This window comes from Simochromis diagramma, unplaced genomic scaffold (genome assembly GCF_900408965.1).
Source record: "Simochromis diagramma unplaced genomic scaffold, fSimDia1.1 OVJJ01000026.1, whole genome shotgun sequence".
Classification (NCBI taxonomy): domain Eukaryota; kingdom Metazoa; phylum Chordata; class Actinopteri; order Cichliformes; family Cichlidae; genus Simochromis; species Simochromis diagramma.
This window is the reverse complement of record NW_024386985.1, coordinates 9780869-9893805: the sequence shown is the minus strand read 5'-3', so window position 1 is coordinate 9893805 and position 112937 is coordinate 9780869. Positions and strand designations below refer to the sequence as shown.

General features: G+C 40.3%; 11 protein-coding genes across 14 annotated transcripts; 7 read left to right on the top strand and 4 right to left on the bottom strand.

The window, feature by feature from the left end:
• Positions 1-1945: 1945 nt before the first annotated feature.
• Positions 1946-9613, top strand: pak2b (p21 protein (Cdc42/Rac)-activated kinase 2b). Of its 2 annotated transcripts, none has more exons than XM_040040311.1 (15): positions 1946-2195; positions 3093-3403; positions 3507-3613; positions 3746-3896; positions 4038-4069; positions 4164-4277; positions 4445-4577; positions 4694-4757; positions 5948-5996; positions 6864-6976; positions 7073-7190; positions 7298-7397; positions 7486-7682; positions 8264-8401; positions 8509-9613. In XM_040040311.1, exons 2-15 carry the CDS (start codon positions 3217-3219, stop codon positions 8593-8595), a joined length of 1590 nt encoding a protein of 529 aa, XP_039896245.1. In that variant the 5' UTR covers positions 1946-2195; positions 3093-3216; the 3' UTR covers positions 8596-9613. The 2 variants fall into 2 exon arrangements, with proteins under 2 accessions (XP_039896245.1, XP_039896244.1); XM_040040310.1 differs by having other exon boundaries at positions 3063-3403.
• A 283-nt stretch (positions 9614-9896) lies between these two features.
• rpp21 (ribonuclease P 21 subunit) lies at positions 9897-11575 on the top strand. The gene is made up of 5 exons (XM_040040312.1): positions 9897-10069; positions 10196-10296; positions 10766-10848; positions 10984-11118; positions 11281-11575. Exons 1-5 carry the CDS (start codon positions 10013-10015, stop codon positions 11376-11378), a joined length of 474 nt encoding a protein of 157 aa, XP_039896246.1. The 5' UTR covers positions 9897-10012; the 3' UTR covers positions 11379-11575.
• A 151-nt stretch (positions 11576-11726) lies between these two features.
• On the bottom strand, positions 11727-13029 carry aqp12 (aquaporin 12). Its single transcript, XM_040040140.1, has 3 exons — positions 12324-13029; positions 12041-12157; positions 11727-11960 (listed from the first exon to the last, which is right to left on the bottom strand). Exons 1-3 carry the CDS (start codon positions 12916-12918, stop codon positions 11833-11835), a joined length of 840 nt encoding a protein of 279 aa, XP_039896074.1. The 5' UTR covers positions 12919-13029; the 3' UTR covers positions 11727-11832.
• Positions 13030-16122: 3093 nt separating this feature from the next.
• slc35d1a (solute carrier family 35 member D1a) lies at positions 16123-22729 on the top strand. The gene is made up of 12 exons (XM_040040139.1): positions 16123-16567; positions 16878-16911; positions 17015-17101; positions 17743-17810; positions 17922-17993; positions 18112-18180; positions 18409-18511; positions 19162-19254; positions 19812-19879; positions 20102-20180; positions 20264-20346; positions 21333-22729. Exons 1-12 carry the CDS (start codon positions 16458-16460, stop codon positions 21436-21438), a joined length of 972 nt encoding a protein of 323 aa, XP_039896073.1. The 5' UTR covers positions 16123-16457; the 3' UTR covers positions 21439-22729.
• A 1931-nt stretch (positions 22730-24660) lies between these two features.
• Positions 24661-29684, bottom strand: si:ch211-121a2.4 (transmembrane protein 205). Its single transcript, XM_040040141.1, has 5 exons — positions 29606-29684; positions 29247-29436; positions 28283-28405; positions 27221-27384; positions 24661-27134 (listed from the first exon to the last, which is right to left on the bottom strand). The coding sequence occupies exons 3-5, from the start codon at positions 28380-28382 to the stop codon at positions 26832-26834; spliced, it is 567 nt and encodes a 188-aa protein (XP_039896075.1). The 5' UTR covers positions 28383-28405; positions 29247-29436; positions 29606-29684; the 3' UTR covers positions 24661-26831.
• Positions 29685-30582: 898 nt separating this feature from the next.
• dhcr24 (24-dehydrocholesterol reductase) lies at positions 30583-38390 on the bottom strand. The gene is made up of 9 exons (XM_040040424.1): positions 38039-38390; positions 37303-37458; positions 36287-36392; positions 35690-35808; positions 33951-34214; positions 33726-33869; positions 31646-31843; positions 31376-31554; positions 30583-31272 (listed from the first exon to the last, which is right to left on the bottom strand). Exons 1-9 carry the CDS (start codon positions 38267-38269, stop codon positions 31119-31121), a joined length of 1551 nt encoding a protein of 516 aa, XP_039896358.1. The 5' UTR covers positions 38270-38390; the 3' UTR covers positions 30583-31118.
• Positions 38391-42648: 4258 nt separating this feature from the next.
• si:dkeyp-51f12.2 (uncharacterized protein LOC100151460 homolog) lies at positions 42649-47131 on the top strand. The gene is made up of 2 exons (XM_040040002.1): positions 42649-43348; positions 45409-47131. Exons 1-2 carry the CDS (start codon positions 43035-43037, stop codon positions 45650-45652), a joined length of 558 nt encoding a protein of 185 aa, XP_039895936.1. The 5' UTR covers positions 42649-43034; the 3' UTR covers positions 45653-47131.
• Positions 47132-49232: 2101 nt separating this feature from the next.
• Positions 49233-52965, top strand: si:dkeyp-51f12.3 (uncharacterized protein LOC107988041 homolog). The gene is made up of 3 exons (XM_040040001.1): positions 49233-49638; positions 49808-50142; positions 51794-52965. Exons 2-3 carry the CDS (start codon positions 49880-49882, stop codon positions 51951-51953), a joined length of 423 nt encoding a protein of 140 aa, XP_039895935.1. The 5' UTR covers positions 49233-49638; positions 49808-49879; the 3' UTR covers positions 51954-52965.
• Positions 52966-55536: 2571 nt separating this feature from the next.
• On the top strand, positions 55537-65371 carry pcsk9 (proprotein convertase subtilisin/kexin type 9). The gene is made up of 12 exons (XM_040040000.1): positions 55537-55860; positions 56196-56387; positions 57325-57457; positions 58531-58664; positions 58765-58906; positions 59653-59849; positions 59940-60123; positions 60672-60848; positions 60933-61081; positions 61174-61339; positions 63288-63454; positions 63536-65371. The coding sequence occupies exons 1-12, from the start codon at positions 55687-55689 to the stop codon at positions 63728-63730; spliced, it is 2010 nt and encodes a 669-aa protein (XP_039895934.1). The 5' UTR covers positions 55537-55686; the 3' UTR covers positions 63731-65371.
• A 357-nt stretch (positions 65372-65728) lies between these two features.
• usp24 (ubiquitin specific peptidase 24) lies at positions 65729-99131 on the bottom strand. 3 transcript variants are annotated; one of them, XM_040039996.1, is made up of 67 exons: positions 98691-99131; positions 95433-95601; positions 95142-95209; positions 94904-95047; positions 94516-94641; positions 94159-94194; positions 93992-94057; positions 92867-92932; positions 91976-92050; positions 91526-91684; positions 91319-91433; positions 91052-91155; positions 90745-90852; positions 90547-90642; positions 90243-90404; positions 88966-89067; positions 86685-86792; positions 86448-86597; positions 84974-85105; positions 84384-84495; positions 84222-84298; positions 83954-84094; positions 83383-83436; positions 83174-83307; positions 82969-83035; positions 82753-82863; positions 82572-82670; positions 82260-82433; positions 82080-82165; positions 81719-81827; positions 81371-81526; positions 81150-81247; positions 80850-80945; positions 80542-80764; positions 80273-80435; positions 79877-80038; positions 79679-79749; positions 79427-79587; positions 79283-79344; positions 78902-79093; positions 78685-78799; positions 78306-78450; positions 78081-78200; positions 77848-77973; positions 77421-77519; positions 77257-77339; positions 77030-77171; positions 76830-76949; positions 76502-76716; positions 75640-75764; positions 75414-75555; positions 74929-75079; positions 74726-74821; positions 74084-74187; positions 73881-73994; positions 72638-72845; positions 72437-72526; positions 71612-71714; positions 71387-71505; positions 71167-71280; positions 71023-71088; positions 70854-70920; positions 70698-70776; positions 70423-70498; positions 68765-68851; positions 68522-68632; positions 65729-68120 (listed from the first exon to the last, which is right to left on the bottom strand). In XM_040039996.1, exons 1-67 carry the CDS (start codon positions 98967-98969, stop codon positions 68058-68060), a joined length of 7893 nt encoding a protein of 2630 aa, XP_039895930.1. In that variant the 5' UTR covers positions 98970-99131; the 3' UTR covers positions 65729-68057. The 3 variants fall into 3 exon arrangements, with proteins under 3 accessions (XP_039895930.1, XP_039895931.1, XP_039895932.1); XM_040039997.1 differs by having other exon boundaries at positions 83192-83307; XM_040039998.1 differs by lacking the exon at positions 88966-89067.
• Positions 99132-100560: 1429 nt separating this feature from the next.
• bloc1s2 (biogenesis of lysosomal organelles complex-1, subunit 2) lies at positions 100561-103268 on the top strand. Its single transcript, XM_040040474.1, has 5 exons — positions 100561-100828; positions 101064-101180; positions 101341-101460; positions 101561-101665; positions 102318-103268. Exons 1-5 carry the CDS (start codon positions 100579-100581, stop codon positions 102347-102349), a joined length of 624 nt encoding a protein of 207 aa, XP_039896408.1. The 5' UTR covers positions 100561-100578; the 3' UTR covers positions 102350-103268.
• Positions 103269-112937: the final 9669 nt, after the last annotated feature.

Below are 112937 nucleotides of genomic sequence, written 5' to 3'. Positions count from 1 at the left end.
TAACGGTTACTTTCCAGGTGTTTCCTCTGCTTCTCCATATTTCCTCTTCCTCTCATGTTGACTTTCTACACCATCTTGTGGAACAAACTGTTAATACAGAATAGTACGATCTAGCCCTATTTTAACTTCAGTTGATAACTATATGCACAAAATATAGACATTTTTGTTATAAAGTCAGTTTTATCTGTTGGAGTTGGTGGAAACGAGTGTCAAGGGTGATTTGTGACTGAAGGATAGCAGTAGAGTGAAAGTGAAGGTTTACATGATGGTAGAGAGACCTGAGACGAGATGGCACTGATAAAAAGTCAGGAGGCCAAGTTGGCGGTAGCGGAGCTGAACATGTTTAGATTGTCATTAGAAGGGACCAGGAAGTGCACAGTCAGAAATTGAGGAGGATGTTGGGATAGGGTGAGATGGAGGCAGATGACCCACTGTGGCGACCCCTAAAGGAAGCAGGGGAAAGAAGATGAAGAACCTTATAAGTTCTAACTAGTTTATGTTCTAAGTAGTTTATGAACTATACTGCAGGAAAACTAATAAGTAGTTAACCCATCATCTTCCTTTTTCAATATAACTAATATATTATATGTCTATATTGTTTTTCCTCTCTCAAAATAGGCATTTGTTGTTGTTATAAAAATTTTGCCCTCATTTGGAATGAGTCTTTGTTACTTAACATAAGTCTGTACATTTTTCTGTCGTTTCTCACAGCTTGAGAAACAATGATGCGTGTATAGAAAGTAAATTTGCTAGTATGTTATTTGCTTTTTTTCCATTTACGCCATAAAAATCTGAGTAAAATTAGGCTTTCAAAATTAGGCCATTTAAAATTTCTTAGAGCAGGAAAATAAACAAACGTTACATTAATGTCAGATTAGTGAGAGAAACCTGCCACATTTCATTTATAATTTACAAAATAATTGCTCTGCAGCTGGAAAATTACATCTGTAAATGCTGAACTACATTACCTTAAACGTCCACTTTAATAGGTTTCAGCATGTTTCACATTTTTATTATTCTTAATGCTTAAAAACGTGTTATTGGAGCTCCGGGTATGATCCGTGTGGTTTTGCACACGGGCTCTGATTTTTCCTTTCTTTCTTTTTTTTCTTCTTTGCTTCAGATAGCTGACTGTCTTCGCCGTGTAGTTAATGTGTTGTCTTGTGTGGTTAGCGTGTAGTGTCAGAACAATGAGGCGACTGCTGTCTTCAGGTAGAAAAAGGAGTGATACACCTGCTGCTGTCAGACCTGCAGATATCAGGCTGTGATGTTCTCCTTTATAGTGGACAGAAATATTTGGAGTGGCACAAATAATTTGTGTGGCATCTTATTGAATGCAGAACAGCTGATTGTTCTGTAAATCGTTTGAAATGGTTATTTAAAAAATCAAGGTAAAAGGTAAATGGATGCAAATAACTTTGTTGTTTGCAAAACTTGTGCATAGGATTTTAAAATTGACAATTTATATTTGCATTTAAAATTATGAAATATGATTCATTAAACATGTTTGTGGTTGTTACAGTAAAAAATATAACTTTTTTCTACTCTGATTTTATGTTTTTTGTCTGATTTTAGATCAATTGTGTTAATACAGCATGTCAAAATTAAAACATAACTGTAAATTCAGACACGTGAGGTTGTGCTGAAAAGGATGATACCAAACAAGGCAAAGTAAATAGTTTTTAAAGGTAAAATGTAGAGGGAAAATCAAAAGTAGTTAAAAATGGCCAATTATACCCTGGACCCCAGAGGGTTAAACGTTTTTTTTTTTTTTAAAGTAACGCAATAGTTACTTTTCAAGTAATTAATTACTTTTAGAATATTGTAACTCAGTTACTAACTTGAAGAAGTAACTAGTAACTATAATTAATTACTTTTTCAAAGTAACTTGCCCAACACTGGTCTTCACACACCATTCATTTGAAACATTTTATTGAACAGGCCAGGGCTGGGTCGGTAGTTCCGCTTCCCCTTCGCCATAGCGGAATTATCCAAGGGCCGAAAAGATAGAAGAAAAGTTGCACTGTAAATAGTTGGAATAACCTTTGTACTAAGTTATTTATACGCCGGCTGTACCACCTGGGAGCCCTTGTTACGGTGGAATAACTTTTAAAGGATATACAGACGTTTTGCACACCGTCGAGGATCGTTCTGGGCTGAAGTTCCAATCAAGTTTAACTGGTGTGGATTCTCCGGTAAGCTTCTCTGCTCCTGCGTCGCCTTCTTTAGCTAAATAAAGCTCATTTGTGCAGAATAGTTTGTGAATTGGTATGTTTAGTGATTTCTAAAGCACCGCTTAACAGTGTTATTTTGGGGGGATCATGGGGAGGAACCTTCAAGCTTGGTTGTCAAGTTAGCGTTAGCTGAAAGCTCTATTTAAGGCTTGCAGTCGCTATTATAGCTTGCTAATGTTAGCTTCTGGCTAGCACACTTGTTGGCCAAGTAGTTATCCTAGCGTTAGCCCGCTAGCCGCCCCTGTTGTTACTCTCTTGAAGGGCATTTTGAGTAGACATTACAGTAGGAACACCGTTATATGGAAATATGTGGGTCATTCATGAGGTTGTGCTCGTACTTTATAAACCTTAAAATGAAGAAAGTAGGTGCAAGCTTTTCATTTTTGTGCACTAGATAAGGAGCAACTTCGTTCTTTGATTGTCATCTGGGCTCCTCTTCCACCTTTCAGATGTTAGAATACGAGCTGATTATTCGAGTTAGTCTGCTGTGTATCATGCTTATGTTTATTCTTGGGTACCCCTGTCGACTCTATGCGCAGTTAACTTTGTAAAGTTGGTGCAGCAGGTCTCTGCAGCAGCTTTTTCACAAGTACAGAGAAAGTGTGATGCCTCTGAAAACATGTCAAGCTTTGTGTAGGCTTTTCTGTCTGCTCAGGGTTCTTACGAAACATTACACCTTCCAATGTTCCTACTTATTGAACCTCTGTAGCAAATTTAACTTATTATTTTATTATAGAGGGTGCTTGCTTTCTTGTCACTACACCCTGTTGTATTTCTAGCTTTATTACAGCGTAGTTATACTCTTTCATATATCTGTTTTTTGTCCAGGTACTTCTTGGTGTTTTCTTTCTCCTGCAGTGCATGAACACACTAGTGTCTCATGCTGATGTGAGCGCCGCCTTCCTCCCTCACCACTTACTATCCTCACACGCTGTATTCCTGTCCCGGTTAGCCCTCTGAGGCTTGTAACCACCTCCTGGCCATGTGTGATAACGGAGATCCTGAGGATAAACCCCCTGCCCCTCCGGTCAGGATGAGCAGCACTATCTTCAGCACTGGCTCTGGCAAAGACTCACTTTCGGCCAACCACAGCTCTAAACCGCTGCCTTCTGTGCCTGAGGAGAGGAAGCGCAATAAGATCATCTCAATCTTCTCTGGGGCTGAAAAAAGTGAGATAAAAAGATTAAAAGTTTGGCCTAAAATAAGTTCAAGTCTAGTGTTTGTAGCGAGTGTTGTCCTGGTCAATTTGGATAAAGGTTCATTTAATTTCAGGTGGTAGGAAGAAAGATCGAGACAAAGAGCGACCAGAAATCTCACCGCCTTCAGATTTTGAACATACCATACATGTTGGGTTTGACGCTGTAACAGGGGAGTTCACGGTGAGTTCGCTGTTTGGTTATTTTCATTTTTCACTTACTAAACTCTGCTCTCTTGTTACCAAAGCACAGCATGTCCTTTAGATTAGAGCTTACATTATTGGACACGTTTTCCTTTCTGTTTTTAATACATAGGGTATGCCAGAGCAATGGGCTCGACTACTCCAGACGTCAAACATTACCAAGTCAGAGCAGAAGAAAAACCCACAGGCTGTGCTTGATGTCCTTAAGTTCTATGACTCTACAGGCAATGGTCGCCAGAAGTACCTCAGCTTCTCATCCTCTGGTGAGAATGTTATGTTTTTGGTACCCTATTTAGGGGTAAACTGATCAGTGAGTGTCACAGCTTAATGACACTCAGACTTTAAGTTTTAAATTGACTATACCTCCATGGTTACTAAAAACACACTTTTTTATAAATTCACAGAAAAAGACACATTTACAGTAGGGCCTCAGTCTGTAAGTATCTTGGGACTTTTAAAAGGTTTTTTTTTTTTTATATATTTGTTTTGTCTAATACTTGTTAACAAAATCTGCTGTGACTTTATACCAGGCTGCCAAAAAAGGCACTGAACCCTCATCTCCAAACATCAAAGACATCGATGATGATGACGATGATGAAGCGCCTCCACCAGTTGTAGCACCAAGACCAGAACACACAAAGAGTGTATGTCACCTGCCAGATGTTGGCCTTACTGCGTAACGATTATTATCAGAATTCATTATAAGATATTTTTATTTCAACTTCTAATTCTAATGATTTTGTTTTTCCTTTTTTAAATAACAATTTAAAAATAATCTTGATCTTTGGCTAATGTTTGTTGTATTTCGCAGGTATATACTCGCTCTGTCATCGACCCCATCCCTGCTCCAAGCACGTGTCCGGACGGAGATGTGGCCTCCAAGGCTGCAGACAGGCAAAAAAGGAAGGGCAAGATGTCAGACGAAGAGATCATGGACAAACTGAGTAAATTTTTCTTACTTCATCATTAGTCTCGCATAAATACAGTAGACATAATTCATTTTTCCTGTCACTTCCATTTGCCATTTTCTTTTAACACATGTTTTAAATGTGGTTTACAGGAACCATAGTCAGTATTGGGGATCCCAAGAAGAAGTACACCCGATATGAAAAGATTGGCCAGGGGTGAGTTACTTTTTATATTACAGTTTTAATTGTTTATGTTATAAAACAGGCAGTTGATTTTCAATCTTTATTGTCCAGACCTAAGTAAATATTTACAGCGAATAGCCTTTTTGATATCAGATTGTAGGGCTTGATCAATATTAGCCATTTGCATATACATAACATTTCGAATGACTGAAATGCAAAATAAGAAAGTGAGGAAGCGATAGGCAAAACACACTTGGTCCACGTTAGTAGTGCTGATACTGAATAGTTTATTCGTCAGAGGCCGCTCTACAAGTTTCCTCTTGGGAGCAAGTGTTTGAAATGCCACAAGCAACGTAAAGGAGTAATTCACATCTGCTTGTAGCTGTATGAACAAGTTTGTTTTTAAAATGGACTGTTATATTATCTTGGCAGGGACTGATATATTAACTAATAAATAACAATGAAAGTTTGTTTGCTGTATCTGAAAGAAACGGTATCAGTTGATATGCGATATGAGATTTTTAAATCACCAGAGATTGTTATTGTTCAGTCTCTTGTAGATACGCACAATAGGAGGAGCTGAGTTTTAAACTGGTGAAGTTATTTACTGGCAAATTTTGCCAGGGGGGCGGTCTTGTCTGTAACAGTTTCACCGTTTCTAGTTTGACAAGTTCTTTTTTTCTGTTGTGAAAAGGCCCTGGAGCAATGTTACCATGAGAAAAATAGTAGTAGACTAATAACTTTCATTATTAATAGCAGATGTGTCATATTATTAATGTTGATTAATATGTTTAATGTTTTAAAATCCCTCGTTTCTCCAGAGCAGGATTTTTAAAAGCTTTTTCCAGAAGGTGTTATAAAAACAAAACAGTATAGCAGTTTGACTCTGTTTTTACTTCTGATCATCCCACCCAAAAACAAAGTGAAATTTCACAACCAGCTTTTAGGTCGGAGAATCTTCAGCATCGGGTTTAATGTCAAAGTTTACTTTATAAGATTGACAAGTTATTTATAAGTGACACATGAATACTTGTGTTTCTCAGGTAGTACATTCCTAATCAAGATGTGATTCCTCTCAACTCATACAAACATAAATTCTCTTCAGTATTACTGACTTTAAGTAAAACATTTAGTGAGTAAAAATGCATTTGAAGAATAATTGTGAGTGTATAGTTTCTTAGAATATGTGTTGAAGTAAATAAATAATCTTCCTCTTTTTACAGGGCATCAGGAACAGTATTCACAGCCATTGATGTATCCACAGGACAGGAGGTAAAGACTAAATAAGTAATGGACTAGGTGGTGTCAAAAAAAAGAAAAATAATATGGATCATAGCAAGCGGGGCTGAGTGACAAGCTAAAGCCATTTTTGAAAGGATTGGACTGCACCTTTTGTTTATTTTTTATTATTCGCTTATAAAAATGATTGTGAGGCAGCTGGTAGTTACTAAAAAGATTATTTGGGTGGTAATACGTAGGTGCACAGTTTTAGTTTATAGTGAGCAGATGAACACTGAACATGTTGTAGCTAGAAAGAGCTTTTAGGGAGTTTTACTAGAGAGATAACATGGTGAAGGTGTTCAGGTGGTACATTTGAGACGTTGCTGTGGAGTGAAGTTTGTAATGATCTGGGTTGCCAGGAATTTTGTAAGTGTTGTGAGTAGTTGGCTGTGTAGCCAGAATAACAGGGAGACCCATCCAAACAACTTTAAAGTGAGAACTGCAGTGTGTTGGGTCTCCATCAATGCACCTGACAAGTAGATCTGATGAACGATGTACTTTATTTATCCCCAGAAATGATAAATTATTGTGTCATAGTAGCCACAAATATCAAAAGCAATCTAGCTCAATAAAAAACAAAGTTTTATTATTTTAATTGTAGCAAACAAAAAATGAAGAAGTTGAATTAAGTTAAACTGAGCAAGAGCTATCTGTTATGCAACAAGAAGTATCTAAAGTCCAGCATCTGCACCAACCACTAAATCCACTAAACTGCTTAGAAACTCATTTTATCTCTTAAAGGCATATGCGTATGTGTTTTTCTTACTTACTGTGTGACGCTTTACATTAGGAGGAAACATTTTTGAATGTTAAACCTAGAGTGAACTAAAGGTCATATATGTTTTTTCACACTGCCAGGTCGCCATTAAACAGATCAACTTACAAAAGCAGCCGAAGAAGGAGCTGATCATCAACGAGATTCTAGTGATGAAGGAGCTCAAGAACCCAAACATTGTCAACTTTTTAGACAGGTGAGAGTGAACGTAAACCTACAGCCTGGCAGGTTTTTAAACTTTTTTACAGTACTTTTTGTCTGATTGTTCACATGCGTTTGTTTTATGTGCCAGTTTCCTGATGGGGGAGGAGTTATTTGTGGTGATGGAATATCTTGCTGGTGGCTCGCTGACAGATGTGGTTACAGAGACCTGCATGGATGAGGCCCAGATAGCTGCTGTCTGCCGAGAGGTACGTTACATTTTGCAGTCCTGTAAAACAAACTGACCCCCACTTTATGTAAAAGGTGTAATAAAAAAACGCCATCTTTCCCTCTATCAATTCTTTTTTTCACCCAGTGTTTACAAGCATTGGATTTCCTACACGCAAATCAGGTCATCCACAGAGACATCAAAAGTGACAATGTGCTGCTTGGGATGGATGGTTCTGTCAAGCTGAGTGAGTCCTGTGCTGTAATTATGATAAATATTGCATTGCTAAATCCTTCCGGTGTAAATTGCTTCACTCTTCTTCATGTCTTCGACAGCCGATTTTGGCTTTTGCGCCCAGATCACTCCAGAGCAGAGCAAACGCAGCACCATGGTAGGCACGCCTTACTGGATGGCTCCTGAAGTGGTGACCAGAAAGGCTTATGGGCCTAAAGTAGATATTTGGTCACTGGGTATTATGGCCATTGAGATGGTTGAAGGAGAACCTCCCTACCTGAATGAGAATCCACTACGAGTGAGTGCAGAACACTTTCACACATTTTAGTTTAGACACCTTTAATATAGTGTAGAGCAGCGTAGGGAAATATATACCATTTTTAAATGAAATGTTTCCAATTTATTCATCTGTACAGTGTCTACAAGGTCACAGTAAATCACTTAAAACTGAATCGGTGATTTGTGTCTGTCGGACTTTTGGTGTAGTTAGAAAATAACTGTGGGCCATAGACTCCCATGATTCAACAGAAAAGCAGGATAAACACTTGTCTTTGTTTATTTTTAACGTTTTCTGATTTTACACCCTGCTCCTTTTTACCACTATAATGAACTTTATTACCCTATATTTCACACTTTGCTTTTTCTGACTTTGTCGCTCTTGGTCTGTTTACTTTATAAGTGACGAGCTTCACTTCTTGTGTGGAATGTGCTCATGTGGATTGGAATATCCCCAGGCAAATATAGAAAGTTGTGCAGCATTAACTTTTGTAGCACATTTCCCTCTCAGCCAGTTTGACTTGATTCATTTCCTTTAAGTGTGTTGTTTCCCAAAACTCTGCTTTTAAAGTTTTTGTTTGTTTGTCTCTTCCCCTTTGGCAGGCATTATACCTAATTGCTACAAATGGCACACCTGAGCTTCAGAATCCTGAGAAGCTGTCTCCAATTTTCAGAGATTTTCTAAACCTGTGCCTGGAAATGGATGTAGAGAAAAGAGGCAGTGGCAAAGAGCTCCTGCAGGTTACAAACGTTTCCAGTTATTGGCTACTCTTTGAACTCTTCAGTGTTTTACTTTGTTTGTGTTTCAGGCCAGTAATATTCTCTTTTCACATCCACATCTTTTTCAGCATCCATTTTTGAAGCTGGCGAAACCTCTCTCCAGTCTCACACCTCTCATCTTGGCAGCCAAGGAGGCCATGAAGAGCAATCGTTAGCTGATGAAAGTAGCTATCCTGCCTTCCCATGCTGTGCACAGATATGTGCCAACTATTTAGATTTTGTGCCAGACAATAGGCTGAGAGTGGTGTGCCACTCTTGATGCACCAGCCTTATAAGCCCTGACAAACCTCACTGTGAAGAAGACCAAAAATCTAGAGCACAACCCCACCGCTGTCCATATGAACTCTATTCATTCTCAGATGTCAGAAGACAAGTCAAACTCAAGTGCGTAGTATCAGAGTCGGGCATAGTTAATTTTGTACATCAACTCTTCTGGTGATAAGTTAGGGCTAGGCTTGTATTTAACTTGGAATGAAGAAGATGCCTAGTTCTACTTAGTTTTTTTAATCAACTGCCTTAAACAAATGCAAAATGTTGCCTAATGTATTGTTGATTGTCTCAGTGTCTCTCTTCCCATGATTTTTACTACCTTTGTAATTGATCTTTTCAGCTTGTTGGTGTCTTAGTTATTTTGATACTTGAATTTTATGTTTGTCCCCCTTCTTGTCACATATTGTCTCATTCAGTGAACACTTGTGCTATTTCCACATCCACCCATTGTTTAAGGACATTTCTTTTATTGGTTTTATAGGAAACATTTCAGTGGAGTCATCATCATGAACACGTGTTGTGATTATGTCGTTCTACATTTGTTACACACAACAGAGCTACTGTACCTGTTCTTCCCCTGTATCTTTATAGTCTCCTGATACCAGAGGCGCACCTTACAGATAAATTAAAATGTTAGATTGACAGGGTTTCTACTTTCTTCTCTGTTGTTATTAAAAATGAGTATTGTATGTTGAACTTTGTCCTTTGTGTTCGTGTTGACTAAACAAATGCTCTTGTTTTTCCATGTGTATATTGTGTACTTAACTAGTTTGAAAAACGTGACCATATGATACTGGTTGGATACAAAGGCTGGTAAAGACAATTTGTTAACGGTTTCTCTTCTGGACAACTAACAACTTTGTCTGCACACTCAAATAAATTCAACTGTTTTTACTTTTGTGATTTGGATGTGAATGTGATTGATGTGTAAAGAGATCATCCGTTACTTCGTAAGCCACACAAAGTCAAAGTAGTATAGAAAAAGAATTACAAGCCCTGCAATTAATTGGTTGTAGAATCAATGAATAATTTCTCTGTGATATGGTTTGATGTTGATATAACTAAACTACAAAGATACAAGATGCTTGTCGGGTCTTTGAATTGTTGTAGACAGTTAATTCCTAATCTGATGATTTAGCGTTTTTGATTTTCCGAGGTGTGAATCACGTTGTGTGCCTTTATTTTGAAGGATTAACCCGGAAGTATATTAGTTGTAGCTACTTGCAGAGGGTCATACTTATGTAGTTAGAAGTAATCCGCTGTTACTATTAGGGCTAATTTGTTATCTGACTTTTGTGTGTAATGGCGCTCCACTTGAAAGACAAAGAAGCTTACCAGAGACTGAACTACCTTTACCAGGTTGGAGAAAGTTTTAGTTAATTATCGTCACGATGCTTCCAGCTACAGTCACATGCTACATAAATGCTAGCATGCTCTCTGTTTTGAATGTGGTCGCTCAGCTGGTTTCTTACGTTTTGTCCACAGGCTGCACATTGTGTTTTAGCTCAAAATCCGGAAAATGTGGAGCTGGCTCGTTTCTACTGCTTCTCACAGAAGACGATTGCAAAGCGTCTCGTTCTCAGACAGTAAGTTGAGATGATAATCACGTTTACTTAAATACTGATTTTTAACAAATCCCGTTGATCACATTGTCTGGGGAGCAAAAGAGTAATGCAGGATATTTCGGCGTGCCACAGAGCTCCCTTTAGATCAAGTATTGAACTACTGAGATGAAAATGTCACAGTTAAAAAAAAAAAAAAAAAGTTATTGAAATAGTGTTAAATATACGATACCGTACGAACTACACAAGCACACATAAGGACCAGCAGCTCAGTTGGCATTTGTCTGGAACATCTGCCACGTTTACCCTGCTGTATTCACAAATGAGAGCAGTTTCACACTGACAATGTGTGGACAAGTGTTATGATGTTAATGTGTAGCTGTGTGAAGATTCACATATATTTACATGAGACTGGTCTTGGAGCTGATGGACAGTAGTAAAATCAGAATGTACTTAAAGATGGACTAACATTTTAATGTTTCAATTTATGTAGAGATCCATCGGTGAAGAGGACATTGTGCAAGAGGTGCTGCTCTTTGCTCATTCCAGGTGTAACTGCTACAACAAGACAAAAACGTAAGCCCCTATTATCTTTCAATCCCTACTTAATGTAGGCTGTCACTTTCTGTCCTGTGTTTCAGAAATGGTTGATAATGAATAAATATTAAAAATGTACTTGTTTATTTATTTAAACTGAATTTCTTTAATAAGGAAAAAACAGCAAGACTCGTTTTACCGTGATGAGATGTCTCAGTTGTGGACAGAGGAAGACCTTACTGAATAATCCAGATTACTGTTTATGGGCAGACCGAGCCGAGGCTCAGCTGGAGCAGCAAAAGCAGAAAGGTGACAAACTTAAAACTTATATCTAAGACGAAACATACCATTACACAATATGGCTTATATAAGCATGCTGCCAAATTCAGTAATTAAGAAATTCATGTTTGCTTGCACGGGACTTTTATGACAAAAAATTTGTGCTGATTGTTTTTTCTTTCTTTCATACAGATTCAATCACTTCTGCTAAAAATCAGCCAAAAGACACAAAGAATGACGGGTCACAGACATCAAAACTCAGTTCTGCTCCAGGTGCTACCAGCACGTAGCAGCCATGGCTCTGCTCTATTTGCTTAACATACAAAGGACTGTTCTTAATAAAAGCTAATATATAGTTTTGTTGTGTCACATCCACCCACAGACTAGAGAAGGGTTTTTTTTTAATGTTATTTAAATGAAATTACTTCTTTTAATTTTATTGACAGTTTGTTTGTTTTTGTTTTTTTTACTTTTCTGATTACAAGGGGGGGGGGGTTGTTTTGTTTTTTATGCTAACACTCTAACATTGCTCATTTTTTTTTTTCATATGTATCTTGTAAATTGTTTTTTTTGTTTTTGTTTTTTTTTTCAAATAAAAACTTATGTCATGATTAAAAAAGAAACAGAGGACAAAATTTGAAGATTTTCTTTCTTTCTTTATTTTTGATAAATTGTTAAATTAAAAACATCTCTTTACAGCTGAGCACTGGTAAGTCAAGATTTGCATTTAAGAAAAAAAAACTTTCACTGTTTCTTCTTTTCTGCTTTGTCTGTCTTGGGCACTCTGAAACGTGTCTTCTGGGAGTATAGCAGATTCTTGGCAAAGATTCTGGGAATATGGCCCATGTACAGGAGAACAGCCAAAGTCATACCTAGAAATCAAATGTTTATTTTATGTATTGTGTTAATTTTTTTTAAGACCTGAAAGGACATGCACATTTAATCAGTTTACCTGTGAGAGAGCCCAGCCAGTAAACCACTGCATACTCTGCAAAGGTAAATCCAGAACAGTGGAAGGTGAGTCCATATGCCAGTGATGGATTCATGTAAGCTGAAGTATAACCTTTGGCTGAAGAAAAGAATAGAAAAATACAGTTTTTGTTAAATTTCCAGCTTTAAGTCCTCTGAACTTTCAAAGTTAAAAAAAAAAAATGCAAATAATGGATCCCAAAAAGCAGAAGGTAAAACGTTTAAATAATACAAAGATTAGGAAAGCCGGTTATTCCCAGTCTTACCTGAATGGGACAGGAATGTTAGGAGGACAGCAATCAGCGGCACTCGGATCAGAGCAGATCGGCGGCATAGGTTTAAGTGGATGATGTGCAAGACGAGGGCACAGGCAAACTCGGTAAAAAATCCCTGAAGCACAGAAACCAGCAGAGATGTGCTGCACTCACTGATCATCAGGTTTTTGATCATGTGCATGTCTGTCAGCTCCAGGCTCCAGTAGTATTTGGCTGCAAGAAGGCCTAGGTGAGCCCCAATAAACTGGGCAGCAACATCAAGCAGTGTGGTTACGGTGGTGGCCTCAAGCTTCATGAATTTCTGCACAACCAGGCTGGGATTCCCTGATGCATCACCACAGATTATACCGTGTGTGAGCAATACCACAAACAGTATAGTTAAAGTCACATCAGGGCCCAAACCCCCGGCCCACTCGCCCACCTCCACGATGGTCTGCACCTCCAGCCAACATGCCACCAGCATAAAAGAAGATGTAAACTCTGAGATGAAGCTGAACCGTGGCCGTTTTTTAAGGAGAAATCGAACTGAGACTACAAAAGTCACAGCAGCCACAAAGTATCCGAGAGACGCATTCAGTCCAGACATGGCTCAGGCGAGATGTCCCCTTCTGTGTTTTGAAGAAAATGAAATTAGTGAGGGGCTGAATTTACCACTGTACTCACTGTTTGACAACGTGGCACATGCACAGACACAATTCTTATCAGAGACACGTCAGGGTTTTTATCCCACAACCACCTGCCAAAATACACAAGGGCTTTTTCAAGGTAAGGTCAGGAAGCTGGCCTTTATTCAGTGATCATTTATTATCATCATTTTGTAAAAGCTCAGGTTAAAATGACTCCCCACTCTGTCTAGAAGAAATAAATATACTGTGAATTTCTTGATACTGAAAGGCTTGGGGGGTTTCTTGTTTTTGTTTTTTTATTTTTAGATAAAATTAATATATGAGGATTATACAGCTTGGAGTCTGTATAGTAAATTGAAGCATGTATTGGAGATAGTTATAATTTTTAACACTGAATCAGTGTAGACCTTTTTCCCTGAGGGACTCAAGCTACTGTGAGCTATTGCACAGAAAATACATTTTTGCAAGCAGGTTACCATAAAAGCCAGATTTCAATGTCAAGAATGTGAATACAATGCATTTTGTAAAATTTAAACAATGTGATTAACAAAGTCTGCACAGGGCATACAGTAACACAGAGGTTCTCAAACTGTGGGCCAGGCCACAGTTTGAGAACCTCAAGTGCCTCAAGTGCCAAATGTACCCCTCTTACAGTGGTTTGGAGTGCCAAACCGCTTATCCAGGAGACAGCAGCCTCTGGAGAAACCCATACCTCCATCTCCCCAGCTACCTCCTCCATCTCACCTTGGTGAATACTGAGGTGTTCCCAGGCCAGCCAAGAGATGTAATCTCTCTGTGGCAAGGGTGTACCCTGGGGCGTCCTTCCGTTTGGACATGCCTAGAACACCTCGCCCAGGAGGCATCCTGATTAGATGCCTAACCACCTCAGCTGTAGGAGCCATTCATATGACCCCTATGGAAAAGAAAACATCAGATGGAAAGAGCACCTGGTGGTTACACCTTAGCCCATGGGGGTGCACATACACACACATTTTATATGTCTATACATATATAAATAAATGTAGTATGTATGTCCTAAGACGGCAACATGATGAGTAATGCTACAAGAACTCTACCACATATATAGCAGATATAAATGGCAAAGGACAGAAGTTCAAGACATTCCTGATCATAGGACAGATATGAGGCAGCAATAAAACTCTTAATCTTATCTGCACATATCTTAACATTTCCCTCGTGTGCGTTAATGCTTTATTTCAAGCCTTTATAATCTACAACCCTCAAAATATAGGAAAGAAAATTAGGTTTAAAATACAACCTGTTAATTAAAGTGACAGAAAACTGTTAATAATCTTTAACAAGAGTCACAAATATAAAACACAATTCAAGACAATCCATCCAACAATTAATGAAATATTACAGCCTGGCATTTTTTCTTAAAACTAGACTGAAAGAAAACAAAAATTATCTGCTTTGAATCAAATTCACCTTCACCAGTTTTGTGTAAATCTGTGTGAACTCTAGCTAACCAAACTCATTATCCAGAAGACTTTTAATATCCATTCATGTTTGGGATAAAAGCATCACGTTTTTTAATCGTCCCAATAGCCGTGGCCTCAATGCTCCTGCAAACTAATCAGGAATAGCCCAAGGACGAAAAGTAAACCCCCATCAACAAAGGCCCATCTTGACAACCTATTCCTTTTCTCCAAGGATCAACAAGTTAATGTTGTCTGAGAAATTTCAGCTTATTACTTCATCAGGGTCATGATGAAGGCAATAACCTGAAAATATATTAGTCAAACAATAAAGTTATGACATTTCCTACACATGTTGCTGTAGCTTTAACCTCTGAACGTGCACCTTAGAAGTAGGTGAGGTGAGCATATTTCGGCACAGAGGACCCTCAGAGCTCTGTTGTCTCCAGAACATACTTGTTCCTGTCATGTGCTGTGTTTAATGACTGAAAACAGCCCACTGAAGGAACAATGGCCTGGGAGGTCAGTTCCTTCATCATGATTATGCATATTCTCATGACTGTTGATCAACAACAGTCATTATGCAAATGTACTGTTTAGAAGACTGGGGAAACATGTAGTCACCAGAAACTGAAGATGTCACTTGGATGAGTGACGAAATGTTTCTCCCACTGAAAACGCTATGTCCAGATGTACAGAATCAACTTTTGGAGATACATTTTATACTGCTGCTGCACGTGATCATAGTGTGAAATACGATTCATGCAATTAATTGCATGGGTTACTTATAACTTTATATCTGTATATGTAAAACCACAAATCTAAAACTTGTGTGAAAAATCTTGGTGCAACAATAAAAGAGGGCTTTAGTTTCACTGACTATATTTGTGCTGTAACTAAATCAGCCTTTTGGGATCTTAGTAATTTGGCTAAACTGAGATATTTTTATCTGGAGAAGCTCATTCATGCCTGTTTTTCTGTAGACTGTTGCAATGATCTTTTCCTTGGCCTCCCATATCACTCCAATTGTCGTCTCCCTGCATTGGCTTCCAGTAAAATACAGAATTGAATTTAAAATATTACAGATTGTTTATACATCTTTGAATGATTTTGGCCCTAAATATAAATCTATAGTGTTTAATGTATACAAACCTAGTAGATCTCTAAGGTCTGCAAGATCTGGTTACCTAGCAGTTCACATATGTATATTTCTGTTTTTTTTTAATGTATTTTTATTATAATTCTTCCAAACAACCCATTGCCCTGTAGGAGGCAATGCCTAGTTATAGCCTTTGTAGTTGCCACCATAAACATTTTCAATAAATATCTATTGCATTTGGGCATTTTGGAACCAGCTACCCATTGCGGTCACATCGTCTCCAACCCTAGCTACTTTGTAAAGAGCACAGCTTTAGATTCACGGTTGCTTTTAACTAACAGTGTAGCTATGCCATCGCCCTTGTTTTAATTTTTGTTGTTTTTATTGTTATTGCCGTTATTATCTTTTATCTTGGATTTTGAATTTATCTTGACTAGCTGTGGTGTTTGAAATGTGGTGAATAAATAACTTATCTCGCCTAACCCCCAATTACATGTAATAAAGAACAAAAAAAAAAAAACTTCTAATTTGTGATTGGACTAATCGCATCACATGTCACGTTAAAAACCGGGAAGTGCCGACCTGCCTGTAAATCAGATGTGTTTGGGAAAGCTGGGGGGATAATAAAGCTGCAGGAAAGATCAAATATCCGTCCAATTCTTGCTTTAAGTTTAATGCTCCATGTCAAAAGAAAGTAGAATGCAAAAAATAAGCTAAGCCTGGCTGGTGATTTCATTCGCAGTGCTAGCTTTGTACAAACAAACAAACAAACAAACAAAAAAAAAACTCGTTCATTTCATGGTTAAATTTCGTGGTTAAATTTGTTGCGCGTAATGTGATGCTCAGACTTGGGGCGGAAGTTGTGAAACGTGTGTGTGTGTGTAGGTGGGTGAGCCTACAGTGAAGAAGTGATGGGCAGGGGAAGAGCCGACTCTCAGAGAGGAATGAGAACTTGTCGGGGATGGCGGACAAACCTCCGACGCTGGTCGTGAAGCTGTTTGCCGCCGGGTTTTACGGTCTCAGCTCGTTCCTGATCGTCGTGGTGAACAAGAGTGTCCTCACTAACTACAGGTAACGGCATAGCGGTAACGCCTGTAACGGTTACGGTCGATAAGCTGTTTCCATGCTAGCTAACCTAGCTTGTGGAAGTTGTGCAGGCTGAGCAGAGCAGGCAACACCACGGTGCTGATTAGCCTAACGGCAACTTTTATCCAGTGATGGTAGTCTTGTGGTTCACACTGCAGGAAGCCTCTCTTTTTGTTGCCTGTGTTGGGCAACATTTTAACCCTTCAGTGTTAAGTACGAGGTTAGCTTACTAACTACAGTGTGCTGAACTTCTAAAGCATTAAAATTTACTGGAGTTTCATCTCTACTTTTTCAGGTTCCCGTCGTCGATATGTGTCGGAATAGGACAAGTACGTGATACGTGTAACTTCTTCTTTTACGTTAACCAAGCTGACACCACACCTTAAAACCAGGCAGGTATCGACACTGATTTCTTCATGAATCTCTGTGCAGATGTTAGCCACGGTGATTGTGCTGTGGGTGGGCAAGGCTGCAAGGGTGATCAGCTTCCCAGACTGCGATGAGACCATACCTCGCAAGGTGAGATATTCTAAATGAAGAGTACCAGTCATTTATTACTAGTTTCCAGAGGTCCATATGCAGTCTGTTCATCTCTTAATAAACAGTCCAAATATCAAATGCAGAGGCCTAACATGTATAATTTGGCCAATATAAGCAACTATTTTCCCATTAATAGCATATCAGTATTGACATATATTAAAAAAAAGAAAACAGATTCATTAGAAATAGTTTAGCAGTGTCTGCAGTACCTGAAGTGACTGTGGTTTAGAAAGTATACAGAGTTATTATCTTTTAATTGGAAAGGTATAAATGTTTTTGGGCTAAATATTGAACCCCAAATTGTGTGACACATTAAGCACTGTACACATAGAGTAAGTGGCTTGTAACCTCAAAGCATTTATGCATTAAGTCAAGCTGTGTCTAACTAGATTTTGAAATATATTGCTGAAAACTAGCATACTCTATATGCATTAGATATATTAGCCTTTATTTTTTTCTTCACCCTTTGAAAAATGGCATTGCCCCCCCCCCCCCCCCCCCCCCAGAAACTGGAATAGGTCAGGTTTATGGTGATCGCTGCCTGTCCATCAGATAATTCATTTAACCATGCTGGAGCTGTTCCTACTTAACAAAACCTCCCTATCCTTTTTTTTCCCTAGACATTTCCTCTACCTCTCCTGTATGTGGGAAATCAAATCACTGGCTTATTTGGAACCAAAAGGCTAAAGTAAGCTCCACATTTTGTAAAAATTCACACAGTTAAAAACTATTTGGCTATTAATGTTGATGTTTTTCGTTTAATGGATTTTCTGTCACCGTTTACGCCCTGGTGCACCAGTCTGCCCATGTTTACAGTCCTCAGGAGGTTCTCGATCTTATTCACTATGCTGGCCGAGGGATTTCTGCTCAAGTAAGATCCCACACAACAGATAACCTACTTTTCTTCGCCATTTACTGGTCCTTTTTTTGTTCGGTTCCAGTTCTAAGTGGTCATATTGAATTTCTTTACTGTATTTAATTTGTGGCAGGAAGAAATTCTCCAGACCAGTTCAGCTGACAGTGTTTACAATGATCCTTGGGGCATTTATAGCCGCGAGGTAAGTTCTACTAAATCCAGGTGTGCTGGCTGTTAACCAAGATTTACCTTCACTACAAAGAGGTGCTTTGTCGGGATATAGGTCCAAGTTTAGTTGCCATTATCTTCAAGGAAGTTGTAAAGGAGCCCTGCCTAAATGCAGCTTAACTACAGCTTAAATGTTAGCCAACTGAACACATTATTTATTTTCTTGACACTTTCGATTGCTTTTTCTTCTTTCTGATCCTAGTGCTGACTTATCATTTGACCTGCAAGGCTACATGTTCATTCTCCTGAACGACATCCTGACTGCAGCCAACGGAGCCTATGTAAAGCAAAAATTAGACGCAAAGGTATGTGATGGCAGCATCTGATGAATAGTGACCATTGTTGGGTGGGAGCTGTATTTGGCATTGAGCTGATTACGTGTGAATGTAGAGAACTCGAACTGTCCTTCAGTATCTTGCTCAAAAGAACTTGGCGTGTGGAAATACATTGAGTCACTTCTTTTTACTCCCACTAATTTGATTAGATTAAGAGAAAATATTTGTGATTCATTGTTTTGGTAAAATATCATTGTGCTTAACTAAACATTTTTTTTAGATTAGTCGTCAGATCTGTTTGGACTGACTCCGAAATGTCTTGTTTAAGCTCGTTCAAGTCATATTTAATGTCACAAGGGCAAACTGAACTACTCAGTTCTCACGTTTCTGCAAGGGCCGATCCAGATTTAGTGTATGACGCCTATGGAGCACCATCTCCTAGGACTGAGCTCCAACTACGAGAGGAGTGTGTATGAGTGAGGGGGTGAAGCCGATGAAGCCATGTGAAACAGAGCATACACAAGAAGTCTTAGGTGGTGCCATGCATGACATCTGTATGCTACTTAGTGAGGAATGCACTGAAAGGCTTGTGAATAGCACTCTGTTCTGGCTCTGCATATTACTTGTGTTTTCCTGTTGCTCCCTCCCCACCTGCTTCTCTACCCTTTTCATTTTTTCAGGAGTTGGGGAAATATGGATTATTGTACTACAATGCATTATTTATGATAATTCCCACTCTGCTGTTGGCTCATGTGACTGGAGATATGCAGAAGGTGAGGAGTTAGCATTTATTATTCTACTTCTACTACTTTAACACTATATTTGTTAAATTAATGCTTTTTTTTTTTTTTTTTTTTTTTTTTTTTTTTTACCAGAGCTGTTATGATTTCAGTACCGACCAGTTATTGCTTGGTTTAATTCTGCATTTAAGTGAGCGAACATATGTCTAAGCATGGGTGTGTGCCGTAAATATGAGCTGTCTTTTCATTTGGTCAGTGTTGGCAGACATTCTGGGTTGCCCAGCTGGGGCCCAGCAGCCAGAAAGGCACAAAGATGCTATTATGCACCTAGCAGAGTTATTACAGCAGCATCAAGTACTTCCCTTGACTGAGCAACCACCATGGATATAAACTAAAACGCCTCAGTTTTTAGGCTGCTCACTTTCTTTAAGTGAATGCGTAACATTACACATCAAAAACCACTAATGTAATATTTTACTTTACTAATCAAACGTGTTTTTTTCTTTGCTTTTAATGTTGAAACAAATATAATGTTTAATGTATTTGTTAGTTGTCCGTTTGTGTTTCCCATACTCTGCTTCTCCTTTCAGGCAGTGGAATATGAGGGCTGGTCGGATGCATTGTTCCTCACCCAGTTCACCCTGTCGTGTGTCATGGGGTAAGTTACAGGCTTGAGATTAAATGTGGCATGCGTGAATTCACTATCAGTGCAACATCTGGATGATGGCAAATTTCTGTGATTTGCTCTTAGATCGGTATTGCAGTCTCAGTTCTGTCTTACAGCTTGTCTACAATGTTGCATTAACATTTTGAAATCCAATTTCAGGCTCCAATAAACGTTGAGTGATTTACAACATGATTACTTATTTATTTTTCCCAGGTTTATTCTGATGTATTCTACTGTGCTGTGTACACAGTACAACTCAGCATTAACAACTACTATCGTGGGTTGTATTAAGGTGAGCTGCGTGCTTGAGGGAACTGTTGAATACAAAACAATGCAAAATGCTCAGGTTTGTTAATGTTTTCTCCATTTTTACAGAATGTCCTGGTGACATACATTGGAATGGTACTCAGTGGAGACTACATTTTCTCATGGACTAACTTCTTAGGTTTGAACATAAGGTAAACAGATCTCATGTTTCTCCTGAATCTGAGGGTTAAATAATGTCACCCCCTCCTCTCTGATACCCTGGCATAGACCTTCCCCTAGGGGAGTGAGAACTCAGGACCCGTGTAGTTGGAGCATATTTTCTGGTAGTAGTAGAATGCAAGTATATCCACCCCTGCTCACTATCTGATCTGGGACACTTCCAAAGTGGAACAAAGTCCAGCTCTTCTATAAGAAACTGGTTACAGATCCCAACTATATGTAATCAGTATCTCAACCCCATACACCACAAGCTTCACCAGAGAAGTTACAGTCCATGTATTGCTAGCTAGTCCTAGAAACTGAGGATTGGACCACTGCCCCTCTGTGAATTGCCACCTTAATGTGGCAGAGGGGTTTGTGTTTTCCAAATATCCCAGAAACTATGTTGTGAATGGCAATCTTCCCCTGGTTGGGTCTCCTAAAGGAAACTTGGAGTGGTTCAAAACCAATATGAGCCAAAAGATCAATGGACCAGCTTATCCTGCCTGGGACTTGGTTTCCAGGGTCCCACCATAGAACTGGGAATGGCCCACAGGGGCCTGAACAGACTTAGCCTGAAGTAGTTACAAGTCTGCCCTCCTGTGATCCCACCACCTACAGGAGGGGCTGTAGGGGTTCAGTTTTATGCAGATTGGGCAGTGGTGCACAAAATGTTACTTCTGTTGAAGTATGAAAAATCTGATACAGAATCAGAAATGAAACAGTCTGATTAAATATAGCATGATGAGCACTAGCATGATAATTCTTGTTTCTCAGTTTAAATACAAACTGTTCTCAGCATCTGTTCTTCTGGTGGGAAAATAAAAAGTTTCTGTTGACACAGATAATATTGTATTCCAGCCCTGCGGGAATTCAGATGTGTCAGCTGGATCTTATTTCTAGTTCTACAACTTTGATGTGCTGTAGCATGTTGTTTTGATACAACATTTTCATGTCACCTCTCTCAATTTTGTTGCAGTATTGCTGGCAGCCTGGTGTACTCGTACATCACTCTTACAGAGGAACAGTCCAGCAAAGCAAATGAAAACACCAAGCTGGATATCAAGGGCAAGGTGGTTGTATGACAGACACTGGATTGTTTTTTTTTATTCTTATGCTGATGAACAAAAAAACTCTATTTTTTAGTAAAAGTGTAATTTATGGAGCATTTTGGCAGTAAAGGCATGGGATTGGTGGGAACAGTGTTCCAGACACTTCCGCAGTGTGTTTTTGTGGAAATGGAGCAGTACCATTGCCATGCCTCTCTGCTGCTACCATGGTGACGAAACCCTCCCAAGTGTTTGTAGGTTGATTTTTAGATAAACTTCTTTGTTGTTGTTTTTTTATGTTGTATTTTGATACTGTTCTTGTGAGCTTTGAGAATAAGGGAACATTAGGTGAAAAATATTTATACAAACATTTGATATTTAGACAGAACATTTAAAGTTAAATGTTGAGATTATGGAACACAGGCGCGATCAGCTGGTTTTACACATTGGTGTGTACTTATGAGTCAATGGGAATATTAAGGAAGTTATTTAAAAAGGCACAATCCTTGTTCTTGCCTTTCAGTTTTGCTGTTTACAAGGAATGTAACTATAGATGCCTTTCTGAGCACAGTGAGATGCACTGACACTGTCATTTTCCGTTTAACTCTTTGTCTCCATACTTTATTTTATTTTTTGCGCAAACACTGTCACACGCTTGTTAAAGACACACGTAACGACACTGACCGGACCTCATCCTTCAAAACAACCAAAGCGGATGGGCAGCAGGCCGTCAGTTCTCATCAAGGATTGTGGCTTTAAATAGTATCGCCTTCTTTTTTGGGGTGATAATTTGAGATGACAGTTTACATTTTGCTCCTTCAGTATTAGAGAAAGTTTGTTGTGGACTCTTAAAGCTGTAACTGGTTCTCTCTATGCAGAATTAACAAACAGTATATATGGTTTGTTATTTGTACAAGGGGATCATTTGTTTGTGTTTTTTGACAAAATGTGATCGCACTTTTAACTGAGGTAGCATCTGCAGAAGAGTGACTAACAGCCACGCCTCCTGTTACAGTCATTGAGATTAATGTATGTTCCTGAAATTTGATTCAGGGTTGTTGTTGTTTTTTTTTTTTTTAAGTACTATGAGAGGAACTTTTTTTTTTCCCTCCTTTTTTCAATTATCAGGTACAAGTGTCTGCTTTTAAAAAAACAAAACAAAACATAAATATCATCAGTTTATATTTATTACTTTTTTTTTAGACTTATTAATTTGTAGGTGGAGTGGTTAGTGAATTGTTGATGCTGATCACATCTCAAACACAGTACCCATGGATCTTGTAGCTGGAACGCAATGTATTTTTTACATTAAAAACTCTTGACTTAATGCAGTGGTTGTTTGCATTGCTGTAATGTCATTCCAGCATCTAACAGAATGTTCAGAGTACACACTTGAGTGTTTTGTAGGATTGCGTGGTAAGATAGCATTTATGCTGAGTAAATGTTCAAAGTTATGATGAGTTACTTTACAGTTTTTGTACTTTCAGACTTTGTTACTCCGTGGTGGGAAAAGTGCCACATTGATTACAGCAATGCAGGATGAAAAGACTAAATATCTGCCAGTTTACCTCACAGGTTGATAAGATATCCTCCAAGGCTAAGTCCAGCTTCTCTAGTTCAGCTCCAACCAGAGACTCTTAGCTGTGTGCCTTTTTATGGCACACCATAAAAAATGTTAGCCAAACTGATGTTTTTTAACATCTGCATCATTAGCATTCCCTGTTTAGCCAGATTTTGTGTTTCTAAAGTAAAAACATTTTCTAGTTTCACAGAAACGATCAAAAACAAGTTTAAAAACGTTGATGCTCACTCCAAGTAAATTCAGCGCGGCTCTATGACTGTTTAAATATTACGTTTCCAGCTCTTCACAAACTACAGTAGCATGATGGCGCCCCCTCCTGCAACACCTTTAAAATGCTGTTGGCCCACTTTTAAAGCTTTATACTAGATAATGTGCTGAGATCTACTCTAAAACACATTGTTTTCTCAGGAACAATTTAGCATTTTAAAGGCATAAATGTAGAGAGTTTAGTACGCACTAAGCTTAACAAAAGGGCTTCTACCTTAATTATTTTCTAATTTGCCACCACTAGGAGGCAGCAAATGCTGTAGAAAGCAAGATTTTGTTTTTCAGTTACCATCAAAGCCCTCACAAATCCCACTATTAACTCCTCTTAATGACCAGACAGTATGGAAGCATGTGGTTGGTACAAGTCTGTAAACCAGTGCTGCTCAATCCAAATATGCAAAGACTCCCAGAGTCAGTAATTTCAAAGTCGTTTCAGTCATACTTCAATCTGGTGCATGAAGCACAGAAGCAGGCATTAAGGATATATTCTCTCACGGATATAAAAGGCCAAGAGGAGAAAAACGATCTAACACAGCAGCTGAGCTGTTATGAATTACTTTTTAATAAGTATATTCACTGTTACATTGGCAAACTACAAGAAGTCTGATGGGCAGTACCACACAAGATCACCACAGCTAACAAGAGGGCCTTGTGTGCTGCTGAATGTGGAATCTGCTAAAGGACCTCCCTTACCTAAAATCAAATGTATTTCCAGCACAAAGAACATCTTAATCAACCCAAAGAGCCTAGAAGAGAGCATATTTCTCCAATATTCAATTCATAGTTGAGGCTGGATCAGGTGACACTGAAACCTCCCTCAGTCATAGGCTGAGGCTCTGCTCTCTCCAGTTGGTTTTTAGCCTCCCCCCCAGCCAGTTGCACCAGTTGGTTGCAACTACCCGAGTCTGGTTCTGTCTGAGGTTTCTTCCTGTTAAGAGTTTTTTTTTTTTTTTTTCCCCTCTTGAAGCTACTCCTATATAAATAAAATAAAAGTGAGTTGAATGGAAAACATCTTACATTGTGCGCAACATATTAGTGTACAACTTTGGAGGGATAAAAGATAGGTAAAAGAAAAAACCAGCAAGCTTTGGTTGAGGCATGAAATTTATAGAAAATAATTTGAATACAAAAAGTCACATGCTGAAACATCATGGATACAAACCCACTACCATTAACAACTCATGACCTTCTCTGACCTTGCTGGTCATAACTTAAATGAGTACAACTAAACCCATTACCTCAAACTTAAACTGTCATAAATATCCACAAATGAATGTAAAAGGTAACCTAAACTAAATACTCATACCACATTTAAATTGATATACAATATACACATTAAAAATCGGCTGAACTTACAGACAGCAGTGTCCTGTCTTACATGTGCAGCTATCAAATGTTGCATTGCTTTGTTTTTTTTTTAAAAGTCCCACAAATGGGCACATAAAAAGGCACCTTCGTCAGTCCAGTCTGAACAAAACAGCAGTTTTAACATCCACACTATGCTGCAAGTTCTCAATTATGGAAGTGCTGGTGTTAACGGCAGTTTTACATAGACATGTGCTACAAACAGAAGAAAGACGAAACACATTGATGCATTTCAACCAGGCAGGTACAAAAAGGAGCGACCGTCACTGGCAGGAAGGGATTTAACATTTCAATGTGCAAAGACACAGCTTAAAAGAAATGAGCACAGATCCTCAGTGTTCAGAGTGTGAAACAAAGACTTCAGAGATATTCAAACTATGACTAAAACAGCCTGATAGAACTGTAGTGGAAAAACACAACTTAAATATAATTTGATTTCACTTCAAGCCTACATAATTTTCCCCATAAAGAGAGTGCATAAACACCCTAATGTACAACAAACTGAGGTCTTATAAAATAAAGCACAAGGAATTCAAGATACAGACCAAACAATACTTTAAATCTTCACCATTATATACAAAATAATATTCTCCTTTTAGACAAAATGCAAGGTTCAAATTTTTACAGAGGCCATGCTTGGATATTAAGTGAAAACATCAAATGCAGAGATTCATTCAGGTCTTCAGACATTTGCTTACGGGGCTCCCGGAAGGTCACAATGGGTGTTCTTATGCTCGATGCTATGCATCACTTCCCCATTTGATCCAAAGAGAAAGTCTGAATGTATTATGATGTAATAATTATGTAAAGTGTTAGAGCTGCTGATTATAACCACAAGTAGGCAGAACCCTTGCTGGCAAATTAATACACACCTGCCTGAGCTACAAGTCTAGATGTACTAGAACCATAGTAGTGTGTGCCGTGTGTACTAGCAAGTCTCCTGCCATATCGGATAGAAGAAAAGGGGTCAAATGAGTGTCTGCTCAACCAGCATCACCTGTGGTAAGTGCCAGTACCGGTGCCTTTCACACTGAACACATGATATCAAGTAATGTAGGATGCAACACCTTGTAGGATGTTTATCGGCCAAGGGAAATTCAAGAGGTAATGGAAACGTTACTGCACATGTATTAATGTACGTCTTTCAGTTTCATTGTGACATTCTGGAGGCACTATTATTATTACTATTACAGACATTTAGCCTAAGTAGACCCACATCAACTCAGCAAATTTCAATACTTTCGACCACATCAAAAAACATGTCCCCACACTATTTTCTGGATTAATGCATCACTAGACAGCAGATCACTACAACCATCAAAGCTGTTAAACAAAAATAGTTATTTAATGCCATTTGTCACCACTGATTTACACTGATCAACAGAACAATTATCTCAGCAGGAGATCAAGGGTCTACCCGTTAGACGACTCTCACAACTAGACTGACCTGCTGTACGGCAGAATAGTCTTCCTCCCTCGCCTCAATAAATACAAACGAGCTGTTTACAGTTTAACTAATGCACAGCACAGCTAAAAGCAGTGCCGAATGCATACCACAGTAAAAGTGTTTTTTCATCTCAACAGGAGCTAGGAGAACTAAAGATAGTACAACCTTGCACTCTGAAGCATGAAGCACACACGCACACCCACACAATCTTAAAGCAATGAAAGGGAAGCTAAACAAACCTGTGACACTACCCTGAGTATGGGATAAAAACTCCACCCAACCAGAAAGAGTGGGAGTGAGCAGAATTGGAGCAGTTTCCCTAACTAAAGGGGCCCTTTTGTTGCATACTTATAAAAATATCAAGTGGATTGGGTTGTTTTCTGATGTGGCCTCTTCTGTATTGCTACAACAAAGCTTAAAAAAAAATCCACTGGCTCGATGTTACTATTAAGGCAACTGTTGTAGTGAAAGGAAATCTCCAGGCAGCCGACACCGTGAACTCAAACTAGGTGAAAGTTGAGGCATTCCACACTGCACTCACTGACTCACCTCTCCACAAGCCTTATGAGAGAAACAAGGCAGTGTCCTTTCATTACTCCCAAAGGCGCTAGGAGGGGCAACTAGGCTTACCTGACATTTCATTGCACACTTTACAGAGGAAGACAATATGAATTAAATATATAAGTTATAGGTTCAATTAAAAAATGAAGTGTTTGTCGATTTGTAAGGGACTGATTTAAAGGTTCCAACAGTCCTGATGTGTCAGCTTTATAGTGCAACAAGGTTCTCGGCCATGTAACACAGGCTGTAGAAGTTACAGCCAATGCAGCAGAGGTTGCACAGAGAGGACAGCAGTCTGTAGAGCCAAAGGCGGCTGCTGAGGTGTCTGTATTTGACATCTGTCTCACATAGTTTAGCGTAAGCTTCACGGTTGGATGACAGCCCGATATCCTGACCCAGTCCGCATGCCTGCTCAATAAGATGCATGTCAGCCATAATCTCTGATGTCATTTGGCCAAACCACTGAGCATTGACGGCCGAAACCGTCACGGACACAAAGAAGATGAAGATCTGGTGGCAAAAGCAGAGAAAAAGATTTAGGAAATGTTTCAAAATGAGTGTCATGCAATGTAATAATATGATAAAACAAAACATACCTGAAAGGCTTCTCTGTCATCCAACATGTCACTTGGGTGATACACAGCATAGATAGTGAGGTTAAAGAAAGCACAGGCTGAACCGAGGTGGAGATAGAACGGGACCAGACGACTCTGAATAAAGCCATACGTGTGTCTGTTCAGGTGGTTGTTCATCACAAAACCTGAGCAGAATCGAGGACATTAACTCCACAGGCAAAATCAATACTATTTTATTTAAAAAAAAAAAAAAAGTTTTTTATTATCTCACAGCAGTAACAACAAAGTCTGAAATCAAGTTTCATCTCAAAATTATAATTATATAATATAGATACAGGAATACATTTACATGCAGAGTTTTTAGTGGCACTGACATAATATGACCACAGTTATACCAAAGAATCAAGATGAAAAGAAACATACTGCAGCGTTAAAGCTAACAGGAAGGTCAGGTCACAAGTTTGTGAAGGGCATTCCTCCACAAGCAAGGAATGCACACACCTTATAATAACAAATTCAATATGTGTAAACTTTGCAAGCTACAAAAAGCCAGGTGCAACCAATGCATTGCACTTTAAAAGCATTGTATGCTTGATGATTCTGAAACTAAAAGTGTGTCACAAACATCCACGGTATCGTTTTGTCCTCATCTTTCTGTCCCATGATATGCATGTGGTGGTGTTAATGGGTAATCTGGTGAAAGCAATCATGTTTAGAGACTGTAAAGTTACCAAGTGAAATTCAAATGTGTCAGAATAGTGGCACTAATTTCTTTTAGTCATGGCCAAGTGATGGGCCTGTAAGAACCAAAACCTAAAAACCGAAGTATGACATGAATTGGGGTTTTGCAGAACTGTTACAACCCCCCCCTGCCCCCGGACATACTGAACACACACTCTGATCCAGTTGTGTCACATTCAGGATGGCTGAGACTACACTGATACCAGGGTTTTTTCTCCAGTTTTCACTAGAAAAAAAACTGTGCTTCAGTAATGATTATAAACTAAACAGGTATCTCTTTATTGACCACTTGTACTTCCTATCATTCTCTTATCCTGTATTTGTGTGCATGTTTATACCCACCTGAAACGAACGTGACCCAAATCTGCATCCCCCAATAAGTGGAGATCAGAATCAGCTGCAGTAGCTTCACAGTGAAGGTGGGCTCTTGGTCAGTGGGCATGCTTTCTCCACGGCCTCCCTCTCCTCTAGGATCAAGTGTGCAAAACAGGTAATGCTTTTTATCTCCCACCACCTGGGGTTTTCCTCTTTTTTTCCCCCCTGAATGGAGGACTAGCAGGAGTACTCAGCTGCAAACATGCAAAATCAAAGTGCCATTAGCTACAAATTTTGGCTTTAAATGCCGAATTATCAGCAAATTATTTGCTACTGTGGCAAATCTTCCACAGTAGCAATAAACTTTTGACACAGCTTTACAAACAAAGCTTATCGATCTTTCCAAATAACAATACATGCAATAAAGTAGGCTTTTGCTTCCGTCACTGATGAAATCAGAGCACCTTAAACGATTTTAGAAACTTTCCTGTTAGGTTGCGGAAACTAATATATTTTCAAAATTAATAAAATTACGAAAATCGTACTAAATACAGTAAACCGACAACAGATACATCTTATTTAATACGTAGTTTATTTTAAGGAGCTGCAGAGGCGGTGTCTAATGTGTTGGGCATGAAAATATTCAGTTAATCTGGAACACCTCTGTTGCACATAAAACTACACACGGAACTTCAGCTACAACTCAGAAGTGCTGTGATAATTTTTCACTCGAAGGTGGTTCGATAGCTTTAAGTTTTAACGAGTCGTGTGGCTTCTACAAATCGTCAAAGTCACCTTTACAATAATAAGTCACGGCTAACGAAAATTGCTGGGTAGCTGTAGTAACAAAACTACACTGACTGACAGCTAACAGGTAGCTAAGGTTAACTGTGTGACTCACTTTATAAAACGTTTACTGAATAGCTAACTGAGAGCTTTATAATGATAAAAGAAAGAAGACTTAATGCTATAAACAATGTGAAGAACCTACCTGTGCTGGCAAAAGACTGCGGGCGCCTTGCTGCAGTTGACTTTATAGTAAACTTACCAAACCGGCTGGCAGCTACTATCGCTGTCTGTAGAAAGGGCGGACCCGCGAAGATGTCCCCTGGAAAAACTTCTCGTGTAGTCTTAACAGCAGATACTCGTTCCCCCTCAACGGGTAAAAGTTTCCATACACTCTGCAGTAAGAAAAAAATAAATTAAAAAATAAATTGTGGTAACTAGGATGACTTTGGAAAGTAGCCCACTCCTCGTGTCCCTCTAGAAGTAAAACGATGTAATTTAATAGCTCATGACACTAGTTTTAAAGCATAATCTTCAAAATTAGCAAACCACAAATTTACAGACCACATGGGAATGTAGGATTGGATATTCTGCAGACACAGTCGGTGACCCCCAACTGTCTAAGTCTGTGGTGAGTTCATTAATCTACCTCTGCATGTCTTCTTTTGTATACTTTGCAGTTGAAGGCAGATATTTTACTGCGGCTACATTTATCTGTGATGTGGTTTAAAGTGTCTCGTTTATGCCTCTTGTAGTATTATCTTTAATGTAATCAGGTCTTACTTTGCATTTCAGTATAATCTCTGTTTCGATTATCAGCTTTACATGCTCTGCCCTCTGGTGACAGTAAGCAGCTACAGCATGTAGATGGTAGTCTGTAAAGTTGTGCATAGGTTTGGGTAAATGGTAAATGGCCTTTACACAGCGCTTTACACATCCAGTCATCCACCCATTCACACACAGGTGATGGCAAGCTACATTGTAGCCACAGCCACCCTGGGGCGCACTGACAGAGGCGAGGCTGCCACTGGCGCCACCGGGCCCTCTGACCACCACCAGTAGGCAACGGGTGAAGTGTCTTGCCCAAGGACACAACGACCGAGACTGTCCAAGCCGGGGCTCGAACCGGCAACCTTCCGATTACAAGGCGAACTTCCAACTCTTGAGCCACGATCAGTTCACAACCACAGGAGCAGTTCACAACCACACCTGTTCTTTTGAGTCTTTTCCTCAAGGAGAGGAACGGGACGTATTTTGGACACTCATTAAAGTAAACATTCCAGCCTCAGTGAATATCATAGTTAAATAAAAACAACAATGCCTCCTCATACTCACTGTACAGACTTTTACCAGAATGACAAAACTAAATATGTTTCTGTTGTATTTTTATTTAATGTATTATTTATTTCAGACAGTATTTTTTCACACGTAGTTTTAATTCCTAGTATAGTTTCAGTTGATTATAATAACCTTGTTAAAAACTAGTTATAAAATGGGTGGCTATAATTTATCTGACATTTCAAATAATGTGAAATAACTGATGGGAAAAAGGCATGGTAATGAGCTTTATTGTAGGAAAAGTTATAATTACATGTTATACATACCTGGAAATATAGTATAACCATACACTGATATCAAAATAAGTTACAATATATACTTTTTAAAACTGAAAAACAGGAACCATGTATTATACATGTCTTCAAAGTGTATGGCACTTAGGGGAACAATAAGACAAAATTGCCAAACAGGGAGAAGTTGCATAATATGTGCAGTATTAAACAGTTTGAAGATGAACTAAGCATTGCATTTTCATATGAAGGCAAAAAAGTCACAAAAAACCCTTCATAATAAAATGCTTCTGCTTCTTTGTCACACTGATAAAAATGTCCCCACAGGCTGGTTTCCAAAATAAGTATTTCAGTGTGATTAGTCCCACTTTAGAAAATTTTGAGCTCTCTTTTTTTCCTAGAAACATTCAAAATGTAGCAGCTTTCACGAAAGCGTGAGCTGCCGACAGAAGCTTCGTGTATCTGCGACACGGGGCTGAATTCAGGCACCAGGTGATGGGAGATAGGGGTCAATGTCGGGCAGATTTACAGATTTTGTCATAGACTTCTGGAAAGGCTTCTTTACAACCTAATTCATCTCTCAATTTGTGGTACAACTGTCCATCAAACATCTCCCAGAACTCCTCTCGTTCCATGTAGACATCTGCATACAACATCTGGAATCTACATGCCAATGAAACAGCAAAAGCAGTGTGAATTAAAGCAAAATATTTCATATCACTTTTGTTTCAGATGCTTCAATTTGTTTGCTTAATTTGAGACTCACCCATGAACATCTCTGACAAACTTCTCCAGCTGGCTTGTTGACGATTTAGCTTCAAAATGTTTGACTTTAGGTTCCCCATAAGCCCCGATATCTACATACAGCTCCTCCTCTTGACCTTTGGGGTGAACCATCCCTCTGCCTGGTGGCAGCAGGAATGGACACAGCCACAGTGGGTACACCTAAAACAACACAAACCATTTCAATATTAAAGCACAAGTACCTCATACATAAACTAAGTGCCCGGCACACTGATCCATATTTGACTCTTACTTCAATGTCCTTGTGGAAGCATGTGATGGCATCCTGCAGATGTTTCATGGGTACCAGCATGTCCTGGACCACGTGGTGCTGCTCATAGAGACGTCTGATGGTTTCTCCCTGAGTGAGCTTCAGCAGCGAGATCTTGGGAGGCACCATCCAGCCGAAAAGCCAGCGGAACACGGGGTTGTTGCCAAACGGAATAATATCCTGCGGAAAAGGCACAAATGTACGCAGAGATACTAAAATGTCCCTCTATAATAGAGTGCTGACTCTTTTTTTTTTTTTTTTTTTTTAAAGTGGAGAATTCCCTGTACTTGATTTTCATGATTCATTGTCTGATTTTAAAATCACAGATCACATCCTTTTTTTTCCTGTTTATATATTTTTAAAATTTAAAATTCAAAAGAAACAGAACATGTAGACACACAAACATACGTAAAAATATAAAAGAAAATAATAAAAGAAAATCAGGTTTTAAAAAACTCTTTTTTTCTTGAAAGTTTTATTTCTATCACAGTGAGAATTTTAATTAAATATGACAGTCCTGAAAATACAGTATACCACGACTCTGCTATCAAAATAAGTTACAATATATAAAAACAGGATTTTAGGATTCTTCTTATTAATCACAGTCTGTAGCCCAAAATTAGAAGTAAAAAGTAATTGCTTTGAAACTGTAAGCTGCACAGAGAACTGATTCATAATCACAGACCAGGGTTAGAATAGCAAGCTGTGACCAGATGTACTAGGATATTGTGATAACTGTTGACCCTACATTTGACATATTATTGATTCTGACATATACTGATCAAGGATAACATTATGACCACTGTTTGTGATGGCTAGACGACTGAGTCAGAGCATCTCCAAATCTGTGTATCTATCAGAAGCGCTCCAAGGAAGCGACAGGGTCATGGGCCGCCAAGAATCACTGTCACTGATGCATGTGGGGATCGAAGGCCTGCTCATGTGGTCTGATCAAACAGACAAGCTGTAGCTCAAACTGCCCAAAAATTTAATGGTGGTTCTGATGGATGGCCAGATGTGTGTCCATCTCTTATCTGATGAATACCTGGCAGCAGAATGTGGTATAGGGAAAAGGGAAGCCGGCAGAGGCTGTGGGCATTGTTCTCCTGGGAAACCCTGGATCCTGCCATCCATGCGGATGTTACTTTGACAGGTACCAACCTACCTAAGCAATGTTGCAGAGCATTTACAGCCTTTCATAGAAACAGTATTCCCTGCTGGCTGTGATATCTTTCAGCAGGATAATGCGTCCTGCCATAAAACAAAAATGGTTTAGGAATGGTTTGAGAAGCACAACAAAAACTTTGAGTTGTTGACTTGGCCCCCAGATTTCCCAGATCCAATCAAGCATCTGTGGGACAAGCAAATCCTGGACAATTAAATGCAATCCATGGAGGCCCCACCTCACAACTTTCAGGATTAAGGATCTGTTGCTAACATCTTGGTGCCACAGTACACATTAGGGGTCCAGAGGAGTCCATGTCTCGACTGGGCGACCAAATATTAGGCAGGTGGTTATAATGTTGTGCCTGATCAGTGTGTCAAATAGCATGGTAGCATCAGTACTGGCTTTAGTCTTCTTACTTTCCACCGGAGGGCAGTGTTAACCTACCAATCACGGTCTGACTCCACCATGTCCAACAACAAAAACGATTCCTATCACAGATTGTCAGTTAGCGATTTAATCAAATCATCATTAAGCCCTGTTTCTGCCTGCTTTTCCCTGCACTGTCAACAAACACAAAATCCTTTGGAAAACAGAGCATCCAAAAGCCCAGAGGTGACTCAACTAAATCTGTCAAACCAATACAATGCATAATTCATCACACCATTTACTGTTACAGAAACAAAGGATGCCAAGCCCTCCTCACTAATGGCTAATGGTGTGTGAGGGTGAGGGATAGGGATAGAGAGACAGAAAGAGACAAAGAGCATGCATTAGAGCCTACTAAAGAGAAGTAAGACAGCAAATTGGTAAGATGATGACAAGCTAAAATGTGACAGATTTATGCACCCCCTCAATATAATCCTAAAGCAGATAAAATCTGTTGTGTGTGAGTACCTGAAGCTCCCAGAAGATACTGCGTGTGTGTCTGTGATAGTAGTGTCTCAGAGGGATGTACTCAACTCCAGCGCAGTCTTTCTTCAGGTAGCCCTCCACGTGTTTAAAGAACCAGGGTTTAAAGTGCAGGCCGATTCTGTTAATCTGATGTTGAAGAGGAAACGGGAAGGTTAATATGATAAAACAAATGAAAACAAATCGCAAGCACAGTCAAAGATGCCTTACCTTGTCAGGCTCTGCGTGGTCAGTCATGGTTCCTGTCATGATAACAGCACTATCCAGACTATACTGGAGTCCCTCAACAAATGTGTTCTGCTTGTTCGCAGAAGCTTCGGTGAAGCGTTTACAGATGTTCTCAAGCCCTCTGACTGGCTCATAGTGCAGCTTCACCCAAGGCTTAGCTGGGACTATTTTAATCTCAGCGGCAACCAAGAAGCCCAGAGTTCCACAGGACCACGGGACGGCGTGGAATAGATCCGTGTTCTCCTCCTTTATGAAGAAGAAAAAAATTTTCAAAAGTGTGTGGCCCTCTTCTGAATATGATGGTGAAGAGCCAGGCTTTCTGAGATTAGGCTATTTGTCTCAGTTTTTCTCACATACTTCACAGTAGCGACCAGTTTATCTTCTCACAAAGATCACGCTGTCTGCTTTTGGGGTGAAAAATCATAACATGCAAGTGTGACAAACCAGAAACGGGGCTTGGAACACAGTGTATTTGTCTTTGATGAACCACATTACTGTGTTTAGTTATTTTATTTTACCAGCAAACAGTTGTCATCTTTTGATTCTACATTATAGAACAACGTCTGATAAATAGCCTATTTTTAGCTCGAGAGCGTTAGAGGGAATTACGCAGGAATTTTTACTCAATCCTTGCCCATTTCTGGTAAACAGAAGGATTTAAAATAGATAATATTAACTAGAATAGACTAAACAGAGACAAAAATGATAATCATAACATCAGTGACATAGTAGCTCACCCCAATTCAGAGGTTACTGAAATGTATGAAGTACAGAAAGAAAACTATAGTTTGTGCTGTTATTGGTTGGCTGTATTACACAAACTAATGAGAATACAAATCTATTGTGAAGTCATTGAGGCTCACAATCATATCCAGGACAAATGAATTTCCTTTAGCTAAAATCTAGGACTACTAGCGATTGTTATGAAAAATGTAAAACTGCCTGTAAAATGACCAATGTGACACTGATCTTAAGCACAATTGGGATGAAGACTCATCAGGGGTGGGCAATTAATTTTCCCAAGTGGCCACATGAAAAACTAGGCTTGCTGCGGAGGGCAAAACCATCAAACTTATAAAGAGATGAAGTTATTATTTAGCAGAACTGAGTTCAGCTTAAGCTGGGATAGGCTCCAGCACCCTCCTATGCGACCCTGCTAAGGATACGTGGAAGAGAATGGAAGAAACAGTCGTAGTTTCTCACGTGGCCTATTAGGAAAATTAATAGCCCACCCTTGCATTAGGTGATCAGTGTGCACAAGTTTCACTAAAATCTGATCATAACTTGAGGAGGAGTACTGATTTGTGAACTGTGCAGAAACAGATTAGCCCACTGGTCCTTTGACCAGGTGAGCTAAGAAGGAGAAATGTTTCTATCCACTGAAACTGAGGGTAAAAGTTTCCATAGTTATTTTTCATGGTGGAATTTTAGTGCTTTCTTGCTAATGAACCTTCTACCATGAATTAAAACCATGCTAATATAGTGAACACCAGATACTCCATCTGAGCAAAGCTGATTTCACTGCCTATGGATATTTCTTCAAATATAAAAGCAGAGACAGCGTAATTGAAATCATAATTTTGTTATCTCAAAAAGCAGAGATAATTTAGTAAGGCATGAGTGCAAGGATGGCATACTAACCCACAAAACTCTCTTTAGAATACAAGCTCCTGGACTCAGACATATATCATCTATATACTTAACACAAAATCAATACTCACCTCTGTGCAGCGTACTAAACTGCCATCAGCTAGAACCAGTTCATAGGCAACACAGATGTGCTGAAACAGCCCATAAATATGGGATGACGACTCTATGCCGGTACCCATCACTAGCCCACCTGAGAGAGGACAGAGAATCATAAACGTCCTTTACTAATTCAATTTCTACCCGGGTGAGTACAACACCAGGCGGACACATGAGCAGACAGGAACATCTGCCTGCTGTGAGTGTGTGTGTGTGTGTGTGCGCGCGTGTGTGGACATGAGGATAAATGAATGTACTGCGGCCTGATTGGAAAACATTAGACTGTTGATGCGTTGTTTATAACATCAGGAAATCCATTATGAAACCCAATCCAGGGGTGCTTCCAACACTGCAGCCATTTCCTCCCAGTTTCGTCTTTTGAGCTACAACATCAGTCCTCTAACGCGATTAGAAAAGTCGTTGAGGCTCTAAACAGGATGCAGTGACTGACAGAGGAAATGCAGGATTTACATCAGTGAAATCGGTGTCGACATCATCGGTACATCTCTCTATTTGCAGAAACCACAGAAGGTGCCGATCCATGATTCCAATGAAAATAAAGCACAACGTACCCACAGTGAGGTCATCCAGCTCTGGCAGCACTGGCAATGTCCAGCCGATGGAATTGAGGAGAGCGGTGACTTGACCCATGTTTGCCAGCGGTTCAACTCTAACCACCTAAAAAACAAATATATTTTTAAGTAACAATCCACCAGCAGGTTCTCCTGCTTCCACCTCACCCTCCTTTGTCACACCAACCCCTCTGCATGTCCTTCTTCACTACAGCTTCCTCTTTTGCTTCTGCCTGCCAACTCTATATTCAACACTATCCCTCCTCAAACACATGTCCAAATCATGTTGCCTCTCTATCTTTGTCTCAAAAGATAGATCCTCACAATTTACGTGGAACTCGTGCCTGCATGAAAGTATTGAGCCAAATAATTAGACAATCTGCCTTGCAGAAATAAACACTTTCTGTGAATGTAAGAAATGGCCTCAGTCTATCCATCCATGTACAAACTGTTTGATTCCAACACTGTCTGGACTATTTGGACTGCATGGACTACATGGACATTTATAAACTGCTCAGTCTACCTTAAAGACTAAGGGTTAAGGACGATCAATAATTTTCAGTCGCTGGTCGAGAATAGTTTTCCGCTTTTAATTAGGTCTTCAATTTCTCTCAAAGTTTTAACACTTAACATTAATGTCTGGTTAAGATATTGCAATAATTCACCCAACTTTTATCTGATTGGCTCATTGTTGCTGAGTTTTATAAATAAACAGACAAAATCAATCAAATAGCTGCCATTCACATCATAAAACAAGACGTGGTAAATTAACATAGCCATTCTTTTCCCTACAGATAGAAAGTTTTTATTATTGCGGCAATATGTTTTAATGATAGATGTCAAAGTGCAATTTTTTAAAATAATACCTCTATTGTATTTTCATTACTATCTGACTTACTATCTGGGGAACTTGACAGAACTGAGCCCAGGTTGATGCTGTTTCATCGGTTACAAATATTTCTGGTTGAGTTCACAGATACGAAACACTTGGAGTTGAGTTTGTCGCCCCCTCATACCTGCCTCTTTGTGTCCACCTCTAGAATGTCCATCATGTTGATCATAATGTTCTTGTGGGTTTTCTTGTACTTGCCCACTCTGAGAGACACGGTGAGCCAGCCGGGGCGACCTGTACACATGTAGGTCTTAGCGCCCTCCTTTCTCCAGTCGCGCACCTGAAATGTCACATATGGAGATGTCATGGTTGGTATCCATTAGGTGACAATGTATATGAGAGGACATTTTTCCTAAGATAGGTTTCCTGTATATGAAAGCCTGCATGACATGGGGATAAGCAAAATCCTTTTAGTGATACAGCTGTTGAGTGATCAGTTAATAAGTTTAAGTTACTGAATAACTGATTCCCTTTAAATGAGTCTAATTAGTTGAGGTGAAGCCACACCACTGTTTAACTTTACAAAGCTGCTTGTAATCCACAGAATATACACACACAGTACATCTGTTATCCCATCTGAATCAAAAGCAGCCTGTTAAAAGTTTTCACAAGCATGACTCACTGCAAACAACACATGAAACTTTATGATCAATAACTATTTGACTGTAATTGTTATTGATCATTAAATATCATGGTGGCCCAAATTAAAAGGGACGACTCTGCAACATGAATGAAACATTGAGATGTAATAGAAATGAAGCTGCGTGCCTTATTAGTTTAGTAATGATGGATTGCATTTATATAGTAATGACTGAAAAGGACAGTGCAGCTCTGACACCTGTTCGCGCGGACACGCTCACCTGTCTCTGGATGTCTCGCACGCGCTGGTCGTGCAGTTTGGGCGCAGAACACATCTTGAAAATGAGCCACGCTCTCGCACAGTAATACGCATCAAATATAACGGAGAGCGGCAGCAGGAACAAGCACACAAATATCCACCTCTGGTGAACTATCACGTAATCTAGACCTTTGACTTTGATCCACAGCAGGAACAAAACCACCAAACCTCCTAAATACAACAGTGGAACCATCGTGTCCGGGCAGATCGGCACTCACTCTCCTCTCTTTCCAAACTAAAGATATCCGCTTCACTTCTCAGCTGGGGAAGTAGCGCTTTGGTGAACTCTGTATTGATTATCCCAACCCTCAAAACTCGATTTCTGATCACCCCTTCGCTGGGATAGGTGAGCACGGCTAGGTGGTAGGCAAGCCCCTCCCCTGCTTAACATTGATTGGGCGATAATACCAAAGGGGCGGAACATGTCATGTAAGCTTTAAGTTAACTGGTCCACTAAGTGACTGAAGGGAATGCCAGAAAAGTAGCCTTTTTGTTGTTTACCCAATCACGGAGCACGTAGGCTGTCACACCATGCACCCTGTCCTCAAGACTGTGTTACAACACTGTATTTACACAGTATCACAGGTTGGACCTTGTAGTTTAATGCGGACACTTTAAGTTTAAATTAACTTCTGTAGTTTATTGCAGAAGCAGGCTTTGTCATAATCAGTGCATGAATGCACTCCCAACATGTCCATGGCTGTAGGTCAGTTACATGCATTGTTTTCCCCATCTTTTATAAAGTAACTGGTCCATTAGATACATGTTCATTTATAGTGTGCGCATGTAAATCAGTGGATAGTAATAAACCTAAGTGCGCCTACCCCCTTTGGTGCAGATTAGCTGTTGAAAGGAGAGACATTAATGATCCTTTCTGGTCGAATCAAAGCAGCCTACCTTTCCACAGTATTGGCATCATTAGGTTAAATGTCTGGAGTTTGTGTTTACTACTAATAGCAAAATTAAAAAGCTAAAATTGTAACAATTACACCTTTTAAAATAAAAGCTGACCTATATCTGAATACATTTTCACAAGCATGCGCTTAGCCAGCTATGAGGCCACCAAAGTTCACAGTGTGGTCTTTTTTTAATTCATTTTTTTAAATTTTATTTTGGAGTTTAAAATAAAAATTGAAGCCAAATGAAAGTAGACACTCAGTTTCAGATTATTTTTGGTATTTAGATTGGACATCCCTTTTTTTGGTCCTCTCAGCCATACAGCTGTGTCTGTGAGCTCACAAGCCCCACACACTTGCTGTTCGAACTTTCTGTCTCTGAGGGGCAAAAAGATAGGTGGTGGACTTGATATGGCAGACTTGAAGATGTTAAGGCTTTTTTCTACAGTGGTCAAGATGGACAGATTAGAAATGACATCGAGCCAGCTCAGGTTCCAGCGGTTTGGAGACAAAGTTAGAGAAGAAAAGCTGAGATGGTTTGGACATGTGCAGAGGACAGATAGACTCGACAAAGGATGTAAGAGATGGAGCTACCAGCCATGAAGAGACGAGGAAGACCACAGAGAAAATGTAGTGCGAATGTTGTGCGAATGCTGTTTGTTGATTACAGTTCAGCGTTTAACACAATAGTGCCCTGCAGACTGTTCACAAAGCTGAGGGATCTGGGACTTAACAGCCGTCTGTGTGCATGGGTGTTGGACTTCCTCACTGGCAGAACTCAGGTGGTGAGGGTGGGCAGGTGCTTCTCCAACAGCATCACCATCAACACAGGAGCACCTCAGGGATGTGTCCTCTCGCCACTGCTCTACTCCCTCTACACTTCAGACTGTGTGGCCACCCATGGCTCCAACACCATTGTGAAGTTTGCTGACGACACAGTGGTGTTGGGTGCCATCTCCAACAACGATGAGGCGGCCTACATGGATGAAGTGAAGAATCTGGCATCGTGGTGCCAGGACAACCACCTCCAGCTGAACGTCAGCAAGACCAAGGAGCTGGTGGTGGACTTCAGAAGGGGTCAGCACAGAGACTACAAGCCCATCATCATCAATGGAGCTCCAGTGGAGAGGGTGCAGTCCTTCAAGTATCTTGGTGTCCACATCTCCTCAGACCTGACATGGTCTGCCCACATTCAGGTCCAGACCAAAAAGGCTAGGCAGCGCCTGTATCACCTACGACAACTGAGGAAGTTCAGGGTCTCTCCAAAGATCCTCAGGATTTTCTATACAGGCGCTGTGGAGAGCATCCTCACACAGAACATGACATCGTGGTTTGGGAACAGCTGTGTGAAGGACCAAAAAGCTCTCCAGAGAGTGATCCGTACAGCAGAACGCTGCTGCAGGATTGCTCTCCCCCCGCTTCAGGACACCTACACCAGGAGATGCCGGACTAGAGCAGCGCAGATACTGAAGGACCCGTCCCATCCTGGCAACAAACTGTTCCAACTTCTGCAATCTGGTAGAAGGTTCCGCATCTTCCGGGCAAGGACAGAGAGACTCAAGAGGAGCTTCTATCCCCAAGCCATCCGTGCCCTAAACACACACACCCGCCCTCTCACATCATCTATAATTGACTGAGACAGGACTCTTCCAGACACTAAACCAAGGCACAATGTACATTTCAAATTCCTTTAATTTTAAATATGTTTATATTGTCTCCTGTAAAATAGTCAGATGTCTATTCATATTAATATACAGAATTCACCTGCTTGCTGCTACTACTGCACATTCACCCAGTGTATATACTATATGTCTGTATATATATATATATATATATATATATATAATGTTCTTCCTCTACACCCCCCCAATTTTTGCACATGTCGAGGAGCGTGTCAGCCTACATTTCACTGTGTGTTATACTTGTATAACTATGCATGTGACAAATAAAGAACCTTGAACCTTGAACCTTGAACCTAGTGAAGGAGGACAATCCACAAGATTGTGTGACATAAGACGATGTGAGGGATAGGGTTAGATGGAGGCAGATGATCTGCAGTGGGGATTTAAAAGGAGCAGAGAAAAGAAGAAGGGGAAGGAGCTTAACAGCCAACTTTTAGACAGACTATGACTAAATCTATCATCACATTAAGTTTTAGGATGCATTGGTGCAAATGACTGGGATGTCTTCATAAAGGCAAATCAAGTAGCTTCTATTGTCATTTCTGATCTGAGCGCCCTAACCTCATCTGAACCTCATCTGCTCCTGACAAATACCTCCTACAATATAATACCAGATTGACAGGTCTCAGTCCATAACAACAATCTAAAGGTCCAGGTGAAAATGGCTTGTTTATATCAGACGTCAAAGGACTATGGCCAGACTGCTTCAAGTTGATAGTCAGGCAACAATAACTCAAATTACCACTCGTTACAACAATGATATGCAGCAGAGCATCTCTGAATGCACTTTACATCCACATCGAACCTTAAAGCAGATGGACTGCAGTATAAGACCACACCAGGTGCCACTCCTGTCAGCTAAGAATGGTAAATTGAGGCTGCAATTCAGGTACACCAAAACTGCATTACATAAGTTTAGAAAGATGCTGCCTGCTCTAATGAGTCTTGATTTCTGCTGCTTTCATTCAGATGGTATGGTGAGAATTTGGCATAAATGACATAAAAGCATGAATCCATGCAGCATTGTATCATTGTTTTGGGCTGGAGGTAATGGTTTAATGATTAGGGCATTATCTTGAGCCCCTTAGTATAAACTGAGCATCATCTGTACACCACGGCCTGTCTGAGTATTGTTGCCATCCTTTAATGGCCACAGTGTCCCCATCCTCTGATGGCTACTTCCAGCAGGATAACATATCATGTAACAAATCCCAAGTCATTTCAAAAATGATTTCTGGAACACAACAATAAGTTCAGTCTCGTCAAGTGGCCTCCACTGTCACCAGATCTCAATCCAATAGAGCACTTTTGGGATGTGGTGGAACAGGAGATTCCCATCATGGATGTGCAGCCAACAAATCTGGAGCAGCTGTGCGATGCTGTCATGTCAATATCGGTTAAAATCTCTGGAATGTTTCCAGCACCTTTGCCATAAAGAACTAAATTTACTCTTAAAGCAAAAGGGGGTCAAACATGGTGCCAGCAAGGTGTACTTAATAATGTGTCCATTATTAAGTTTACATTGGTTAGTAATTAACCCTGTAACAAATTCAGTAGGTGTTTTTCATCAAACTGTGTGGTAAGCAAAAATGGAAAATCCTCTTCCAAGTAATTTTTTTTTAAAGGAAGCATCCTTTATATGTCACTCTAACTTGTTCAGGATCTGCTGCTGTGATGTGGATTGTTTCATAATGTGGAAAACATATTATTGTTACAGGATATAGGACTGAACTTGTGTCTATTTTACATCCAGTACGTCCATTTATGTTTAGAGAAGTGGTTTTGGCACTCTCTCTCTCTCCCTCTTACTCTCTTTCTCTCTGAAACACACACACACACACACACACACACACACACACACACACACACACACACACACACACACACACACACAGGGCTAAAGTGGTACCCTTCAGACACATTAGACAGAGGGAGGGTGGGGCGCCAGTAAAGATTTCTTAATGGGCTCGGCCGCTCTCTCGTCCATCTGCCTTGATGATAAACACACAGCTACTCAACATTAGCCTGATGCGCCTCAAAGCAGTCGACATTTTATTTCTCTTTATTTTTCAACAAACTGTCACTTTTAGGACTTTTCCGCTGCTGGAGACCAACAAAGCAAGAACCAACACACATGGTGAATGATCAGGAGTATTTTATCAGTAATGGAGATGGAAATGACGGGATCAAAAGAGTAAAAATTAGGAGGAATTCCATGTCACAGGATTTCTGGAACTGTGGAGTAAATTTTTTGGATGCCTGGTCAGTGTCAGAGCGCATGGGGAACACACTTTGTGAGTCTGTTTATGTGTGAGTGACACTAACCAGCCGGTCACAGCCACACAGTAACCTCTGAAACAGTTAACAGTCCTGGAGAAGGATGCCTTCCCTGCATCATGGAGCAATCTTCACCGGAGCCTTCCTCATTGTGACTGGGGGGTCCACAGCCTTCCTGACTTCATCCCAGAGTCGCCTGCAGGCTTTCTCCCTCTGCTGTGTGGTGCTGGGGGTGGTCATGCTCATCCTTGGGTTATTTTGGGCTATGAACAGCAAAAGTGCTGCTAATTACAACCACAGCGAGTACGACCAAGAGTGCCCGCATTATTCGTACGAATACACCAACTACCCCGGCCAAGCCTACTTCACTTCCCCAGGGAATCGGTTCCCAGAGTCCCAGTCAGTGTTTCTGCCCAGGTGGGTGAAAGAAAAATAAGCTCAGTTCGTATTATTAGATCTGCTTTTGTTGATCTTGTTACCATAAACTAGAAATTATGAGTCCAACTATTCATAGCAGGTTTTCTAAACAAACAAAGAAATGAAAAAAGACATTTATTTAATCCTAAGAGTAGATCTTATCGTGAGACAGTTATCTACACGGCTGATGTCTGCTTTGTCTTGTTGTCCACTTCCCAGTCATCCATGTCCTTTTTGGACAGAGGCATCCTTCTATACAATTAAATGTCAAAGAGGCTTAAATACAATGACAGTACATTGTCGTCTATTCTAGACACACCCTTTTTGTACTGTTTTTTAATTTTATTTTAGCCAAAAAGCACAAACAAGGTCGATTAAATCTAAAGAGAAAGAAATGACATCTTTCACACTGATGACTGTGAACAACCTTGCAAAATACCCGATTACTTTAACACCATAAAGACAAGATAGAAAATGGTCTAAATAAAGTGACTACAAATTAAAAGAAACAGACTATTTGTTCTCAGGCTCTTTAGATGAGAAGACTCAGACTCCAGACTGGTGTCTGTAGCTAAAGGTACATTTAGAACCAGGAGATTAATTCAATTCAATTCAATTCAATTCAATTCAATTCAATTCAATTCAATTCAATTCAATTCAATTCTATTAGATTTATATAGCCCCACTTCACAACACACTCTCCTCAAGGTGCTTTATAGTGTAAGGTACAGACTTAACAAGAACACCCTACTGCCTGTTATAAAGACTATACATGTTGGTTACAGCTATGCTGACTCATGACTTGGCTGTGTATAAATATAATGGGTTTTTCCACTGAGAATAGTGTGTCTGTACAGTTTATGATAAGAGTGTTGTGGTTTGCTGCCTGTATTTAACTTCTTCACCTATTCAACATATTAGCATAGGCAGCTGTTCAGCCAGTTGTATCAGCGACATCATTAAAACCACTGCCAGGTGACATGCATTGCACAGATAATTTCCTTACAATGCAGTGTTTTTGGTGGGAAAACCCGAGTCCTCTGTTTCATTTGCGTGTTATTTCCTCATTTTCCAGCCACCTAAAAGGTGCAGAACAAGCACACCTGGCAACAGTGACACACTGTTGCAGGACAGTGTTCCCTTAGTCCTAGACCTAAGGCTTGCATTGGTCTCCAACTTCCCAGATATAGATGCATTTAAGCATCCAAAGGATGGGCCAGAAGAAGCACTAAAAACCCAACCCATAATTATCAGGTTGCAAATGATCCACTACCCCAGTGCCAGACACCACAAAACATCCCAAGAGAAACTGTGTTCGAACTGAAGTGGGCCTATGGAGAACGTGCTTTTTCAATCCACCAGGGGATAAAGGAAGTAGCTTTACTGACTGATTAGTATAAGTACTTGTTTGCACTCTGATAAATGAACACGGAAGTCACAGTTAATGATGTTGGGCAACTCAAGGCAATTGTCTGTTTATTAAGATTTAATCCTACATCAAGTAAAGATCTACAATTAACCTGACAGAGAAATGTGTCTTGAAGGGGGTTGGTTGATGCAAAGTGTGTGCAAAATGTGCTACCTGCAGACTAACAGTTTCCCCGTTTATGTCTTTATGATGAACTAAGTGTCTAAGTTTACATTTATACATCAGAAATGACAATATTCTGATCTTAGATGTCTCTCTCCAAGTATGAATACTCGTGTTGTGCAAAGCTTCAAATATTGCTTTATTTTAGAAAGTTATGCTATTTCTTTAATCAAGCATGCCTCAGGAATAAGCACCTTAGTGATCCAAAGGCAGCCAACCTGCTGCTGCTGTTTGATTAGAGGCGGTTAGTGAAATAAACATGTGCAAGACTCAAGGCTACAGAGGTGACTAAAAAGCTTTTCATCACTTTAAACATGTCAATGTGACAATTAGGCCTCTGTTTGGCAGGAAGCAGCACTAGAGACAGTCTTGCATATCATCTCTACAACCCCTGATACCTCAGAATTCGGTATGGTTTATGGTTACATGTGAATGATCTCACACGATGTCTTACTTTCTCTGAATGTAGGACGATGGAGCGCCACAGGCATGCTGCTCGAGGTGAAGATTTCGACTACCCCCCAATGATTATGGAATCTGGTGGTTTCAGTCCAACTCCTCATCCTCCTCCATGGCTGGGACCCCCACCTCCATATGAGGTTGCCATCAAGACAACATGTAGCTCCACACACCTGCGGCGTGCATACTCAGACACACACCTGGCATCAGAGCCCTTGTTTGGACAGTCAAGGGAGATCAGCTTTGAGGTGTGATGACTGGGGATCCTGCTCAGACTATGCTGTAGTTTTCTTTTCATAGTAACAAACTTTTTCACTCACTTGAAGCATGGGTCTTTCTTGGTCTTAGCATGCTTTCTGCAAGTTTCCTGTAATTTAAATTATGCAATGATGCTAAGGTTAAATGCATTGAGAGTATATATAAAAGGGGCTGAAGGGATGCCACACACTGGTTTGCAAAGTCCCATTTTGAAGCCTCAACTTTAGCACAACGAGCACAAATAATTTGCTTAAAATGCTCCAAAAGGCACAAAACCTCATAGAGAGATTTAGATCAATGGAGTGACTTGAATTATCAGAGCTGAAGCCAAACACCAAAGCGCCATCTGCTCACCCCCACCTGCAATAATAATTACAACTTTAAGCCTTAACGTGTACAGTTGATAAAAGGCGAGATTTAGAGATGAAGATCAAAACCGTCTGCTCTACCACGATGAAAACATATTTACTTTTTCCTCTCATGTTCTCATATTTCATCAACAAGCATTTCAACATGGGGACCCCTCAGGTTTGGAGCCAGCCTTATGTAGTCTTTAAAGGAACTTCCACGTGGCTTCATTTTTCAACCCATGGTGTTGCCACTTGGTTAAATTTCTATCCATCATTGGAGGCTGGAGCTTATTTCAGTGGTCTTGGGACAAGAGGTGGGGCTAACACAAAGAAACATTAAGCTAAGATGCTTTCATAGTCTTTGGACTGTGGGAGGAAACCGGAGTACCAGGAGAAAACTCACAAAGGGAGGCACATGAAAAACATGCACACTCCACACAGAAAGGCACCAGCTAGATTCAAAACCAGGACCTTGTTGCTGCGAAGTAAAATCTGAATAACAGCACCATTGTGCTGGTCTTGGTTAAATGCACAAGATACCAAATTCATCTTTATTTGACCAAAATAAAGCACAAAGGCTTTTTAAACTAACACTGATATATTTATACACAAGAAATTCAATGCCAGGTCCTGTGGATGTGATGCAGGCAGTCACCCATCTATGCCTGGACTACCTAAATGTCTGGATCTTTTGCTGAGGAATTGCTCTCCATTCCTGGATGAGTGCAGTCTGCAGCTGCACAGTCGTCCATGGTTGTGGCTGCCTCTGTTCAACATGTTCACCCAATAGTGCCAATATTGCATTTTGTTGAGTCAAAATGTACACAAAAGTCATGGTTTTATGAGAGGCTACATGTTAGTTTAAACAGTAAATTCCAACCTTTATGCTAAGCTTTCCCACACCAGAAACATTAAGCGCCATGGAGACTTAACGAAAAAGAAAACCTACAAAGTACTGGGAATGCTGTATTCATCATTTCTTTAAATTTCTGTTTGACCGATCTGGACAACTGGATAATCCTCCTCTGTGGGATGGGGATTGTGGCTTTCAAACAATGCAGATGTTCTCTGGGAATAGCAATCCTTCAGTTCATGTGCCACACATGTACTCATCAGCTCGGTGAGGGCAGGGGAACGATGACTCATCTAACCATATGAGTTTTTCCACTGCTTGATAGACCACTGCAGCTCACTGGCAATGCTGCATGAGTTTCAAGGGTTACAAAATGACCTATTGTGCCCTCACAGTTGCTGTCATTAGAAGGATCCCTTTGTGCGTTTGCATTTTTAAAACATTTTAACATGACTACTGTTGTTGTAATACAGTGCAACGTGGAAATCAACTATTAGAGGCCTTAAACATATTTCTCTTTAAGCATGTGACATTCAGGTGCTGTCTGAAATCTACAACTTTAAAGATTTGAGGAATGGATCAACCCCAAATGCCTTTATATGCTTTTAGTTTTTTAAATAGAATAAAAGTTAAACAAGGAAGTTAGGGAAAGGAGACTTTGAGCAAGAAAGACTTTTCAGAACAGTTCAAACTGGGAAGCAGAAAAGTACCCTTCTGTGTTTATAACATATCAATCAAAGATAGTAAACTAGACAAAACTATGGTGTTAATCATGATTATGTTTGTGTCTTTTGTCTCTCCAAGTTCATTTTCATTCTATCGTAAAATTAAAAAAAAAAAAAAAAGCCCCGGATTTTTTTTCTGTTCTTGGTCATCTGCCGCGTATCAGACTGCTCGTCATTTATTCTTCACAGTTTATTATATTATAAACTACAGTGACATATGAGCACCTCTCAAACGGAACAGCTGGCTTCAGCTTACATGAGTCACAGGATCATGGTTGTCTCACCGTGTAGCTTGGAACTGTTTGTTTAGCTCTGAATATGCATGTATCTGCTATGCGCTTGGAAAAGGCAACTCAAGAGAGAACTGTGCATTGATTTCAGTCTCTGTGAGAGTGTGATTTCAACTTTGTTTAATAAAAACAAAAAAGCTGACAGTCTCAGATGTTTGATTGTCTCATTAACCAGGAAAGATGACAGGATTTAAGGCTGTACTGCCACACTGCCGTGTAATAACTGAAAATAAAGCATTTAGCATTTTTTTGGCAAGTATAAGCGTGTTTCCAAAATACTGCATTTATAAATGCAATTTGCAGACTTTTTTGTGTGATTGATACATTTGATAGAGAACAGATCAGAAAAAGTAGCAGCAGACGAGCATATAAATGTATGTTGATGTGTTGTCTGATGGGGTTTCACTAAAACTATCAAAATGAATGTTTTTAATCTTTTAATCAGGAAACAGTGTTATCAGCCTGAAACACACTGGCTTCCCCAAAATGCCCTGTTTACATCACAGCATACTGGCTGAGAGCCACTGGTCCAACTTTCAATAAATCTTAATGCAGCTTGATGTTGCTGAGCTGTCAGCTGAGACCACTATCAATACCAGTGATTGCTTAGAGCAACTTTTACTCACACAGTGCTGCATCATTTGGCTCTCACCGTTTCTGTCGCACTGAGACTTCCATTTAATCTGTTTGGAATCAAAGTTCAGTCACCCAACTGATTTATTCAGGGAATTTAATTATGACCCTAACCATTTATAAATAATAATACAAAAAAGAAGAAGAAAGAAAAATAAAAACAAACTTTTATTACAGGCTTGCAGGGGCCCCTCTTGCCATCATCCTGGGTAGTCTGACCTACCTACTTTCCCCCCATATCATTAAAGCCCCTGTTTCCAGGCATCAAGTAGGCCAAATTGGTCTACTTGGGCGGGTAGTTTCTGGCCCCTGGACTGCATGTTTGACACACTTGTTTAAGACTTGTGCTTTAGGCAACAAGTTAGATCAAAGATAATGATCAGTAATGGAGCGATTACTAACGCAGTCGTGCGTCACGGAGCTGCATTTTCAGTTTCTTCCGAATCAATCATTAATAATAAGCCAGTCGTTTCCTCCACTATCAGCCTGTATTTCATTTGTAGGCTGTGATCATCCTGCCCCCCACCAGGCGCTTCTTCAGCTCGGCTTAATAGCCTACCCTATATATCTTGCTTTACGCAGAGTTTATCGCCCCGTGTATAAGAGAGGGCTATAACTGTCTCTCTCTCTCTCTCTCTGTGCAAACAGCTTTACCAAACATAGGCTAAGTGACAATGTTCAGACCCAGTGGACGCCCTGCCCTCCATTCCTCGTCACCGAAACCCTTCCTAGTGAGGAGGGAAAAAACACACTTCCTCACAGCGCACGTCCCTGCTGCTGCTGCTGCTGTTGCTGGGGCCAGATGAAAGCCACACAGTATTCTTCAAGCATGCGACATCAGCTGCTATCCAACAGATTTTCGGTATCGTAATCGTTCCCCTCCAAAAAACAAAAACGGATATGCTTCTTCCGGGAGGGAATAAAGCAGAGACGCAGAGGAGCACATCATGAGAGAGGCGCCGCGGATTCTCAGGATATACGGACTGAACCGGATGGACTGCTTTCCCCACATTTTATTCACAGATCGGGAAACAGGCACACGTGTTAAAGTTGATGGCAAGGAGAAGAGTGATGGTCACACTTTCAGTCCACGCATTAGCTGAACATCTTCTCACCGCGACTTCCTATCAGGTAGAGAGGGGATCGATGTTTATCACAACGAGAACGCACGAGAGATCATTTACATGTTGCACGCAATCCGGTTTTTCCTCTTCAAGTCGCTTTCATTTTGTAATGTTGCATCTGTGTAGTTTCTCTTTTGTAGTCTTGCATCTTAGCCTTTTTGTTTCTCTCCCCTCAGACAGGTTGTGGTTGAGGTGAAGGTACAGCTGTAGCTGGAAGAAGTAAACACCTTAACGCAGAAGCTCTGGAGATGTCGGTCCACCATGGCACGCTGCTTTGTCTGGGCGTGCTGATGATGACTGCTGGGGCGGTCATGGCCCTTGGTGGAGGGGTCCAGCCGCCAGGCCTGCTCTTTGGACTTGGGCTGCTCCTGGGATTGGGGGGCATAGGTCTGCTGGTCAGTGGACTCTGCATGGCCATGAAGAATCTTCAGATTGCTGTGCCTGGACACTTTCTGCTGCACCCACGGACAGGCACACGCTTCAGCCCACAGCAGGCTCTGGCAATACAAAGGTACCTACAGAGCTGAAAGAGACAGAAGCTCACAGTCGTTTGGACACAGATGTTCTTTTGTGGTGTTGTAATATTTTTTTTCTTTCTTTTTAAAAAGGTACTTTAATTTAGCAATACACACAAACAAACAAACAAAACCAACCCCCCCCCCCCCCCCCCAGAAAAACAAACAAACAAACAAAGATACTACGCTCTAACAATAACATAATGGCACAGTGAAGCCCGCAGATCTGCTCGGTCTGGGGGAGCTCCCCTCCACCTCTTTACAGGTCCCATGTCGTTAGGTTTCTACTACTGTCCACTCAGCACTTTACAGTCCATCCCTGATCATATTCGGAAGGGTATTTCCAGTCTCTTTTATAAACTACCTTTAAAAACAAAAAACAAAAAAAAAAAAGTCTGAGGGATATCCTGGAGCAGTGGTTTTCAATACAAGTTCCATTTGTGATGATAAATTAGGAATAAGGACAGCAAAGAACACAAGACATGCTTTTGTTTGTCGAGTGTAAAATATTTGATATTTCTAACGAAGATTAAAAAACACGGCAACTTGTGACAGCATCATAAGTCAACAATACTAGAAATCTACAGTTGTAGCAGCTCAGTAAAGCTGTGCTGAGTGTCAACGTCAGCATGCAAACATGCTTATCATGCTTTTAGTCAGCAGGTATGTGTAACATGTTGACCATCTTAAATAACAGTGCTGTCATTAGTTTTTGCAGGAACTTGATAAGCCAGAGTTGGGCAAATGATTCAGCTCTGCTGATAACGAGAAGCGTGTGTGTATCAATTTATGTGCTAATCTGTCCAGTCTTTGTCGAGATTTTTATCTCAGAACCACAAATGGGCCTAATGATGGCACTAAAAGGGATTCGGTGGATTGTAAAAACTTTGCTAAAAGGGAGCAACATTATCTCAGGAAAGAGAAAAACTCTCTTTTTCTGTAATCCTGTCGCTATTCAGACTTCCCTTTCTCTGTTGCTGGTGACAAATGAGCACACTTCCAAACAATACACAAACACACCATCCAAGTGTCTTTTTGTTGAACAGATCTCTTTGTGTTAGTTTTAGTGTGCAGTCTGACATGCCAAGAACTGGAAAGCAACAGATTCTCTGATTATGTGCTGATTGTTGAAGTAGGTCATGGAGAAAACAGCAAACATGTAAATGTGGAGAAATGACTCCCCTTGGCACTGTCTGCAGTAATCTATGATAGCTTGCAAATTTAAACAAGATACAGTCTGGTCTTTGTCTGTGGAAGAGAGATGGCAAGAGCAGAGTTTTCATCATCAGGGCCTTTTCTCCCCCCAGACACTGACAAAACTCAGACTGATAAGTATTTCTAAACGCAAAGTAACGCTTCATTGTGACAGCGTACTGTCTGAGGGATTAAAGAATTCGGGCTTCTACGTGCAGTAATGTTATCTACATAATGTGTTTCCCAAAAGGAAGTGAACACCTGTAGTTGAAACACATTGCTGGAAAAGCAGTGAGATAAGAAGCAGCTGTGGAGTGTGAAAGTGTGAAAGGAGATCAAATGTAACCCACTAAAAGCATTTGAAGTGAAAAGTGAAGTAAGAGTCGACCACAGAGCTTTCAATTTATTTATTTTTGATAACTTCTCATTGGCTCTCTTTCTCCACGTATTTAGGAGATTGGACAGAATACGTCGCGAGATGTCGGCGGACACTGTCAACAGGTCACCAGAGCCTGAACCCACCATGCCGTCCACCCCTCCGCCGTGGACCATGGAGCCGCCTCCATCCTACGACGCAGTGATGAAAAGCCAGGAGCGCAATGAACAGCTTTAAGCTCAGGTGGACATGCGAAATTCATGTCAGTGCCTTTTGTGTCCGCGGTTCTCCACAAGGACTTTGAAAGAACAGCCGGTGCTATCAGTGAACTCGTTGCAGCGGGACGTTTAGGTGCCTTAGCACAGACACGCTGATCTCAAACATAAGACAAAAAACAGCGACAGACTGCAGCTGGTTAACAACTTAATATTTTTACAGACTGGGCCCCAGTTTGGCCTTTTTGTCTAATAACTATGTGTGTTCTGACTGATTGTGAAAGAAATTGAAATGATTACTACAACTGCTTTTACTCTTTGTACTAAGGGGGGGCTTTCTTGAGACCAACATGTTGTAGGCTCAACTTTTACAACCAAGTTCATGGATGGATTTTATTGGCCTGCATGAATTTATGTGACCTACTACTGTGGCTGCATGGCACTCTTCTCCACACGTAATAACTTTCTTTTTCCCCCCTTCTCACGGCTGCACAGCTCCTCTTTGTATCTGTAGAATATTCCAAAGCAAAGTGCCTTACCAAACAGCAGCAGAACCTTAACAGGGAAGTGTTGTTCATCACTCAGCTTTGTTTATACTGTTGTGATTTCACTATAAATGTGAGTGAATTATTAACCACGAGGCTCCCTGCGAGTGGTGTTGCACTTATAAATGAGAGATTGTTTATTTAAAAAAGAAATTAATGCCAGAAAGGCAAAGAATGTAAATGTCTACATATTTAAAATCATTTCTAATCCAAGCAAACATAAATGTAGACTCAACTCTGTTCCCAAGCAGAGCTGTGAGACTCATTTTGCCAGCAGCTTGAGGCAAGGTGACTTACCAGGTACAAGTACACGCCTGCAATTGTATACCCGACCTGGTCAGGCTGTCTGCAGGCTGTAATAAGCAGCAGAGTGGAACTCTAACTGAGTTTTCTCCACCCTCACCTTCAAGCCCTGAAACTGTACCAGACAGAATTTTTCCTTTCTGCGTGACAGGTGCCTCGCTTTGAGACAAGGCAGCAGTGCGATGGTAGAGGGGAAACCATATCGTTATGGACTGATAGTGGCCGGCCTGTGTGTCTTGGCAGTTGGCCTCTTCATCATGATGCAGGAGCGGCCACATGTTTTTGCTACTTTGTGCGTTCTGGGTGTCACTATGGTGTGCGCTGGGACTGTGTGGAGCCTCTGCCAGTGCTATCCTAAGGTATATGCTATGTGTGTGTGTGTTTAGTGGATAGAGAGACAGGAAATATGTGATTGTTGCCAAGAAGAAATAGATTTGGTAATGGAGATTGTGTGTTTATTAGGTCATTGTGGCTCATGAAATTCAGGAAAAAAGCCTAGAAAATATCATGGGTCCTGTGGCTGAAGATGAAAGGTACGCTCCCTAACACACACACATACACACACGCTCACTTTGTATCCTAATGGGCCACAGACAAGTGGGTGTTGACTGAGGCCTTAATGATTCCCTTTGGTCTGTCAGAGTAGCTCAGAATGCTAAGTGCCCATCGAGTAGTGGGTGAACATGGCGACAGCAGCGGTGTGTGTGGGCAGGCTGGTGCTGTGGGTCTGCACTAAATCACTGTAGATATTCATTTTATTATTGTCCTGTTTGCTTAATGGAGAGAGGTTAGGAAAAGTGGAACAGAGGGAAAGGAAGAGCCACTAGACAAAAGGTTGGGACTGAAAGGGGCAGATTAGTTGGAAACTAGGGCTGAAAACCATTAATGCTGAAAAAAATCCTTGAGCCTCATTTATTCCAGCTGCAGTCAAAAAAAGAGGTTGTACTGTGCAACTCCTGCATGAGTGTTTGCAATTACAAGAGAGTCAAAGGAGCTTGCAAAGAAACGCAAGAGAGTTCTGCAGCCAGATAGAGACATGCATGCTCAGCGAAACCCTGTCTCTGATGCACCAAAAAAAGTAAGAAAATGAGGACAAAATACTGGAACCAGACTTCTATTTCTGTACCCCCACCCACCCAACCCCCACTCCTTCTGATTTAATTTTAGACACACTGAGGTTCTGCCAGGTTTCTGTGGCCATAAGCTGAGCAGCGTCAGACTTCTCCCAGAGACCTTGAAGAGTCAGTGTCATAGCTGTCCCACTCTGCATCTGGTCTGAGGGAGGGACAACACTACCAGAGGACTCCTCCAGGGTACCACACTGCTCTCAGGATAGTGAGGAGTCCCCTCCATGAATTTTTATACTTCCTTTCTGCATCGCTCACACATCTTGCTGTTTGAATGTGCCTTTCTTTTGTTTTCTTTTTACATCTAATGGAAGCAACTGACCATGTATCAGCGGTTTTGCACCACTTGTCATTGTGAAATGCTTAATAAAGCTAATTAAGTGTTATATAGTATTTCCAGAAGATGGCACTGTTTACTGTATGAAAGTATGTCTGTGTGTCTGTTAGACAGAGTGCAGCACTGCATTTATAAGGTGTACAATAATTCAATTACGACATTTTGGCCCCTCAGTGAACTTGTGCTCTCTTATAGCTGGATAAGCTATAAGCCTGCGTGATGTGACAAATCTCCATGTGTTTCTTTTCAAAACGCTTATCTGCACTGCCTGTTGAGACATTACTGCCACCAACTGTTGAAGAACAAAGTGAAACTGGTAGCAGGAATTTGTAGAGTTCTGCATGTCTCTCTTTGTGGATATGCTGTTTGCATAGCAAAACGGGCGTTATTACCAGTCTATTACCAGTAATAACAGAATAAGTCCACAATGCCAGAATTTATGATGTATAGCAGAGAGGTTAGATATTTTTGTAGCTTCTCTGTTGCTGTAAAATCAAAATGTACATTTCATCATTCTACTTTGGTGTTTCTGGTGTGAAATTCCTCGGGCTCAGTCCAAACCAACCTCAGTGACACAATCAAGCGGGTAGCTTTGTCGAATTTGGGCTCCTCCAGAGCCCCAGAGGGTATTATGTAACAGTTTCCTGAGTTCAAAGAGAAAAGGGATCATGCTTTGAAAAAATGTTTTTTTTTAAAAACATATAACTCGTCGTAATAATTATTACTTTTCTTATTCTTTTTAAATGAAAGTGTATGAAACTGCTAACAGTTTTGAGTGCTTAAAGTTAAAAACGCGTACAGTATGTCAGAGTAAAATAGAGACGCACGCGTTTTGCGTCGCATTCTGCAGTCCTGCGCACATATTAAATAAAAAACAAACAAACAGTAAAGATAATAAAACAACATAGATAACCTATGAAAAATAAACGTAGCCTCCCTGTGAGTGCGCAATCACGGAGAATGAGTTTACGCGTACTTAGACTTTCAATCACAGCTCACACTGTTCACTATAAGTGCGCGTGCTAAAACGACATCAACAAATCAACTTGAACTGAGAGGAAGTGTTCTCTCAGATTGACATGCAATAATTACAGGGTGGTTTGGGGGGGCATGAAACATGACTCCTCCACAGTAAGAGGTGTTTTAAACGGAGGACAATCATTCGATACAAAAGAGGTGGCGTGAGCCATGGAAACGTCACCAGTCCCCGCCTTAAGTTATAAGAATCAATTGTTGGATCCCCCCCCCCCCCAAAAAAAAAAAAAAAAAAATCAGAATAGATTGTTGGAGGCGTTATCTTAACTGCCAGACACAGAGGGCACGCGGCTGTTGGAGACTTATCATCAGGATAAGTCAGACTGAAATAAAAAATAAAAACATCAGTGGTGTAATTTAATAGCTCTCTTTATCATTTTACTGGGGACAGTTCAAGAGGTGTGAAGAATGCGTTGCACCTCAGCCTGGATTGGCTGGGCTTTATGTTTGTGCGCATCTCTGGCCGTGCACGCACAGGACTACACCGAGGACGACGAGATGATCCTGGACCTGGTCGGCGAGGACAGGACTGATCCTGAAACCAGAACCGACCCGGCAGCCGAGTTCATCAGGTGCAACAAGGTAATGGCATAGTGATTGCGTCAAAGGCATTAAATGCGCATCTTCAGTCATCAGCACCTGTCATTATTCCAAAAACCGGTAAAATATTTGGTCAAATATTTCAACAAACAATCTTTGCTGATGTACCTGACAAGCTGCCAGTTTGAGATACAGATTCGTTAAAATGTGCGCTCACATGCTGGGAGATAATACTTATTCATGTGTTATTGTGAAAACAGCGCAATACACACAATATAGATATATATATAAATCCAACTTATTGCACGCATGCTACATTTCTCCTGTGCACGTGGACATGAAGATCACATGTGCGCTGCATTATTTTTACTGTCCAGGTAGCCTGGCGCATTCCCGGACAGTACATAGTTGTATTGCGTCAGGGGACGCACGAGTCTCAACTCCAGAGGACCATCAGGAGGCTGCGAAGTAAAGCAGCCAGGAGAGGATACCTGGTGGAGATCCTGCAGACCTACTCAGGAGCACTGCGTGGCTTTCTGGTCAAACTGAGTAGTGACGTCCTTCACCTGGTAATTGCGTCACTTCACTGGATGTGTTCGGAAAAAGTGTGATTTAAACCTTTAAGGCAAAAAGGGGAACACAGGGAAATAGATGTCAAATCATAGCAGATCCATTTTCTAAAGGTTAAGACATTCCGAACGGGACATCCTAAGAGCTTATAGGTGGAAGGCAGATCTAAGAAAGCAGCTATAGTCTTGAATAACACTGTAACACTGTAACATTGTATACTGGCACAAGACGAGTTAATGGCAGAAAAGATTGGAGTAATATGGATTTTCTGACTGCAGCTTTTTGCAGAGGTCTGTGCAGTCTGTGTATATTTGACCTACTTGACCAAAATAAAGTGAGAATACGGGAGTCTGGAATGAATGATAGACAAAGTGTACTACTTTCGGTTAAATATTGGCGGCGTTTTCAGGATTATTTATTTCGAGTCACATAAGATGGACCGAGAATGATGAGAGGTGTGTGTGTATTTATGTGTGTTTTTTATTTTAAAATCTGTAAAATTATAAGTAAGTGTAGATTTAAAGTAAAAGAACTCCTCACCCGCCTTTAGACCCGCATTTCAAATCAAATGTCAGATGTTAACAAAGAGGTTTTGTGGAGCATTTGAAATCATTCAGCTGTAGGAGTTGAACAAAAATAATCAGAAACTTTGCTGAAAAACACACAGAAAACGTGAATTAGTTGAACTCTGTATAGTATGAGTGCTGGTGGTAATTTTAGACAGAGTTTCTTGACAGTTGAGAGGTTGTAGACCCACCTTTGGTATCTGCGCATTCTTGAATTATGTCAAAAAATAAAAATACACAAATAAAACGTGAAACAGTGAAACAGACTTCAAAGAAGGATGGTCAGCTTTACCCCCACCTGATTTAACAATCAACTTCCTGTTAATCTTTCCTTACCACCCACAGTTAAGTTTGATTGTGTTCCTGTCAGGTGGCGAAGCTCCCTCACGTGCACTACATAGAGGAGGACTCATCCATCTTTGCTCAGAGCGCCCCCTGGAACCTGCAGAGGTTACTGCACCCTTACGGTGGTTTCTCCGAAAATGGAACATACAGACCTCCAAGTGAGTTTGTCTCTGTCCATGACTTATCTGTATTTTTCGTCAAAATATAGGAAACCACGTGCGCTCTTAAGCAATGTAACTACCGAGGCAAACAAAACATTTTGCATTAAGAGTTTCAGGAGTCATTGGGGCGGTTGGAGTAATATACAACTACCCCAATGTTTCTATTGTAAACAGCTCAAGAACAGCAGAAAACACGACTTTTCTTATTTCATTTTCCACATTTATGATAACAGGAACATTTATTCTACAGCAGCATATTCAGCAGTATCATCTCTCTTATTATATCAAGCTGTAAACAACAAGGAATTCCTGTCTTTGTGCAATAAGCCTGATATTGAAAGGTGCCTCTCAGTTTAATTTCTATGAAGTCACCCGACGGTCATCATCACCATGGCAACCTTTAATTGCAGCCGCTTCAGAAGAACTAATTACATGCTAATATCTGTGTTGTGTTAGTTCAATTCAAGCTAAGCTTAAATACAGTTAAGTCCATAACTTGCTGGGCCAAGACACCATTTTTGTAGTTTTGCCTTTGTGCACCGCCACAGTGGACTAGCATTCAAATTATTATTATCTGTTAGGGAAGTAAATCCATTTTTTATATACAGATACATTTTCAGAGGCTCAATAATAATTGGAAAATGGACTGACAGTTTCATGGCCAGGTGAGGCCTGTTCCTTGGTATTTCACATGAAGTAGTATATAATATCTGTGGTTGAACCAGGGTGTTGAACTTGCATTTGGTAACTATCTACTAGAAGTCTCAATGCCAATGCAAGAAACATTAATTTGTATAAATTTACTAGCCCTTAGACTGTGATGGACAGGGGCTCAAAGAACCAGTTCTTTCTTTCTCATCTTCCCAAACATTTGTCACTGGAACTAAATGCTTATGGGGCTTTAAAAATGATCTTTTTTCCATTTAAATGACATCTGAGCCATTTGTGCAGTTTAGCTGTCAGATATCCATCAAGCAGTGCAGCTTTCCAACAGCAACCACACTGAGATTTCTCCCCTCAGAAATTGCATTTTCTAATTACATGTCAAATTCACCATCTGTCCTCTGCAGATGATGGAGGGAGGACGCAGGTGTATCTGATGGATGGCAGTGTGCAGAGTTCTCACAGAGAGGTTGAAGGACGGGTACTCATCACAGACTTCAATAACGCCCCTGAAGAGGATGGAGTCAGAGTTCACAGACAGGTTAAACACATGCACGCACAAATGAAACATTTCAATTCAACAGCACTTATGTATTTGCAATTGCAGCTCAATAACATTCTAAATCCTCGTTCCACTACAGGCCAGTCAGTGTGACAGTCATGGTACACACGTAGCAGGTATTGTGAGTGGATCAGATTCAGGTGTTGCTCGAGGGGCTGCTGTTAACCTAGTGCGTGTGCTCAACTGTCAGGGTAAAGGGACCGTCTCAGGAGCTCTGGCAGGTAAGACAGAAACTGTTGAACTGTACTTTGTACTAAAGACTACCAGAGCCAAGCAAAAACTCTTGAGTTTCTTTCTCTTGGGTCATGGTGACACAGCTTGTGGATGGCATGAAAAATATTTCAGTTTAATCAAAACATTGTCTTCCAAAGGACATCTTCTGACTATGACTCTGGCCCTTTCCCTCTAGATATACATGGGGAGTGTCATAACTGAGTTATTGCAAGAACATGAGTGGGTCATATGTTTAATATTTTGGCTGTTGACTGGTTCTTTGTGGGCAAAGGTAGTGCAACCGTCATCTACAGTGTACAGAATTCTAATCTACATTATGAGCGCCATGTTTCACTCTTACAGCAACTTTGATTTAAAGCTGCAGGTAGAAAAAAACGCCCATATTTGTAGAAAAAAATAAAATAAAAAAAAGACCCCAACTGCAGCAGTTCTTCAGTCTCTGTTCACCAGACAGAAGAACCAGACTTTTCTCTTCTTCTTCTAAAACCTGAGAAGTTCAGGTCAGACTGCTTGTGTTAAAATATAAATAATTATGGGTAGTATGAATCCCTAGGAGACCAATGATCCCTAACCATGCAGCTATAAACTCTTAGTCTGGTTTTGAAGACTTTTAGAACACACTTTCATTTCATTAACTGTATTGAAAGAGAAAAGGAAGATGACCACAGTGTAAAACTTCCAATTTTTCTTGAGTGTATGAGGTTTTAGATTGTCCCTTTCCCCTTTCTGTCAGGAATGGAATACATTCGAGCCACTTTACTGGCCCGCCCAGTGGATGCAGTAGTTGTGTTGCTTCCTTTTGCCGGTGGCCTCAGCCGTTCATTAAACACAGCCTGTCGAGACATGGTAGCTAACAGCGCTGTGGTCATCGCCGCAGCAGGCAACTACAGAGATGATGCCTGTCTCTACTCACCTGCTTCAGAGCCTGAGGTAATTTAACACTGAAAATGCAATCACATTCTGGCCCACCTACATGCGACCCTCACCTTTACCTCCTTTCGTATGTGTGTGTGTGTATAGGTCATCACAGTGGGGGCAGTTAACTCAATGGACCAGCTCATGTCACAGGGAGCAGGTGGTACCAACTTCGGCCGCTGCGTTGATTTGTTTGCACCCGGCGACGACATCGTTAGTGCCAGTAGTGACTGCAGCACCTGCTTCACCTCCCGCAGTGGAACCTCACAGGCTGCTGCACACGCTGCAGGTACGCAAACACACACACGCGCACGCAAAAGCAATCTGTGTATGCTGTTGGTATATCAATCATTCTTTTATTACAGACTCAATGATCCTTACAAAAAAAAACCCACATAAACACTAGAAAAAATATAATTGCATATTATAGATCATTGCAGGGAAAGCAGCTGTAGCAGTGTCTCCACACCTGGGATTGGTTGCATGTTGTAATACATCTTATATTTGATAATCCCGCAATGATTTTCAGAGGCATTAAGCCTGCAGATAAATTTATGCATGAGATTTCTGAAAACAACTTTAAAAGTACTGACTTGTGCATCCACAAATATTTCACTTGCGCTGACAAATCAAGGTTTTCTCTCTAATGATCACTCAGAAGACTTTCACTAGTTAGCATACAAGTATGCAGTGTACAGATGTGTACGCCGTGCTTTAAATGGAGATATCTTCACTAAAGTTGCATAAGAAAGGTTGTGCATGAATCATTTTTGCACATCAGCATCGTTACCATTTGTCACAGCATAATTACTTCATAATTTGTTTTTATCTGTGTAGGTGTCTTAGCAGTGATCCTGTCGTCCAGTCAGATTGCATCACCAGTGCACGTCCTCCATATGATGCTGCATTACTCCATCAGCAACACTATCGACTTCCTATCTCTGTCCGAAAGCCATCGGCTCACTACGCCAAACCTGGTAGCAGCCATGCCTCCGGTTATCAAAAAGTCACCAAGTTAGTGACTCACGTGCCTTTATCACACACAGACTTATAGTATCTATATGTGGTTCACATATGCGTTCCTATTTCTACATGCAGATGGGGAGCTACTGTGTCGGTCAGTGTGGTCAGAGAGGTCAGGAGTCGCGAGCACCGACAGGGTCATCAGCCGCTGTCGTCAAGGAGAAGAAATGATGGGCTGCAGCAGTTATGCTCCTGAAGGCGTCCGTGTGGGGGAAACCATCACTGTTAGTTCAGTTACATCAGCCATAATATCAACAATAACTTCATTCTAAAGTCTATAAGTCTACGGACAAACCCTCACCCCCTGTGTTTACAGATGAACAGCGGACACATGGAGTGTATTGCCCATAATGGTCCAGCAGGTAAAGGTGTGTATGCTGTGGCCCGCTGTTGTGTGATAAGCGGTCTGCAGTGCCAGGTCCATGCTAGTCCTGAGCAAGGACAAGCTGCTCAGTGCGTCGGCCCCCAGCACCAACTGACCGGTGAGTCACGTGTACAATCTGCAGGAGTTTGAATGAGGCAGTCAGTCTGACATTTTAGGAGAAGCTCTTACTTGTTTTCTTGCTAAGAGTTAGAAGAGAAAATAAATGACACCATCATGTGTGTCTATAAACCAGAAGTTCAACTATCAGCTCATAATTTTGCAAAAATATTACCGTAAAAAAAATCAAAGGGGTAATATATTAAATATTTACACTCACAGGACACTTTATTAGGTACACCTTGCTAGTACTGGGTTGATCTCTTTTTTTTTTAACCTTGCTTTAGTTCTTTATGGCATAGACATAGATTCAACAAGGTGCTGGAAACATTCCTCAGAGATTTTGGACCATATTAACATGACAGCATCACACTGTTGCTGCAGGTTTGTCGGCTGCACATGTATGATGCAGATCTCCTGATCCACCATATCCCACATGTGCTGGATGGTCATTTGAGTACATTGAAGTCATTGTCTAAGAAACCATTCTGAGATGATGTGAGCTTTGTGACATGGTGCGTTATCCATAAAGGGATAGACTTGGTCAGCAATAGTGCTAAGGTAGGCTTTTTCTGACCACTCTGCATATATCCAAGAGATTGTTATGTGTATTTCAGCAGTTTGTCAAGTACTCAGACCAGCCACTCTAGCACAAACGGCATTCAAAATCCCTTAAATCACCTTCCTTCCCCATTCGGATGCCCTGATGCTCAGTTTGAGTTATTTGCCAATCAAAGCTAACTTTATTTATAAGGCACTTTAAAAACAGTGAGCACTGACCAAGTGCTGAACATAAACTAAAAAGAATAAAAATATAAATACTAAAAAAACAAAAAAAACAAAAGAAATGACAGTAACAATAAAGAACACCAACATCAGAAAGACAATAAAATTAACATTCTATTCTGGGTCTATGTGATTAGCTGATTTGCATTAATTAGCAGTTGATGAGGTGTAGTTAAAGACTATTAATTTGGACTTAATCTTCCATTTAACAAGTACTCTCTATTTTTCATGAACATGTGTACAGATTACATAAAAATATAGCTGGTGCAGAGCTGTTGTTTTTAAATTTTATTTTATTTTGAATATTTGTATTAATTTAATTTCAACTAGTTTTCAGTGTGTTAGGAGTCTTAGTTTGAAGTTAAGCAGGTTGTCTCGACTATGATGTGATTAGTGATATGATCATGACCATTTATACCTAATATAGTGGACAGACAGTGAATAGGGCTCTTCAGATAGATTTTATTTTATCCATACCAACAATAAAAATAAAATAAAATAAAATAAATACTAATACAAATCTAATACTGTTAGATCAAGGAAACAATGTTCCAGAAAGCATCTGGGAAAATGTGGAGGAAAAAATTATTTATTTAATATCTTTTTGTTTTAAATTAGTAATCAGAGATCATAGTTTAATGTTTCATAGCTGGCAGAATGAATACAGCTCTTTGAACACTGTTGATATTGCTTATGATAAGTTTAGCCAAGAGACTTCTCCCTCTAGCTTCACACTAAGAGATATAGGAAGTGGGATGAAATGTCAGCCCCCTTTAAAAACAAAAACAAAGTCTATTAATTTAAATTTAGTTGCTGTCGATGTACTGAAGCGATGCACCTCAGGTATATAATCTGTATTTTTTAGTCAAAGTCAGGCTGCTGCATTTAGAATATCTTAGCCAGGTATGCTTGTTCCCATGGTAATCACCCTGAAAGGAAAATGTAACCCTAGCCAGCACAATTGCCAGCTACTCCACGAGTGTGTGATAGAAAAAGCAGCTTTTCAAATGTCATTAGAGCACTTAAATTACTTTACATTACATTTCTCATTGGTTGCCTCCATAGTGGTCTCTGTGAGGAGGATCAGTTAATGCTTGGCAACAGCGCCTCTAAAGTTCTTTGCTCCTTCGTTGTGTTTAAAGATTCAGCTGATTTTTCTCTAGGGTGTACATCGATGTCCACAGCTGAGATCTCATCTGATTCGCATCCACGTCACAGCCAGGGGAAGCGCTGCACGGTGAAAGAGGGGGTCACATCACACGCGATATGCTGCCACGCTCCATCTCTCGAGTGCAACCTGTTGGAAAACATATCAGCTGACAAAGATCAGGTGAAATAAAATAAAAATCACAGTAAAAACTTTGAGAATCAGCTACTGGAAGTTACCTCAGAAGTTATCGTTTTCCTTCAGGTTGAGGTTTCCTGTCCTTCCGGCTGGACTCTGACAGACTGCAGTTTCGTCTCTCGGGGCTCTGCTATCTTGGGGCCAGTTGCCAAGGGAAACAGTTGCCATGTCTATGGTGTCACGGGAGTGGATGGAGCAGCGGGTGCTGCGGTCTGCTGTCGTGTCGCACCACCAGAGCAGCAAGCTGCAACACCTCACTGATCCGGTTTCACCTCACTTTGGTTTCTAACATCGTTGAAACAGCTTTGACGTTGCCATTTTTTTGTCTTTGGTCAGTTTTAAACCCCCTTACACTTTTCTGAGAAACCTCAACATCCTTAATATTCACTTAAAGCACTTCTGTAAAGCTGTTTGTGTGTGTTTTAGTTTTAGGATTATGCCAGATTATGCTCCAGTGCACATATTATATGTGACTTGACAACCTGTAAGCTATTTTTGTATCTTTTTACAAAACAGTTATAATAAAAAGAGCTTTCACAAACATACGGTTTGGATAATAGTGTAGTATTTACCGGGTATACCATCTACATGCTGTTTAGAAGTTAATAAACTGAACAAATGAAATCAAAATGTTAAGCTCTGGTGTCAGCCATGTGTGTTTTAGAGTGGAAAAACATGATGATGTGCACCACAGGTTGTCACAGTTAGCATGTGTTATGTATGCACTGATTTCCTGACATTCCTCAGTCTTGTGCAGCACAGCTGCAGGTAATCAGCCTGCTTGATTAACAAGTCAGGTACCTTTTGCTCATTTTGTGAAACAGTAGGTGGAAACAAAATGAGGTAAATGGCTAACAGTAGGGACACCAGTTAAAATAATTTCATGTCTACCCAGAGTGTTATTGTGACAGTGGCTTTTATGGCTCCACAGTTAGAGACTTAATTCTGATACACAGGTGGGTGACGTCAGTGTGAACAAGAGCAAAAGGAAGCATATAAACCACTGTCAGCTAGCTTGCGCCAATCAGACTAGCTGTCTGATTGGCACAAGACAGCATTCTATCCGACTGAACCTATATGACCAAAGACTGATAAAAAATAAAAACAAAGTTTACCCAGAATACATTAAATGAAGCTAGTGCTGAATTCATGTGTGTAATTCTGTTAGCAGGATGCAGAGTAGGTACAAATTAAAGATTTAAGCTATTCTGATTTAGAATCAGCATTCTCAAAGATTCAGTCGGTGTTTGTTTCCCATGTCATTTTTTGTAACCATTTAACTAGTGACCTGATCCATCAGCTGTAATGGTCAAACTTAGAAGCCTGAGCCTTCTATGAGTTCTAAAACATAAAAGAAACTGCTCTTGTTTTGTATTATTTGGTCTGCTGTAACCTGTAAATGGTTCCCAAATGGTGTGCCTCAAGGCAAGTTCAGGCCTGCTAAAAAATGAGCTGTTTATTGCAATTTACACAAATGGGCACCAAAAGTTTCAAAACCCATGCTGTAAACAAATTAAATTATCTGTTGTGCACTGTCTCTGATGCATAAATTGATATCAGTATCAACATTGGGGCCACAGGTAATGTTTTTAAGGTGCTGTAGACTGTATATAAAAGATGGATGTAGGTTCCAGGACTAAAAAAGTATGTGTGGATTTGTGTGCATCTAGTTGCAAAGAGAAGTCCAGTTTAATAGAATGAGAAAGTGGTCCTTAGCTTGTTTGCCTAGTAAAAGCTTTCCTGATGAGTTTAAGACCTTAGCGTGTAGATTCAAGCCTTGCTGAAGACAAGCTGGTGTTCATTTGGTGAATTATAGTTCCTATTCGTGCCTACAAAGATAATAAATTGAAATGTGGCCTCCAAGTTTGTCATTATCTTGTTTTAAAAGAGCTAAGATGGTGAAAATGCTCAGTTTGAAGCTTCACAAAACAACTGGCGATGTCACAGAGGTTACGCCTTTTATATACAGTCTACGGTTGTATCATGGGACAGTATATAGAAATGCATAAAGACAATATTTGCAAAAGGTTGTGCATTCCAGTTTATTTTATATCAAATTTCCCCTTAATCAAACTCTGATGTACAAATTAAAACTGAGTCTTAACATGCATTACAGAGTCTTGCGATGTCAGAAGTGAAGTTTCAAAATTGAATGACAGTAAAAACCCGTATAGATGCCAATCCCTAACCTCGCACCTACCCATCCCTCCCTGCATCCCAGGATTAAAACAAGATTGTTTTGAAGTTGTTGTTTTTTTCTTTTTTTTCTATTTTTAAGTATTTGTGGTGATGTAGCAGAGGGCCAAACCAACAAAACTCTTGGCTGAATGCAACTCATGTTGCCATGGTCATGTAATCACTTGGCACAGACTGCATGCAGCTCCTTCAGATCGCCCATAACCAGCCACTGTGAAGGGGCGTGTGTTTGTGACATTAATGATACCAAATTACACAGCAAACAACATGGGGAGGGGGTGGGGGCTGATTTTGTTTTTTTTTTCCATCACGCAGAAAAGACAAACCTCACCATCACTTACTGCCACACATGCAAACGTGCTGGAGAGCACGATGTGACATTCACATCTAATGAGAGGAAATGGGGTGGAGGAGCATGGAAGGGCTAAAGCAGTGTCTTTCCTCTTCTCGGATGCGGAGGAGCCAGCGGATTGATCGCACGTTGATTCAAACAGAAAATCATTTTGCATGGTAGCTTCCTAGGTCCTTACATTGTAAACATTGACCCGTTAAAGCTGAGAGCTAATCTGCTAAGCAAGTTTAGGCTCATGTCTTAAAACATGTTAGTGAAAGCGTGACTTCATTAAAACTACCTAGCATGAATTATCTACAAAGTGTCTCTGTCTGAGTGCAGAGTGAAGAGAAGCAGCATTTTACCATCATCAGAACCCTGTCGTGTTGCCTAAACCCTGTGTTACTGGGTAAAACTTCCACGCCCACCTCCCCATTCACACACAGAGTCAACAGTTACATTCCTACAGTCCTTTGTCACAACACACAGAGGAAATTCCCTGTAGTAGTTTCAAGAATAATGCAAAGGAAGAAGCCCTGTTGCCCTTCTACATGACCACAGGAGACACTTGGTTTAGCGTCACGGGTGGAGCAGATGAGGACGTACCTCATCGGAGATGTGACGAGACAGTGTCCGAGGGGAGACGGGAGGGAGATCGGGAGGTTAAGGCACTTCAAGTCTCCCGATGATGGGGGCAGGGATGATGGTAACATGGGTGTTGCTCTCCAGTAAAAACTAGAGCTACATTTGGGTTTAGCTCCTCTGTGTGTGTTTCCAAAGGTTGACAAAAGCAAAAGGCAAAGCAAAATGTAAACTCCATCGGAAAAAAAAGAAACCTGATAAAGCAGAGGTAACAGTGAGGTGAAGAGGACCTGTTCTCTGTCTTTGTGAGCGAAGTGAATGAGTGACACACGCCTGCATGTTTTTCAGAAGTTCTAGTTTTTGTATGCATGTGTGTGTGTAACCTTGGCACCTAAAAATAAAAACCTGCTCCTGAGCTCCCCTTCAGGCAGCACTGATGGCCCACCACAACTGATCTGCGCTCTTCCAGATCAGCTTTTTCCTGCATAAGGCTCGAGTCCCTAATCCTCTGCAGTAATTCAATTCATCCAGATTCAAAGAAAAGTGGCATTGAAAATAAAACAAAGCGACAAAAAGAATAAAATCCAGAACACGAGGCCGCTTGTCAGCAAGGAGGAGGAGTGGAGGGAGAGTACTGACCATGGCACTGCTTGTTTCAGATATGCTGAGGGTCTGGAACCGTCATACAACAGGACCAGCCCCCTACTGCATCCCGATGGCTACACTGTGGTGGCCGAGGGTCAAAGGTCAAGTCACAGGCAGACTGGCTTGCCATCAGGGCTCTCACGTGTTGCATAAGTGGCACTGCAAATATAAGTTGTTAAAAGCAAAAGAAGACGAGGCTCTAGAGGAACTGACCAGTGCTGCTGTACATCACAACAGAATGGGTTGGACTATAAAGTGCATACTTAAACCCACCCTCCCTCCCGAGTGCTCATATGTGGAGGTGTTCCTGTCTGTAAGTTCCTCTAGAGCAGCTAAATGTGACCTCCCGCAATTTGCATGGCTGTGAGAGAAGAGCACAGGACACTTTAAAATATTATCTTACACTGGAAATAACATCTATGGAACAAAATCTTTACAATATGAATATGTAGATAAATTGGCAAACATGAGCAGAAAATTGTTAAAACACAACCCAAACCCATCCTCCACCTTGCTGTCATTCTGAGTGAATGAATGAATAAAAGGATAAACTGAAGTCATCCATGATTGTGGAAGGTTATTTGCACTTCCCACCCTAATCAACTCTGCTGCCCTTTATGATAATGCATCTCCATCATCGCCTTGGCTCATGTGAAAGGAAGTAATTCATGATTTATTCATAGCTCCTTCGTTGCCTTAGCGACCGAGACAAATGTTCTGATTGGCTTGCTGTGGAGTCCTAAATGTCCTGACCAATCAGAGGCAAAGTGCAGCCTTTTCGAATGGCTTCCCGGAGCTGCCTCTCCTTTGGAGGGATCCCACTGGTAGGACGACCTAGGGGTCCACGTCTTCTAGATCGCTCTTAGAATCACCGAGCATCATGGGAGACTCTGACCCCTGTGGTAGAATAGAGGGAAGTTAGATTAAAAAAAAAAAAAAAAGTTGAATTATCCATCTGTTAGGCAGAGCCAGGAGGATTATAATTTCTATTCAACACACCGATTGTCTATAATGTTTTTATGTGAGCACAAGTGACAATCTGGGGCTGTGTGGGCATCCTGACAGCCCCAGCGGGAGTTGGAGAAGAATGAAACAGCTTCAAATCCACCTCTAATAATAACCGTGGGCGGTAACAAACTGCCTTTATAGCTTTTGACAGAAGCCAATGAGATGATCCATTTTTGCTCTATTCTTCTCTTTCGGGCTTATGTGAGCTGAGCGGGAACTGCTTTAAAACCATGAGTCATTTGAGAGCTCCACTGTTCTAAGCTGCTCGTTTGGATGTAGCTGAGAGATACCTGTCGGAGACTGCGGTCAGCGTTTTCATTCGCCGGGCTGCCGTCAGAACCATTACTGCTACCAGACTGCTCTTTCTCATTTAACAATGCTGTAGCATAGGCCAAGGTATCCTGCAGAGTGTGACACACACAGACACACACACACACACACACACACACAATAAACAGTATGAGTGACTGTGAGTGTAATAGGAGAACTGGAGGGCGTTGATATACGGTATTTTTGTGTGTGCGTGTATTTACCTGTGCAGAAATTGTGCGCTGGAAGGTTTTATTGGTGGATGTCTCATTTGAGACGTTGCTCTGTGGAGTCCAGTAATGTTCTGTCATCTGAAGGCAGAGAGAGTCACTGTGAGCATACAGCATAATTTACAGTTCTTCATAAGTGCCATAGTGGTTAAGCTAAGTGTCTCCTAAACAGGGGCACTGTAAAGACTCTCGTTTAGCTCCAGTAATATGAAAATTAATGACGGAACAAAACAATTAATATACTGAGTGAGCTGTGAACAAAACTGTATACAGAAAGAAACAATAATGATAATAAATATGACTTAAAAGAGTTTTAAGTTCAGTTCGGAAAAACAGTTCAGTTACCTAAAGTTCGCTGTAATGAATAGAAAATAGTAACTGTATAGTCTGCATACAACAATGCTGTTTTTATGTTAGTTTATTGTTTATCTATTACTTAAATACTTTGGTGTAGTACGAATGGCCATGGGGGAGGTCTTTGTAAGTAGTAAAAGCGGTAAAACTTATGAAAACACAGTTAAAAGTCCAAAGTCGATCCTCCCCTTCACATTTTCCAATGCAGTCCAGTGGGCTGATTTGCTGAGCTGATTCTGGCCCTCAGACCTTATGTTTGGCACCAAGTAGTAACTAATATCAAGGCAAACTTTACTAAACTATCATTTAGCTAAATGAAAAAAAGTTCTAAAAAAAAAAAAAAAATTTATGCTGTGCTAAACTGAGTTCAGATTTAAACTAATGTTTGAAAGGCTGATTAGTTTTTAACAACACAGTGTGTCCGAATTCACCTGTAAGAACTTGGAGGTTATGTTGGATTAAATAATAAGAAGGAATGGGAAACACTGAGGTTTGGGCTTAAAGGCACTGGGGATTTTTTTTGGCTGCTGTCCTCCATCCTTCTCACTTCTACTGTCAATTACAAAAGCCAAAAATGCCTCACACTAATGTGATGTACACTATATGGATAAACGTACTGGGCCACCTACAGAAACTGGTTGCCCATGGAAACCCAGGCTATGAAGCTCCCAGCCCACAGTTACTGAGCTGATGTTCATGGCAGAGGAGGTTTGGAAATCTGCAGTTACTTAATCATCAAGTGTTGGCATCTCTTAAGCACTATGCAACTCCTGTTAGTAACCTTATGTGATCTTCCATTTCATGGCTGAGTTGTTGTGGTTCTGAAACATTTTCTTCTTTCCCAAATGTTTATAAATGTTGGGTGCAATGGGACTGAAAACATGTCACTTTAAAGATTAAGAGGTGTGGCCCTGTACTTTTGTTCATGTAGTGTAGGTCAGCGGTAAGCGGTCCCCAATACCCGGTCCTCGGACCGGTACCGGTCCGTGAGTCGTTTGGTACCGGGCCGCAAGAGTTGAGGCTCAGGTGTGAAATGTATGTTTTCAGGGTTTTTATCGGTTTTCAGCGTTATTTTGTTATCGTTTTTATCATTAACTCGGTTTTCCTGGGTCTTTTCACGTGTGTTATGAATAAATCTTCTTTTTTTCGGTAACGGTACTAGTTTGATTTTGTTGTATTTATCCGCGACACCTGAAAGGCCGGTCTGTGAAAATATTGTCGGGCATAAACCGGTCCGTGGCGCAAAAAAGGTTGGGGACCGCTGGTGTAGGTGGTCCTACAGTATTTCTTAGGCTTGCCTTTTTCTGGAGCCACTGCACCGCCCAACTCCAGGTACCAGACAAGTCCTTGAAGTAGTCCTTAGCTTGAGGACACCTGGAGAGTGGGAGGGATGAAAGCAGGGTCAGAATTATGTTGGTAGGTTAATCTGCTAATACTACTACTATTACAGTTGATAATAGTTCACACTGGGGAAAAAAAAAAAAAAAACAACAAAAAAAACAAAAAAACAAAAAACACATAACAACCAAATATTTTTCTGCCCAAGTCTGATCCCTAAACCGCATGTACTCACTTTTGAGCTAATGTGACCAGGAACTTAACACACTGGTAGCAGCGCCTGCTGTCCACATTGTTGCTCTGCTGCATCAAAGCTATGGAGAAAACACATTATGAGCTACAAGGATTTGTACACTGTTGTCAATAGGAAAAAACAAAACAACAGACATACCTAATAGGCCTTTCTCTGACTCAAACGCATACTTGAGTCTCTGGGATTGCAGAGGGTCTTCCACTACCTGTGGAAAAGATTTAAATGAAGTTAGGAAATGTGAGACCTCATAGTGACCACGCAACATGAAAGATCAACAGAGGAAGGGTCACTGAAGGATGTTACTCACTAGAAGCTCCTGCAGCATCAGAAAAATGTTCTTCAGTTCATGAGGTGGAGCTGTCTCCAGCTGTGTCTGTGAAGAGTACAAAACAATTTAGTGCATACTGATTGTGGAGTAAATGTGGTTGAGCTGCTTTTCAGAGATTCTTACTTTGAGTAACTGCAGAACTCCCAGAGAGAAGGGCTCATTACAGAACGAGCTGTAGGTCACCATCTCTATCAGGAGAGACAGTGCGCCTGATAACTCGCGCATTGCAAACATCACCTGTTGGGTATTTACAATTGGCAAAATTGTCAATCAAAGAGCTTCTGAGTCTTTTCTATTTAATAATGAAGAAGTAAAACATTGAACTGATGGTTTTTAATCTTACCTCTAGAAGGTAAGGCTGTCCTTCTGGAGTAAAGAGTGAGGCAAGGATGTCCGCATGGAGAGGGAGAAGAGGGGTGGAGGACAGGACACTACTCAGACGCAGCTTAAGCCCTCCGGGAGCTACGTGAGGAACAACAGGTGATAAACAAACAATCACAATAAGACTCAGGCTGTGTCAGTAGGTGCACATTTGTAGTAATGTGAGAAACAAATTTCGGTGCATCACCCTGTGTGCGCTGGGGGCTGAGGTCAGAGTGCAGAGTGATCAGGGCCAGAGTGCTGTGCAGGTGAAGAAACTCCCGAGCCTGAGCTGGACTCCACCTTCGGTTCTGTAAAAACACAAAGTAAAACCTCTCTGCCTTTCTTTGGAGGTTTTTTCTACGTATACCCAACTGAGAAGTGCCCTCAATACAGACCCAAAACTCGCTTGAGAGATTATATACCTCATTTTACCTGGGAATGACTTGGGATCTCTCTAAACTGTTAGGCAAGTTTATTTGTATAGCACAATTCAACAACAAGGTGATTCAAAGTGCTTTACAGAGACATTAGAAACAAAAACAAATAAAAAGCATGATTTAAAATTGATTAAAACAAGCAAACAAACAAACTAATTAACAAACAAACAAAACAGTATATAAAATCAAAACAGATAAAATCAAAACAGATAAAATCAAAACAATAGATAAAATCAGTAGTTAAATGTAAGTTTTGAAATTTAAGCTTAAAAGTGTGGATTTGGTGCTTTATTCAAATGCAGCTGAGAACAGGTGAGTCTTCAACCTGGATTTAAATAGACTGAGTGTTTCAGCTGATCTGAGGCTTTCTGGGAGTTTGTTCCAGATATAAGGAGCATAAAAGCTGTTACTATTGAGAAGGATGTCTGGAATACCTGCTTAACCTGTTACCACTGCAACTCAGTGTTGGATAAGCAAAAAACTTACACTTTGTTTCCTGAGTGTAATTCAGTGAGTGGAAAAGTTGAGTTAAAGTGAAAACATTAAGAATGACAAACATATGAAACACGCAGTGTGTATTATGTAAACTGTACCTGGTTGTTCTGCCTATTGGGGCCCAACAGAAAGATGAGCATCCGGCGATACGCCGAGTGTTTCAACAACAACTGACAAGGACCGCAACCCTGAGAGAGGGAGGGAGGGAGAGAGTGAACGAAAAATAGAGAACACTCAGGAAATCAAACAGTCATTAAATTTAATGGCTTGTACTTAAACACTCAATTTTGAAGAATTACCCTCTGAGCGAAGTTGCTGAAGAGGTTGAAATACTGCGCACAGTTCTTCACATTCTCAGGAACATCTTTGTCCAGTAAGGAGAGCAGAGCATCTGTTAAACTGTCTAGTCCTGGATCTCCAAACTGAAGTGCACTCTCCAGAGTCTTTTCGAGGATGGATGCAACCACCACCCTCACCTCTCTTACACTGCACTCCAACAGACAAACCCTAAGGAAATGTCAAAACCATCAATATCAGCACTCCAGTGAAGCGAAATAAACCTCTAAGGCAGGAACTTCAATTAACATGTCTAATGTCTTATCATAAGACACTCAGTATCTTATGATAAAATCTGAAAGGACAGACAAGTCTGCAACACTGTTCATGTGGGAAATTTCTTTGTTGTACTTTGTTTAACAGTTCTGGCTGCTTTGGCCTTGAGGCACATAGTTAAGTGTGACAATCTGTACCTCTGTTCTACGGGGAGGGGTGTGGTATGTCAAGGCAGCTGTGGTGTACTGTTGCCCAAAACATCCGATGTTCGACAACCAATCCTGTCTGAGGATCATATGATCACCCCATGCTTAAACATCAAGTAGTGTAAGACAACACCTTTCTCCCAAACACACGCTTTGGAAAACTATCCCGTGGTTCTAAATGTTTACATTCCAGAGAAGGACTTGCTTTTTTTTTTAGCCAATCAGCATTAAGTCAGTGAGCACCAAGCACACAAGTGTTTAATATCTCTACTGTCAGTAAAGATGCAACTGTAAGTATGCTCCAAGACTTTTGCAGTTATACTGATGAAGTGTGCAAATATAATAAATTATATAGCATTAAAACACTCCAGAGATAATGTGTGTGGGCATTATATATTTAGTAAAGCTTTAGGCGTCGTAGGAAAAATAATCAAAGCGGAATTATTTGGCCCTGGTCAGAGAGTTGAATGTGCATTGATTAGAATGAGGGCGCAATGCTTGGAGCTGCCAAGTCTAAAGTATCGCATATCACTAGGACAGCTACAAAAATGCTGTACTGATCAAACCTAGGTCAAGCTTCTGCAAAAGCAGTCCTACAAACATGGATTACATCCACACCTGATGCAGACATAACTGTACCCTGTCATTTCCACTTTCAAGCAGCAGCAATATAGTATCGCTATCTAAACAATGTAGAAAATTGTTTCAATATTTCATATTAGTCATGAGAAATATAATGTGACAGCAGCCCTGTGGGTTAATTAGTTGGCAGGAATGTACTAACTTGACGATTTCGCGGCCCTCTGGTCCCACCAGGTACTGCACCATCCACTGGCATGCCTCACTGCTCTTAGACAGCAACACCTCCACTGTCGCCATCCATTCCTCTGTGTCCACCCTGCAAGAGACACACAAATACAGATATAATGTTGCTCCTCATGAAGGTGCTCAAACTTAACACATGTGGATGCATGCAAGTGAAATCACCTGAGTTTCTTTTTGGTGTGCAAGTAGGTGTGGAACAGAAAGTGAACAGCCAGCTGAAGACTCTCTTTGGCCATTGGCTGGTAGCCTGGATGCTTCAGTTTTGTCTGCAAAAGGAACACAGCTTTTTAAAACATCACTGATTATCATACTGCATGTTATTTTATGTATATAAACACTATGGTATTGCATTATAGCATATATAATAGTAATATTGCAATGGCTGTGGGTTCCATTCTGCATCAGTACTCACAATATTTAAATAATTATCATTCATGTATGTCAGAGTATCTCTCTCTAATGACAGAATGCAATCTGTCATTAAAGGCGAACAGTACTCTGATTCCTATAAGGAAGTGCAGTTACTGTAAAATGCTGACCTGCAATAAAAGCATTGCCTCAGAAAAGCAAAATACACACAGTTTTTTCAGTTGTGTAAACACAGACCAAAAGCGAAATCCAATATTTTACTTGCATCTACTTCAAGTACCAGAGAAAAACAAACTGCTGAATATGTGGAAGAAAACTTTTTTCTAACTTGTTTTATGTCTTTTGATTACAATCGTCAAATACATGAAGCTTAAAGTGTTGTGTATCTTCAGTCTGTGTTTATGTATAATTAGACAAGCCAACAGAGAAACATACTGCATTGACTGAAGCCAGGGAAAGGGTGAAGTTGAAGTAGTCGCTGTTGTAGACATCTCTGTTTCTCATGAACTTCAGATTCTCATCTCTCACAATCTGCACAAACACACAAACAAAGCGGTGAGACAACTATGAATATTTAAAGCAATTCTCTCTCTAATATAACTCGTGTTTAGCTCATGTAAAGGCAGATTTTGCTTTACCTGATAGATGCTGACGGGCATTTTCTCTACAAACAGGCCCTTCTTCTCTCCCTTGCGGACCAGACGGGTGAGGAGAGTGAGACGGTCATTGTTGGCTCTTGGGGGGCGTGGAGAGGACTGTGGGGAAACATCAGGAGAAGATGGAGCAGACCTGGGAATAAAGAGACAACATAGATGGTTCATAATAGTTAATGCACTGGAGCCGTTCCTAACTGCTGTTCTTCTGACAGTGTTCATATACAAATATGACTCGCATCATGTGATTAACATCCGTGATGGTTCATTAAAGTTTCTGTATAATGCATATAAATGAAGTCTTTGTAAATAAGTCTTTAACTGTCAGCATCAAATCTATCACCTACTGCCTGCGGTGACATTTTGCTGACTGTTGCACATGGATGTATGAAAAGATGACAGATGCATTTTCAACAGTCCAATGAGAATGTTTACAAGGTGACTGTGGTACATATGGAAATTTGACTCACAGTGAAAGGTCCTCAGCTTCCTGTCTCATGATGCTGACTCTGCTCTTTTTGGGCAGAACAGGCGAATTCTGGTCACTGATCTTCTGATAAAACAGCATGTAGGCATTCCAGTATCTCCTCCGCACGTCAGGGTAAGGGTTGGCTGAGCATACATCAAAGTTATTTAAGATTTTGTACTTGTGTGTACTGCTAATCCACATAAAGTAAAGTAATGTCAGCAACTTACACTGGTCATAAACCTTGGGACGATACTCCCCACCGAAGCACTCGTACTCCAAAGTTTCGTCATTCATATCGAACTCTTCTACCACGTTGTCATTGAACTTGTACCACCGACCACGTGCACCACCGCTATTAGTAAACAAAGATGGATGACAAAAAAGGATTTTGAGAAGATAAAGGAGAAAGAGAGACATACTGGAAACTCTATGAAGTTTAAATAATAACCTAATGCAAAAACTAAAAAAGCTTACAAGCAAAAAAACAGGATCTTCACTCATGTATGTACCCAGCACTATATAGACAGCACACCAGATTAACCTACTGGCAGATCACAGTATTCGCTTGCATCTATCCAGCTCATCTGCTAAGTTTTTATGTCACTGTTCTTGGCTTTAAACCCACACAGATCCCTACCTGACATAAACAATAAGTGACTAAGAAACAGCTTCAGAATGTGTCTGATTTCCTGGAAAGTAAGCATCATCCTGAGAACAGAATTTCTTAAGCATGGAAAGGAACAAGAAAATGAGTGAGAGCAGGGTGCCAAATACAAGCTTCTGTGGTCTCTTTACATTCCACTTCTCCAGTAAGCACGACTGCCTTCCAGAGCCAGACATCTGGAAATGCTTACAAACTAATCCAGGAGCCCATGAAAAAAAAATCTGATACTGCATTCATATGCAAGACCCAAGGAGGTCTTCTAAATTCTGCCTGGAAAACTAAAGCAACCAATTAATGTATTCCACCAATTGCTGGTTAGGTACTCCTTATGTAAAGTAGCAAAGAGAAGGAAAAATACAATTAGGAAAAGCACATAGAAAACGATTCCTGTGAAATGAGGTAAGACTGACTACAGTGTCTCTTACCGTCTATCTTTAATAAAAGAGTAGTAGTGGCCAGCATGCGCCTGACCACTGTGGACAACAACTCCCACAAGCTCATAGTTCTCAGAAATTGTGACTTTTTTCCTGGGTGACCCTCCTGAGGTCCCGTCGCCTCTCCCCTCGCCTCCCTCTCCGCTGCAGTCTTGACGAGCCATTCCAGATACAGTGTAGGGCTCCATGTTCAGCACCCAGGGGAACTGTGAAACAATGGAAACAACCTTAATCCCAATCACATTTACATTAAAGTTAAGGAGGCTGTAACAATATTAGGAAATGTGATCTATTAGGTACAAGTGTCTGATCTTCATACCCTAATCTGCTCATCATATTTGATAGACCGTCCGCTTTCCCAGTCGAAGCCAAAGCGCATAAGGTGAATACAGAGAACACTGGGCAGGGATTTGATACATGTCCTCTTCACTGTGGTCCTCTGTACAAACACACACACTAACACTTATAAGCACATATGATGTCAGTGCTGTATAAAAGCATGAAGGGGAGTGTACAGACCTTCTCTTTGCATTTCTCACAGTAGTAGGCATTGCTGCCCTCTAGCACCTCTCCTCGGACAAACTGGTCTAATGAGATCTCTAAACTCTGACAAGAGGTCACTCCAAGGTTCAGTGCCATGAAGGTTTCCTCACGCTCATATCTGTGCAAAGGATGTTTGTGAGTCAAATTTCATGCGTAAAGAAAAAGATTTGGTAAATTCTACACAGTAAAAACCTGTGGCTCACCGGTGAGGACAGTCTTTACAGATCTTCTGGTCAGAGAAAATTCCCTGAAATGTGTTTTTGAAGATCTGCTCTCGACCCATTTTCTGGTGGAAAAAGTTTGTCATTGACAAATTAAAGTTTCTAATCAAGTGACGACAGTGTTTTTTTTAGTGTGCGAGTTATACCTTGAGATGTTCGTCAAGCTGATCCACCAGGCTAGTGAAAAACTCATAGGCATCCTGCTGTTCTCTTACATATAGCTCTTTGTTCCACATCTTGAAGATCTGCAACAGAAATATTATGCATGTTTATACAGTTACATATCCATTGATAAACTGAGTTTTGTCACTTTAGTTAATGACACTCAGTTGTGTCACTATCCAAGATAACAAACTCTATATGTGTTACACAGACTTTATAGACGTAATGATTACAGACAGCACAACATGGTCCATCATTAGGACTTATTAAAAACCCCCACATAATTTTACATGATAAAAAAAAAATACAAGAAACAGCGATGAACTCCAAGATTGTGCAGAACCTCTTGCAAATTAAAAATAGAACTTTAGTCTCTGGTTTCTAAATGATTTAACAGTGAACAGACTTTACCTTCCAGAAGTTCTCAGGTACATAATACTGGAGTTTGCTCTCCATCAGATGGCCAAATAGAGACTGGACCTGATAGAAAACACTCTCTTCAGGCTGGTCTGTGTCATCTTCAATGGACAGGAAAGCCTAAAACAAAAAAAACATGATATTGTAGTCACAGATACTGGTGTTACTGCTAAGTATCACATAATGTATGGAAAAAAAATTAAGTAAACAGTTCATTGAAAGTGTACCTCTGGGAGGCCGGGCTGCATGTAAAGCTGCTGGAACACAGCATTCATATAACAAGTGGCTCCACCGTTCTTCAACCCAACAAAACCTGAGACTGAACGGCTCTCTACAGGGGGTAGATACTAATGGAAAGGGAGAAAGAGTTACTTTCACACCAAAAGCACTGTCAGACTACACTGCAACAGCAAACATGATTACAATTAATTCTATTTTAATCGGTGTCTTACATCAAACTCCTTGCAGAGCGAAGGATCTGACTGGTGGTGCATGGACAGCAGCTCTCTGGTGATGAGCTGTAGGTTTGAAAGAGAGCTGTCTGCCAGCATTACCAGCACCTCATAGGCTGCCAATCTGCTGCTGGCTGTGCTGCACCTAATCACACACAGAGAAATGATTAAATACCGCTATCAGGAATACTACAAAACACACAATGTTGTTTGCAAAATGGAGGGATTTACCCATTACTTAAAAAAAACAAACAAACAAAAAAGCAGATCCCTTTTATATGAAATCACAAAAAGATTCTCAAAATCACATCTTAAAAAATGAAAAGTTGGATTAGAACAGAGAAAAAATGAAACTAATTGGAAGGAAAGGAATACATACTTTGGGTGGAAATCATGGCTGGGGGCCGGGGAAGTTGTAGGGTTGGAGCTGTTGATAATGATGCGTGAGGCTCGAAACAGGAAGTCATCGAGCAACTGCTGGATGAGAGATGGACCTGGACAAAAAGTTACAACATTACATAACAGCTGTGTCCTTAATAAAATAGAATATACATTGGATAGGTGTGGATATGCATGTATACTCAGTGTTTGCTCACCAAGATGTTCTTTCTCATTGCCACAGAGAGACAACAAGGTCTTGATAAGTCTGAGGTGCCCTGCTAGGAGGATGTTATCTGCCTCGCTGGTCTCCATCTCAGAGCTCCAGCTAGGCTCAAAATTGTCAAGCCAAGAGATCTCGTCCTCCAGCATGGTGGCTGCGCTCACTTTTAACACCTCCATCTCTGACGCTTGAGGAGGTGAGGCATGCAGCGAAGCGGGAGGAAGGAAAGGAGGGATAGAAAAAGAAAGGAGCAGAAAGCAAATGTGTGATTCACTGGCCTTTAGTTGGTGAAAAAGCAGTCTGTAAGGTCTGCATTACAACAGAGCCTCAATCAGGGACAAAACTTCATATTTAGGAATGTGTAACTGTGGCTTACTAGTTAGGTCGTCCAAAAGCTGGCATCTTAGATCAAAGTATTCAGTGCACTGGGACAGCAATCTGAAAACAAAAACCAACACTAACTCATGATGTCTGTATATGTTTTAGGGATTTTGCACCTTGTGCTTTATTGATTAGATACCTTTGGTTGACCCCTCTCATGACAGATGTGGGGCTCCATAACGGGAGCTGAGCAGTCAGGATAACTGAAAGGAGGAATAAGTTAGGTTTTTGGACTTCAGGGAAGGCTGATGTGTCAGTTTGGCTCAAAGTGTACAGTTGATCACAAGCCACACGGCGGATCTGAGAGAAGAAGAAACATAGAAAAGATAAGTAAATATAATATAATGTTTGAAATACATTTCTTCTGTTGTTTGCTGAGTGTGTTATTTACCTCTCCGCTGGGAGATCCGAGCAGAATATCAATAATAAAATCATTGACAGAGGGCAGGTTGTAAAAAGAAGCTGGAGAAAGAAACCAAACACAAGATTTAGAGCCTGTTGGACACAGTATAGAATATCTCATTACAATATACAGTAAAAGTGAGACTGTGATCTTGTAGTGTTGTCTGTAGGCCTGGAGGAGTCTTACACAGCTGCTGACAGCGTAACTGCAAACAGGTAACCAGCAGAGACAAAGCCTCACGGGCGATGATGGCATCTTTGATGGAGACACTCTGCTGTCTGACACATATCCCTGCATGCAATGCTGTTGGTGTGGCCTCGCCCTCGCTACTGGAGCTGCAGTTACTCCCTGCAAAACACAAATACATTTACTTTCAATTCTTTAGGTTTAGTTTCAGTAAAATATTTTGAGCGTGACCTATTAATAACCAACAGTCAGCATTAGTCATAAATTAAAAATGAAGTTGTACAAGCCACATCCACTGACTGGAAAACATGTAGCTAACACCATAAGTTATCTACTTGGTAGACTTACAGAGACAAACAGACAAAATGTGTAATGATTGTTTTTTCTTTGTCTCACCAGTGCTGCTGACTCTAGTGCGTACTCCCTGGGGCAGAAGAGAGCCATGCGTCTCTCTGATTGGCTGTGGGCTACCGACCAGATCTAATCGACCTGCTGCAGCCGCCCAGGTCAGACGCATAAAACAGGCCACTGTGGAAGTGAAGTCCCCCACTTCCATGGTCTATAAAAGAAACAGCAGCAGATAGAGCATCTGGAGTACTTTACATTTACTGGACACCAAATTTATCCTAGAAATAACCTCAAAATTGAAATTATTTCTACCATACCTGAATAGCGACACGTGCAGCAGGTATGATTTCTTCAACTCTTATGGATGATCGCTCAGACAAAGACATCTGTCTGTAGGAGGACTTCTCTGGAGTGCCACATAGAGAGAGCTGTCGCCCTGCTCGCCCAGCATTACGGAACGGCCGAGATGATAGCGCATCGCCATCCCTGATGACATCATCATCCAGTACAGCAGGCATGCTTTGACCAACCAGAAGGAACCTGCAAACAAAGCCCATTCAGTTAGAAGTTTGGCATAGTATGTGATGATTATATAAACCTTGTATGTTTGTGACATGTATTGCACCTGGCCAACTGAAGACAGATTGAGTAGACCCCTTGTCTGGTCTCATAGTCCACTTCTGATGGGATGGAGTCTCTCTGCATAACATTTACCACCAGACTGCAGAGGTGACAAACAGAAACACAATACTCAAGACTAAAAATAAAAAGATGCCATGAGGCATTTTGGATAGAAGCATATGCCATGTGGAATATATGCACTGGTGTATAATGTAGCTTGACAACTATGCTGACACCTCCTACAGTGGCTCAAAGCAAACAAAGAACAGCATTTGTTTTAAAGGTCTGTTGTTTGTGGTGCTACCTGAGGCCTCCTGCTTTCAGGAAATTCTCACAGAAGGATTTGCTGCTGGTTTTGGCCATCTCATCATCAGATGTGGGCATGAGTTTTGAACTCAACACCTAACAAAGACATAGGAGAGAAAAAGGAAAAGAGATAAAAACTGATGTCATGCAGTTTAATCAACTTTAAAACAGGGAATTTTGCATTTATATACGTATTTGGGGTTTTACGTTTAAATGTACCTCAAGGTTGTATAGCACTCTGAATGTGGACATGCCAGGGGCTGAAGATCTAAAAAGGGACTCCAAGATGGAAGCAGCACTAGGCTGATGTTGCTGCTTGGAGGACATAGAAGGAGAACGAGAGCCTGTACCCTGGCCGAGGGTGAAGAGCGTTTTCTAGAGAAAAAAAATACACAGATACAAAGATAGAAAATAACTCCCCCAGACAACGGATAAGGCAAAGAAATGCACACAAGAGAAATTTGTTTAGACTTATAATAAACCCTCCTCCAAAAGCAGAAAATTAAATATTTCAGAGGTTTATCGTTCTGCATTAAGCCCTGTTAATAAGAAAAGAGTTCAAGTAACCTGATGGCTCCAGACGCTGGATTCTTTGGGAACAAAGTTGTCAAGTGCATCCTGTACTTCAGGATCTGTTGGAATCAGCAGCAGCAACTTCCTCACACGCAGAGTGATCCTGGAAAGTACAAGAAATATCCAAATACATAAAAAGGGTTATTAACTGCCTTTGGTCTTAATACATGAATTATGAAATAGTAGTGACTTAAATATTAATTACCAATCACTTTTTACCCAGCTAAACATGCATGCAAGAGTCTCTGTCTATGTTTTTATGCATTTTTGTATCTACACAAATTGCTTCAAAATGAGGTGATGTAAATAGCTAAATAGCGTCTTCTGTTGTCATATGGAAGAAATATTACCTTACCTGGACTCATCAAGGTTTGCTAGCTGGTAAAGCATCTCAAACACATTACAGACCAAAGCCATCACAACTCCAGGCAGAGACTTCTCCTAGAGACACAGAAATGTACGCACTTTGCATTAGAACCAGCGGAAAGTTTAATGGATGCACAATTTGCAGTTCTAACCATGTCTATGATGGTACCTGCTCTAGGGCATAAGCAGAGTTGAAGACAGCAGAGCTGGAACTGCTGGAGGCAGAGGCTGAGGACTCGGAACTGCCAGAGGGAGTGCCAGTGCCTGAGCTCTTCACAGTTAAGCTCTGCTCATCGCTAAAGCCAAGCTGAGACAGCAGCTTATGGTCTCGATTCATGGTCAACTAATACACGTTGGAGGTGCAGTAAAAGGACAATGTGAGAGAAAAAACAAAAAAAAAATTAATTTTGTTCAAGGACACACAACAGGATAGTGGACGACCTTCCCCAGACAGGCACTGCACTGAATCATCAACACTTACCACACTATCATTGGCAAAGATTTGGACATTATCCACCGGACAGCTCAAGTGCTCAGATATCTTCCACCGGATACTTCCTACTGTTTCATTACTGTGAGTCTGTACAACAGACAGACGAGTAAAATTAGCCATTTCCTCTGAAGACCTGAACTGTGCACAAAAGAGCAGAAGTTTATAATACCTCTAAGGTAAAAGTGTCTTTGGTTGACTCGTAGGTGATGTGAAGAGTGACAGGGTGTCCATTGAAAGAGGCCCCGTGAGGTAGAATAGTGCGAGGAACTGAGTACATATCCTACACAGAAATACACAAAAACATGAGGTTAAAAAAACCCATTATAGCATAATCATTTTTATTTACACGTGTAATGAAACCTTGGAGACAGAGTGCACAGCTTACCTCTATAGTGATGACATAGCGCTCAGCCAACAGCAGCAGTCTTTCAATTATCACCAGCTTAGTGGATCTGGAGGTGGAAATTCACAGAAGCGTCTCAACAATAACAAGCATATTTATACTCAAAACATTTTATCCATCACTAACATGCAAGATAAATTATATAAACACAAATGTATTTTAATAGGTTTAGTAACTATGTTCTTACCCAAACCCCCCTCTGTACCTGGATGGTGATTGTACAGATGTGGCCACAGTCGGCATGGCCGTGGCTGTCAGCATCTTGGTTGCTTTAGTAACAGCATGTGTCAAAGTAGGCCCACCCAGGGCCGAACTGGCTGCCTAAAAGAAGAACAAGAAATGTGCTGCTGGATCTGAAATGGCACAATCATGCTAGTAACATATTCAACAGCTTACCTCTAGTCGTTTGTAGCAATCAGCAATGAACTTCTTGTGCAAAGACACAGAATCCTGTGAGGAGGAAAATTTATTTCTGCATGTGATTTCTTTGTTTCAAAAAGAGCCACAAAGCAGTAATTCAATTTTTATTATTGGAATACTTCTGATCATTTCTCATCAAAGTGAGGAGTGAAAACAATAGGCAGTCTGCAGCATCTTAAAAGGAGAATTCTTCCCAGGATAAAATATGCATATTCCCTCTGGTCCGTGTAACTTATCCACCTAAATTGTTCTGTTTTGAGTTTCCCAGTTTTGGATAGAGAGAACAGAGATGACTGCCTTGTCTAGAATATAAAGGAACCAGAGAGCACATCCTTTTGGGGATTCAAAGTAATAGGTTCATTAGAAAAGAACTAATTCCTACACCAAACTGCTCACAATAAAGATAATGACTTTTTTTGGGATCATGTAAAGAGACATTGCTGCTGATTTTAATGTGAACTGTCCTGTTAAATGACACTTCTACTCTCTTTAGAAGCAGTGCTAAAATTAAGAGGCCAGAGCAATAAATGCAAAAATATACTCAAACCTTCTTCATCTTGGGATTGAGGTTGGTGTAGCTATATGTAATAATAAGTTGGATTGCTTCATTGGCTATTTCTTCATCAGGGGTCTCCATGGCGATGCGCCAGATAAAGTCCATCCCTGCTAAGTCAATGCGCTCCACACACTGAAATCAAAGCACATAATACTTTAAATCTAAATGTCAACCAAGATGTATTTCAGTGTTCTTTTCCTTTGCACGCTGAATGGTTCACTGTGTACTAAGGATCAAAAGAGAGAAAATGAAAGCTGACCAGCTGAGTTCCTTGGCGTTTTAGTCGATGATCACAAAGGTTAACATTCTCAAAGAAGGTCTTAAAAAGATTAAAACCTGAAACACATACAAAACATGTTAAATACATATTTATAATCCACTGCTGTGGGTCAATAATGTATCACCATAGAGTATCTCTCACCATTCATGGTGATTTCATAGGGTTCCAGTTTTAAGATCTTCTCCTTGAAGAGTTGCTGCTGAACATCACTCTCAAGGTCATGTTGCCCTTTTGTGAACCACTCAAAACACATCTGCACACACAGAAACACACTGTGTTAATCTCAGTTACAGTGAATTTTAGAGACAAATGAGATGGACTGGCTTGAGTTCTACCAAACTGAGCCTAACACAAAGACTAAATGAATGATCTGTAGTTAAACATTTGATCCTAACCACTTGTGCCCAGAATGATCTCATACTATTGGAAAGGGCAGAAACCTGCCTCCAGTTCTTTCTGTCCTTTTGTTGTTTTTTGTTCTCATACAAAGAAGCACTTGATAAAGCTAAACTTTACTGGATGATACATTGAGAAACCTAAACAGCATGGATGTCACTTTCTTGCCGGCTTGCTCTGTATTTAAAACTTGTATGACCATTCCTTGTATTGTGCTTTAAAAGGAAGAGGTAAAGTTTGTGCATTCCTCCAGATCAGTTATCCAGAGAAAGGAGGCTGCAATGATAAACAAATGGCCAAAGGCAAGGTTTCATTTGCAATGACTGTTTTCATACCTCACGGTCAAGTTCACAAACATCCGGCCCTGACACCAGGCACTCCCACAGCTCCTTGGCTCTGTTCCAGACCAGGTAGAGGCTAGCTTCCTGGAGAAAGAAGGCCAGGAAGCGCAGGTGGCTGTCCAGATACTAAAGACATATTGAAAGAGAAATGTGTTATCTTGTAACACTATCAATATGTAACATTATGTTCTTCAGGGCTGATTACTTCCAGTGTAAACCTCATGCCAGCTAAGGGAAACTTGCATATTACCCACATTAATCTCTAATTATGCAATTAATCAAAATATCCAGCAATACAGCTCCCAGGAGGAGCAGAAGGCTATTACGTTTTAGTCAGTGTACTCAGGTCATTTACACATTTTATTTGATTTTTAAATACATTTATTCAGTTGTAACCCTGGGGGGGGGGGGGGGGCAAACGGAGGAGACAGGAACTATGGAAACTATGCATCCAGCAGATATTTTACTTATGAAGCTATAGTCACTAGTCAAAACCCTTAATAATGGTTTTGGTCATTAGCAGTAGAAAAGGTGTTGAGGTTTTTATCTTATTTTTTAAAATCTTTTTCCTTTATCTATCATACATTTACAAATCTTACTCAGCAGCATTTAATATCTGGGTATCAAAGTGTGTAAATATTTTAGCTTAACTCTTGTGCAGCCTATATTCAACAATGTCATTTCAGCACCACCAAAATCATCCTCAGTAATAAATATTGACACATTTAGCTGCATGAAGCTAACAGTAACCTGAGTGTTCATTACTGTGGTGGATCACAGGATGATAAATGACTGTTTACTGATCAGTCTCTTATGTTCGCTGTATATAGATTTGCTTTATTTAAACAGTAAATGTTAAGTTACTGCAGCCTGACATTTGCCTTTATATTCAAAGAGGCACACTGTTATAAGGCAGGCAAATGTTCTTATTATACATTAAACTGATCTGAGGATGAAACCACATTGCTGTGTTTGTTTTTACAATGATGACAGTTTGATCACGAAAAACGTCCTGGGTTAAAAAAGTTGGAGCATCTAACCTGGATTTTGAGGTTTGTAAATATTCAAATTTCTGTGAATCACTGTGATAAAAAAGAGCAGCTTCAAGCCCAGCAGGATGGGAGATATCAGAGAGGAACTCTGGGTTTGATCAAGAAAAGCTCCCAGGGAGCTCTGTCCCTTTTTGATGTCAGTGAGAGCGAATATCCCTAATATGGCCATCTCACGCACACAGCTCTAGCTGTGAGAATGTAAACTGTTCCCACATGTTGTTTAAATCTTTTGTTTGTGAGGGAGCTAAAACAGCCTGTTTTAGACAATGGTTGAATTAGCATGACCCAGTGTGAAATGAATGAGGATTATTTTGAAATATGAGTCATGCATTGCTAATCTAGTAGCGAGTCCATGGATTCTATAGGGTTGGAAATGAGCATTATAGGTCAACTTTAAATGAAAAAGACAGACATACCTCCTGGTAGGTGTATCGTCCATCTACCAGGGTTGAGCCTGAGAGGCCGCTGTTACCAGCAGCTGTCACGGCAAGTCGATGGCAGCATACAAGGGATCCTGTGATTAGTTTGACAATCTCAAAATTCTTCTTCAAGTCTTGGATGATGCTCTGTTGGGAGACAGAGGGAATGTTAACTTAAACACAACGTAGAGCAGATTATTCAGGTGTGCATTTATATATGTTTTTATGTGTCACCTTGTCTTGTTTCTGGTATGTCTGCTTGATGAATGAACGGGTTATCTCATGCAGCTGACGGAGAGCAGGAACAACCCAGACCGCCTGTGGACTGCTCTGCTGTGAAGCCTGTTGAGATAAATAGATACACATGCGTGCATATCAGATGATGATATTTACTAAATCACAAAGCAAACACAGACGCTTGTTACAAAAATAGAGGTCAGCGATGATCTTTATGAATCACTTTTAATTTTATGTAACTGTTTTGTCATCGTAGACTTACTATTTTTGTAATTAAGGGCGTTGTTAAAACAAGAAGGGAAAAAGGAAAATCAGAGCCAGAGATTTAAACCACGGAAGATCAAATCTGCCACTTTTAACCCTCATCCTAGTGTTTCAGGTTTGCTTTTTGTTTTTTTAAATGACGTTGATAATGATTTAAAATCTGTTTCCTGTCTCTGCTTTGATGAACACTTTTTAAAAAAATACAAATATTTTGGAGTCATGAGGGATTTCAGTCAAAAGTACCCATTTGCACCTATGCAGGAACTACTTATCTCAGGTAATGGTTGCCATGGGTCCTAAATTAATTTACCTAGCCACACCAAGCGGAACTCTGTTAGTCATTTTAAAGAACAAGAATGGCATTGCTGCATTCATTGTCTGTATGGGGAAACTTCCCACACTGAAAGTTTTCAGAACGTTAGCAACATCGCCAAATCTGCTTGAAACAGCTGGGGAATGCTCTGGTTATGTTACTGTTATATTGCAAACACCAGTTGATTTGAGCAGGAATGAGTCTCCTGGGAGTTAAGAAACCTCTACTGCTGATGTGCCTGTCCAACACTGTGCTGGAAGAATCTACTTGAAAAAGGTGTTACTTTGCTCCCGAAACACAGACAGGAAGCTAGCAACTTTTTGTTCCTCCTTTTACATGCCAGCACGCGCTGATGATGACGCAAACTGTATGCTATAACTGCCTGTAGTAAGGGTTTAGCTTTAGGTTTTGTGTTGCCAGCAATAAGTCAGTCTCTCTCATTGGGTGCTGATCCCTTCCAGAGCTGCTCTTTGTTACCAGTTCTGTTCATATTTATGCATCAAATTTGATGCCGAGTGTGAATTAGTTGGGACGCCGACTCCTTCTTGGGCACAAACTGCTGCCCCAAGTGGAGGACTTTCAATATCTTGGGGTTTGTTCACAAGAGAGAGGAGACTGGAAAAGGAGATTGGCAGACATATTGGTGGGGTCTTGGCAGTGAAGTGGATGCTATGCCGATCTGTTGAGGTGAAAAGAGAGCTGAGAGTGAAAGCAAAAAATACAGCCAGCAGATGTGTGAATCTGCTGGCTCTATGCTCTGGGTAGTAAATGAAAGAATAAGATCACAGATGCAAGCAGTGGAAATCAGTTTCTTCTGAAGAGGATTCGTACTCAGCCTCAGAAACAGAGCAAGGAGCTTGGTCATTGAGAAAAGGTAAGAGTAGAACCCCCTCCTAGGTGATGTGTTTTGAGCACATAATGGAGACTTTGGGGAAGACCCAGAATGCATTGGAGAAATTATTTCAATTATTTTATATTGGGATCAAAATAGATCCAGCAGCTTTCGTCATATAACTACAATACAATTGATGTTTACTTAAAATTACTGAAAACTAAGGAATATCAGAATCAATTAAGCTTTTGAGTATTTAGTGTGGATTGGGCGATAAAATGCAATTTTACAAAAATCTAATAATGATCTACTTTTTAGATGACATAGGACACATAACTAATAATGCGTTGAGCAGAAAAAAAATTGCTAGTATTATAATCTTGCTATTGTGACTGGTAGTCACAATAGCAATTAATGATCCTTGCTGCCCCCAAGGACCCCAGGTCTATGTATGTCAAATATGCTGGTAGGATGAGGGTTAATGTGAAAGGCCAAATATCAAACAAAAGCCTCACTTGGGTATCCATGGTTCTGATTAGAGTCCTCGCATGAGTAAAAAATTTCCACCAAAGCTAACCAGTCATCCAGCAGATAAATCACTCATTTATTTCCACAAGCGTTCACCCAAGACAAGACCAACACCACTGTGTAATCATTAGCGAGTGCCAAAGCCCTCTTAGTGAGGCAAGCAGAAGATTAACATACACCTGGTCAAACAACCTCATGTTGCAATCATCTGTGAAATTATCAACCTGAGACCAACGAAACCCCTTTGTGGTCAAACCCCCTCCTCCACGATTGGATGCCAGGACTGAAGCAGCAAGATTGGATACACACCAGTCAGTGGAAATATAAATCATAATGGATACCTCTTTTAATTTGGCCAGTGAGTTAGATTTCTTCTTGCCCCAAGTGCCAATATGAAATGAGCTATGAGTCTCGTTGCCTTTACTGTCTTCCTGAGTGAAGTTCTAGAGACATACATATCATTTGAAGTGGGATATTTGTACACAAATAACAAGCAGGATTTCCAAGGATGACACACATATTTTCTTCCATGTGTGGCAACAGTCAGTCCAGCAGTCATTTTAAAATATGATTATTGTATATAATTTCAAAATAGGAAAAGCATACATGCAACTGATATATCATGCCAATTTCCATTTCTTGTACTGTGGCTCAGTTTGTCCACTGTCAGTTTTAGTTCCCTTCCCCCTCCCTTAAAGCCTATTTTCTTCTTATTAACTGTCATACGAAATTAAAAAAAAGAATAAACAGACAAACAAGAAGGAAAAAGATCTGAATAGCAGGTGGGTGAAGCTGCTGAGAAGACCATATTAAATACATCACAAAGATTTAAAAGTAGAATAAAAATATCAGAAACTGAGCATTTAAGACAGAATCCTGAGGCTCACCAGGACTATTGAACATATGCCACGTTTAGTATGAGCATCTGCGTGTGTCCTCTCTAGGGTGAACCAGTTTGTCATGTTGGACAGCCAGGATGTGCAGTACCAATTTACTGACACAGTTATTAATGACATGTAAAGTACACGTTTAGAAAAGGCAAGATGAAGCATAAATTCCTCACATACTTGCAGTTTATAACGTTATCTACCACATTTTCCACGCTTTGAGAGTAGTTTACTTAACAGTTCAGTCACACCACTGTTTCACAATATAGTCATTAACTGACTGTATCAGCAAATCAACTAATTATAAAACCTGCATTTACAGATACCCACAGAGGGTGCTACAGATGCAGACAATGACAAAAATAAAAACTAATAAAAAAAATTTAAAAATAAATTATTCTTGATAGATGGGTACTTGTTTAAAAAGAAAGACTCCCTTCATTACAGTGGGGTACACTGTATTGCAAGAGTTTGACAAACTTATAAGGGAATGCTAACATGCAGTAAAACTGTTACTGAAGGCAGAAAAAGACCTAGATATCTAGTAGATCTGTCTAGTGTTTCATTAAAACTGCTGAGCTGCAGTTTTAAGATTCGTGACAAATGCTCCCAGTTTTTTCTTTGTGTGTGTACAAAATTAACAACACCTTTAAAGCACCGGCTCAGTGAAATGCTAAACCCCAACAAGAGCCCAAGTAAACAAAGAAAATACTATACTTTGTCTGTCTCACCTTCTTAATGTCTTCAATGCATTTAATAATGTAACTGCGTTTCACCAACTCCTTAACAGCGTAGGCATCGCTCAGAATCCCCAGGTGCTCCTCCAGTGCCTGCTGAACTAGACTGGTAGGCAAGGTGGGGAGGTGAGCCAGTTCCCACAGCACCTCCAGCACCTGGACAGATACACACACAAGGACAAGGTTGACTCAAGGGAACATCCTTATATCAAAACCTTTCACAATATCTTTACCTGTTTTTTCTCCAATTACTTTTGAATGAGCCTACCTTTGACAAAAAGACATTTACACAGCATACCTTTCCTGTTGTGGTTTCAGAGCGAGCTTCTCTGCCTATCCTCCCGATCAGGCTGAGCAGCTTTTGCCTTACACGGTCACTCTCAACTTCCCAGCTCTAAATACCATGCAAACATGTTATCATAAATATCACGCACACATGTAGAAATCTCTTCAAATATAACCTATTTTATCAAAATGTCACAGAGTGAGCGCTGACCTTTTGTATGAGAACGAAGAGGTGAGTGAGCTGGTCAAAGCTGAACTTCACAGCAGCAGCAGCAATTATTGTATGAATATTTTCTATTACAGTTGATGATTGACCCGCCTGAGATGGTCACACACAAAAAGAAATCAATACATCCACTAAGCTGACAGGTATTTGTCACATACTTACAGATATGCACATATAAAAGCACTCAGTGCAGTTTACTGATTTTCTTTAAGAGTTATAAATAGATAAAACCGATCAGAATGAATAATAAATATGTAATAACACATGCAGTTGAGATATAAATGGTTCTTACCTGTATTCTCCAGATCTTGGAGAGTTCATCTAGTGACAGTTTACTCCCCAGCAGCTCAATGATTCCCTTAATCCTCTCACAGTACTGAGCTTGATCAATGTTACCTGGAACAAAAAGAATGAATCAGCCAAAGTTAAATTGAAATCTTAATTTCCCGATTTCTCAGTTTAAATTTATGTCAGTGGTGACTACGTTTAACTATGTCTGTGTGTTTTGCCAAGCACTCATCAAAACTCTAGTAAGTTATGTTTTAACAAACATCGTTACCTTCCAGTGCTATTGACAGGACAGAGTTCTCTACAAGCCAGTCCAGCAGTTTATCTGTGTCAATGGCGTTTTTCACAGACTTTGAAACCGTGCTCTCTTCTATTAACTTTGTCACCTGAGAGACAAGCATACAAAAATAGTCTGACATGAGCTCAGAAATGGAAGCACTCAGAAAGAAATACTTTAAAATCTTCTTTTTGAGCTGACCTCTTTGAGGGAGTTCATCTTAGTGGAGAAGTGGGGTGTTTTGAGCATACGTAGAAGCGTATCCAGCCGGAGATCATCTACCACAGTAACCAACTCCCTCTGGAACCTCATACACAATAGCTTGATGGCTGACAGCAGGTCCGGGATGCTCACCAGACGCTAGGGTTGAATAACATTTGACTGAGTCATAAAATTCTTGTGAAGTTTCAATAAAAGAACCATTTCCACACTAATTTAGTTTCCTGAACTCAAGATGAGCAGTGTTTGCACTTACCATAGTCTTCTAAGACAGTTTATTCATACTATATGATCTAGCAGGTGCCAACAAAAGTCACCAGTCCCATATTCATTCTGAACTCAAATTTACTGGGTAGCACAACTAAGAGGGCAGTGAACACATTCATCTCTGTCCTCTTTTTCTTAAAATTATAAGGAGGTATAAATCACTACCTTATCTTTAAGGTCCTTCTCCTCCAGGTTTTGTACATATGTGATCATCTTGTGGATGACTGGATCCAGCATAGGCTAGGAAAAACAATATGAAACTGTGTTGATCCCTGTGGGGTAAATGGACCACTGGAGCAGCAAAACAGTAAGAGGATACAGCAAATAAAAATAGAATATAAATCAGAATGGGGTAGAAGTGTCATGTAATAAACACAAGCGATGATTTTATCACTGGAACAAAACTACGGAGCCACAGACAAACAATGTATATACACATATATATTACTGGCAGAGGAAAAAAAAGCAATTACAGGCCAGATTCTACAACTGTGTGTCCATGTGTGTACATACCTGTACTGCTATTTTTAAGAGGACCATTTCTAACATTAGATGTTAAAAGTGTATGTAACACCCTGTCACATATTATGCACTGCAGCCTTGAACTTCTCTACCACCCAGCAGAGATCCATGTGAGAACATAAATATCAGCACAGTCAGATTAGACATTAGCAGGTTTTTAACCCGGCAGCTTCCTGGTACAAAGTCTCTGTGACTTTGAAGTGCAAATAGAAGGAAAACTAGATTTACCAGCAATCATAATGCCCACCAGTGAGTGTATGCTGCCTTGATCCAGTTAGCTCCTTTGCTTAAAACACAGTAGTTTGAATGTGTCTGAACTTGATAATATCCTCCTGGGTGCTACATGTGAGAGCTGTGCATAAGTATCCCAACCCAAGTGTCTGACACTAATTGAAATCAGCTTAGGACACATAGGCCAGTCCTCATTTTATCCCACAAGGGGCCATTAAAGGGCTAAGACATTGTTTTAAGGTAGAAATGTATAGTGAGCATCATTTAGTGTGTGTGTCAGGGAGAGTAGATAAGGTAGCTCACCTGGACAAGACTGGAGTTAAGGTATTCAGCACAAACTCCGAGGGGTTGGACTAGAGCAGATACATACTGCATGGACAGATGAAAAAAAGTATAAACAAGTCAAGAAAGAAAGGAAAGGGAGGAAAATAATTTATCAGCACCAGCTTTGATTGTCTTAAGAATAATTCACTGACTCTGAAGCATTGCTAAAACTCACTAACAGATGTGTGCAAGACTTTTTATGGCATCACAACATCACTCCTCCTGATGTAAAATGTGTAGGGTAGAGATCAACCTGCATTTAAACACATGAGTGCATGTGAGCGAGAGGGAGTGACTGTTAACACATGCATGGATGAGTATCGAATACCAGAGCCCAGCTGTCATTTGTCATTCACTGCTAAATCAAGAGGCGCTAATGAAAGCTTCCTGTGTTCCTGTCAGTTTTTTGACTATCCTCCATCTCTGCCTTCTGCAAGTATCTCCCTCTCCTCCACCTTCCAACTCTACCCTTCCACCCTACATGCCTTCCTGCTCAAAGCACACAAATGAATGTGTCACCCTTGGTAGTAAATAGAGAAGTGAGCACTACTCGTTTTTTTTTACTTTCACTTTTACCATCATCCAATGTGCCTCTAGTGTGTTAGGGATCTAACAGCTTACACACTCTGCTGAGCTCCCACTGCAACTGCAGAGTGCAACTGTGGTGTGCAATGAGTCTTTGCCTTATTAATATGCTAATGGTTAGAGGGTGTGTGTGTGTGTGTGTGTGTGTGTGTGTGTGTGTGTGTGTGTGTGTGTGTGTGTGTGTGTGTGTGTACGCGCACTGAATTAATGGCCATGCGCTACTGAGGTTCCGGCCAGGTTCCCAGAAGGAAGCATCAGTACAAGGATGCCTCAGAACACATAAAACAACAGAGCATTTCAACCATCACACAGTAGGAGGATGCAGGACTGTGTTTGTGTTTAAGTGAATATTACAAAGAGTGAAAGAAAGAGAGAGAGACATTCAGCGCTGTGCAGCTGAGAGCACTGAGTTCAAACATGATGACCTTTCGCCTGCATAGACTGTCTCAAAGTACTCTGTCAGTCTTAAGAAATGCCCGGAAAAAGATGATAAGAAGACGTAAAAACAACAGTTCTTACAGCTATCTCAATTTCCTCAGTGTTGAGTTTCGTCTGGATGGCAGTGAATCCTCCCAGCTCTCCAAACTTGACAAAAATTACAGAGAGAAAGGAAACATGAGGCAAAACTGATATAACTCTGGTATATATTTATGGAGACAATATCTAAGTGGTGGTTTATTACTCACTCGATTCACCAAATCAACCAGCCAACCATGGGGCTCCTGAAACAGATCACTATGATTTAAGTAAATGCTTTCAGCAATGACACTGAAAATTCTCATGAGACATACACATTAAGTTTTCAAGCAGCTGCTGTGTGTCAGCCACCCATGGTCTCTTGACCCTCTGCGGCTCAGTTATGCAACACTGAAGAATTGGTCTGTCTGAACCTTGAACATGACTATACACCATAAACAAATTCTTTAACATGTAAACATATATAAATACTTGCCAATGCATCTGGATTAACTGCCACACATACAGCACAATACTACAATGCTACAGTACAATCTTATAATGCTTCACAGACAAATTAGTCTTACTTTCTGATAGGCGTTGCTTGGAGAGACGGCAAACATGTTAGCCTCGTCTCCAAAAACTTCAGCCCAATTTCTCTGACAGGCCTTCATCCGGTTCTTAAAATGGTACTCGTTGTCAGGATTAAGGGCCTGCGTGTAAGAAGAATTACACATCATAAATATTTATTTTTATTTCCCCTCATACGTATGAAATAAATTAGCTTTTTTTTTTTTTTTTAGTAAAGCTGAACAAAACCCAAAATAAATGGAATGACACTGAACCACAGTGGTTCATAACATTTTGAATAAGGTGATTATAAAAAGAAAAAAGACAGTAAATGAGACACATAAGCATCGTAACAGGAAGGTTTTCTATCATTTTAGGAAAACATTACTAAGTGAGACGACGCACCATGGTCAACACTCCCATCAGGTTTACAGGTACAGGGTCCTGCTTCACCCTCTCTGCAACCAGTTCCACCAGCAACATGAGCATGTTGTAGATTCCCTCATGAATCTCTGTGCCCCATTTGTGTACGGCACTGCTGGTCAGTAGCTGGTGATAATGAACAAGGCATGTAGAAAGGAAGTAAGTCAGGTATGCTAAATATTCAAATAGGCACCTTGAGTTCAGTTTCTCTTTTGCTTACCTTTTTAAAGGCCTCTGGCATGCAACGATCCATAAAGCGCTTGCAATTCTCATCAGCGTCAGCAAGACCTGACAGGGAAGGAGAAGTTGGATTCACACATCTAAACTTGGAGAATTTTTGGCTGTCAGATTAGTTACATATTGATTCATGCAACACAAGTGGCCGAAATAACAACATGTGAAAAACACCCGATGGTCCAAACAAAACACGCCACCCACATAATAACGCAAATGTAGTTTACTGCAGACCTTAAAAACAACATTTTCATCACCTCCACACACGCAGTCTTACCATGTCGAGCAAGGCAGGAGGAGGCAATGAGACACTTGCCCAGGGACTCCTCTCTCTTGTAAGGTATGGACCAGTGGTCAGTAAAGACTCGACTTTCCAGTTCATACAGGTTGGTGGTGGGAAACTCCATGCTTCCCCCAGAGCAGTTCCCATTCTCATCATTGCTCCTCTGTAACACACAAACACAACAAAATTGTGACATAAAGCAGAGGGTGACTGCATTTCATACGGCTCATCCCATTGTTTTATAATGACACTGCAAATGTCCTCTGTGTGATGCTAGGATAATACAAATGGCCTCTGGCGATGATAAAGTCAGACAGGATGATGCCTGAGTCTTCTCCTCTCTCTGGGAGAGGAGCGATAGCAGTCATTTGGAAAGTGTGTCCTCTCCTCTATGATCTGCCCTTCATCTCTGTAATATTTTTATCTTTCTATTTCCTCCCAAGAAGCTTTCAGAACAAATTAAGGCAGGTGCTTGTTAGTAAGTCCTTTGGCAGCAATTAAGTCTAAAGAGTGGTGATGTGTAAGTCAGGGTGTGAGAGCTAGACAGTCAAGTTCAATGAATACCCTGCCAAATGACATGACACTGTCTTGTTAGCTGTATGATGGCGTCATGCCTGAGCAGGTAATAAAGAGAGAGCTAAAATTCAACTCATTTAGAGTCAAGTTTTATACCATCTGTAGTTATGATTCACAGAGCAGAATTAAGGCTCAGCTGGAATAAGAAGACAGAAGAAGGCAGTGGCAGTGAAGCCTAGGAGTCTATGTGGTAAAAGCAAAAACAGTTAAAGGGTTAGTAAATTATTTATGCCATAAACTTGCTTACATATTCATGAGGTCAAGTGTATATTTATGATTATCCTTCACAGCCTCTTCCTCTCAAACAGTGCTGCCCAGCCAATTCATTCAACATTTAAGGATGGCGCAAACTAGGTGCAGATGTTAAAGTAATAACTGAACCATTTAATAAAGCTTGACCTGCTGTGTTACATTGGAAATTATGTTAAACTACAACTGCGCACTAGGATTCAACTTCCACTACATTATGACTGTAACAAACTATTAGAGACCATTGCTCATGTGGAAGCTGCACAGTATAAATATTAATTAGCGGTACAGTTAAATATAGTTATATACATATTAACATAAACAGTGGTCAGTGCATTCAGTACATGACTGTCCTGCATATCGATGTATATGAGAAAATATTATTAATCAATCACAGAGAGGAGAAGAGGAGGCAAAGGGAAAGATAAAGCATAAAGGATAAAGGAGGAGCATCATATTTCATCTCTTCCCTTTCTTAGAAAATTAAATACGACAGATAGATGAGAGGAAGAAAAGCTGGAGAAAGACTAAACTAATACAGATCTTTGGAAACACCCCAATGAAAGAGCACAACTGGCAGAATTACCTAACCACAAGTCAATGCCCTGTTTCAAAGAAGTACAATATAGGGAAAACCACAAATCACCATGAAACATGCACTAGGCTCCAATACTTTCAATGCTTCCAGACTTAAGGGCTTTAGAGGGAAAAGGCTGAAAAGCACTGCATGCGTGTGGCTGGCCTGGACAATGAGGTAACTCGGTGCCACTGTTACTATGCACCCGCAATCCTCCTGGGATCCTCTGCAAAAACTGCAACGTGTTTGTGTGTGTCAGGGACACTGCAGGGCTATATTTAGGAGCATGACATGAGGCCAAAGACCTATGACAGCCTTCATGAACATTAATACAAGAAACAAGGGAAGAGAAGAGGGCAAATACAGCACTTTCCAACTTTGGATTATTCTCTATAACTTTATAATTTTTGTAGGAATGAGTGAGATTTATTTCTCTGTAGTATATCAAATACGCCACACACACGCACAGACACATTTATATAGCAATTACAATAAATGCTCAACTAGTAAATAGTAGCAAATATGTTTGGTTGGAAAAAGATTCAAATTGCACTTCTAACTTTTTCTGGCAGATGAACAAACAGGGGGAAAATGGGATTAAATAACAGGAGTTACTTGGTGGTAAATTAATCTGTAACAACATCATTATTAGAATGTTTTTAAACATAGGCTTCTTATTGACCTGTGGGTGTGCTCTATTTTCTGCACACTGTGAATGCCAAGTGTTGTTTATATTACACTTACTAAAACAGCCTGTAATAAACCACCACCGTGATAACGGGGTAGAAGAAAAAGCAGGTGTAAACAGGAACAGGTCAGTAGTTTATGTGCACTTATTCTATTGACCCACAATCACAGCATCTCACTACAATCAAAGGGACACAACAGGTGGCTATCAAGTCTGAATCAATAACCTCACAAATTGAAGGACTGGTCACTTTCAATAGCCTTAAGTTTTTGGAAATCTATAAAAGCAATGGGTTTGAGGTTAGGTTTGTGTTTAAGGTGTTCAAGGTGTCAGGTGAATCATATGTAGATGGGCATCTGCGGTTTACTGTAATAGCACATAAACGCCGTAAATTAGGACAAAGTGTTAAGACCTGTAGGTAGGTAAATTACTGTGAAAGAACTAGTGACTGGTATTTTTCAATCAACTACAACCCTTCTCATACACGCAATATGTAAGAATTATCAATGAATGACACAAAAATAGACACTCATTTGATGACAACTGACATTATGAATAGAAAAATAATCAAAATGGCCACGTATGCTTAAAAATGAAATTGCGAAACCGCTCTAAGCCCGGTTCGAGTGGACTGCAATTCCTACAGGAGCGGAGCAGTCTGATAACCATCCAGCTAACGTTAGCTAACACATGCAAAGCAGACATAAGAGATCAAACTGTCTGCCTGCAAGCTGACTGGCTGATAGAGCTGTTTACCTGTTACCAGAGGTCCCAGCTGAAATCTCTAACTGCAATCCCCCAGAGTGATGCCTCTGTGCTCCTAACCTTGGTCCCCTTACTGGCGCGTTTAACTCTAAACTAACGTTAGCTAGCCTGCTACAAGCTAACTGCGTTAGCTTTTATGTTCAAAATAGGCTTTCAGCGCAATTTTTAAAGGAACGAAGCTTAACAATCACAGGCAACTCTCTTGCCCTCTCCATTAGTATCGAACAGAATTTTACCTCCTGCTCTGACAGTTCGCGTTAGGTGCATGTAGCACTGAAGATGCTAAGTTTAGCCAGTTAAATGGGCGAGCCCACTCTTTCTTGCAAGCGGCAATTAGCCCGGTTTCCTCCCCTCGCTGCTTCAATTCATGGTTGCTAAAACTACAGGTTTCTCTTACCTCACTATCCACTACGTCGTGGTATGCTGGAGGAGGGTCAAACCCTCCTGTGCCAGTCCGCCCGCTGTTTTCCCCCTCTCCACTCGAGCCCAAGCCGGGGTTAGGCCCACTCTCCATCGGTTCATATCCATACCCGAGTCCGGGGCTTTCGTTCGTCAAGAGCGCCACTGCCTCGTTGATGTCATTCTTAGCCAGCCGGAGCGCTTTTCGTATCACGTCGGGGTCTGGGAAGCCCATACAGAGGAGCGTCGTTATGTGCTGCTCCTCTTCGGTCTCCATTTTTGGGGTGTCTCTGTCTAGCAGACTAGTAGTAACGGGGTTTTCGGCACAGCCCTGTAGCTGTGCACGCCGCCATGTTTACAGTCCGCTGCTACTAGCCTGTCACGATTTGCTTCGCTCACAACAGCGCCGACACAGGTGTTACGGCGACTTCTGCCTGCCAAGCGCTGCATGCTTCTCGCGGGAGCGCGCAGAGGGAAACGAAAGTCATTTTATTTTGACGCAAGGCCCAATTTCATATGTAACTATTGCTTAATAATTTATTTTTTAAAAATCCCAGCTGTCCCCCTTTCCTTTCACTTAAGTATAAGTGCATTCTGGAAACGTTCACATTTCATAAACAGTCCATTTATTAAACTGATGAACAAGAGCCTGAGATGTCATTTAAATGGGCTCAATGCAGTTTTGAACACTACTTAAAGAAGTCCTGACCCTTTTCTTTCCAATTTTGAACAATAATTTTTCACATTCACCTGGTCTTACAAAAAAATGACGTACTGTAGTAAAGAAAGGAAACCCATCAGTGGGATTTAGTTTTCTTTCCTTGTCCAACTTACTTTAGTTGTGGTATGGTAAGTAAAATTATGTGTGTGTATATATATATATATATATATATATATATATATATATATATATATATATATATATAGAGAGAGAGAGAGAGAGAGAGAGAGAGAGAGAGAGAGAGAGAGAGAGATATGTGTGTGTGTGTGTGTGTGAGCCTAGTAAAAAGTTCAAAATTCCTGGACTCCTTCTTTTTGCGATGTTTACATTCCCCAGCCATGCAGTAGGCCAGTTCGGGCACTTTCCTCGTCCCCTGGCCACACATTTGACATCCATTCTCAAACCGTTTAACAATAGTGTCATTTTCACTGCTGGTGTAATTATAATGTATGGCCGTCTATTTTGATTAGAAAGTAAAATAAAAATGAAAAAAGACGTTCTTTTTTTTCTAGAAAAATGAGCATTGCAACAAAATTTGAGAAACCACAGAAATATTATAAAGTATTAACAATCTTAAAATTTTGACCTACCGTTGTTATTTTCACAAATAAAACTTTTCTTCGATTAAATTTGGTGTAACCTTCTTAGGGATCAAAACACTTGGTTATAATCATGGGACGAAACATGATAAAAGGGCTATATGTAAGTTTTAAAATGGTGGCAGCTGAAGGAACAGATAATTAATTGTGAGGATCAGTTCAGATCAGACATCAGCTCATACCACCAGCACCTTACTCTGAGAATGGTTTAATTAGAAAAACCCTAGCCCAGGTTAGTTTTCTTTTGTTTTGTTCAGCAAAATGCTTTCAGACATTAACTTAGACTTAGACTTAACCTTCTTAACTGAACATTAACACGTGAGCAATGAATGTTTGAAGATATTGCAGTTTATAATAAATTGCTGTAGTTTATAAAAATGTATAATAATTTAGTTTTGTTAAATAAATAAAATAAATATTTTTTCAGGCATAAGTGCCTGATAAACCATGTTATTTAAAAGTCCAACTTTTTTTTTTACATTTATATTAAAGCTACAGAGGATACCCTTTAAATACCGAAGAGCCGTTTACTAATGAAGGGCGTGGCTTTGCCATAGAGCGCGAGAATGGGAGCGGCGGCTGTTGGTGGCGGGCGTGCGTCACGTGAACGCTCGGCTCATGTGACAGGGGAAAATCAAAACAGGAACAAAATGGCAGCAACTGGAGACGAAGCCGCTGCCATGGACAGCATCTCCAGGGCACCATCGACTCATTCGGCGACTCTGAATCCGACCGCAAGTGATAGCGGTCAAGCAGAGGGCCCGGGGGATGCAGCGGAAAGCCTCGCAGCCGCTCCGAAAAAACACGGCACAAACAGTGAGTCCTGTTTTTTTTTTTTTTGCACTTCCCTAGCTAATGCTAATATAGCATACAGTAATCCAATTATTTAGTTTTCTATTTGTGGGTCTTACATTGTCTGCTCTACATGGCATCCTTCTTATTTGTGTAATGTGATTGTATTTTGCGTTATTTCATTTATATTGTGGCCACATTTAAGTTTGCAACTGGATTTAAAAGCTGCGCTGTGTTAATGCTGCTGCATTGTTTTCAGGTGATGGTGGTGTGGAGACAGCAGAGGAGGCTGTGGAGCCTGCAGAGCCTGATATAAACGAGTTGTGCACCGATATGTTTGAAAAGATGGCCATCTTCTTGCAAGGAGAACTAACAGGTCTCTTATTTTTTGAATATTGGAAACACTCGCATTTTCTTTTCAAAGTATGAAACAGTTATTCTTAAATGTCAAAGCCATAGGGCCAGTTGCTGATGTTCTTTGCTACTCGTATTCATTCTTACCCATTTTTCTCTAAATGTTCTCCCAATCTCCTTAGGCACTTGTGAGGATTACCGTCTATTGGAGAACATGAACAAGATTACTAGCTTGAAGTATATGGAAATGAAAGACATTAGCATTAACATCAGTCGTAACCTACAGGATCTTAACAACAAGTGTGAGTACAAAAAAACTAAAAAAAACTAGCCCCATAATTTTCATCTGTTACTGGAACTTGTAATATAAGAAGACTTGTCTGGTGTGCATGTTTTCTTTAGATGCAAGTTTACAGCCCTACTTGGACCAAATAAACCAGATTGAGGAGCAAGTATCTGCACTTGAACAAGCTGCTTACAAATTGGATGCATACTCCAAGAAACTGGGTAAGACAGTTAATGACAGAGGTGTAAAAGTGTTTGTTCTGCACAGAGGACAGGATATCTTTTGACACAACATAACTGAATCAGAGTCAAGGATGTTCTAAAAAGCACATCTTAGGTAAAATTAAAATCAACAGCTGAAAGCAAAACACATTTGGGGCAGTGTTATCCATTCTTTACTATTATAATTTTTAGATTTCACTGGTGGCTCTACATTTTTTTATCTTTAAATGTAAAGTTACTTTAGGAAAGTAACTTTGTCATTGTTTGTTTTTTGATTTCACAGTACCATCTTTCTTTGTTTTAATTTGCTATGTCTAGTGAACATATTATTATTATTATTATTATTATTATTATTATTATTATTATTATTATTATTATTTTTTTTTTTTTTTGTTGTGTCTTTGAGAGCACAGTCAAGGTGACAGTGTAGGCTCTTTCTGTATCTGTTGGCTGTTGAGGTTATTATTTATGGTAAAGTCAGCACAATCGTGTTGGCAGCTTCCATGCCAATAGATGGCGCTGTGTCACCACAAACAATTCCTGACCTAAATATTTTAATGTTAAGGTCAAACATTATTTGATTGCACCATAACTGAACAATGTATTTTTATTACAATAGAGTGAGAAGTCATCCCTTTCTTTATCTTTATAGAAGCCAGATTTAAAAAACTGGAGAAGCGATGAAGGGGAAGAGGCGGTAGACTGAGAGCTATGGTGCCTTCCCTTTCACCCTGCCTTGCATTCTGTTTTCCCTGCCAGTGGAGCCAGGACCTGCAGGGAGGATGTGAACTGAGACTGAAACAACAAACAGTCAGAGACACTTTGACACGTAGAAAATACCAAGGAGGAAGCAGCTGAATGCACATGAGTTAGTAATGCAGTGTTTGACTTAGATTTGACTCCAATATCACGCAGCCAAGGTATACAACGTATACCCAAATCCTTTTGCAGATGTCTTTTTTTTTTTTTTTTTTTTTCCCCTTTGTAGAATTAAAAACTCTAAATAGACGGGCTATATTAACTGCGAGATGGAGGATATATTTATTACTAATCAGATAGAAATTCAATGGAGTATTCAACAGCAATGTTATACACAATTTACATGGCAAAGCATGGTCACAGATGTGTTTTAAGAATGTGTTGGAATCCCAGTCTCCTTCCTTGGAAATTGTCTGATACTGAGCCCTGAAAATTTCATTTGGTAGTTCTGACTTAAAATGAATGGTATAAAAAAAACTTTTACACATTCACTAAAGACTTCAAGATGTTTACCAATGATGAAGCTATTGTATAGAGGGCAGTTGATAATGATGACACTTTGACCATGGAGTTTGAAATCTGGAGTTTAAAGGCATTTAATATGACTGGCTTTTTTCCTTTTTTTTTTTTTTTTTTTTTTTTTTTTTGTTTGGGAATAAATTATGATCTGCATATCATTGCTTGATTGATAATACTTTCCTTACAATGGTACTTATTATTTTGCTTTATGAACATGTACATGAGGTGTGTATGTTTTGGGTGTTTTTGTTTGTTTTAGAGCTAATGTAATGACGAGGGGAAGGGAGAGGAGAGGTCCTCTTCAAACTGGTGGAGTGCAGCTTAATAAAAAAAAAAAGTGATGGTAGCCAAGGAATACAAAACTCAAGTGTAGCAGTTTTTATTTTATTTTTTTTTAATTTTTTACAATAAATAAACGTAAAAACAAACAAACAAGCTAAAGTCCAACTATATATTATAAGTATGGGTGTAACAGTCTTGAAACAAATGCTCTAGTAGCAGCCATTGGAAACCAGTCGCCTGTTCTGTCTCAGGACCCAGTAAAAAGGCCTTTTTACTGGGTCCAGCTTCTCTGCCATACCAGTTCCACAGGCATTCATGGGGCGATCGTGGCTCAAAGAGTTGGCAGTTCGTCTTGTAACCGGAAGGTTGCCGGTTCGAGCCCCGGCTCGGACAGTCTCGGTCGTTGTGTCCTTGGGCAAGACACTTCACCCTACTGGTGTTGGCCAGAGGGGCTGATGGCGAGATATGGCAGCCTCGCTTCTGTCAGTCTGCCCCAGGGCAGCTGTGGCTACAACTGTAGCTTGCCTCCACCAGTGTGTGAATGTGAGAATGAATGAATAGTGGAATTGTACAGCGCTTTGAGGGCTCCGAAAAGCGCTATATAAAATGCAATCCATTATTATTATTCAAGGGTAGAGCTCCTTGGCATACATATGTACTATCGATCCTGTTGGTCCCCTTCCTCTGCTGAAGCTCTGCTGCCTCATATGCACCTGCTCTCTTGACTGTCCTCACCTCCCATCTTTTATGCAGAGTGTGCACTGTTGATACTTTGTTTAATTAGGAAGATGTGAGAAGGAAGTAGAAACATTTCAAAACAAAATCATGCAAAATATGAAGGCTATAAAACATTAAATCTTTCACCTCATGACATAAACGGTGAAAACAGGTTCTCAGATGAAATTTGTATTGACAGCAGATGGCGGACTTGTACCATGATAATGCTCTAAACTAGTACATTGTTGACAAATTAGATATAGTAAACTGTAATTCTGGAAAAACTGACCCACTCCTGAAAGAGGTTTGAGTCACAAACTTCTCAAATGAACTCTGGGAAAACCGAGACCAACAGAGGGAAATGGATGACACACACTTGATAATTCAAAGGAAAGGATGAATGCGTGACTGAAGATGTGTGTGATGCCCTATGCCTCCTTTGTTTCCTTCTTTAAATTAGCTCTCCCAGAGCCGAACAGAGCCATGTTTGCCATAGGCAACAGATTATCCAAACTGATAGAACCTCCCTCTGTGTGTTGTTTCATGCACACATATTCATGCGTGTGTGTGTGTTTGTATAAGGACTAATCTAAAACAGGTCTCTGTCATTAGTCCAGTTGAGGCCCTGGCGCAGAGGGAGCCCATTATTCAAACTGTAATGTTATTTACTGTTGCACTGCGATCCTTCCATCTCTCCCTTTCCCTGCCTTTATCCAGGACCCTGGGGCATAAATTCACCTCCCCTCCCAAAGGCTCTCAAATCAGGTCTATTAGATGATTGAGAGTTGTTTTCTGAAGGCTAAATGTGAGTGCCAACAGGCAGTCAAGCATAGAAAAGAACATACAAATCACGAACCTTATAATATTAAGTTTGTAAAAATATTGTAAAAGCTGGCTGTGCTATAACATCATAATTTGGGTATCACATGTTCTGTGCTAAATGTGTGGATTTAAGACTGGACAGACATAGCATACAGAAAAAAAAGAATTCATGTAATGTGGTCAAGCATATACCCTAGGCGTGACTCAACCATCCCCATCCATTTTCTTCTGCTTATCCATGGGGATAGCATCGTGGGGCTGGAGGTAATCCCAGCTGTCACAGGGCAAGAGGCAGAGAACACCCTGGACAGGTTGCCAGGCTGCCATAGGGTTAACACAGAGAGATAGATAGCCAGTCACGCTTACAGCCAATTTAGACTCATCAATAAACCTAACCACACTACCTGCATGTCTTTGAACTATGGAAGGAAGCCACAGAACATACAAAACTCCACCCAGCAGCTTCTTGCTTTGAGGCAACATTGCTAATATCAACCAGTTAATTAAAATGCAAAGGAATTAAGGAACAATTATATCACATTTATATTTTCCAAAAAAAAGAGCTGTTATTCCAAGGTGTTGCCTTAGGAAGCAGTAAAACAAAAATATCTGACAATATTTGGAAAATGGTAAGAATAAATGGGTGAATGTGTAAGAGCCTCATACTTGTAATAACTACATTTCAAATTCTTCTCATCTTTGTGGACACACAAATACGCATCCATGCAATGCATTTAGTGCAATCAAACTAAATGTATATGCAATGTAACTTGTGCGAGATGTTGGTCAGTATAATACATGATGACTTACACTGTTAGTTGCAGAGTTAAATGACTGCATTGATAATGCCCCCGCATTATATCATTCTGCTAAATATAACGCTACAGCCAACGAATGGTTAGCTTATCATAAAGAATAACATGAAAGAGAAAAAGGAAGCCTGGCTTGTCCAAAGTTTGCAACATTTGCCTGTAAGCACTCGCAATATAACACTCATTAAATAACAAGATCAGACTATTATGAATTGAGACTTGAGGAGATTAGTGCACCTGAGTAGCAGCCTTGCATTTATCCAAATATTACAGAACAAGTGTCTGTTTCTAAACCTTTTTTCAGAAATCAGTAAAATGTCTTTTATTTTTTTCATCCCACCTTTAGAAGTGCATATTGTGTTACATATCGTAGTTACTTCAGGCAGGCCATAAAGCCGCATTCAGTCAGCTAATCTCATTGCCTGCATAAATATGATCACAGTTCAGCTGATACCCTTATACTCGTCCAATTTGCAAATCTCTCGTAATGACTTCCAGCACATCCTGGGTAGTGTAGCTGAGTGTCAAGCGACAGAGATGACATTTAGCACCTTCCAGTGTGAGGCCATAGCTCTCGGCCGGAAAAAGTTGAGATGCCTCTGGGTTGCTCAGGGGTTGCGGCTCCAAATAGACAAGTTAAAGTATCTTGGGGTCTTGTTTCACAAGTGAAAGTAAAATGGAGTGGGAGATCGACATTTGGATTAGTGCATAGTCTGCAGTGACATAGATGCTGCGCTGATCTGTTATAAAGAAGAGCTAATCATGAATGCACAGCTGGTGATTTACTGATAATAGCAATAAGATCCCAGATAAAAGCAGCACCAATGAGCTTCCCCCATAAAAGTCTGGGCTCAGCCGCAGAGACAGTATGAGGCGTTGGGTGTTCAAGAGGCGCTCGAGACCTAAGAGCTGCCTGGGCTGTCCTTAGGTGAGGTATTTCGGGGGGAAGAACCAAGGGCAGAGCAGATATGCTTGAGTGATTATAGCTGGCTTGGTAATGGTTTAGATGGAAGGATGGATGATTGAATTGCATTCTAATCAGAACACAGTGGCTGCACAACTGCAAGCCACTTTGCAACCCATCTTACTTTTAGCTTCTTTTTTTCATGATGTCATCATCTGTCTTCTTTTTTGGTCTTGCTACTCACTGTATGCCTGTGGTGGGGGATGAGGCTTTTAGGACTGCAAGGTTCTAGAACAGAACCATGCAACCAGGTAAACATTATTGCAGATGGAGATAACAATCTTCTTTTGATTATAGTGAATAATAGTGTTGTTTTTTTTTAATACAGAGCCAGGTTTGCTCTTTCCCCTACTTCCATTCTTTATGTAAAGCTGAACTGATACTGGTTATAGCTTCATATTCATTGTAAATACTTGTCAGTAATATAAATCTTCTCATCTAACTATCAGCATTATATTTTATCAAATGTCAAACTCATCATTTAATTGCTGATTTTAGACATGAAATTATCTTGACACTCATTGCTGTTTGCGTTAGGTGACCCTCTTATATTTACAGTGTTACTCAATAACTCAGTCATGTGTTTTGATGAGGATTTTACTCCATACAGGTCCAGAGTGAGTATCTTTTACTACATGCTGTGATGGGCTAACTCATACTTTATTAGATTATTGTAACAGCAAAACGCATGCTTTTAATTTTTTTCACAAGAAAACATCTCTTTTCATTCTCCTTCTCTTTTGTGATTCCCATCCACAATGTAAATGCCGATTCCCAGAGTTGTAATACACCACAGACAGCAGGGGACATGGTGCAGACAATGAGTCCTCAAAAAATATGCTCTAAAATTGATCTCGCAAACCTCATAGCTTTTCCAGCATGCAGGGCTAAAACAATGCATTACAGATGTCTTAATATATGCAACCTATATATCAATAGAAAAGAAACATAGAAGGATTTTTGATTGAATTACATATTAGTAAGATTTAATCCATTTAAAATATTGGTTACACAACACTGGAATTGTTCAAATTCATATCTTCTGAAACGATATGGCCTCAATCTGAAAGATCTCAAGAAATTCCCAGAAATGTGCCTGAGAAAGCATCAAACATATGTCCATCATCAGCTGAAGCAAAGGCGCTGTTTTCTCCAAGAGGAGATTGGGCAAGTTAACAATAACAGGGCAGGATGCCACACCACAGTGTTGTGTAACTGACAAGCAAGCACAAAGTTTGGGAAATGTTGCCTTCCTTGTTCATGAATGAGAGTGAACAAGGACACTCAGAAAGTCATTTTCAAACCACATTTGCTCTTTGTTTTTAGGCCTTGCTCAAAGTTAGCATTTGGCTTATTTGGGCAGTGTCTACAAATTTACTAGTATTGAGAAATTTAACTTTATCCCTTTGGCTTTTGTTTACTTTCACACGCACACTCTGATGAGATAAACAGCCCCCCATAACTGCACTGCAAGGCGTTTAAATACCCTTCTATGCTGCTGTAAAGCAGACCCTTTAAAGTCAGCCAGCTAGCTGAAGATAAAGAGTTTCATGTTAACATTCATTTCAAAAAATCCAACAGATCTGGGAGGTATTTGGGTGCAAATACAAGCCACATGTGAGATGTGAGGGACTGAGTCAAACTTCAAAAACTTTCTACCAGAAGGGCATGAAAAGCCACATGAGGTCAACGTTTGGCATTGCAATCATTCACCTACTTCTGCTGCTCACACCTTTGTCATATAATGTGCACATGTGAGAATGCAAAGGGAAAAAAAACACACAAAACCTACACATGTCACATCTGACCTCACTAAAATTCAACTCCAAAAGCCAGTGTCTGTCAGGTATGTAGTTCTTGGAAACACACCAACCAATGCTAGACAAATGCAATCCATTCTGATTAGACCAAAAATGTCCACGCTATCCTTCCATTATTGCAAATCTAAAATGACACCAGATGCGACTGTTGCACAAAACCATAGCTGCAACGTTGTTTTGAATGTGAGGCAAAACCCAGCTGTTCTCAGTAGGTAGGAGACTCATGTTGTCAGAATCTGTTTCTGGCGTCAGATCACGCATTGCTCCTGGCAGCATTGAAAGGAGGACCGAGAGAATCTTTTCCCTGCAGGGCGTCATAACTAACACCACCTGAGGACAGTTTGGTTTAATCCTGCTCAAAATGTGATGTTGGTTCAGTCCTGGTGCACTGACGTTGTTTGTGTTCCTGTTTTGACTTTCTATGAAGAGTCTTCCTTTCATGCTCACTGCGTTCAACACCATGTCTAAATTGATTGAGCGCCTTTAAAGCACCGCTCAAACTCTTTGGCAGCACAGTGTTTTTCTGTCATTTTCTGCCATTTGCACAAAGCCCACACAGTCATAGCAGGGTGGCATTTGATACACAAAACATGTCAATCTTTTGTATTATGACATTATACATTCTTATCACAATCTTTGCACCCTGTAAAAGAATTTGAAACAATTTCATTCACCACTAGAAAAGCACATGCAATTCCACAGACTGGTATTTTGTACCAACTATGGGTCAAATGACTACATATAATCTAAAATAGTGTTAATCAGAGTGATTAATCTACAAATAATTATGCCCTAATTCAGTTCCTCTAAGCTCTGTGGACCCTTATGATTCACCTCCATGCTGTTTTGGTGCAGCCTTACCATTCCCACCTTCTTAATTTTTAGCTGGACAATTTGTAGGAAAGACTTACTGCCCATTTGTGTTTAGCATCAGGTGACAGACAACGGTTCAGTAAGAAACATCAATATAAAATTGAAAGGGTTTAGACAGGAAACTGTTTATTAACACGTCTCAATTTTACAATTATGTCATTATTGTTCTTTTTTTAATCTAAAAAGTGACTAGGGGTTCTAACTTACTGTAAATCTCAAAATATCAGTTTGTGCTTGTTGTTATAGCCTTTGCATCATTATATTGACTGAGACATCTAAGACCACTGTGGTTGAGCAATAAAGGGGGTTTATGGCAGACAGTGGCTTTCTTTAACAAGTCTCATCCTGTTTATCCAAATTACAACGTCAATACTTCACAGTGTAAAGGTTTCTCCAAAAGGGCTTTTGTGTGTGCGTGTTTTGCTTTCAGCATGTGTGCATTAGCTCATCCAAATGAGTAATAAGTGTCCAAAAGCCATAAAAGGACATTGTTGACTCATCTTGTTAGTGGAGTGCTACAGGCTGTCCCAAAATGAGACATTTGGAACCAGAAAATAACTTCCACGCAAAGACCTGCTGCTCTTTCTGTCCAGCACAGGCACATAATAAAACGTATCCATTACAGTATAAGCAGGACTTATTTTGCACATACTTAATCTACATCAACCTTTGTGCAACCGTTAACCAGATTTGATCTGATCTGACCCAGTTTCCCAGCTCTCAAATTAAATGGGTAACAAATCGCATACATACCACAGTGCGAAGTGACTGCAGAGAGGCCAAAGCAGAAAACCATCTTTGTGCCATACATATACTTCAGAAAGAGCTTTAGCTCGTACAACTGTGAAATTAATATTTTTTTCTATGTTTCCTCATCAATATCACTGATGTGTGGCATCCCATTCAGAGTCGTGGCTGTGAGCTTCGTAATCATGCTCCATCAATTCTGTCCAAGGCCAGCTGGTTGTCATTCAGTCAAAATCTTCAAAAGGTAAATTTCAGTCCAGCATTTAGAGTGTTAAGAGAGTTTCCTTCAAGTTATTAATGACTTGAAAAAGATTTAACTCCCTGGATTATATGAATCATGGTTACTTCAATGAAATTGCCTTATTTTGTTTTTATTTTGTTTTGTCATGCAATATTATACCATCATTTCTGATCATTCTCTTCATCCATTTTTTTCTGTTTATTATTGTTATCTTCTGGCCTTCAGATCTGAGATTATTCACAGAATTTAAGGTCAAGGCTTAAGAGACCCAGTTACTCCTGCTATTTTCATTGAATTTCACAATTGCATAGATAAGTGGCTGGCACACTGGCAGACTGTTTATCAGTGTTGCTTCACTGCAAGAAGCTGCCCGGCTCTTGAGCGTGATGCTCTCCCTGTGCAAGCATGGGCTTGCTTGTGCACACCAGCTTCTTCCTACAGTTCAAAGAAATACATGTTAGGTCAACCAGTGATATAATACTGAGGTAGACAAAGTGTTTGTAGGGTATGGAATGAAGCACTGTATGAAGGTATGGTTAAAAGGGGACTTTGAGTATTCAGTAAGACTAGAAACAACAATATATAAATCCAAGTAGACTATATTAAAAGGCTTAAAATCAAAGGTGGTTCGGTCGCCATTGTCTCTCCACTTTATTAAGTACTGGTTCCAGATAGTTGAAAATCATGTTAAAATCTTCTTTGTTTTTCATCAAACATCCCTTCAAATATCAAAATATTTCCTGGTATGTAGAGCTTATTTTTCTCTCCTTTCAAAAAAAAGAAAAAAAGAAGATTTATTTACATCCGAGAAACCAAGAGAGTGACCAAGGACAAAAAAATGTTCTGTTTTGTGTTAACTATGAGTGCATGCAAGCAGTGTGTGAGATAAATTCAACAGAACATTGAATTAGACATGCTTTTATTTCTCGTTTCTTATGAGGAACATGAGCAGTAACTGAGAGAGAAGGCCGGTGGACAAAGTGTACAAAAACACAGAGGCTATGACGAGAGGCCTTTTGAAATATATACTTTAAGGTTAAAAAAATCAAATAATTAAACAGTTAAATCAGATCTTACCCTTGTTATTATTTTTACCAGAACATAATTTGTTTAAATTATATGCATCAGTCATCTGAAACTACACTGATCACTCATCTCTCACCACTCTGTGTGAATTAGCTTTGGCCATTTGTCCATGCAAAGTGCACCAACAGAGCAGAGTTAAAGGTATCAGGCTGCAATAATATTTACCTTAATTTCTCAGAGAACAAAAAACATAACTGTACCTGGCTCAGCTGGGCTACCTGGTCAGTTCTGCTGTGTGTGTAGTTCTGTAGCAGGTGGTGCTACAGTAACTGTGTGCTAAGGTCACGGTGGAGTCGATACTAGTCTGCCAAAAAAATCAGGTGGTTTCTTCTTGGTCTGCCTCTCCCACTTTCCTAATGGATTTTAAATAGTTTTGAGACATCATGTGACACAAAACAATCAGCCTGTGTGTGAGTACTGTCTCCTTTAAATCGTCAGTGTCATAACAGCTCTAATCTAAATATCATCGCTAATCTGTGTTTAACAGACTGACATAAAAATAACAGATATAGCTGGTAATACGTGATATTCAAACAATGCCTCTTCTAGGGAACAGTCACAGCAATCTTACCATCATCAAGTTACTCCAGTTATTTAAGAGGCTTTGTTTAACATGTCACATGGCAGTATAATGTGACTGTGTTTTTGAAGTGTGGTTTCTTGGTTCCTTTGTTTATTGCCCCCAAATCCCCATTATCCTATCAGAGACTGCGAGTACATGGGGAAACTGCTCACCACGTTCAGTTAGGAAGAGTTAGGCCTTACATCTGGATCTGTGATACTATTAGCTTTGAGCATTTGTGAGGCTGTGCAACAACCAACACGTTTCATCCTGAAGCAGTTAAATCGGCCTTTGCAAATCACATGTAACTAAATCTCCTTATTTACCCCCATCTAGAATCTAGCTTACCACAAGTTATTATTACGATAACAGACAATAACCGCCTAAACTTCGATATATACAGCCAAACTGCCTGTAGTTCCTCTGTTCTTTCTATTTTGAGAATAAAAAGGCTTTACCTTTAACGTTACAATAAACACAAACTTTTCCCCTATTGTTGCCTCAAGTGTCATTAAAAGAGAGAAAAAGCAAGAGGGAGGTATGATTGATGGCTTTACCCCCACTGGTTTTGAGATTCATACTCTCTGTAACAGATCTAACCTATAACAGATGTGTGAGCTGTGTGTATCTGTGTGTGTGTGTGTGTCTTCACAAACGAGAAAAAGAGAGAGACCAGCCTCTCTAGGCCTTTCTGTATTTCCACATCACCCGTTCAAGGATAGGTTTAGAACTTTACACAACTTTCTGTCTGATTTAAAAGAAAATTCAGGCAGACATATGCATATGCTTCTTCGTCCTTGTAAGATTGCTTGTTTACTTGCTACCTCTGTAACAGTCCTGGCTCTGTGTGAAAAAGAAAGCAAATAGGCATTTTTCAGGAAGTGTCTGACTGTTTCCTTAAGTTTTGTTTAGAGTAACCAAACTATCACAAGAAAATGTAAGCCCCTTGGAAGCTAATGATTTGAACAAGAACAACGATTGATACCTTTTTATTAAAGGCGATATACTTAAATAAATCAAGCTGACACTACATGGTTGTTTTCATCATTTAAATTGGTAAAAACAATG

Coding starts and splice junctions, on each gene's coding strand:
- rpp21 (XM_040040312.1), top strand. CDS start 10,013: ATGGCGCTCCACTTGAAAGACAAAGAAGCTTACCAGAGACTGAACTAC. Junction 10,849..10,983: donor TGCTACAACAAGACAAAAAC/GTAAGCCCCTAT, acceptor TTCTTTAATAAG/GAAAAAACAGCAAGACTCGT. Junction 11,119..11,280: donor GGAGCAGCAAAAGCAGAAAG/GTGACAAACTTA, acceptor TCTTTCATACAG/ATTCAATCACTTCTGCTAAA.
- si:dkeyp-51f12.3 (XM_040040001.1), top strand. CDS start 49,880: ATGTCGGTCCACCATGGCACGCTGCTTTGTCTGGGCGTGCTGATGATG. Junction 50,143..51,793: donor CAGGCTCTGGCAATACAAAG/GTACCTACAGAG, acceptor CCACGTATTTAG/GAGATTGGACAGAATACGTC.
- pcsk9 (XM_040040000.1), top strand. CDS start 55,687: ATGCGTTGCACCTCAGCCTGGATTGGCTGGGCTTTATGTTTGTGCGCA. Junction 61,082..61,173: donor GTGTGGGGGAAACCATCACT/GTTAGTTCAGTT, acceptor CTGTGTTTACAG/ATGAACAGCGGACACATGGA. Junction 63,455..63,535: donor TATCAGCTGACAAAGATCAG/GTGAAATAAAAT, acceptor GTTTTCCTTCAG/GTTGAGGTTTCCTGTCCTTC.
- bloc1s2 (XM_040040474.1), top strand. CDS start 100,579: ATGGGAGCGGCGGCTGTTGGTGGCGGGCGTGCGTCACGTGAACGCTCG. Junction 100,829..101,063: donor GAAAAAACACGGCACAAACA/GTGAGTCCTGTT, acceptor CATTGTTTTCAG/GTGATGGTGGTGTGGAGACA. Junction 101,666..102,317: donor TGCATACTCCAAGAAACTGG/GTAAGACAGTTA, acceptor TTATCTTTATAG/AAGCCAGATTTAAAAAACTG.
- pak2b (XM_040040311.1), top strand. CDS start 3,217: ATGTGTGATAACGGAGATCCTGAGGATAAACCCCCTGCCCCTCCGGTC. Junction 3,614..3,745: donor CTGTAACAGGGGAGTTCACG/GTGAGTTCGCTG, acceptor TTTAATACATAG/GGTATGCCAGAGCAATGGGC. Junction 4,758..5,947: donor TATGAAAAGATTGGCCAGGG/GTGAGTTACTTT, acceptor CTCTTTTTACAG/GGCATCAGGAACAGTATTCA.
- aqp12 (XM_040040140.1), bottom strand. CDS start 12,918: ATGTCTGGACTGAATGCGTCTCTCGGATACTTTGTGGCTGCTGTGACT. Junction 12,158..12,323: donor AACATTCCTGTCCCATTCAG/GTAAGACTGGGA, acceptor TCTTTTCTTCAG/CCAAAGGTTATACTTCAGCT. Junction 11,961..12,040: donor CTGGCTGGGCTCTCTCACAG/GTAAACTGATTA, acceptor TTTGATTTCTAG/GTATGACTTTGGCTGTTCTC.
- slc35d1a (XM_040040139.1), top strand. CDS start 16,458: ATGGCGGACAAACCTCCGACGCTGGTCGTGAAGCTGTTTGCCGCCGGG. Junction 17,994..18,111: donor GCCGAGGGATTTCTGCTCAA/GTAAGATCCCAC, acceptor AATTTGTGGCAG/GAAGAAATTCTCCAGACCAG. Junction 19,880..20,101: donor ACCCTGTCGTGTGTCATGGG/GTAAGTTACAGG, acceptor TATTTTTCCCAG/GTTTATTCTGATGTATTCTA.
- si:ch211-121a2.4 (XM_040040141.1), bottom strand. CDS start 28,382: ATGCCCACTGACCAAGAGCCCACCTTCACTGTGAAGCTACTGCAGCTG. Junction 27,385..28,282: donor TTGGGTCACGTTCGTTTCAG/GTGGGTATAAAC, acceptor GATTCTGCTCAG/GTTTTGTGATGAACAACCAC. Junction 27,135..27,220: donor ATGACAGAGAAGCCTTTCAG/GTATGTTTTGTT, acceptor TTTTGCCACCAG/ATCTTCATCTTCTTTGTGTC.
- si:dkeyp-51f12.2 (XM_040040002.1), top strand. CDS start 43,035: ATGCCTTCCCTGCATCATGGAGCAATCTTCACCGGAGCCTTCCTCATT. Junction 43,349..45,408: donor CAGTCAGTGTTTCTGCCCAG/GTGGGTGAAAGA, acceptor CTCTGAATGTAG/GACGATGGAGCGCCACAGGC.
- dhcr24 (XM_040040424.1), bottom strand. CDS start 38,269: ATGGTTCCACTGTTGTATTTAGGAGGTTTGGTGGTTTTGTTCCTGCTG. Junction 33,870..33,950: donor ACCACGCAGAGCCTGACAAG/GTAAGGCATCTT, acceptor CTTCAACATCAG/ATTAACAGAATCGGCCTGCA. Junction 31,555..31,645: donor GCTTCCACAAGGACATTGAA/GTAAGAGTCAAA, acceptor GTGTTGTTTTAG/GTGTACCCACTGTGGCTGTG.
- usp24 (XM_040039996.1), bottom strand. CDS start 98,969: ATGGAGACCGAAGAGGAGCAGCACATAACGACGCTCCTCTGTATGGGC. Junction 85,106..86,447: donor GACGATACACCTACCAGGAG/GTATGTCTGTCT, acceptor ATATGTCTTTAG/TATCTGGACAGCCACCTGCG. Junction 77,974..78,080: donor TGCAGCCCGGCCTCCCAGAG/GTACACTTTCAA, acceptor TTTTTGTTTTAG/GCTTTCCTGTCCATTGAAGA.